This window comes from Tauraco erythrolophus, chromosome 2 (genome assembly GCF_009769465.1).
Source record: "Tauraco erythrolophus isolate bTauEry1 chromosome 2, bTauEry1.pri, whole genome shotgun sequence".
In the NCBI taxonomy this organism is placed as follows: Eukaryota; Metazoa; Chordata; class Aves; order Musophagiformes; family Musophagidae; genus Tauraco; species Tauraco erythrolophus.
In genome coordinates this window covers 6,966,333-7,110,511 of record NC_141466.1, presented here as the reverse complement: position 1 = coordinate 7,110,511, position 144,179 = coordinate 6,966,333, and the positions used below count along the sequence as shown (strand labels likewise).

General features: G+C 40.8%; 2 protein-coding genes across 5 annotated transcripts; both read right to left on the bottom strand.

Moving 5' to 3' along the window:
- Window positions 1–59,469: 59,469 nt before the first annotated feature.
- On the bottom strand, window positions 59,470–69,985 carry ALDH8A1 (aldehyde dehydrogenase 8 family member A1). 3 transcript variants are annotated; one of them, XM_009977894.2, is made up of 7 exons: window positions 69,848–69,985; window positions 65,596–65,743; window positions 65,054–65,209; window positions 63,511–63,660; window positions 62,605–62,861; window positions 61,577–61,738; window positions 59,470–59,922 (listed from the first exon to the last, which is right to left on the bottom strand). In XM_009977894.2, exons 1-7 carry the CDS (start codon window positions 69,983–69,985, stop codon window positions 59,470–59,472), a joined length of 1,464 nt encoding a protein of 487 aa, XP_009976196.2. The 3 variants fall into 3 exon arrangements, with proteins under 3 accessions (XP_009976196.2, XP_009976198.2, XP_009976197.2); XM_009977896.2 differs by lacking the exon at window positions 61,577–61,738; XM_009977895.2 differs by lacking the exon at window positions 63,511–63,660.
- Window positions 69,986–72,426: 2,441 nt separating this feature from the next.
- HBS1L (HBS1 like translational GTPase) lies at window positions 72,427–139,788 on the bottom strand. Of its 2 annotated transcripts, XM_086631230.1 has the most exons (18): window positions 139,704–139,788; window positions 136,181–136,246; window positions 134,260–134,397; window positions 131,464–131,658; window positions 103,712–103,820; window positions 92,986–93,242; window positions 92,346–92,511; window positions 88,985–89,102; window positions 86,032–86,178; window positions 85,285–85,359; window positions 84,403–84,520; window positions 83,377–83,445; window positions 80,033–80,137; window positions 77,941–78,031; window positions 76,224–76,332; window positions 75,507–75,607; window positions 74,431–74,575; window positions 72,427–73,090 (listed from the first exon to the last, which is right to left on the bottom strand). In XM_086631230.1, the coding sequence occupies exons 1-18, from the start codon at window positions 139,744–139,746 to the stop codon at window positions 73,079–73,081; spliced, it is 2,064 nt and encodes a 687-aa protein (XP_086487356.1). In that variant the 5' UTR covers window positions 139,747–139,788; the 3' UTR covers window positions 72,427–73,078. The 2 variants fall into 2 exon arrangements, with proteins under 2 accessions (XP_086487356.1, XP_086487357.1); XM_086631231.1 differs by lacking the exons at window positions 72,427–73,090; window positions 74,431–74,575; window positions 75,507–75,607; ... (9 more) ...; window positions 92,986–93,242; window positions 103,712–103,820 and adding an exon at window positions 129,309–130,820.
- Window positions 139,789–144,179: the final 4,391 nt, after the last annotated feature.

The following is a 144,179-nucleotide window of genomic DNA, read 5'->3' as shown; positions in this document are numbered from 1 at the left end:
GTGCAATCCCCAGCAATGAGGTAACAGAGATATTGTTGTTTCTCTGTGGGAGGCCTTACAAGTAATTGTTTTGGAATATATGAAACTGTTCTCTTGCAAATCAAACATATTTGTAGTGCTTGCTTTGTATTTAAGATGAGTGCTAAATGACTCCGGTCTTTTCCTTATTCAGGAAAGCAAAAAAACTCCAAGGATCCAACCTCAAAAAGAGAAAGGCTTTTATTTCCTTTGATGTTCCCCCCCTGACTACCCCCTAACTTTCTGCCAACAATAAAGAGAGAGACAGACTGTACTTAGACTCCAAGACAATGAGGAGTTTACCAGGAGTATAATAAAACCAGGTCATATGGCAGAAGAAGCTAAGGAAACATAGGATCATCACAAAACTGAAGATACTGGAATGAGCTTCTCTTTTGAACTAACCCCTCTTGCCAGCTACAAGACCCGAAACTTTTCTGCAAATAGGAAATCCATCAAGCTATTGCTGTTGTTTGTTGTTTTTTTTTTTTTTAACATTAAGCACTTTACACTAATGTTTCTCCTCAAATCCATGAGATAAGACCAGAAACATCTCAAACCAAATTCAGAAACCTCCCATTTCCTTGGTCCCTCCTCTTCTCCCAGTCATACCAGTACAGAATTGGTACTACTTCTTTAGTGGAAGTACACCACTGCCCTTAAAGCTCCAACTTTTCACAGCTGTCTCTGCTGGATGAAGCATTTCCACAAGAGAACTGGAAAATTCTCCCCAAGCTCCCAGCTCAACATTTCAGTGACACTGTGTGCTGGCAAATCCGAGGAGGTTGCCTGATTTTTTTAAACATATTTTTTAAAATGTACGCTAGCATATTAATCAGTGGAAATTCCTATCCACCAGAACCAGATTGTCTGTCAGTGCAATTGTTAATGTATGGTTATGGTGCTCACGACTGCACATCCCTGGCCCATGGGCCTTGGCTGTGCCGAGCTGGGACTCAGCTCCTTCTCCAGGCTCCTGTTGCCTCCAGAGACAAACACTTCGTCCAGAGGACGATTCGTAATAGGACCCTCAGCCCCTCTAACTAACCCGCTCTCCCCTGATGATCAGAGACAGCAAGGAGATTATCCTCCCCTGGCTATGGTGAGCCTCTCCAAACACTCTGCCAAGAATCGTTTTTGTTGGTCCTCTCTTTGCTGAATGTCATTCAATATTGGCTTCCAAAGTCATCTCACTTTCTGAATATGCTTTGCAAATCCTTTTGGAAAGGTCTGAAACAGCTTCTCATATGACAGCTCGGATTCTAAAGTTGGCTTCTAACAGAATTTGTTTCCCTAAACACACTTTGGTGTATTCCTTCTTTACCATTATTTTATGACCAAGGATATAAATAAAATTTAGAAAACCTATATTCCAGTGAAAGGAATGCTTCCACTCCTCCCTGGCTCTCCATAGTGGTTGAGATATATAATGTTCAGTCCTGCAGTGGCTGATTCACAGAAGGGGAGAAACTGTCCATTCATCTCTTTGAAAGGACTTTAATAAAGTTGTTTGGTTCTGACCACATTTTCTCTCACAATAGTCTTGAGACATTTCTTCAAAATTAATGTACATTTACACCACAAAACTGCAGACAACGAATCAGTCAATGATATCCAATAGCTAGTACCTTATAGACCTACACGTGCCTTTTCATACTGCAACAGTAAAAAAAACCCAAACATTTAAAATAAATTTATTTTGTTACGAGAAAATAAATCAAACTGCTAGTCTCTTCCAAGAAGAAAATTCCATTTAATATAGTGATAAGAATCATCCATATAAAAAAAAAACAGATAAAGTTAATTTTTTATTGCATTCTCACACTGCCTTATCGATTCAATGTCAAACCGTGGTGAAAAGGAACGTACATTCATATCAGACTTGTGATTGCAGGGATCTTCCAGAGCATCACACCTTCACTGCCTGACAAGCATCTCATGTCAGAGGCGTGCTGGAGGGATGGAGAAAGTAAAGATGCTCACACAGTGATGACCACAGTGTCACTCTGCTATATATATATGCACATAGATATACGTGTGCAAGTGTAAGTACATTTCCATAGGCAATGCTGTATGGGATGCTGTGTCTCCGGCTGACAGCTGGCTGTCAGTGGCTGTCAGAGCCTGGATTCTTCTCCCAGAAGAGTGGAAGTTGACAGCTTTCAGTGCAGGGCTGACTTTCACTGAAGATTGTCCTTGAAAAAGATTAGGAAGCATAAAGATAGTTAACCTGATCATAAGCGAGTCATTGAACTGTGTTATGATTGAGCAGGTATTATAGAAACGTTTTTCCTGTAGTTGAAATCTCAGTCCCACAGGAACAGCTGAAATTGCATGGATTCATTTTTTATGTGTAATATTTGACTGTGAGAGAGTACTGAAAAGAAAACCAGTTCTGCTTCAGACCCACAAGCTTTCTAGACTTTCTTATTATAAATTATTATTACTGAGGCACATTCTTTTAAAGAAATTTGTTTTCTGGAACTATCTAGGAGTTTAGAAAATCAAGCATAAGACAAAAAAAAATCTAAATTATTATTAGATACACCAGTCAAGCTAAGAAAAGAAGCTTTTGAAATCTTTTACGTTAGATTTGCAGAAATAAGGCAGTCCTCAGAGACATGACTGGCAGCTCTGTCTTTTAATCCCAAAACTTGATTTTTGCAAATTAAAATTTTTTATGCAATTAACCATGCTCATAGAAGGTTGTTTTGGGGAAATCCTGCTTAAACTATCAGCAAGGTGTTTACATCTCTGACATGCAGCATGGAGTAATGAAGCTAAAATAGTTGCTTATTAATTGGGTTGTAAGGTGAGCACATGTTTAGAATATTAATAGTATTTGGCTTTATGTCATTATTTTCCTTGAAAAACAATCAAAGTCGTTTGCAAATATGAGTGATTGAAGCCTTGCCCTACTCCTGTAGTCATCCCCACTCCACTGCTAAAGACATGACATTGTGCTCTGTACTCCTGCACAGAGGTATAACGAGACCTTATAACTGCAGCAGAGAAACTTACCATCAGGCTAGGAATAGGACCAGGGTAAACAGACTCCTTGACATGCATATTAGGTGTGGAGGTTGAATCCGAGTCTTCCTTCCCCACCTAGCATGGGCAGAAATAAAATAAAACTGCCACAGAGCTTAAAACTATGTCCTATACTAATACATCAGTCTTCCAAATGGCAATACTCACCATGGCTGGTGAGTTTCCACAGTCACCCAGTACAACCCCTGGCATAATGGTCATTATGAGATGCAACCTGAAATCAGTTACATTTAATAGGAGAAAGCTTAAAAGCAAGTAGAAGGGCTGGCAGTGAAATTCTGAGGTTAAGCTGCAACTTTTTCAGCTCTAGGTACAAATATAGGGACTTAGACAAGTAGAGACCAACATTTAATACTATTTCATCTACCATCTCTAGATTTCTTAGCACAATTCTGTGTTTCTCAAGGCGCTTCCTAAAAGAAGAATGAAGATCAACTTTATGTGGCAAGAAAATTTCATCTGGAAAAGAAGGGCTGTTTTATACTGTGGGAGAGCAGAGATGTGTGACTGTACACGTGCATTTTAGAGCAAGGAATATGGTGAAACAAAGCAATAGGGAAAACCAAAGCACGCACACGGCTATCAGTGTGAAATCTTCTCATTTACTTCCCACTGCGTAATTTATTCATCTTGTAGCATAAGGGTACATCGAGAAAAACAAGGAAAAATGTGTTTTATCGGAGTTCAATCAGTGTTGTGGAAAAAAAACCCAACATCTTTATCCTTCAGGCAGTCCTTCTTAATTGTGAACATATTCCAACAGTCTTATAAGGCTGCTGGCTGCAATTTCTGAAAAACGATTAGTACGGATGATGTTCACAACGATCAATTTTTAAAAGGCCAGAGGAACTGAGATGCCAGTATGAATCCCAGCTTCCTACCATGCAGCATCTGAACGGCACAGCAGACCAAACCAGCCCCATCACGGGGCAGGCTACATCTGCCTGTCCATTGCACAGCTGATGGGCAGCCGTGTCCTCCACATCCCCCTCCTGGCTCACATGCTGCAGCTGGTGCTGTGGCCGAAAAGCAAGAACCTCCTGCAAGGTAGCGGCCCACACCACTGCTGTGGATGCTGCTTTCCCTTCAGCCCCATTCAAGCAGAGGCCGATGATCTTTTGAAGTTTAAAGTACTTGCTTTGAGTTTGGCTCCAATCTGCCAGGGGACTGAGAGAGGTTCATAGTACCTCATGAGACCCTTGGTGTACCTGGAAATCTCTCCCCAGTTTCACACTTATTCTGGCCAGTCCACTACAGGTTATGCAAGTGCCTGACCTGCAGTTCTTTCTCACTCTTCCAAAGATCCCAGGTTTTCTCTTCATGGCAGGCAAGACACACCAACCCAAGCATATGAGAAGTTGTTCAAATACCAAAGTACTGACAGAATTTTTTTTAACTCTATGTATTGATGAAAAAGCTAGATCTCCTGTACAAATTGTAATAGCCTTGCAGCTTCTGATGGTGGTCTTTACAATGGCCAGGGTCCAGCTAAAGTCTGAACGATGTTGAGGAAACAGGTACATGGTAAAGACAGTTCCTCTTTGTTGAATACTGTATGGGAGTTGTGGTATCCAGTCACTCTATTTCCCTTTTCTGTCTCCAGTGCAATGAAAAGGATCTTCAGGGAAGCAGAATAAAGACAAAAGAATTTCATTACTCCATTTTTGTGCCTGGGAAAAGTTTTTAAAACCCTACTGTATAAGAATAATGCTATTTTCTACAAAAAGTACATTGCTGCTGACAATGGCAAAGCTTTGAGTATTCAACCCCTGCTTTTATCCGATTCCCCGCTGTAATCTCCTGGATAAGAGCAAGCAAAGCATTTTACTTGTAGACCCTTCATATCCCTCCTGGGATATTAAAAGATGCAAAAATCCACCATGGGATACAGTAGGGTTTAAGAGAGAAATAATGAACGCTTGTTGGTGAGAAAGGAAGAAAAGTGTGAGGAACATGAGAACAGAACTGTGTGGAAAGACAGCAATGATGGAATGGCTCTGGAGAACAAGATATTTAGCCAATGCCAGTGAATAGATTGTTATGCATATGGCCTTCAGGGACTCCATCCAGAGGAAACAGCACAGAAAAATTCTGCAAGACAGGAGGGAAATGTAAAGTTTCTGATCCCTTTCTTTCAGACTCGTGAGGAAGGAGGAACAACGTACTGTAAGGACAGCTTCACACTGAAGGAGAGCACTAGCCCATCTGGCTTGCACAAACACTGTGGAGGAGGGTCAGGCTTTTCAACTGAACTTCATTTCAAGGAAAGAATTTCTTTGAAGAGCCACACAAATTTGGCATCCCTTCATTTTTATTGTTGTAAGTTATTTGCAGTGGAAATAAAGAACAATGAAAGTGAGGATATAGACAGCTTTTGAAGGAATTCATTATTAGTTATAGCTAAGGAATGAACACCAACATATTTTACATTTCCCACTTGCAGATGTTATTTGATGCACTCCGTTAAAAGTTCATGTTGCCCACTGCAGCCCACCAGCAGCCCTGGCCTGTGGTATTTCCCAAGAGTTTAGGGGGCTTACATGGACCTAAACAACAAGTGCTCCTGGCAGAGGCAAGCACCATCAGCCCACCCTGCAGTGCCCAGCACTGGCCTGCTAATGAGACTGGAGAAGTGGAAAAAACAGAGGGACTGTCTATGAGGGAGGCTGAGGGACAGTCCAGGAAAAAGACACCGGGAGATGAGGGGCGAAATGAAGAGCTGAAGAATATCAGCTGGGAAACATCATCTCCTGTGGTAACACATTCCTTATTTTTAGTGTTACTCACTGTTCATAGCAGTGGTTGTGCTGCTCTAAAGAACAAACACCCCAGAACCATTTCAAGTGAGTTTTAAACCATGAGTTATTAATGTCGAACAACACTGATGCACACAGTCCTAGTAGAGCCCTCTCAAAGACTGCTGAGATATGTCCAAAGGAGAAGTTATTCCTGTCTATAATGAAATGAATCTGAGGATTCAAAGAGTATTGATAAAGATTTTTCATATGGGTGATGTAATCTCAAGGTACCATAGAGCCATTAGTGAAATTAGAGCATATTTTTCTAAAACTTTAGACAGCTGCTTTCTAATGCAACCTGAACACAGTCTGTTATGGACCTTATTATAGTGATATGGATATAATGTGTACTGAATCTAGAGATTAACCATTTCCCAGGTACATCACATGGGTGAACCGTCCATTTCCCCCTGTGCCACTTTGTCATTGCTTCATAAGCAGAAGTCATGACCAAGTTATAGGAAATCAGAGAAAGTCCCAATCAATAATGTTTACACTCATTTCCAAAGGGCTGATTTCCCAGTATTGAGGAAAGTCAAAAGCAAGCTGACTGGTGATGATGAGACACTCCCAGTCAATTTGCAATCAAGCAGCAAAAATATTAAACAAATTTAACCGGAGAGAAATATTCTTGGATCAGTAAATCAATATAATACATACCAGGGTGCCCCAAAAGAGGTGGGTGAGTTCTTAGCTGTTGATAAATTTTCAGTTACGAATGAAAATTTCAGAAGCATGTCAGGGTTGTATTAGTACTAAAACAAAAAATAAGATAACTCATTAAACTATAGCTGATAAGAGTTTCAGGCAGAGTTATGGCAAAGCTGGAGCAGGAGTTTATGACTAACAAGACTGGAATGCAAAGGGAAAACCAGTTTTGCCAGATAAATCTGACCTCACATTTCAGTGAGATTTCACATTAGTTTGATAAAGTTACCAGCACTGGTGTACAACATTCTGGCAAAATCAAGAGAAATAGTGATGCAAACTTGTGCTGAAGAAGATGCACCTACAGCCCTCCAACCCCACAGGCAACAGCGTGCCTGTCAGAGGGGGAATGACACGGATGTGGTTTTAAATGCACTCTAGAATTGGGTTGCAAATTCAGTCAGGCACTAAGGACCAGAGTGGCAGTCTCTGGCACCCTTCGTGGCAGGGATGTTACATGCTTTCACGTAGTTGTAGCATTAAGAGTATCATGGAATATGGGAAAGGTCTTGGTTGCCAAAGTTCAGATGGACACAAGAAGTTCTGGCAGCAGTAGAAGAAAAAGCAGGAGGGAAATCTATTGAAAATTGCCTATTAACAGTTATTTGTAGGAATGGGTTGGTTGATAAGAAGTGACCTGTGTGAAAGTTTTACAAACTGATAAATTTATATCAGCTTCATAAATCCTCCCCTTTTAACTGAAAATCTTGGCTAATAAGCAAAAATCCTAGAGGCGTCTGCGGGCTGGGAAATGAGCTTTTCAATGCACAGGAGGTCCAAACCCCAGAGGGGAACAGCCCCACGTGGGACTTGAGTGAGGCAGCAGGAGGACACGTGAGACCTCCCTACAGACGGGAATCTGAAAAACCCAAGCCAAAAGAAATCTGCAGCTGCCAGCTGAATTTGAAAGAGACTTACCACAGATAAGGTTTGAAGTACTCCCCCTTTAGCAGGGAAGAGACGGCTGACCTGACTGCAGACCCAGAGGGAATTTGTAACACTTGTGAAGCTGAGTTCATTGCTTTATTCAGACATGCTGGTAATGCAGTAGTAATGGAGAATTTCTACATATCTCAGTGGAGAATTTACTCGGATATTGAGATTTATTATTTAAAAAATGACTAATGCCATTTTGCATTATGATTTCTGGACCTGATTTCTGCAAGCATTGATTTGTGAAATTTGTATGATATATATATGTATATACACATATTTATATGAGCTATATATTGCCACTGATTATGGGACAAAAAAGTAACCTTCAGTTTCCATTTACAGTACAAATCTGCCACTGTAATCAGTAAAAGCCTGTTAAATATTAGCGAAGAGAGAACAAATGGGGAAATAACACACCGGAAAAATTCCGCTTCAATTTCAATTAGCTGCCAAAAACCTTCTCTTATTAACCTGTGGCCTCGAGGAACTTAAAATTCTGTTTGGCATTGGCATTTCTCTTCATTATTTAAACATATAATCCTGGAATGCCTTCAGCAGTCTGACGGGAAACATTAGTGAAAAAAGAGATTTCTGAAAAGAACTTGCCGCATTTGGAAGATCCCAATTTGATACAACTATGTAGAAAATGTGATTCAAGAGGATCACATACATGCTTACATTTTTATTTGTAATCACAAGCCCAGGAGAAGAAGAAAAAAACAGAATTTTGTTTTCCAAAGATAATTTTAGTGGAGAAGTGGGGAAAACTGATTGAAGCCAGTAAAAAACAGTGTATCTGACCAGTATTGTCTTGTCCTTACCTTGGATTCCCTCTTCTGTTTCTATTGTTCCAGATGCTGTTCTTATATTTAACACGTGCCTGGACTACAGGGCATAGTGCAGCAGCAAATGCCTCCAGACTAGCTTTGAACAAGGGTCCCCATGCAGCAGACTGAGCGGGTCGTGCTGTGGTCCATGCTGCCACGCTGGAGAGGTCAGCCTCCCCAGCGATGGGTCACAGTACCAGCAGCAAGACAGTTGCTCACAGGACTCCCTGCCGTGAGACTGAAGCTGTCCACAGTGATGCTACATGGTTGGCAGCCTGCAGGACACAGGTCTTGTCCCTACGTGATGCTAATGGAGTAGACAATCTGTGTCACAGTTCTTTCAAAATTCAGGATTTTTTGAAGAATTAAATCGGCGTTACAAGATGCCTCTTTTCTCCCACAAATCCTCTACTTTAGAGAAGAGAGCAATTTTTCAAGAGGGAACGCTCTCCATGCAGTGGGCCTGTGATAGAGACAACTATTAACATGACGGGGAGATGAAGCCTCAGAGGATGGCGTGGCCACACACTGTTGCTCATTAACTACCAACAGGAAGCAAACTAAACCCTTACTGGCTGGTTTTTTAATGTGGGTAATTCAACATTTAGCAGCTAGGAAATACTCCCTCAGAAGAAGGAATTTGGCTAGTCAGGGCGGCTACCAGAGAGCAGGATATCAGCAAAGAAACACAACTCAATGTTTCGCACACTGTTGCAGTGCTGCTGGATGTAGCAGAGCTCTGCTAGTCCACTTAAGCTCAGGCTTTGTGTGACACGGCCACATCTGTTGGGTCTCCATGCCTAACCAGTGAGCCATGCTGCTGGCATGCTAATTCCTCGTGCTGCCCCACAGGTTTTCCCCATCTACCCACCCCTGCACAGTCCTTCATTGGTGCAGTTTTGCAGCATAAATATTAAAATGAAATATTGCTCACTGCTGATAAAGGACCACACTGTCATTTTTACTGAGAAAGGGTGCCATGGTACTGCTCGGTCCAAGAAGGGAAGTAAGGTACGCTTCCAAGAAAAGAAAACACGGATGGTAAATTACAGATATTAAAAGCCCCCTGAAAGAGTCATTGGGACTGATTATGTGAGCCTTTGGGCTTCTCCAATGCTGAGCACACACTGAAAAGCTCATTTGGTTAGGAAAAAAGGCTGGATCTGACCAATCCACGTGACTAAGAAAAACACGTCCTGAGGAGGCTGTCCCTGCTACGGCACAAGAAAGCACATTGTGAAACCACCGTAGTGTGGGTGGGAGAAGCAGATTCCTGAATTGGTGTTGGTATGCGGCAGCGTATTGATCGCTCCCCAACAGGAGTGCCTCAGCTCTGCATGGGCAGTTTGCTCGAAGGAGATGGAAAGCAGAGAAGCTAGTTCTCCTACAGCACGGGAACTGTTCTGCTGAACAGGCAATTAATTTCATGCATGAAATTGTCCATTGTGGCTACAGTTATTTAGCTTCTTCAAAAATTTTTTGTACTCCTGGGCTTGAGAACTCAGCCTCCTCTTCTCCAGGCTAAACAGCCCCAACTCCCTCAGCCGCTCCTCATAAGTTTTATTTTCCAGCCCCCTGACCAGTTTAGTCGCCCTTTTTTGGACTCGCTCCAGGAGCTCAATATCTCTCTTAAAGCGAGGGGCCCAAAACTGGACACAATATTCCAGGTGCGGCCTCACCAGTGCCGAGTACAGGGGCAGGATCACTTCCCTATTCCTGCTGGTTACACTATTCTTGATACACGCCAGTATCCCATTGGCCTTTTTGGCCACCTGGGCACACTGCTGGCTCGTATCAAGCCGGTAGTCAACCAACACCCCCAGGTCCTTCTCCGCCTAAGAGAATGACTTTAGGTCATTACATATAAGTCAGGTCTCTGTTTTTATAATAACTAAAATTCTTTTGTTTTTCTAAAGCCCTATGCAAACTTTTAGCTATATAACAACAAATTTTGGAAGATTTGACCTTGTTCTTCATGACAAAAACATATGGTATGGAGCCATCTCTAAGATGAAAGGCCCATAGTTCAATCCTTGCACCGTATTCAGCTGTAAAAATAGCCTTCACACTCCTCCGGAATGCTATTGAGCAGGTTTAACAGTAGAGTGCCTCAAAAGAAATTGCTTGCACAGCCCACAGTGTCCGCAGCTCTATGTTAGCTCATATGGGGAAGAAACCTGAAGTGCGTGATGTTGAAAGGCCATCACGCACTGGTAAGAAGAGATGGGAGCAGATTCAAGTGCAGACATAAACTTTCTGTTCCTCATGACTCTCGGATTTTTGCCCACATTGCAGGCTTTGCTTGACCCAAATCTCTGTGGGTCAAGCACCTACCACTCACAGCCTGAGTTCAAACACTGAAGAGATGGCAGCATTCTCTGCCTCTGAGAAGGCAAGCTGCATCTGGAAATGTAAAGTAAGCATTTCCTGTCATTCTTCATGCACATTTGCAGACAGTGAGAGCAAAATATTCTTATTAGTGGACATTAGAAATAGGCTTTATTGGAGTGACTGGTCTCGTTGAAACACGTGCCATGAACAGTGACAAGGAACTTCAGGACCACTGGTGAAGGATCATCCCCAGCTCAAACTAGATCTTGTTCAATGCAAATCAAAATGTACACTCTGCCAACCTTTCGCCCAAGCTCAGTGAAAAGCAGGCAGGAATACTGTTCTTCTGCTTCTATCTTGATCAAACAAACAAATGTTAAGCAAAGCTCAGCCATCTCATTTTGGAAAAGATAATTTTGCAAAATAACTATGCCACAGCAATAGGGATAATGTTTCACATCGACATATCAGCTATATGTAGGTACTGTGACACATTTGGTAAGGATGAAAAATTAAGCTTCGTGGTAGTCCGTTTGTATCAGGCAATTGGACCAAATGACATAATTATCAGATGCCATTTAACACGGGCACCTCAGAATCTGGGTGCTAAAATTAGGGCAAATTCTACTCAGATTTTCAGACTTCAGGCACCAGGCTGTGGCAAAGTGGTTTCAGACCTGTGCATAATATGAGCTCTGCACACATCAGAAAGTATGCTGACCTCTTTGTGTTGACTGCACTATGAACTAACACAAAAACACAAGGCCATAAGGAGACGTCATACGTGTTTTAAACCAGATGATACAGTTAAGAGACAAAAGATCAGACAATCTTTCAGGTGCACGAGCTTTTTGAATGGAAAGGAAACTCACTTTATTTGCCTGATGCTGAGCACTTGCAGACTGAGTCACATCCCAGTGCAGAGTATTGTTTTACAGCATGGCTCAAGGAACTTAAAAGAAACTTAAAACTTGTTTGCCAGTTTTACGTGACAGCTACCGATACCCTATTGAGAAACCGAAACACAGTCTATTAACCTTCTTTTTTTTGCTTTAATCACTGAATTGTGCTTTCTGTATTGGAACAGCTCTGTGAAGAGTGGGAGAGCTGAAACACAAACACCAAATGATTGGACGTTTGCTCCGATAGCACTTTACAAAAGTAGAAAGTGATGGTGACTCGACCCAGGGGAAAAAACTATATAGAGAAATACAAGTGTGCTACTTTGCTAGAGCAGTGAGGAAATAAATGGAGACAGTCAAGGACTATATCTGCTCAAAGCATAGTCATGGCCCGACACACACTCATATAAGATAGGGCAAATTTTTGCTGTCACATGTATAGGACCTCACAGACAAGTATTAGCACATACTGTGATCATTTTAAGTATTTCTGATGATGAACACTGAAAATTGCTATAGTCCAACATAATTATTATTTCTAGATAGCTTACATTTTTTACAGTAGAAAAAAATCCTCTTTTAATTAGTTCTAGTGTTTGTTAAATTGTTCTCATACTAATTTAACACATTCCTGTCTGGACTGAGCCGTTCAGCATAGCTCACTGCAATACAGATGATCATATCATCCTGTGAAACTGCACTGCGTACACAGTGTTTATTACATCAAAAGCTTTTTGTTCAGGACAGTAAAACCAGCTATTGATGGCACAACATGTCCCAGACCTTTACGGGCTGGAGGGGATAGAAAACTGCCAGGCAGCTGTTTCCCACCCAGCACAGCAGTACCCTGGCCACCCTGGGAAGGGAGAAGTCCTGTTCACAGATCAAAATACGCAGAGGAGAAAGCAGCTATGTGCTGTCAAAAATTTTCTTATTTATGGCTTTCACTGGAGAGCTGCGAGCTGTAAAATGTGCAGTCTAGCTATTTGTCCTTCATATGTAATAAACACAAACACTTTCTTGCAGAAATCAATGACTAAAGGAAAGGTTTGTTTGCTCTCCGAGTGATTTGGGAAGGCAGAGAAGAATGCTGTTGGGGAGTTCTTGGCACGAATTTACAGCGTGAAGACAACAGCCTGCAATGGAAGTTGGGAAATATTTAGAAAATTTGAAAACAGATTGTGTTATATTGTTCCTGTCTCAAACGATGTGTGGACGGTGTTCACCTCCCTGCAGGAGGGAAGGGGGTGCGCGGCTGAGGAGGGAGGCAGTGGAATTCGCACACTCTGGTCCTGCTGGCCTTTGTTTTGGTATGGAGGGAGGATGAAGGGCAAGGAAAGGACACTGCTTGTACACCTAAAAAATAAAGAGGTTTTTTAACTAACAGGAATATATTGTCTTGTATTAATGTTTTATCAGTGGAAGAGGAGCAAGGTGGAGGTACTTTTTACCCCCCTGCTAGGCAAAATAGGAAAGTAGACATTTAGAGATAGCAAAAATTTTTTACTATATTAAATTTTGCTAAAATCTAAACTTGCCCATATGGCAAAACATAAGCTGTCACTGCGCTGACAGGAAGCAGGGAAGAGAATGGGGTAGGGGAAAAAGTAAAGGAGAGAGGAAGACAGAGCACATGAGAACAGATACATGCAGCACTTCCCAAAGGGTTCAAAATTTGCTGAAAAGTGATATTTTTGACACAACTCTTTTCGGTGAACATGTTTGAAAGACCTTGGTTTTGTTTCTGTATGGAATCAAAGGATGTTTCAAAACCTCAAGAGATGCCCTAGAATGGGACTAGACTGTCCAAGAAGATCCAACTAGATTTGCTTCAGCAAATATCAGGCAGGTTCTGAACATGGGTAAGATAACAGATGCAAAATTTTCACCCTGGTTTATACCATGCAAACCCCTAAGCCATTAAGCTAGTTGTTGAGAGCTCACGGAGAACACACTGACCTGGACCTTTGTGGGCAGCTGTCTGGATGCAAATAAATCATTCCAAAACAATTTTCTTATTTGTCTTTTGAAACTGCTGTTTAGAGGCAGTGTAGTAACCCACCACCTTGGGTTCCTGAAAGGTACTGAACAGCACAAGTAACAGAAGCTCACCAGGGTTAGAGGAGAGGGAGATAAGTGAAAGGCCAACCCAGTTCTCAGGTCCATAGAAACAATCAGAAAGCAGATTTCCACCAGTAAAAGTGGTCTCAGTCTTCTGACTGTCCATGTGATTGTCTCTGGTACTCTCTGGGAGAAATGGCTCGTTTGCCCTGTTACTGATGCAGCTCCATATCTTTCAGGAACAGTTTTGCTCGCCTGTCCTTGTGACTGATACTGGTCCAGCAAGAGCGAGAGCCTGAGACCATAATCATCAAGTACACTCTTCACGAGACTGAATGGAGCAGAAGAGCATGCCATTTATTCCTGCAGATTTGTTTCCAGTTTACAGCACATGCAGGAAGCCAGTATGAATTATGCCTAGCTGAGATCACTCTCTACTTTAATTTATAAAATAAAAATAAATCTTGAAGCATCATACATATATATTTGTCTCAAAACTCTTATCGTGCAGAACATTTTTTGAGCATTTTTGAGCACTGAGCAGAACATTTGAGCAACCTGGTCTAGTGGAAGGTGTCCTTGCCTGTGGCAGGGGGGTTGGAACTAGATGATCTTTAAGATCCCTTGCAACCCAAACCATTCTATGATTATAGGATTTTTACCTCCGTTGTTTTAGAGGTACTGGCAACCTTAGAAAATTCAGAATATTTGTTTAAACAAAGGACTATTTTTTTTTCTAAATGTGCTGGAAATACTCTCAAAAATAAGCTGAAATGCCGTGAAGGTAAGTTTTCAATTCCACTTCCAGAAAATGTATGCCTAGACTAAGAAGGATTATAGTACTTCAGAGACTTTTCGTTTGGGTGAGGATCACCCATGAGTTTAGCCAAAGCAGCTAGTCCGTAGCAACTCCCAGTAAACCACCACAGAATATTGCAACATTACAAGAGGCCATTATCATCATGATTGATTGCCTTCCAATTACAATCAATGCTACCTTGGTTATGTCAGGCTACCCTGATTACATCAGGTGTAAAGCAGATCAAGGTCTTACAAAACCCAAAGCTCAATTGGCTCTATTTCTAAGCAAAAATCCTATATTTTGAAATCATTGCAGTTCAGCTGTCCAGGGCAGCTCAGCTCAGAACACAATGGGTTGACCGCGGCTGTGGAAAGGAGCCACATTTCCATCCTCCTAGCCCACCACTGTCTGCAGCAGCCCCCTACAAGAGGCGGAGGAGGACTGGAAGTGCCACACAGGGTGTTAAGGAACAGATCGGCTTTACATGGCTCTTACCATCAGTACAGGCCACTGCTTAAGGGGAAAGACTCCTTGGTAATATCTAGGTGTCTAAAATTTAAAGTCAGGGACAGTGACATGTGTGCGCTAGCCTCGTGCCATATGGCACTGCTGCATGAGCCTTCCTCTCTCACAGACTGAGTGGGAGCAGGCACGTGTGTAAGTCATGCACATGCAAGTACTCATCATATCCTGCTCATTCGGAGGGGACCAGTGCCAGATTTCAGTAACTGCTACTTCCAGCAGCCCATTTCACTCCAGTTACATGACCTGTGGGAATCATTAGGGATGTGTTTGCACAAGCCAAGTTGAAAGAGAAGGCCAGCCAATGCTTATCTGCTGAGAAACCGGGAACTCTATGAGCTCATGGGCACCAGGATTCATTTGCTTTCAAAATCGGCACCGTTAGAGGCAAACCAGGTCAGGTCAATAACCTTCAGTTCTCTTCTAGTCTACATCATGGTCAGACTAGAACGGACAGTCTTGCTAAATTTGATGAATTGCTTTATCATGTCCAATCTGGCATCTAATTTCCATGTTAACTCTTTGTTTACCTTAGTTATATGATGCCTGAAGTACTCGTTTGACTAAATTCTGTATCCTCCATTCCTTATCTATCATAATGACTTATTATTAAATATGGAAAGAGTCAGACTTAACATAGTTAGGGAGATGGGAATGTTTCCAGGGTATACATCTGTTTACTGCACACTAATCGGATCATGGATGCACTAACAGACTGTAATGTATGTAATGTACTGGCTTGTGTCTTTCAACACATGATAAACCTACAGTCACATTAGATATATCTGCTATCACACCCAGCAAGAGCTGGGCAAATGCTGGGGTGAAAAATCCTTTAAAAAATGTAAGAGAAGTTATCTTCTGCTGTGTTCACATCTTCTCATACACTCTTCCTGGAAACATTCAACCATCTATTTAATTAGGTTAAAAGATCTGCAAAGATGGAGTTTATGCATACATATGCAAGGATTTTACGTTTTACCTCTCTAAGCAGTCACAACAGCAATCTGGTTCTAACCACGTTCTTATACTTGAGTGCAAAGGAACAGTGTCTCCTATCTGAACCAAACTTTCAGCTCTGAGCTATAGAGCTTGCATTTTGCATTCTCAGCTCTGAAAACGTAGGGTCAACAAAAGTTAAGAACAAGTTTGTGAAATCGTTTTGATTGATGACGGTAAGTTTGTTCACAGTCCATTGCCTCACCGAGAAGTAGGAGGTGTTTCTATGGGTATGAGTCAGTGTCTGTGGCTGGAACTAGATGTCTAACAGCAGGTTAATACAAAATCTCACATAAAGGGATCACCAAGGACTGAAAATCACACTAGTACTTTCAACAATAAGAAGTGGCCACAGGTAAGGGGCACAGATATCATTAAGTGCATTCTTGCCACATATTCCACAAAAACATTTCCTCAGACTAGCACTGGATGTACGTGACTTTCTGAGGAACCTGTTGGCAATCAGGAATCCCAGATGCTTATTTGAAGTTGTGATTATAGGGCTCAGCTCCAGTATTCTCTGATGTGAACAGGAGCACACAGTGAGTGTCAGTTGCCCTGAACTCCTCCCATGCAAACTGGCACATGGACACTGGTGGCACTCTTTAAGATGCATCTGAAAGCAAAAAGTGACGTAAGCCTACATCATCATGAGAAATTAGATGGCTAGAAGTACATCAGGTTCTGTTTCAAGTGGGTTAGTAAGCCCTTAAAGAACAAACAGTATGTTTACCCTCAACTGCTGGACTTCCTGAAAAGATTCAACTTATTGCTTGTGCTTCCTTACAGATCTTGCTTTCTAATGACCTGAATTTTTTGGCATAGTTGTCTTGGCAAAATTCAGTGTTTTCAAACACTTACAGCAGATGCACAGTCACAATATTTCCCATCATACTCACATTTGGATATAGATCTCTCTTGAAGTATGGATTGTAGGTGTTATCTTTGTTTATGGTTTAACACTTGAAAAACAGTCAGGTGCAACATTTGCCTAGAAGGACTCTGCATCTGAATAAATACAGTTTTGAATGCAGCACTGGGCATTATCACATTTTACTTGTATATACCTGCTCAGTTCTTCCACCTTCAGCATGGAATATCCATCGGCTCAGTTACCTTTAGCCCAACTTAGCAAATAATTCAGGAGGTAGAAACCTGCCTCCTTTACAGTGAAGGCTAGAAGATCCACATTGGTTGGATGATTCCTGGAGTATACATGAGAACGCTCACATCTGTCAAGGTTTTGAGATGAAATAATCAGATAAAACTTAATACATATTGTATTGGCTCTACACTAGAGCAGTTCTTCCAGTTGAAATATGATAGCTAGAACACTCATCTCCCAAAAAATGGCCCATCTGGAATGATGTATCATCAGTTCTAGTCTGCCAGTACCCACCCATATGAAATGTATGTGTCAACTATCCTTTGGATTTACTGAAAGTGGGTTTACCACAGTTGTTTATAAAGAATCCACTAAATGAAAAGCCCATTCATTAAAGTACAGCCTTAATTCATTTCAGGCTCTTTCATGCCCTGTCATGCTACGGATATTCCTATTTCACAATCAAAGCAAGCAAAATAGAACAATCCATCCTTTGGTTTGCCAAAACATTCACATGAGCTGATGACAAGTATCCATCGTGGAAGAAATAAGAGCTTTCACATGGTGCCTAAAAAAGAAATGTTCGAATGGAGTCACGTTAATAAACAATTTGAGTTATTTTGGACAAATATTTGTGCTCATCAGGAAATAAAACACCCGTTTTGTTTTTCAGCTACTCATTAGAAACAACAAAAAAGAAGAATTCATGGGAATTCAAAAACACCGCCAACTCCCTTCTTTCCCCTGATGTTTGTAAATTGTCTGCAGCAAGTGTCCCACGTACACTGAGCAAAATCGCTGATGGCTGCCAAAAATGAGACAAATGGCACTACAAAGAAAGGCTTAGACTGAAGAGGAGGAGATTGACCCTTCCATCGTGCATCATCTGCAAGAGGGCTGCTGCTGATTCCCAAAGAGGCAGAACAGGACAAAAGAGAAGCTTTTCCTGATTCTTGAGTCAAAGGGCTTGCAGCACAGCTTGTATCTCAACGGCCAGAGCGTGCTTTGCTTGTCACTCCTTGCTGCTCCCAGAGTCGTGCAGCAGATTCCCATCACACCATGTCAAGTGACTCAAAAATGCAATGTAATAGTTAACAGAATACTGATGAAAACCAAACATGTTTTTAGAATCTTTTTAAGAAGCATCTCCTCTCCTCATGTTTCTTCTTTTCCCTTGCTTAATTTCAAGATTGAATGTTCCCTGGTGCTAACAGCTTTTTGGCTTGACTTTTTAAACCCTGCACAGAATATTTTAAGATCTCCTATATAAGTGCATTAGATCCCTTAAGGGGTTCAGCCATAAGGACATCGCCTCTCTATAGACAGCGGGGCAATGATCTGTCTGTTGGGCGGGAATCTCGGCATTTTAAAATTGTACACAATAAAACTTTTATTTCAGATACGCTCTACTGCTGAGCTCCCACCGTTTTCTTTAAAAAACCTTTTTTCTTTCCTTTAATTTGGCCCACAGTTTGCTCATTTGTATTTAAAAGCCATTGGCAGCAAAGGAAACTGGAGCAGAAGTACAGTAAACAAATACAAGAACAGCAGAAGTGTCTTGGTACGTTTTTTGGTCCTTATCTTGAAGAAGTTTTACAACATATTTTAAGGTCAGCAGAAGGGTACTTATTAATCAGATTGGACAGCACTACTTAAGCGAAACAACTAATCTTATATTCATTTTTACTTTGACTCATAGTAATTAATATGGAAGCTTTGAAATAGACTCCTCTTGCCCTGACTCACTCTTTAAATTGACTAAAAACCCAGGGCAAGGGCCTGCTCTACCACAAAGGAATACAACAGTCAGATAAGCCAGGGGCAGTGAAATTACCCACTGTAATTTTTCCCTTCGAGGACTTGCCCAAAACGCTCCCCACCACAATTGTTTCTCTTTAACTGCTTGCAGAAGATGATGCCGAGTATGTCTGTCTGACATCCTCTGGCCAAGCATCTGTCTCGCTACTTGACACCCTTTACTCTCCGATCCTCCAAAAGTTACATCATGGGACAGGGGCCCTGCAGTATGGGAAAAGAGACTGTGCGGTGTAAGCAGGAGGGAAAGAGTGGTCTATCCGGCTCAAGTCCAGTGGGAGGGATGGTCTTGGTTTCTCAGCTTGGTTCACCAGGAATAAAAAGGGAAACAACTTCAGCCACTTCGTTACGGCAGGATTGCGTTCATGACCTAAAGTGGGAAGCATCAGGCCACAGGGAGCGCAGATCTGTTGAGGGATGTAAGAGGAAGGCAGGAAGCACATAAGAGTTACATGGACCGAATGAAGGATTTATTGCAACAGCATCACGCTTTTTCTCTCAGTCCCCCTGCTCTCCCACCACTCTTTTCTCCTCACTATTAGGCCACCTAGAAATGGAGGCAAAGCAAGGCTTGCAGCGCTCCAGAAACCTGTGCTGCGGCTGCCAGCCATGAGGTAGGAAGAAAAATGCAGTTATGTAAGCTTATGAATATTTTGCTTCCACAGGAAATTTAATCAGCAGAAACATCATGTACTTTAGGACTTCCTAAATAGTAGTATTATCTAGAAAAGGAATGAATGCTATTACATTAATTCCCCTTCTGAAGGTAGAAGTACATTTCATCTCCTTTGCCTTCTTGGCACATCTATAAGCCCTGTAGTATTTATGGGTAGCGAGCTCCAGGGCTACTGGACAGTGAATATTTTATTTGGGCAGTTCTTAACCTCTTAAGCTCTTCTGAGCACCATATGTTGCGTGACTCGAGATGCGTTTTTAAAACCTCCAGATTCTTTCATACCAGTGAGTTCCAAGTCACCAGTTGTTTTGCAGTTGTGGTTACACAGCTCCTGCCCCGTTATCTGTCTCTTGGAAATTTCATTTGGCATCTGTGATACCCTAAAATCTCTCCTCTTCCAGAGTTACACAACTGAAAATCACATTACAGACCTGAAATAACAGTCTTGTGCTCTAAACTGCAGCATCCCTAAACATTGCTCAGATCCCAAACTCCAGTTGGTGCAGAGGAAAGACGAGGCAAACCTGTGGCCATCTGCTCCTTGGAAAGGCATAGATCTAGTCATGGTTTAAGTTCATCCTTCTTTCTCAATCACTTCTGCACCCAGGAGACTCACCAGGAGGGAGGGGAAAAAGAAAAAAAAGAAAAAGCAAGCTGCAATAAACCAGCTTATCCCGTATTAGAATATTCTCTGAGGTTTTTACGCAGCCAGCTTACTGGAGAGTTCCTTAGGCAGCTCCACCTCTCTGCCATACAGGAACTAAGATGCTCCCGAGCATATTTTACAGGATGCTGCAAGTCTCAGGTGCTTTACCATGAAAATGAAGGTATTATGGAAAAGACAGCTTATGTCACCTGAACTCTGTGCAGTTTTTTAATATTGCTTAACCTGGCACTTCTTATATCCTGCCTGGCCAAGGAAGGAAGAAACTAGAAAGAAATAATCTGATTATTAAATCTGATCATTAAATATAATATGATTATTATATCCTTTGAATATCATTCTTTTTAACACTTAGACTCTGCTAACAGTACCTATAATAAGTGAACGTGAACCTCCGTTACATACATAGAATCATAGAATCGTAGAATGGTTAGAGTTGGAAGGGACCTTAAAGATCATCTAGTTCCAACCCTATGTATATAATATACATAAGATATATATAGGGGTATGCAAACCGATGTCATTTCATGAAACTAGTCTCAGCTTTGTAAGAAAAAACATATCCTGTCCTCTCATTCCTGTTCCTGAGGATCCCTCATTGGCTTTACGCCCCCGCTGTCCTAATTTTCAGGGCATTCTTTTCAGAGTTAATCCTGCCTGCCTACCATGTGGTTTCTCCTCACCTGGTCCACTAGATTGTGAAGGATATTTAGGCAAAGACAGATGGACTTGTATAGCCCCTCACATTATTAACTGATAGGTTATGAATCGTCGGCCATTACAGCTACCGCTGTGACTGGCCCCTCAGCTGGCATTTATTTCCAGGGGCTCCAGAGCTAGGCAGGAAAGGGGACATCATTCCAGATAGAAAGCAGGTTCTGCAGGGGCACCATAGCACTCTTCCACCCCTCCGATCCAGAGAGGACAAATAAAAGACACTCTGATCCCAGTGGGTGACAGCTGAAATGAGGAAGACAATGATGTCACAGGGGACTAGGAGTTCAGCCAGCGACCAAACGGAGAAGCAGATGAACTCATGGGCAAAACCCCATTCTGTCTTCGTGTAGGAGTCTGTGTAATTGAAAACAAACAGAAAGCAACAGGAAGGACTATGAAGACATTCAGGCAGAATCATTCAACAGGACTGCATTTGATGGAGTCTGCAAGTCTTGAATAACAACATTGGCATTCTTCAGACCATTACATCAAATGAGCGGCAGAGTTCAATGTAGCTTTTTCTAGATGTTCTCAGCCCTTTTAGCCACTTGAGCTAAAATGGGCTGTTACTGGTTCATAGGTTATCATGTCAACAATTCAATATGGATCTTACTACCCTTGCTGGGGAATTTCCCAACAAAACAGATTTTCATTGGAAACTATTGACTGGTCAAAACCGAGAAGTTTTGGCCAAACTGTAGTGATAGAAAGGAGTTAGTCCAGAATTCATCCTGTCACTTGTCCTCTGGAGTATCTAAAGGTATAAAAGATTCCAGCATCTCAGCTTCTGGGGCATTTTACCATAACTAGCACTAACTCACCCACCAGGTCTCAAGCTTTCAGACTCCTTGCCATTGACTTTGGGGCCTGAGAGAGCCTCAGCTACCAGTTCCTTATCAATTTTTCCTTCTCTGTCCATTTTCCTCATATAGTCCTATACAAAGGTAACTCAGATGATTAGCTAAACTTATTTTACATTACATTTCACTTTCTCAGGTCTGTACTTTAGTTTTCAGAACAAACTATGTTGCTAAAAACAGCAGAGATGCTACAATACCTATAAAGCAAGGAGCTTTCTACTTGGAAGCAAGTTACTTCCCAAGACAGCACAGGACAAAAATTGAGCACAACTCTCATTTTGCCTCGCACCAGTGTTGCCTTTGTAACAAAGATCTGAGTAGACAATTTCTGCCTCTCTAGATGAAAATTAAAATGTAATGGGCAATACACTGGGCAAAATAAAACCACACAGTCGTAACATGCACTCTTAAGGCAAACGAGCTCTGTTAGACATGTTGTTGAAAGAAACAGAATGAGAATTAGCAGTGTTTGAAGACATCACCTCAGGGTTAAGAAGAACATGTTGAATTGAATTTGACTTGTGCCATGAAAAGTATACTACCTAATGCCCTACCAGCAGAGAGCCAGTAAATCAAAGACATACTGTGCTTGGGCACCACAGATGAAACAGAACAAATGTAGAGCACATAAATGATGTCTGTGTAATTGATTGTTAATCTGAAAAGACAGGAGTAATGTTCATCATTCATCTACTTCAATGTATGTCATTAAAATAAATCAACACTTTCAAGAGCTTGACATCTCCAGAGAAGAAAACATTTTTAAACAGAGAAATCCCACAGATTCCAATCCCACACATGCTAATGAGTGACAGAGAACAAACACAAGTCTTTGAGGCCCTGAGAATTAGAAAAAATAAATGTCACAAGGGAGAGTGCTGGGAAAAACAGGGAGGACTTCAGCATTCTTAATTGCTTTTAGATTACACCAGGGAAGAAGATAAGTCCAGATTTTGATTTTAATTTGGCAACTTTACCCAACTATGCACTTTGTATTATTATTATTTTTTATTTTTTATATTTTTAATTTCCTGTTGTCAGGTGTTGATATAAAACTGAAAGAGAAGAATAGGAAATAAAAGTTATCACCCTGAAATCAAGAAAGGAGTTTAACTGTTACTACACTTAACTACACATACAGCTAAGACACAATAAACATCATTGTTTAATAACAGCATCACTGTATAAAACAGTGACCATAAGCCTCTTGGTAAATCTTTTGAGGATTGTAGTACTTCTTCTCACATCAATTGTTAAGATGTGAAGCTGAAAGACACAAATCAAAGCTCTTAAGCCAGCTCCTACTGATTTGTCAGGTGTCATCAAGTGAACAATGAACACTTCAAGTGAATTTCCCATATTATAAAGGAATATGTATCAGTTTGCAGATTACCCATATTGGAATTTTTTCCAAAAATTGACCAATTGTGACTTCTCTTTGTCACACCCCCCTCAAAAAAAAAAAAAAAAAGAGTGAAATTAAAGTTTTAAAATGCCAGCATTTGAACACGTTTACTTTATTAAAAAAAAATAACTAAATAAATAAATAAATAATAAAAAAGGCAGCTTTGGCTAGACAGAAATGCTTCCTTTCCAAAAACTACAAAATGGAAATGATTTTGATCATTTCCATTAGGAAAAGGGAGATGCAATTTTCAAGACAGTATTAAAATTGCACTTCTTAAACAGGAGGAAACTTTTTGTTGTACTGCTGCTAGTTTATTGATCTTAACTTCTTCCAAAGCCTCCATTGTACTCCTCTGAGCACTGCACAATCTTTTAATCTATTTATCCTCACAGCACCCCTGAAACACAGTAAAGCACTGTTATCACCATCTGCCAGGTGAGCTGATGCAGGGAAGCCAGTTCCTTGCCTGCTCGCGCCTTTGCCAAGTTTTGCACCCCAGCCTCCAGCACAGGCAACAGGGAAAGGGTGGAGATTGCTGCTCAGCAGCCACCTAACCCCGCACATGCCCTGGGTATCACTGATGCTCACTCGAGCTTTCACCAAACCGCCGGGGCCGCAGGTCTCTGGGGATGCTCCTAAGGCACAGTTCATGCCCTGGCAGTTCCTGGTGGTTACACCAGAACTAAGCCCTGAGCAGCCAGGCAGAGCAATATCCTCCCAGCAAAGGGGCAGAGAGATGCTATCCATGGCTGTGGTACCTCCCCAGGATGAGGAAGACCTTGAGTCTTTGCTCCTGGTTAAGCAAAGGAAAGCACTGAATCCCTCTCTCAGTCATCTTGGACATTTCCAGTGCAGCTCAGCACCTGCTCGTGCATACGGTTCGATACCACACCTCTGCATCCGAGCAATTAAACCCACTTCAGGAAAAAGCGCTGACAGTCAGGAATCCCGTAAAGGAATCCTCATCCCCACTTCTGATGAGGCCCATGAAGCTGGTGCTTAAAACTTCCCCGTGCGTTTTGCTCACGGCTGCCTCTCCACAGGTGGCTGCTTTTCCCTGCACACGGCATAGGAAACCCACACTTTCAACTCGGTGCTTGGAATGACCACGAAGGAGTCAGGTCTTGCAGCGCTGAGGAGAAAACCTGAGTGCCAGCACCACTAAGAGTCCGACTCTGAGCAATTTGCCAACGCTAATAGGAAAAAGGTGGTTGAAGGTGAAGCAGGGTCATAAATTCAGACGTTCCTCAATTTGCTCATAAATTCTGATGTTCCAGCCCCTGGACTATCCTCGTTGCTGCGCCATATAGATTTTTGAAAGGAGATAAGAAGCATTCCTGTCCTGACCAACCAGGACTGTTTTTATCCAGGAATATACTGAAAATCTCTTTCCTCAGCCATCTGGTAACAAGATGAGCACACATGGAGCGGGAATGTTAATCCACGACATTAGCTTCCTTCACCTCCTCCAACTGATATAACTTCAGTATACAGTATGAGAGTCTGATTTATGCAGAAAGATTAAAATCATTAAAAGTGTTCAGCTTGGCCAAACAACTTCTAAAATGGGAGGTGGTTATAAGCATTAAACAATTTGAAAGACATAAAAATTGAGTAAAAGGAAATTAACTGGTTAGGTTAATCCAAAGGAGTGAAAATTATCCCACATGGTGGTTAAGTATCACTGATTTTTATACTAGACTAATACAGAGATTAAAAATTGCAAAAGGCCCTTTTCTCACTTACAACCGCAGTTAAGGCATGTATCACTGGAGTAACAATGTTTTCTGAGTTTCAGTGTCAGGGTCACAAAGGACGTAAGTAAAGGGCAAGAGTCTGGCAGAGAGAGAGGGAAGGATTCCACCTCTTTATCAATATACTCAATTATTAAAGGTCCCAAGCTGCTGCCCGTATTATTTCCACTCAAAGGCAAAACAGACTTCATTCATCCCCATTGCCACTTCACCACATTTCACAGAATTCAATCTGCTCAAACCCCAAAGGTTTTTGCGTACACACTGAGGTAAACATCTTCATGTGCAAGCAGCAAGTGCTTCTGTCTATCCCACCACACTATTATAGGTTTTCTTTTCCCCTTCTCCATGTTCTTCTCTAATTTCCTGTTGTGTTTCACAGAATCACAGGATGATTGAGGTTGGATGGTATCTCTGCAGGTCATCTTGTCCAAACTCCCTTGATGACTCAAGCAGGGTCATCTAGAGCCGGTTGCCCAAGACTATGTCCAGATGGCTTTTGAATAAATATATTTGTATTGTCTAAGATCGTTAATCAGCAGAAAAAAAAAAATAAAAAAAATAAAGTAAAGCCAGCATATATTCTAGGAGGTAAAACTATGCCAGCTAAAACCACGCACATTCCAGCTCACGGTGAGCTTCTCATCAACCAACATCACCAGGTCTTTCTCCTCAAGGCTGCTCTCAATTCATTCTCCATTCAGCCTGTATTTGTGCTTGGAATTGCCCCAACCCATGTACAGGACCTTGCATTTGGACTTGTTGAACTTTTCCAGATTCTCACAGGCCCACCTCTCCAGCCTGCCAAGGTCGGTCTGGATGGCATCCCTTCCCTTCAGCGTGTCCACAACACCACACAGCTTGGTGTCACCAAAAAATTTGCTGAGAGCGCATTCGATCCCATTGTCCATGTCACCAACAAAGATGCTAAACATTGCCAATCCCAATACTGACTCCTGAGGAACACCACTCGTCACTGGTCTCCACTCGCACATCGAGCTGTTCACTGCAACTCTTTGAGTGTGAACATTCAGCCAATTCCTTATCCACCGAGTGGTCCATCCATCAAAGCTATGTCTTTCCAATTTAGAGACAAGGATGTTGTGCAGGATGGTGTCAAATGCTTCACATAGTTCCAGGTAGATGATGTCAGTTGCTCTTCCCTTATCCACCAATGCTATAACTCCATTGTAGAAGGCCATGAATTTGTCAGGCACAATTCACCCTTAGGAAAACCATGTTGGCTGTCACTGGTGACCACTTTGTTTTCCATATTTTTCTTAGCTTGAATTTGAGGAGCATCTGTTCCATGATCTTGCCAGGCACGGAGGTGAGACTGACTGGCCTGCAATTCCCTGGGTCTTCCTTTTTTCCCTTTTTAAAAATGGGGGTTCTGTTTCCCCATTTCCAGTCAGTGGGAACCTCACCAGTCTGCCACAATTTCTCAAATATGATGGATAGTGGCTTAGCAACTTCATCAGCCAGTTCCCTCAGGACCCACGGAGGCATCTCATCAGGTCTCATGGACTTGTGCACCTTCAGGTTGCAAGATGCCACAGTGTAAATAGACAAAGCTGAGGAAGACAAAAAAGAAAAGCCAAGAAGATAAAGAGATGTCTCATCTTTCAGAAGGACAAAGGCACAGCGAAGAGGTGAGCTTCAAGTAACTTGCTCCTAGTTCAATGCCTTGTACATGACCCTGGGTTCCAGTTTGAACCAGTTTCACCCAGTTTGAACCCTTAGAGATCCTCTCCCAAAATTTCTTTCTTTCAAAGCCATTAAAAATGATGCTGCTTATCTCTAAAATATGGCTATTAATAAGCATTCAAGGCACAGACACATTCTCTTTATGAACAGTGCTACGAACACATGCCGATGGAGTTTTACGAAGGCTGATCTGAAAAATCACGTTTCCCTGCTATTTGGGCATGCTTTACCAGCACGTCTGAAAGCTTTTGCATTGAATCTTGAGGCACAACAGGCCACGGGTTTCAATCAGTTTTCTGCATAACACACACTGCTTTGTTTTTAAGGAGTGACTGATCAGAGGAGCGTGCCTCCTGAGCGTTAGAAGCACATTAGCAGCAAGCTTCACACGTGGGTGTAGGCAATGGCTATAAAGAGCGTACGAACACGACAGAATCAACAGGGATCTCACAATCGATTAGCTGCTTATTTAAATGTCCACTGATTGTTTAATTGACACATTCTAAGCATAGCCTAAATACAAAGCATGACGAGTTTTTCAAACGTGGATGAGACTGTGCTGAACATCTAGATGTTTTATTCTTGGGGGCTTTTTTCTTCAATAGGCTTGACTTTCTAAAATCAGCCTGTTAGAAACGCATCTAATCTAACCAAAGTTAGGTGCACGATTGGCAACTAACTGAAATTAAGAGCCATGCATCTTCAAAAATTTCAGAAAGGAAAAAAAACCAATGGTATTGTAAAAATAAGAGAGTAGCTATCATAAAGGTTGATGCTGACAGAAAGTGATCGCTTCAAGCTACTGATTCATACACCTGTAAAAAATTAAGCTGGCTGTAGTGACAAGTTCTGTTGTGCTCCCAGACAGTTAATCTTAAGCGGAAGATTCATGTTTTATGAATAAAATGGATATAATGTTGGAAATCATGGGACAAAACTAAAATATTATGGTTGCCCAGTTCACATTCCTGCAACTTATGTACAAACTCTCCTTCCCTTCTCTCTCACCAAGTGTATATTCTTTCTTAGCATATGCAGACACTCCATAACATACACCTGACACCCCTGAAACCCCAGCCCTTCTGTTTTTGTGGCAGTCCCACAGAACAGATGTCAATAGTTGAGGTTCCTGATCCATGGTCTGCATGCCATGAGGGGTAGGAAAAACTCTTGCAGGTGAATGTGTGGGGCAGGTGGCAGCAGCAGTTCTTGACAGCGGCTGCATGGAAGTTTCCACAGGAGCTGCTGGATAAATCCCCCATGGTTCCCAGAGGGCAATCAGGAGTTGATACAGATAGCATCCAACTCAACCATGCCTGTAATTCCAATGCAAGTGGCAGAAACTTGGCAGAATGAGGTAGAAAGCATTGGATTAGGATGGAAGAAAGGCTAGATCATGTTTACCCCTGGGGTGAAAGGAGAAGGGCAATTAAGAAGGAAGAGGGATAGGATTGGAGTCCTCAGTTTGGCAGGTAGGAAGGGAAGGAAATAGGAGCCAGGGAGTGAACTGATGCTTAAGAAGGGTGTGTAGAAGGAAGCTAGGAGCTTGAAGGCTCAGAAGTGAAGATGGGTGGGAGAGGAGTCCTAGTTTGGGAAGCAAGCAGGGACATGCAACCTGCCCTGAAAGATAGCAACTGCTGCTGCCTTGTAGCAGTGGTTCCCAAACAGCCCAGCCTGGAAAGCCCATTTCCATGGGGTTTGCTTCAGTCAAACAGAGCAAAAAATGAATTTCAGAACAAAGGGATTACGGCAGACAACTCCCTGCTCACTCTCCCCTCCCTTTTCTTTTATAGGAAGAGCAACCGAGACAAGGGCTCAGCTTTGGAAATGTGGCTCTGCTCCCAACCTATTTAGTGTCAGAACCAACACCCTAAAGTGCACCCACGGGACCAGTGGGAGCCAGAGCAGCTCCAAGAATGGAGTATCTGTCCCATGCTCCCTCTTGGGTATGTTGCTCTACTGACACGATGCTTTTACACCGAGACTGGACTGCAGAGAGAGTACTGCAGGGTGGTTTCCAGGTCTATAAATGCAGACCTATCATTTGCAGTAAAAAGGACATTAAAAAAAACAAGTGTGTACACAGGAAATGATGCCAGGGAACAGCAGTCATCAGAAATATGTATTTTTTTTTTACTGTTGACCACTAACAGGCAATATGAGGATTTGTTATCACTGAAGAAAGGCTGGCCCTCCATCCCACAAATACTTAAATGTATTTCAGTCAAGTTAAGCAAGCAGCTCTTAGCCCTGACTTCAGTAGAAATCAATGCTTAAACTCATCCATAATAATCTGCAGGACCAGGAACTGTATCCCCATAGTTAGCTTTTTTTCAATGCAGTTCACAGCACTGCCAGAGAATCCTATTTCAGACTGTATTGCCGCATACCAAATCTATTTAGCGGGTAACTCCTGCATCTCAGGATATATAATTGCCACAAACTATTGCTGAAGATTTGCTTTTCTGATCCTCAGTTGCCCTGATCATCTGCTTTCTTTTTTTGGTCAAGATGTAATTCATTAAACTGAAGGGAGTTTGACTGACTTTATATTCACATCGATCATGCTTGCTTTGCCTGAATTCTGTATGTGAGTTATTTGTGATATGCATAATGTTGGGAAACACATGAGCAATGAGCAATATACTCACTAAGGATAGAAACTACCAGCTCCAAAGACAAGAAAATAATGTTCTTTCCGTTGTCTAGCTTCATCAACAGAAATCTCGTTGATGAACTCTATTCTAATATACAGCCAGGTAAGCAATCTTATTACCTCATAATGAGAGATGATTTCTCCTCATCTAAATCTCCATTACTTCTGTCATTTCCTCCTTACAGATGATTTTATGTTAAATATCCTCAAGCAGACAAGAGATATTACGTTTGTTTGGTATCTATTGCAAAACCTTTTATGTGGAATGGAAATAAGAGCAGAAAAGCTACAGGAAGATTTTGTATCCTCTTGCACTCCAACTACAGATATTCTACACTACAGATTCCTTCTAAATGAAAACTACAATCCTCTTTCTCAGAAGCTATCCCAATTCTGAAGGTAAAGATTAGCAAGCTGAATTGCAGGCTCTAAAAGCTTTTTATTTTACATTTAATTGTTGCCGATAATACTGACCTCCCCCCCAAAAAAACCTTCCAGAAAGGCCCTACAGATTATTGGCTGAACCATGTTCCACAGATCTGATGCAACAGTAGCCTCCTAGAGTTCCCTCCGACCCACGAGTACAGATAACTTCTTCTAACACACCTATTGAACCCCATCACATTTGTTTTGCCAAGCCTCAGGTCCCAGGATCTACTTCCAATCATAAATTGGCTCCAGGGTGATCTTATAGCAGCCTTCCAGTACTTAAAGGGGGCTACAGGAAAGCTGGAGAGGGGCTTTTTACAAGGGTGTGTAGTGATAGGACAAGGGGCAATGGCTTTAAACTGAAAGAGGGCAGATTTAGATTGGATATAAGGAAGAAATTGTTCACTCTGAGAGTGGTAAGGCAGTGGAACAGGTTGCTCGGAGAAGTTGTGGCTGCCCCATCCCTGGAAGTGTTCAAGGCCAGGTTGAACAAGGTGTTGAGCAAGCTGGTGTAGTGGAGGGTGTCCCTGCCCATGGCAGGGGGGTTGGAACTAGATGATCTTTGAGGTCCCTTCCAACCCAAACCATTCTATGATTCTATGATCTCTTAAAGATGGAGAGGTGAAATCAAACCTGGATGAAGCACAACTTGTATTTGGTAAGCGCACTTCAAACTAGACTGATCTGATTGTTTTTCTCCTACTATCTAAAAATGTTATCATAATTAAGGGTGGCAAGAAGCAGCACAAAGTCTAGTTGGAGGCCAGTCAGTAGCGATGCACTCCAGAGTTTGATGCTGGGGCCAACACCGTTTAAAGTCTCCATTAATGACATGGAGGATGAGACTGAGTGCACTCCTAGCAAGTCTGCTGATGACACCGAACTGGGAGGAGTGGCTGATTTGCCAGAAGGTCATGCTGCCATGCAGAGGGACCTCAACAGGCTGGAGAAATGCAAAGAAAACAGGCAGAGAAATGCAGAGCCGTGCACCTGAGGTGGAACAACTCCAGGCACCAGCACAGGCTGGGGACTGGCTGCCTGGAAAGCAGCTTGGCAGAAAAGAAAAAAGAATGGAGGGGAGCACACAGAGGGGTGATGGTACGTTGATCGTGATCCATCAGTGTGTCCTTGCAGCAAACATGCCTTAGGAAGAATGTTGCCAGCAGGTGGAAGGAGCTGATCCTTCCCCTCTGCCCAGCCCTCCTAAGACACACCTTGAATGCTGGGTTCAGCACTGGGCTCCCCAGTACATGAGAGACATGGACATACTGGAGCAAGTCCAGTGAAAGGTAACAATGATAATTAAGAGAATGGAGTATTCTTCATATGAGGAGAGACTGGGAGAGCTGAGACTGTTCAGCCTGGAGAAGGGAAGGCTCAGGGCATCTTCGCAGCGTGTATAAATACCTGATGGGAGAAGTAAAGAAGAGGGAGCCAGGCTCCGCTTAGCGCTACCCGGTGACAGGACAAGAGGCTACGGGCACAAACTGAAACACAACAAATTCCATTCAAACATAAGAAACTTTTTTTTTCATGAGGGTGTTTGAACACTGGAAGATGTTGCCCAAAGAGGTTGTGGAGCCTCCCTGCTTGGAGATATTCAAAAAACAGGATCATGACCCTGAGAATCCTGCTATAGGTCACCCTGCTATGAGCCGGGGGTTGGACTAGAAGATATTCAGAGGTGCCTTCCCACTTCAGAAACTCTGTAATTCTGTGGAATTGCACTGGATCTAATTTAGCAAAGCATTTTATATAGTACTGTCCAGGAGACTAGTGGTTCAGCTGGACAATTACTGCATTGATAAGGAACCTGAACACGCCAACAGACGTCATAGAAGAGACGTGTTGAGTCAGAGGAAAGTTACTAATTCACCCCACATTCCTTGAACAAATCTTTCCTTACTGTTTACATCACTGATCTTGATATCAAAAAATAAGAATAGTGTAATGAAATTCACAGCTGACAAAGCCAGGAGGTACTGTTAACAGGGAGGAGGACCAGAATACCATCACAGAGAGACTTTTGAAGATGCTTTTGAAGACTGGAGAGACAGAAATTGGGTAAGTAATAGAACAAATACATACAAACTAATAAAATAATCACATCTTGCCATCACAGTGGGGAAGCAACAGTTGGAAACAACTGACAAAATAAAAGACTAGATGCTCTAGTTAATTTTGGGTAACCATAAAACCTATGCCAAAATCAATCATTTTTTTGAGCAGCATAAATAAATATTAAAAAAAAAAAAAGATAGAGATGTAATAATATTTTTGTCACTGCACAACACATTACAATGATGAATACAATTTCAGCAACCTACATTCAACAAAATCCACTCTGCATCAAAAGTGATTTCAGGGTTTGGGGTGGGGGTACTAACCTAATTAGATGAGTGGAAAACCTTCTTCAAAAAAGGAGACAAGGAGAACTCCGTTTATTTTAGACTAGCAAAATAAAAGCTAGGAAAAAATAATTGTTTAAACTAGTGAATTGTGTTGTTGAAGAACAAATGGCTTTGAATAAATTGAATCTGGAAACAGAAGGTACCTAATCAGCAGACCAGTGAGGTCCTGGAAAATTCAAATAACTCAGTAGAAATTAGGGAGAAGAAATTTATCTAGTCTTAAGATGAAGGCTCAATGGTCTGTGAAAACAATTACCACGTAGTGATCTGTGGTAGCAAGGGACAGAAATCAGCAAACCAAGAGCTCCCTTTTAGCCCCCCATCTATCTAGCCCATGCTCCCAATTCCAGTGTCAGGTCTCTACTTGACATGCTGCCCTGGACTACAGCACAGGAGCCACTTCTGAGATGCTCTGAATTATACTGGAGACAAGACTAAGTATATAAAGGATAAAAATCACCAAGTTCCAGGTTGTTTGATTCTACACTGGGAGAGGCCATGCTAGTTAAGGAGAGGTAGGGGAGTAATTGCTATCTTAAGGCAAGTCTCAGCCATACATAGCTGTATATAAGGAGCAGGAATGATCTGAGAAGCTCTTAGGCTAAGGTGACCACTCTGAACTGAAAATACTAACACTGATCTCTTTACCAGCTGGTTTTTCTTTTTCCTTTTTCTGCCAATAAAATGAAACACGTTAATTTAATTGAACTCAGCCACAGACTGTGTGAGGTGAAATCTACTGAATAAAACCAAGAAAAATTTCTTCATTTGCAGATCTACATTTTTAAAACCAAAAGATGTTCAAATTATAGTAGTCAATAATATTCAGAAGGGCTAAAGCAGTACAGCCCCAGTGATTTGAAGGGCTTTGGTACTGCCCCACACTCCTCCAAAATCAGTTTCCGTGTATCTCAGGTTCGGCACCTGAATGGAATTTATGCATTTGAAATAATGGTCATTAGCTGTCCTTAAATTAAATAATAACTCTAATCAATGCACGATGCTGAAGAACAAGTATGACTCAGATAAGTTCAGCTACATGTTTCAAGGCTCAAAAGAGAGGAGTGTTGTGCTAACAGGTTAGAAAAACAGTATGAAGAACATCCTGAGGGCAAATGATCTAACAATTGTGTCATGACATGTATTTTAGAAAGAAAAAAAGATTAACTGCCGTAGTGAGCTAAGTGATCATTTAGGCAATATTGCAGACAAAGGAACTAGTTTCCTGCTGAGTTTTTAATGACTTGGGAACAAAACAGTCTCCACTTAGACACCAGAAGCATTTGACCTCAACAACCTGCCTTTGCTGTGTTCACCAGGTTGTGCCCATAGTGCCCTTCTTGCTCAGTGCTAAAGTGAAACCCTGACTGTTCCAATTTACCACCTGTCAGTTGGGTTTGCAGGGTGGTTTTGGCACATTCAGACTAGATTCTCTGAGGAGAAAACTCTTTCAAAAGCTCTTCTCCATCCACCTATGCACCAAACTCACCCTAGTCCATAATGGAGAAAATAAGTGGCTGAATCAGTGACTTGTCCTTCAAACGGCCTCAAACAACATGTGAGATGGGGATATCAGGGGACTAGATTAAATGTAGTCCAGAGTAAAATACCCAAACCATTAACAATTTTGATATATCAGATGGTGATCCAGCTGCCCCAGTCTACTGATCTCCTTTCACACAGAATCACTTGCTTATGTAAACATGGCCACAGAGACAAAAACATTATTTCTCCAGGTGAAGGTTGTGTGTTAATAGCTCCATCAGGTCTGTGATTGCCATTGGCTTGGGGTTTTTTTTCCCCCAACTATGAATAGAAACTCATGTGTACCTCAACAAAGTGATAACCAATGTCTCTTCTTACTAGCAGGTGTATACCTGACCAAGATTCACTCAATGTGGACTACTGACCGGACATAAGTTTCCCTAGTAAACATCAGTACTAGCAGAGAGCATAATCACCAGGCAGCTTTTTACTTCAGCAATTGAAATGGTTGTTCAGAAGAATTTCTTTGCATTTTATGATCCTATTGCATGACAGATACTATTCAGATAATGTAACATCTCATGTCACAGATCAGCAGAGAAGTCCCACCACTGAATGATCAAGACTGCTGTGGGAATGAAAAGATCATCTAACAAGACTTGCAGGAACCAGAGATTAGGTTTAGAGTTCTCCATCCCAGTTTCCATGGGCAGATTGTCGGAAACGTAAATTGCATGTTGGCCTTGAGAATCACCCTCAGTGTCTCTACTACAAAACCCTAATGCATGCCTCCATTTCACCTGTCTAGCACTACTATAATTTTATGGCTAAACACGTCTGGGTGTTGTCCCTCAACAATCAGTCTAGAATTACTCTCGCAATATTGCAAAGTCGGGGCTTTTCCGATTCTTTTTTCATCTTGTCCATTTTAGTTGCAGCACTGAAGCGTGTTACCTTTGGACCATGTAATTTCTTATTCCAGTAGAAGGTAAGTAGCTTTACAAGCCATATAACGTAGGATCCAAATGGGGCTGCCTAAAGCTAAGGTACCCCTGCAACAAGGTACCCGACACCCCTCCTCACTGCTGGTTCTCTGCATATCTCTATCCTCAATGAGTTCTCCCTGCATCCCAACATCCAGAAAATAAATTTACTTTGCAACTGAGCAGAGTCTGTATTCATTGTGCCTGTAGCTCTCCTCTCTCTCTTGTGCACTACACAACAGTCTCACAACCATCTTCTCTTTTGCCCAAGCACTTCCCTCAGACTGCCTTAGCCCAGGCTCTCTTGGTTGTGGGTCCGGAATATGGCTTGAAATAAGCTCTGCACGGGTATGGGAAAGCACTATAACTCAGCTGCAGTAATCACATGGACCTGAAGCATGCCTCTGTGCAATGCCAGGTGTTTGAACCTAATAAAACCTATAGCAGATCCAGGGTATGCTCAAGGTTTAGCAACCACCAAGAAACCTTTTCCACCATAACTCTCGGCAGCAGTACTCAGTGCTGTCTAGGAAGCATCACTCATGGGAGCCCCAGGTGAGGTTAAGGTAGGGTGCTCGGAGGGCAGACTCCTGCAGCTGCTTCCATAGCTGTTGTGTGCCAGGCTGCACCGGTGCTTGACCCATTTACAGTTGCCATGGAGAAACTGAAGCATACAGAAGTATCGCATTCTCCAACTGCAATGAGATCTCACAGACATAAATATCTATTTGTGAATTTAAAGGGGAAATACAGTAAAATAATTATGAAAATCTATGTCCAGCGACTGCTGGCAAACATGAATTATCTGGAAAGGCTAACCTATTATCTTTCATTATCAGTAGGCTGCAGCTCCAGCCTAACCAACCCCCTTAATAAGAAAAGAGAGGAAATTGGGAACAGCTGTGGCACCTTTGCTTTTAAGCCTTTCACTTTTAAAACTCAAATACTTTTCATCTTAATGGTCTCGCTACACAAAAATGGATTAAAGCAGCAGTAAGCCAAGAACCACATTTCTGTGTGCAGTGCAATTTACTGCAAATTTTTCAAACAGATTGGTCTCCCCTCCAACAATGAGATTTCTGCCCTCTGTAATTGTGCTGCAGTTACAGTAGCTACTAATCAGAACAGCACACTGATAAGACTGAATCTCTGAGATTGCAAAGAAGAGCTCAAACACCCACTCCTTCCAAGTGCTACTACTTGGCAACGTTTCTTGAAGAAAGAAACACTAGTATATTAAAGTTCATTGAGCCAGTAGGAAATGACCAAAACCTTTTCATTCAGGCTTCAGACCAAAGTAAACATTTTATGCATTTGTAATGCTTTTTTTTTTCATCAGTTTATTCTCCTTTTCTGCCAAATTGTGAATTTATGGATCCTGGGCTAGGCACAGAAATGTTAAACTACTGCAATCAACTCTGTAGTCATGAGATTTTCAGCTCAATTTTGCAAGCTTGGTGGCTGAAGTTCATTTTGGTCAAGCCTCTGATTAAGGATATTTGCAGTACATGATAGTAATAATTTATTGAAACTCTGGATTGGCGAACAATGATATTAATACTTGTGTTTGTGGATGGCTCTTGATTAGTCATTTATGTGCACGTAACTAAGCACATCTATTTATTTTTATTTTAATTTAAGAACTTAGAAGCCTAGCTGGGGACTAGCATTCCAAAACATCACCCATATTTGGAGGAATTCAGTCTTAAACTAAACTTCCAATCCCATTTTTCCCACTGAACCTTCTGAGTCCGCTGTATTGGCAACAACAAGGAGAGAGAAACAGGCTAAAAGAACAAAAAATCAAGTCATATAAAGTATATTTTTCTAACCAGAAGGTTGCACAGGCAAATGATTCAGGGCTAGCACTCCTGAAGCTAGAGAGGGAAATCGTGCTAAAGCATATTTTGTTAACATAGACACCGATTTTTTATTTATTTTTTTTCGCCCGGTAAAGATTGAAAGCAGCCAGCTGAAAGTGAAGAGGAAGGCAATGTCTTCAGTCTATTCCAGAGACGCAGGGAGGTGGCTTGTCCTGCAGTGACGCAGTGCCATCTAGTGATTCCTTCCTTCAAGGGAAAAAAAAACAACAAACCAAAAAAAATCCGAAAAAAACCCCCACTAAATTACATCTCCAGGTTAAAAAAAAAAAAAAATTAAAATTAAATCACACCTCGGGGTAGGGGAAGGAGTCTGGCAAGCAGTCTGTTCCCATAACAGAGCGCGGGTGTGAACAGGCTTCACCTCTCGCAGGCAGCAGCTGCTAGAGAGGTTTGGGTTGAAAGCCAACGCCACCTTCACCACCCTCTGTGGGGATGGGGACCCAGGGTGCCACGTGGGCATCAGGCAGTGGGTCTCCCCATGGGCTCGCCAGCTTCAGGCAAGCCAGCCCGTAACGATGCTCTGGTTTTCAGGGTCCCCGAGGCCCGTGTGAAAGGCAGCACAGCTTCAGCAGAAGTAGCTGAGGTTCATTTTTCTTCCCAGGGTTTAATTAGCCACCGCGGCGCTAAATAACAGCTCCCGGGAGGCAGCGACACGTCAACGCTGTTACAAGCTGGTGCCTGAGTGATCCTGACGAAACGCTGCAGCTCGGTGTCCAAAGCAGCGTGGCCACCCCAAAGTGGCCAAGAGGACCCGCTTTCCTGCCCTCCTGCTTCCCACCTGCTTCCCACCTCCTGCCCCTCAGAGCCAGCCGAGGTTGAAAACGCAAACTTTCCCAGCGAGCGGTGCGCGAGCTCTTACACCAGTTTCTAGGCTCCTGGTCCCGTGGTGTTCAATTTGATCATGTTCTCTGGTTTTTTCTGACCAGTCATAAGAACAGGTCTGCTTGGTTTGTTTGTGATTTTTTTTTTTTTGTTTTTAACAAAAACAGAGACTGAGACATTACTGTGTGATTCCAAAGTCCTGGAGAAAAATACCAAATATTGCCAACTATCTTGATTTTTGCCATGAGCTTTGCAACACTGGAGCTTATTTGTCTCAACTGCATACAGCGAAGAGGCATTTTATTCCAAAATACTTATTTCATAGGTGTGAAAAATCACAACAATGGAAGAGATTTTTTTTTTTTTTTAAAGAAATGTGAAAACAAGATTTCTCAACACAGAGGACTTCACAACCATACAGTGATCTCTGGATGCTGGCAGTTATGCAAAAGCTGATTTATCCCCATCCTTGTGAACTGGGGTTCAGATATTGGTGTGGGTGCCTTCCAGAAGCCACATGTTCCCACGAGCTAACCATCAGGCTCAGTGCCAGGAAATACCACATATTTCTTTTTCTGTTTCCATATGGCCTGAAGGAGACCTTCTGTTTGTATTGTTGTGTAACTGACCCAGGCCAGGAGACTGCTGCAGGGAGCACGTACAGGTGGGGACTGGGGTGCAATTGCATGGTCTCAACATCAGCCCATGACACCACATGTGTCCACTGCATCAGCAGGTGCTGATATAGGACTGGTACCTTTCCCTCACCAGCAAATCTATGTTTTATCTTCTTTATTACTAACAGAGAGGAATATGAGTGAGGAGAAGACTAGCCAACCAGCCTGGGATTTAGGAGTGCCAAATACAGCTCCTTGCCCACCATAGACCATGGTGACCCTGTGTTTCCCTGGGCACATGAGTGCAGCTTGTCTCACACATCCAAATGCACTCTCTGGCTATGTCCAGTCCTTGCTCTGCGGTATGACCCAGAAATACACCATTCCCTTCTGTTCCCCTGCCTGTCTTCTTCCCCTGTTCCCACTCTCCCACAAAGAAAGTCCAAGGTGCCCAGGAGAGACCAGAACAAGGGAATAGAGGGCATAAGGCTCTGCCTTTGAGATGAGGGAAGTTGAGCATTGTCATATTGTGCAGATGAGGAAAACAAGGACCAGAATTAAAAGCCTGTCATCCAAGGGAGTAAGATAACCAAATAGCAATCAGGACCTCGAGGTTGTAAGCCAGTTTGAAGACTGGCAGGCAGCTGTGCCTCTTATGGTAAATGAGTGATTTTCACTGGCAAATCCAGAGTAGTTACCTGGTATGTATACTATACAGATAACCAGACATACTAGATACATCTAATATATGTATAAAATAATAGCTTAAGGTAAAGTCTGTACCTTTAACCGGGTCTTTCTCCCTACTTGGAATTGAAGAAATAGCAAATCAAACCTTCCTTATGGGTTTTCAGCTGTAAATAAAAGATGTTGAGGAGAGCTAGTTCTGTCAGTCACTGACATGTGCTCAGTGTGCAACCTGCATGTGAAGGGAGGCAGCGCCAATCCTCAGGGATCGGAGGCTGCAATAGGGTTGGAAATGGTCAGCATCAGCACAGGATTGTTTGTTTTATTTTTGCTCAGTTGTTCTGAATGCAATGTTCCAAACAGCATTGGCTCTATCATGGCTTGTCTAATAGCTCTATAAAATGAAAAATAGGTAACAGAAATTTCCTGACAACTGAACATAAACTGAAAATTCATATTTAGAGGAGCAAGTAATATCTGTGTCAATAACTTCATGATTCACTAAAAAGGAACTATTTTTATGTTTAGAGATAAAAATTAATTGGAAAGCACTAAAATACAGAACATTAAGCAATATATTACCTTTAAAACCATTAAGAATATTCAAGAACACCAGTAGTACCATTCATTATCATTTTCATAGCCATGTGTCATGTTGAAAGTCAAAGCACTGAACTCATGCTTTGCTAAGACTTGCTAATACAGCACCAGAGTAAATGGAGGAGGAAGGACTCCATATGAACAGAAAGCCTGCATCTGACGAAAATGTTCCAGCCAGGTTGGTGCATCTTTACTGTCTGTGTGAGCACTCTGTGATTAACCCAATACTGGGGAGGAGGGTCTCCTGCAGGGACATGATTTTTCTCTCTCATCACTGTAAAGAGAGTGATGATGAAGAGAGAACATAGAATCATAGAATTATAGAATAATAGAATGGTTTGGGTTGGAAGGGACCTCAAAGATCATCTACTTCCAACCCCCCTTCCATGGGCAGGGACACCCTCCACTACACCAGCTTGCCCAAAGCCTCATCCAACCTGGCCTTGAACACTTCCAGGGATGGGGCAGCCACAACTTCTCTGGGCAACCTGTTCCAGTGCCTCACCACCCTCAGAGTGAAAAATTTCTTCCTTATACCTAATCTAAATCTGCCCTCTTTCAGTTTAAAGCCATTGCAGCCTTGTCCTATCACTACACGCCCTTGTAAAAAGGCCCTCTCCAGCTTTTCTGTAGGCCCCCTTTAGGTACTGGAAGGCTGCAATAAGATCACCCCGGAGCCTTCTCTTCTCCAGGCTGAACAGCCCCAACTCTCTCAGCCTGTCTTCATAGCAGAGGTGCTCCAGCCCTCAGATCATCTTTGTGGCCTCCTCTGGACCCGCTCCAACAGCTCCATGTCCTTGTGTTGAGGACTCCAGAGCTGAACACAGTATTCCAGGTGGGGTCTCACGACAGCTGAGCAGAACGGCAGAATCACTTCCCTTGACCTGCTGCCCACGCTGCTTTTGATACAGCCCAGGACACGGTTGGCTTTCTGGGCTGCCAGCGCACATTGCCGGCTCATGTGGAGCTTCTCATCCACCAGCACTCCCAAGTCCTTTTCCTCAGGGCTGCTGTCAATCCATTCTCTGCCCAGCCTGTACTTGTGCTTGGGATCACCCCGACTCACGTGCAGGACCTTGCACTTGGCCTTGTTGAACTTCATGAGGTTCTTACAGGCCCACCTCTCCAGCCTGTCAAGGTCCCTCTGGATGGCATCCCTTCCCTTCAGTGTGTCCACAACACCACACAACTTGGTGTCATCTGCAAACTTGCTGAGGGTGCACTCGATCCCACTGTCCATGTCTGCAACAAAGATGTTAAATAGCACTGGCCCCAGTACTGACCCCTGAAGAACACCACTCGTCACTGGCCTCCATGTGGACATTGAACCGTTGACTGCAACTCTTTGAGTGTGACCTTCCAGCCAATTCCCTATCCACCGAGTGGTCCATCCATCAAAACCATGTCTTTGCAGTTTATAGACAAGGATGTCATGTAGGACAGTATCAAATGCTTTGGATAAGTCCAGGTAGACGATGTCAGTTGCTCTTCCCCTATCCATCAATGTTGTAACCTCATCATAGAAGGCCACCAAATTAGTCAGGCAGGATTTGCCCTTAGTGAAGCCATGTTGACTGTCACCAATCACCTCCTTGTCTTCTATGTGCCTTAGCACAGATGCCAGGAGGATCTACTCCATGATCTTGCCAGGCAGAGGTGAGACTGACTGGCCTGTAGTTCCCTGGGTCTTCTTTTTTCCCCTTTTTAAAGATGGGGGCTATGTTTCCCCTTTTCCAGTCATTGGGAACTTCACCAGACTGCCACAACTTCTGAAATATGATGGGTAGTGGCTTAGCAACTTCATCTGCCAGTTCCCTCAGGACCCGTGGATGCACCTCATCAGGTCCCATGGACTTGTCCACCTTCAGGTTCTTAAGATGGTCTCGGACCTGATCTTCTCCTACAGTGGGTGGTTCTTCATTCTCCCAGTCCCTGCCTTTGTCTTCTGTGGCTTGGGCTGTGCAGCTGGAGCTCTTGCCAGTGAAGACTGAGGCAAAGAAGTCATTGAGAACGTCAGCCTTCTCCATATCCCAGGTAGCCAGGTCCCCCATTTCCTTCCAGAGAGGGCCTACATTTTCCCTAGATCTCTTTTTATCACTGACATATCTAGAGAAGTTTTCCTTGTTGCCTTTGATGTCCCTGGCCAGATTTAACTCTATCAGGGCTTTGGCTTTCCTAACCTGATCTCTGGTTGCTCGGACAACTGCTCTGTATTCTTCCCAGGCTGCCTGTCCTTGCTTCCACCCCCTATAGGCATTCTTTTTGTGCCCGAGTTGGTTCAGGAGCTCCTTGTTCATCCATGTGGGCCTCCTGGTATTCCTACCTGACTTTCTCTTTGTTGGGATGCACCGCTCCTGAGCTTGGAGGGGGTGATCCTTGAATATTAACCAGCTTTCTTGGACCCCTCTTCCCTCCAGGGCTTCATCCCATTGTACTCTACTGAGGAGATCCTTTGCCCTGCTCTGTCCTGGTGAGCTCCCACTTGGATACCATAGCCAGGGTTGAGCATCACCTTCTCGAAGTATGTGAAGAAATCCAGTGAACGCAGTGAAGAAGAAGAGAGATACAGAAAGTATGACATACGAGGAAGACTTGCATGGAGTGAAATAATCTAACAATATACAAAAAGGTAGTGGAAAGAGGAGAGGCAAAATGAGATCTGTCTGTCCATCATGGATGGGAGGAAGATGTAATGATCTTCATTTGTAGTTAGGAGAATTCAGGTTGAATGGTAGCAGAAAGCATTTTAGCAGTGCAGGCAGTGGATCCTGGAATAGGGTGTCTGAGAGGCTGTAGACTCTCCACCATCAGAGGTTTTTAAGGACAAATCTAATAAACATATAGGTATAATTACTCTGGCCTGAAGCAGAAGCAAAGCCTAGACAAGCTCATGAGGTTCTTCAAGCCCTATTGCTCTATGAGTCTCTGATATTAAAATTCTAGCCTAGAAAAAAATGAGCTTTCTTCCAACTGCAAACAGAATCAAATTACAAGTGCAGCCCAATTTCACACACACTGTAAATCAGGAGGTACGAAGCTAAAGGCCATGGAATTATACTGTAACGCCCAAAAAGATGGCATTCAAGATCATTAAGCTAATGGATTTTGGCGTCACACATGGCAATTTCGACATAGTTTTTGCACCCATACTAGTTTCTTTGTTCTGTTCTATTCTGGGTGTTGTAGCAGTAACGATATCATCGCCTCATTACCTTGGCACCTGAATAGTGTAGCTAGGGGGAAAAAATATTAGCTAGGAGAAAAAGAAGCTGGTTTGATGCCCCTGCGCCATGTTTGAAATCCACTGATGGAAGGTTTGGAGTTCAGTATATTCTTTATATAACTCCACTTAGAAAACCAATTTCCCTGACTTCTGTAGCTAACAGTTCTGCACGACTTACTTTTTCTAACTGGCTAATTTTGTACATGGTAAGAGTATTAATTAAAAATGGAAACAAAGTGCCTAGCTGAATCTTTGATCTTCTCTGTGCCCCGGTTTCCCCCCTCTGTAACAGAGAGAGTATTTTTCTCACCCCCAACATCTGCTGGATGGTTAGTTCATTATGATTTGTAGGGTGCTTTGCATATCCCCAAATTATTAAGTTAGATCATAGCAGATATCACAACCATCACTTTAGATATTAATTCCCATTTATTGGACTTCTGACAGAATTCAGAAAATGGCTGGGAGATCTGGCTTTTCTTCCTGGATACGCACTGTCACTCAGCATCAGTGTCCTTGCTGAAGTCAGCTCACAAGTCTCCCAGTAGCCTGGGCAGGAACGGGATCAGCTCACGCTTCCTCACTTTGTCTCCAGGGTGCCTGACTCCTACCGACACAACCAGCCCCCTCCAACAGGTACCTTTACTTCTGCATTTGCATCCTGTCCCAGAGGAAATCCCTTACCCATCACCTCCCAAAAAGCAGGGCCTAGAAGTAACAAGGGTATTTTCCTGTTTAACTCACTTCTGAAGATTAATGTTGAATGTGAGTAAACTAAGCAGGAGGAAGATACTCCTATGCCAGAAGATAAAAAGGGAAAGGTCATCAGGCTCAGACACACCTGAAGCTATGGATATCAAAAGCCCAGGCTCAAGGTGTGAACAAATCACCTTAAAACCTTTGACCACACACGAGTAGCCTGCGCACTAGGAAACAGGTATTTGGCAGTGGAGGCAACGGCCACTGATCCACCGAGGGTACCTAGGACAGTTTAATTACTTCCAACTGTCAATGTCTTTGACTCGGGACAGCTTGACTTGTCACAGGTGAAGCTACTCACATGTCCACAGCTGAGAGAGTACCAAGCAAGGACAACTTCCACCGAATACTACAGTAACGCTCTTGCTTGTGTAGCACAATAACTTTGCTATTTCTCATGTTATTTGGCAGTTGTGTCCTATATTTCTACTCTAGCAAAGCTCTTTATTTTCCACTGTTTCTAAATATAATATAATTCTGAAAGAAGCAAGCATTAGCTTCAGGTTATTAACTTTGAATGCCAGATTATGGTTTCCATTGTTTATTGCCACAACAGACTATGACTATTAACAGTTAAATTTAAGATTTTGTCTTCAGGCATAATATCTCTGAGAGTTACTCGAATCTAATACGATATTTAATCATATACTTAAATTCAAGCATGCAAGTTGTCCTCTGAGGTCAGTCAGAATTTTCTTTAAAAAGAAATCTGTGGTTAACTCAGTATACAGACTTACTTTTCCCCAGTACAATATAGCTGCTATGGCAACAATGACTAGCATAGCACTTGTGGTGAAAGGCAGTGTGTTTTGATTATTAAATGAAGATCCAAATCTTCAGAATTAAAATGTTTTACTAGCAGCTAATGTCCCTCCTGTTGGCTCAACAGGCCACAATGAGTCTTTATTAGCTCTGATAAGCAGCACCAAGGCAACGATTGTACAGCATGCTCTAAAAGACCACTTAGTATTGCAGAATAAACAAGGCATTGATTCCCTGTACAACAGCCCAAAGATGACAGTATAGAACAGATATTTAATCTACAAGGAAATTATCTTTGCCTTGGAAAGGAAATCTTTTCCTTCATCTCCTCGAATATTAACACCTAATAGACTCTATTATGCGAATGCTAATCACGATCAAAGCAGGTATAGGAGGGGATATCCAATCCATGATCATAAGTCTACAGTTTTATTATGTGTGCACAATATGCATTCAATTTCTATCAGAACCTTAGAGAGCAAAGTACAAATATAGTATCAACTTGTCCACTGAAGGCAGAGAAATATCTCCAACTAGCCAGAAGAAAAAAAATGTATATGGGAAAGAATAAATAAAAAATATCAATGAAGACCAAATAGGAAAGGAGAAGTTACTGTTTGGCCTGAAGGTCACAGGCAAGTTTGTACAAATTTCTGAAACTATCTTCTGCTCTGAAAAACCTCAGACCTCCTAAATTGCCTACTTTTAGGAGATGCTCTCAAGGCCAGTCCTGAACCACCTTCTGGGAATTTTAGGAGGAAAACTCAGTTCCCCAGCAGTGTCCCCTTGACTCAGCTGAAGCATAGTTGGGCTTTTGCAGATTCCAGCTATCCCCTCTGTCCTTTCAGTGACCATGTCTGGTAGAAAAATGTCAGATGTCTTTCCTTAACATCACTGTAGGATCATTTCTGCTCAGTGTCTTGTTTCACCTGCCACAAAGGCGTACAGAATATATATGCACTCTGAATACAATCTGCTACAAAAGACAACATCAACAGAAATAGTGAGGTTGCAAGGATCTCTTGGGATTCAGCATGCTCCGATGCTCTGCTTCAAAAGTAAAGCACAGATAACATCCCTGAAATTCAGCTCAAATACATCTCTGATAGAAAGAGGCATACACTAAGTCTTCAAGAGCATAGCTGAAAAATAACAGTAGGTACTTTCCATAGCATATTCCTGAAGGAATCTGTACTTATTCAGACAGTTTTTGTGTAAAAGAACAGTCTCTGGTCAATAACATAAAATAATTAAGTTCAAAGGCTGAACAGCATTCATAAGCGCTACCTGACAGTGGATCCAAAAAGCCACGTTAACTCTGCTTAACTAAGCCAACTCTGAAACGGGAATACATGGGTGGAAAATTCTTTTGGCTCTGCTACCTATTTTTGGTCTTGTCAAAAATAGTTTCTCATAAAATCAATCATATCACCTAGATTTCCCCTGTTTATGGCTTTTCCCCACATACTTCTTTCACACCACTCTGCTTCTTCATGCACAGTAACTGAGCTTGCCTCACTTCAGCCAAACTGTGTTTAGTAAAGCCTGGAGTCTGTGGTCCAGTTCATAACATCAGAGTCAGGTCTTACAAGACTGTAAATATCATATACCCTCCCACTTAAAAGACACTAGTTTAAGTCTCATACTCAGCAGAAACTGAAAAAAAAGAACATAATAGAACTATAATCTGCCACTAGAGGTGCCTGAACATTTCGACAGGCACAAGTTCACATCAATTCAGGCAAATTTCCAAAGATTTGATGCTTCAAAGTATATCACATCTGGATCTGATCTAATACCAATCTAAAACCTTATGGACAAGGGTCTCACAGGAGCAACTTTCCTGCTAGCTTTTCACTGCTTTGTTCTTTTGCTGTTCAGTATTTCAAACTTGCAGTGGATAAGAAAAACATCATGGTAAAAAGCTGAAAAAAAAGCTTTTGAATATCAGAACCAAAATCTGCTTTAGAAGTCGGTGAGCTTCAGGCAACTACTTTTTTAAGTTGTTATTTATGTTTTTAAAACATTTTAAAAGTCTTTCACTGTCTTTAACACTGGACACAGACCTCTAATAAAGATCAGTAGGCTCTGAGGTAGAAACCAGCATCTCCTTCTCCAGAGGAACGCTAGAGAATTAGTTGCTGGGAAACCATCTTTCACAGGCACATAGGAAAGCCTCAGGAAAACATTCATCACAAATCCTGGGTCTCCTGTTCAAAACTAGGGAGGCCTCCAGCCATACACCTTCCACACTTTTAAATGGTTATACGGGACCCAGTATGAGAACTTCATGTTCCTTTTCATTTTGACATTAATCAGCTTTTGCAGAAGTAGCAGAACTGTTTCATCCATTCTCTTTTTAATTTATGTAAACATTAGGTTTATACATATGTAACCAATCATTTTGTACTTCTAAAACTTAAATTACTACAAGACTGAAATATAGCTTCATACGAGACTGAAAAAAGAAACTTATCAGAAGAAGGAGGGAAATAACTGAGAGAACTTTCCTCTCCTGATATAAATGATCATTCAGATAAATTTTCTATTGCTATCAACAGCTTTGGTTCAAAAAGATTTCACTTTGCAGATCAACACTACTTAAACACCCCATAAACTTACTCCTCCTTGCCATGTATCACCAAAGCAGCTTGTAACTCTCAGAACACATGCTTGCTCTAGCAAAAATTGTGAACACACAAAACGCTGCAAATTATTGGTAAAATTCTTTGTGGTGCTTGAGAGAAGAGATATCAAAAAGTCTTAATTCTGCAGACTAAGGCAAACTGTTCCTCAAATAATAAACAGCAACCAGGCAGAAAGGAAAATTCATTGCTTGGCTCAGAAGTTTGTGAACGCTGAGAAGAGGAGGAGACCTCTGCGGGCAGGGGGAGTTCCTCAGCCTCCTCCCATCCCATCCAAATCAATCAGCACTAGAGCTCTACACACCCTTCAGGGCTGGTTTATATTTAGAACTTAATAAAGAATAAAAAATAGCAAATCATACACCCACTCTGCTTTGGGGAAACAAATGTGCTAGTCAACGGAAGATATAAATAATCACACGATGACACGACGAAACGCCTCATCCGGTGGCTGCAGTGCAAACTGCTGTCCACTGGCCAGCAGAGCTGCTGGATATATTCCATTAATCTCTTTTCCAAAGTGATGGATTCTTTTTTTGGGAACTAGCCCAGTTCACCGAGGAGTCATTATTTTCCCCCATCAGCTGAGATCAGTCACCAGTAACTCATCACTTTTGATCCAGCCCGTGTTCTTCACTTGTAACTGAGACTTTCCAGCAATGATACTGCAGCTGGCCTGCAGGAAACACCTCCGAGCTCCCTATTCATAGCCTGGGCAGGGCAGAGGAAAGAGAGAGCAGGCAACCAGATATAGGGTGATAGGAAAAGTGTGATCTTCTTTTCCCTCCATAATGACACCATTTTCTCCCCTCAGCTTTAACCTTTCGAAAACGTTCAAGAAGCCATTTGAAAACCTACAGCCTCATGCAATCTAGGCATAGTAATTCCAAATTTTCAGATGCAAGGCAAAATCCATAGTACTGCGCATGGATAAATAGGCCAGAGAAAGTGAACGCAACCACTCAGCTCCAGGGAAGAGCCAGTCTGAGTTCCTACTGCAACAACTGCAGGCATTTCTATTAGAAGCTGCTTTTATGTCCCACTAGATAAAGTGGACAGGCTGTCCTGCAAGCAAGAAAAAGAGTTTTGTGCACCCAGCTCTCCTGCTCTGTCACAATTTGCCTTTAGGGAACGTATGAAAAATAAAGCTTTATCAGGAACATTCATGCCCCCCTCCACTCAGCTCCTGGTGAGGTTGGCACAAGGCAGTAGTAGTGATGCTTCTGGACACACGCTTGAAAGGATTTAGGGACCCGGCCCATTTCGATGCTAAATGCAGCGAGGATGGCAGGTTTACATGGTGGCTAAGCAGGGGCTTGGGAAACTGCAACACGAGAAGTCATTTTCTAAACAGCACTAAAGTCTTGCCTTGTTCATTTAAAGCCTTTGACAAATCTGGCCCTGTAAGTCTACTCAGCTTCACAAGTGCTTGCAGACACAAGTGACCCTGCGAGGGCATTAATACAGATCGTGGGGTATTTTTGTCCTGATAGAATTCCTTCTGAACTACCCCAAGAAACGGGGTCAAACTGGCAACCAGTGTAAATCAAAGAAGGTCTCCTCAGATGTACCAGCTGCAGATCAAACTCCTATCACCCCAAATGTGACTGGAGGTGTACAGAGGCAGAATAAGAAAAAAATGTGATGTGTCTATAGGGAGGGAACTGGGATATTTACTGCTTTCCAGCTGGCTTACAAGAAAAGAGTGCTCGTATGGCAGGCTTGTGTTCTCAGGGAGCTCCTCAGTGGTGTGGAAAAGAATTGGGGAGTTTATTTACACACTAAGTTGCTCACTCTGACCTCGAATAGGAGCTAAAGCAGCATGAAATGAGGTCTGGGCTACTATAGAGAATTGCCAGATAATGGGATTTAAGGAAAAGTATCTGTTTGTATACACCCCTGAGAGCTAACCACTGTGACAAGCAAAAGATATGCTGTCACTTCAGGGGTTAAACCAGATTCATTATCAGAAGTGAGTCTATGAGGACCCTAGTGCAATCCTACTGTGCAGGATGAGTTGAGGAGGCGGAGGGAGGCGAGTGTGTACACACACCTGCTTCTCCTCACAGCAACATCTTCTTCATTGCACTTTCCCAGATACCCCGGAGCCGGCCGTGAACTGTGGGACCTTTTGTCAGCTGGGTGGTTGGTTCAGTCCTGGACAAGTCCATGCTGCCCCATGCCTTTTTCATGAGCAGCACAAAGTGAATGAGATAGATCAATCCCTGGCTGCAGCCACCTTTGCTGGTGGTTTCTGTGCACGCCGAGAACGAGTTGCTTGTTTTCAGTCCTAGCAGGGCAGAGCTGAGGTCCTACTGTAGAAGTTATTGCCTGACCTGCCTCCATTTGTGGAGGAGGAAATTTAGGTCTCTTGGGCTATTATTTCTACCAGAATATCTTCATAACTTCCCTACGGATTCCTCAGAATTAGGAATGGTGGAGGAAACAAGTCTAAATAACCGCAATGCAAATATTTTACAGCAGAAAGAAAGCACCAACCTAAAAATAGCACGGAGCTATCGTTTTAAATTACACAGAGCAAGAGCACTGCCCCTTTGGAAACTGCAATTTCAAGGTAATGAGGGTGTGTGTTGAGGAAAGAGTGTGTGACCCTGCCCAGACTTCTCCAGAATAAGAGGGGATGTGTCACGAACAGGGTTGTTTCCACCCGGAGCCCACTCCTCGTCCCCGCACGGCACGCTCTGCCTTCCCACCGCGGGACGATGTGCAGCCCCCGCCACGGGGGCAGCTCACAGCCCGTTTGTCGCCGTGAACCTGCGGCAGGCAGCCAGCGGTGCCAGAGGCAGAAATAGCAGCCCTCCTTTCATCACCCAAGGCAGAGTGTGCTCCACGCCACACAATGCGGTGCCAAAAGGTCCGTGGATAGGGTGGGGAGATTCCCCTCACCTTTTCACTGGGCTCATCACTTAGCCTCGACGTTTACAAGAAGTGTAGGGAAAGGTTTCTCGTTTCCATGTCTGGCAACGTGACCCTAACCTCTCTAGTCCAGGACGCGGTCTTTATAAAGATTAGAGTGCACGGGACACATCCTGAGGAAAGGGTGCAGTGCCTCTCTGCATGACCGGTGTCTAAGAACATGAACTGTACTAACCTTCTGGGGGGCTTGTGCAGGGAAAGAGGGAAAATGAGACAGCCGCTGATCCGGGATATACAGTCACCTTCAAACAATGCTTTGGTCACACAGTCTAATGACTGTCTCTTTACCTTTGCCCCTATCCCGCTCCATGGGAGAATTGTAGCTCTAAGTGGAAAGATGGAGCTGCAGATTTAAGCTATGCTTGGCCAAACTTCCTATTGTGACGACCCAAAGCAAAGTAATGGGAAGGGGCTGAGTTCTCCCAGCTCTGCAGGGCTGGTCTGAGCTCCACAGCCGTGCTCTGCCATCCAGAGTAGAGCTGCCTCTGGCGGTAGAGCCACGTCCGTTTGTGTTGGAAGAACAAAATGCTGCATTCAGTGTCCTCCCTAGGACTAGAGAGCATTTTCCTTATTCACACTTTTCCATTAACAAAGTATAACCAGTCTTCCCTACCGAGAAATAAGGGTTACTCCCATTCCAGATGTTTCAGATGTCAAATGTTTTGTATGGAGATCTGCAGGCTCTCCGTACAAAGTTAAACCTGCAGCTATTCAAAGCATGGCAAACTGTTCAAGGCCACACAGAAAAACAGATTTCACACGAGGTTTGCCAAATCCTGAGCAACTTCCAGTTTAGGTAAGGCAGCACAACCCTGATTTGGTATGCCTAATGCTTCTGCTCTGACCATGCAGGGTTTAGTCGGTGCACAATCCCTACTTTGAGTGGTCACATTTCTTAAATTCAACCCAGAGAATAGCTAAGTAGACTGCACATGGAAAGAGAAATAATGCAGTCAACTAATCACAAAAATGATCTGACTTAGCTTCAAGGAACAGAGTTCTTTCAAGAGCTATCAAAATCCAACAGCATCCCAACGGCAGCTCCATGTAGTGCAAGTCCAGCCCTTAACGGCTGCTTCCTTAAACCAAAATAAATTAAGCTCTTACACTGCTAGTAGCAGTGAAATCCAAATGAAAATTTAGCATTGCTCAGAATATTGCTGTAGATTTGTGATGTTCCTGTCCTGCATATGAATGAGAGTCAGCCATTGTTTGTTTTTTTTTTTCTGCGTTCAGGTACACAATTTGTGTGTCCTCAAAGGCAAATGTCAACAACCCCTGTAAAATCATCTTTTTTTTTTTCCCCTGAGCTTCACTTGAGTCTAGTTCTCACTTATATTCTGGCTTCTTTACATCTATTAATTTTCTTGTGGTATAAATACCATCTACTGTTACTTTCAGGTTTCTTTATGATTTAGAGGTATATAAATGGATTTACAAAAGTCATCTACAGTGAAATAAGAACTACCCAGACAGACTGCCTGAGTTAAAGCAGTCTAACCTCCCAGTAATGAATACTGAAAGCTTTCATTCTTACTTATCCTACCTCAGCTCTGCTCCAACTCATCCCTACCAGATACCCAGCAGTCAGAGTACACACCAGCCAACACCTTTTTCCTTGAATCACAGCAGTGAGCATTTACCAGGATGCTTGAAGACCACATAAACCACATTACAACCAAAGAAAGGAATAAGCAAGAAAATTTCAGCCAGGAACCTTCTGCCTCCCCCCTCACAAGTGACTTTCTTCTCTGACAAGGTTATTCAAGCCCTTCAGGATATGACTGCACAAAGAAAAAAACACCCTCAGCTCCCTTTGAAGAAAATATCTTCCAGGTATTAGAGTATATTCTGTCTATAACTTGCCTCAGCAGCAAAATGAAAAATACTTCACACTTCCACATGCAAGACGTGCGAAGAGGCTTAATTAGCTAAAGTTCATACGCTGCTTTGAAGATGGGAAGACCTCTGAAGGAAGCGCTAAGAACAGATAACCAGAATCCATCTTTTCTGATATAAAAAACATAAAAAGCAGATTGATGTTGCACAGAAAATGTATGCCAGAAAAATTGTCCAATCATAGGATTATTCATCAAAGTTTTACTTGGAGCCTCGGGGATTGTTTAGATACTGGCATTTCCAAGCTGTATCTCGGTCAGAGATGTGATTTCTCTACCTGTTTTTGACAGGCGACTCAAATGGGACATTAGAGTAAATATTGCTAGAACACCGTGACATTTTCTTCAACATCCAGAGTTTTGATGTTTAAAATACAGGAGATTCCTGACAGCTTCCTCAAAAAATGATCTTTTTTGTGTCTGTCCAAGTACATAGCAGCCCAGCTAAAAATGCTGTTTCTGAAGCACAGTATGTCCATTAAATAATTCATATCACTGACCAACACTAGTGAGAAATGGTATCTCGGAGCAAAACAACAAGTGAACCTGAGTGCATGAAGAGTTGTTTCCAAATATTAATCAGGAAGGAAAGAAAGATTAAGCTTTATTAAAAATCAGACAGAAATGCACCTTTTGCTGAATTTTGCCCTTGGACAGAACATTATCGTTTTCACATCCAAATTCCATAAACTGCAATAACCCAGCCAAACCTCAGGAAGAATGACTGGAGGAATGACTTTCCTTCCGAAGTGGTGAAAAGCCACATCTCTCAGGCGAAGACGTGCGAAGTGCTTTGGTAAACAATGTTCTAACCCCACTGGGGAAAAGTGGTATCGATCAGACTCTGGAAGGAAAAGAAAAGCGAGTCCTAGGCAGGATGACAGCAAAACCAGGACCAAACCATCAGCTGACGATCAAAAGTAGACATTAGTTTGCATCAGCTGAAAGGAATGTGACCTCCCCTGGACCCGTGTTCTTAAAATAAAGGAATTTTATTATTTAGATGAGTCTATGATGTTAAGCACTACAAATAAACAGCAGGTTGTGCTATAAGGAGCTCAGAAATCTGAAAAACTGTTTGTCTTTTAGGCTGCTCATGGAAAAAAACTCAACAGGAAGGTAAGGTCTCAAACCAGAGTGAGATTTTCTTTGGAAGCACATTGATCAATAGCTCAGCTTGCCCTTCTTACTGGAACACCACGCTATGGAAACTACATATCTGAATAGTTATGCACATACACACATACATATATTTATTTTTCAAACACAAAGCAGAGGTTTCAAAACATATCACCAACTGAGGAAGCAGCCTGAAGCTCCTTGCAGGGGTCAACTGATTTAGAAGAATCTTACAGCGCTGTAACAGCAAATTTCTCTTTGAATCGCCAACAAACTCTTGTGCACGTGGTTGTTGCAGGATGCCAGTTTTCACCCCTGTCCCGTATGACTCAAAGCCACAAAGTCCAGAGTCACATCTGATAATCAAAAAAACCTTCTCCACTGCACAGCTGAAGAGGCAAAACTGACAACTCTGAAAAAAAAAGAATTATTAACTGTAGGAATACAATTACGGGCTCCAAAAGGATCATTTCCATCCTCAAAAAGCTTAGTGCAGTTCTGAGAACAAAACAGCACAGGAAGGAGGTAATTTCCTAATCAAACTTCTAAGACTATCTTATCATAGCTACTCAGTGTCCTCTACATGGAAAACTGGCTCCAGTGTCTCCTTGGAAAAGAGTGACTGAAATATAGCCATTAAGCAGGACTGAAATTCTCTATTTTCGGCTAAAAAGCATTCATGTGAAGACATGGATATTTTAGCAGAAGAATCCCAAACAGAATCCCAGACTGACATTCTGCCATTTCTATCAACAAGCATTTTGGCATTCCTCCTGAGGACGAAAGCTTGCATTTTCAGCAGGTAAACACAGTTAATTCACTCAAGCCAAGTAAGTATAAACAAATCAAACTTTAAAAATTAAAGCAAGATTAGGAAATGTTGCTTTTATTTCCCCCCTTTTTTTTTTTTCTAGATCAATCCTTGAAAATGCTATTTTACAGCTGCAGAAAATGTGACTTTTGCCTGACTTTCGAGTCGGGTCAGCCAAACTTGAAGAAAAACAAGAAATCTCTCCGTAACCAAGGGGAAAACCCTCGCTTTAACATGCACTGTTCCCAAAGGAGGAGAAAATTCAATTACTAAAATGGTAGCATAATCTTTTCATTATTATTTCAGGAGCTCAGAGTTAATTCGACAAGTTTAGCACCCTGTGAATGAATGTGTGTCCTTCCTTACTTCCCCACAATAAATGGTCTCTAATTACTTCCATTTCTCTGAAAGCAGGAGATAGCTCTCATTAGCATTACTCTGAAAGTTGTCTTTTTTTTTTTTGAGACTTATACAGGCCCCATTGTTATCGTATCTGAGCACTCTACAACAACTCTCATATGCAGGGAAATGTTCTTATTTCGTCTTGCACATAACTGTGCACAGACCCTGCATGCCTATGGTGAAGTTGCATGAGTACTTATGCCTCAGTCTCGACCGTGGTTTAGCATCTGTCTCCCACCTACTCATGTCCCAGCAGTCTCCTTGGACCAGGCATCCCTGCCCTCACCCAAGCTGAGCTGTGAGGTCCAGCACATCTTCCCAAAGCCCAGGACAAAGCCTGAGTGGTTGGAACCAGGTAAGAAACCTTGGCCTGACCCACCTGACAAGTCATGACTCCACATTTACACCTTTCCCTAAAGACCATGCTTTAAACCATGGGCCGTTCAGGACATTTGTGCTCCCTTTTGTGGGAGCATTTGCATTTCCTCGGAAATGATTAAGGACATCCTGTCCCAGAGCGAGGAACCGTAAGCCAAATTGTGCCATGGACAATGGAGAGGACATCTGTCAGGCTGTTTTAGAAGACAACACTTGGTCTTCCAAATCCCAGCCCAGTAGTGTGCATCTACCCCTGTAATTGCTTCCCTGCACCTGAGCACACACACATACACACACCCCAGTTGCCTTAATAAAGCAGATGTTTCTGAAGCCAAAGGATGTTGCAACACATGGTCCAAGGTCTAAGTCTCACACTAGAAGGGCTTTTTTCAAAATTGGGAATAATTTTCCTTCCTCCACATATTTTAAAAGAGATCAGAAATAGCTGCACAACATGACAGTAATACTACATACAAATGTAAATATTATTTGCAGTTTCAGCACACTTCTACTTATCCTTTTTGGGATCATGCTGGTTCTCCTGTTAATTGCAGTGATGTAGCAGAGCTCATGTAGGTTTCTGCTCTGTTGGGCTGGTTCGGCTGAGCTGATATTCTCATACTAATTGTGCTTTCCCTCATGATATCCAAATTCTTTTCAGCTGCTCCTTTTCGGGAGGCAGCACCAATCACACACAGTTTCTGGATGCATAGCTAGTTTTCAGCTGCATTAAAATGCACCCAGTTTACCCAGGTATAATAACGCAGGACTTCCCTCTCTTTCTCATTATACACCACTCTTTATCTAGAGTACAGGTGTTACCAATAGGGATTTTATATATTCTAGAACAACAAAACTACTGTATGGAGGTCCCCTAAGTAGAAGCATCACTCTTCCAGTTGCAAAAACAAATGCTTGGAAAGGAGAGGAAAAGAATTCAATGAAGAAAATAGCCCAGTCACCAGGAATTCCTGAAACTGTTCTGGGTCTCCTCTATTCATTACATTTAGCTTTCTACAGCATACTTCACTACTAACTAGGGTGAAGCGTGGTGGAACTCAGGTCTTCCTTCATACCAGGAAAATTTCATTTAATTTTCATTTTTTACTCTCTCACCACACAGAAAATCCATAGGCATAATAAGAAGCTTGACTTCAAGTACTTGGACACTTCAGATGGCATCTCTTCTAGAGCTGAGAGGTGTTGAGCAAACATCCTTCCAGACTGAGCAAAACTTATACCTCAGCTGTGAGAACAAGCCTGACAGGGAAGTCCTCAGAGTTCTCTCAGGATCTCACATCCTTTTTTTTTGTGGTGGTGGTGGTGTTGTAAGAGGAAAGTCTTAGGGATAGTACATCTGACTCTACTTGTGAAGCTGAATCTTAAAGTATAGCTTTCTGAAGTTTGAAAATTCAAAGCTAAGTTTTTAAAACTAGCCTAGCTTACATTCTAGTTCTGTACGTTTAAGTTAAGGTAGGCACGAAACTTTCTTTGACACAAAAAAAGTCAAGTCTGAATTCCATTTTCATCCCTGGGAGTTTTACAAATATTTCTTATTTTGCCTAAGTTACAAACGCTGTGGGAACAGGGACATAGCTTGATTTGAATATAAACATTAGAATTGATGTGTGTCCTCTCCAAAGCATGCCCAGCAAAGCTGCTTTCAAGCATTATACAATCGCTTCATACAGATATAAACGTGCTAAGAAAAGATCTGAAATAGAACAAAAATAATCCTATGCTAATAGAGAACTGTAAAGTATGGCAAATACATTACTACCTACCCGTGTAAAGTAATCATCTCACACCAGTGAGATAATCTTCTGGTGTTAAACAGAACTGTACTTAATCTGTTAATTCTTACAGATGGAGCAACTCTTTGGGCTTTACGTAACAGTAATTAAACAAATCCTCACAATGGCCACATGATTTCATGCACAAGCCAGGGCAGTCTGCAAAAAGGAAGAAAAAAAGCTTTGCTGCCGGGTTGGAAAATTCCAGGACGTGTAGCCCAGAGAGCTTCGAGAGAGCTGTCAGCCTGATGCCTTGGATCTGCCTGCTTTGTCCTCCCAGAGATCCTCTTCGCTGAGCACTGGGGCCGAGAGCAGCACATCCAGACACAGAGCAGCTGCGACAGGCACCTTCATCATCTGCAGGAAAAAGTTCTTGGGCTTCTTTGCCTGTAAGAGGAGAGGCAGTCATCCAGGCATGATGCTATACCAGAAGTCAGCCTGAATAAAGAAAATACAGGAAAGTTCATAGCATCTGGCACGTAGGAGAGTTCACCATCCCCACAGACAGCCCCTGCCTGGCACAAGCAGGTATCCTCTCTCACATCACCTGCTTCACGGCCACGAGCACCAGCAGCTCTCGGGTACGCTAGGACCTGAGGCTGGAGGTGGCATGTGAAATGCAAGAATTAGCCGTCACTACAGACAGAAACAGAAATCTCCCCACCAGGTAACACCCATCCAGCCACCTGTGTGTATACATACATATATGAACCTCTACTCACCCAAAAGGGCGAGAAGCAAAATAATAAGCGAGGCACTTGAACTGCACCTTCCCTGGAGAAGGAAGGAGTCCCTTACAGATGGAAAACACAGAGAGAGACAATATTTTGGATCTTCGCATGGGCTGTCCCTCCTGCCCAAAAGTGAGCATCATCATTAGCACCAGCAGACCTTCCTTACCTCTCTGAGGTGCTGGACACAGGGATGACCGAATGGGGCACCCCAGGAGTTCACCTCTGAGAAACCACAGAGCCATACTAGATCTGGAGCTGCCATCTCCATACTCTTCATCTGGGGGTCCTGCAGAGCTCTGTACCGTCCCCACCTACTACTGCACCTCTCTATACAATGCCTCAGATATCCTGAGCCAGAAACATGTAAGATGACACACAGACATTTATCTCCTGTACACGAAATACATACAGAAATCTCCCATCACATCTAACACCAAGCCAAACTCAACACCTGGAAGAAAATTCAGCTCATTAAAACTGAATCTAGACCAGATCCAGATGGGAGAAGGAATCCATCCAAATCTCCTAATTGTGTAATATCCCATCTGCTGCTGCTGAAAATGCCTGCCCCCAAACTAATGAAGTGTTTCACAGCTTTTGCGTTCTTTTGCTCTTCCAAAAAGGATTTGTAAAAGAAAAAAAAATAATTGGCAGAATGAAACATGCACTGATAGAGCTGTTCATTCTCCTCCCAGCAGAATGAGTGACCGAGGGATTAAAAAACCCAATGCAGTTCTGCTGCCACCACATGGTCATGAATGAACCAAGGCCGAGTTTTAAAATAAACTAAAATGATAGTGCTTCTTCATTTTGTGAAGAAAGTGAACTTAGTGTTCATTTTGTTCACTTAGTGAACACACCAGTTCACTAAGCCCATAATTTTTCTGTATTTCCTTAACTCATCTCCAGCTGGGGGTACTTGTTCCAAACCCATCAGACGACCAGGCTCCCGGCCTGCCTGGCAGGTCTGCCCTGCAACTGGGTTGGATCCAGGGATTTCAAGGTTCATCACGCAGTCCGGCCTCAGCTCTGGGGTACAAGTTATTTTCAGAAAGTCTTCTGAAAGAGAAAATCAGCTTTTCAGCCAGCTCAGGACACATGTATCAATGCTCCCAGTGAGCAACTCACTCTGGAGTGACATCTGGAAGGGAGGAGATGGGATCCATCCCACAGTCCCTGGCATGACTCACATAAGATGAGGACAATACCATCACCATTTATTCCACTGACTTCTCTCACCAAAAAGCACTTAGAGAGAAAAGACTGCCTTTCTGCAGCTGTAATTTAAAACACCCTGTTGGCATTTTTATTTTTACTAAGAAAAGTCCAAATCCAACATTAGCGTGGCCAAACTCTGGAAAGAAAAAATAAATCCTCTCTGGAAAAGATACTCTTGAAAGGCACACTATGAAAAAAAACTATTGTAGTTAGAAATAAAGGTATGGATTAGCATTCAAGGCCTAGAGACTCCTTTAGACTGTCTACATCAGTTTTACAAAGTATTACAGTCTGCGTATCATAGCTCCACACCCCTAAAAATGTTATAAACTGCACGAAAAATAAAATTGAATTTTCTATTAACTCCAAATCTCTCTCTGTATTTTCTTTTTGGTGTGCAGAGGAGCAGCAGAGCAATTTGCTACACCACTCTTCAACGACTCATCAGTAATATTTTTTCATCTTTTTTTTTTTTTATTTTAGAGGTGCCTTTTTTATCCTCGACAGTCCTGAAAAAATATCCCAATGACTCAATAGCTCTTCTCAGAATAAAGACACCTATGAAATTCTATGCAGCTTTGTTTACTGTGAAATTCAGCTCTAAACTTGAAAAACAAATCATGAAGGTTGCTGTAAAAATTCAACAGCAACGTAGGCATCTCAGGGGTGGGGGGGAAATGCGTATCCAGCTTTATTTCGCTTTTTGTGGAATGTGAACAAGTTTATGAGATACCTGATTAAAAAAAAACACAACACAGCTCTGTAAATGAATGATGGAAAGTTGCCAGTGGTTTTACATTTTGGTGACAAACATTTCCAACAGTTAGTTTTCTTAGGAGTCACTTCCAGTTTTTATTAATGAAGAACGATGCTGTCTGCGATGTAGCCAAATATTTGTGCAGGGATGTGAAAAACACCATCACTGAGGCCTAGAAGTGACAAAAGTCTGTAATTTCAAAATAGAACAAAAGTCTCAGGATGATTCAGCTGCATACCATAAACCAGGCTATAATTAAAATGTTTATTGTCTCTGTGTATCTTGTGAACTTCATGACCCCATGGTTTAATACCACTTAATAGATTCAAGATACTGCCTTAGACATTAGTTCTTGTCTGATATCAGTGAAGTGCAATATGGATTGGTACGTGGAATGTACTGCTCAGAGTGGAAATGGGCTGATTCCCATCATAGTATCAGCCTCACAATGTGCTTGCCACTTTGTCCCTCAAGGTAATTCACCAACCACAGGTACAGTCATATACCATCCTTTCTCCAATCTGCCTTAGGGGGAGAGATTTTTGAGACAAGAATATCCCGAAAGCTCTAGGATCCATAAAACAAGCAAGTCATCTGGCTTGGGCTGGGCCTATTGTGGAGTCCGCACTGATCTCATTTAACATTTAGCATTTGGGATGACTATTTTCAGTTGTTATTGATATTACTTGATCAAAGTTCAGGAAAAAGACAGCCACAATAGCAGTCGTATTTTAGAAAAGCCATTTATTGTAATGCAAATTTCTGTCATCTATTTTACCCTAAAATACCTCCGTTGACCTCAGTGCTTTATTGTGATGGTTTTGACCTCAGTGAAGAACTCATAGGAATCCTTTGCTCCCTCCCTTCCTACGCCTGAGGCTTTCATCCCACCAAATGGCAAGTTCAGATCTCTAACAAGCCAGCAGTTGGTCCACACTAAACCAGACTGCAACTTTTGTGCCACCCGATGAACACGCCCCACATTGCTGGACCACACAGTGGCTGCCAAGCCGTATCTCACGCCGTTGGCTCTTTTGATTACTTCTTCTTCTGTATCAAATGCAACCACACATGTCACAGGACCAAAGATCTCTTCCTGCATGCAACAAGATTCATCCTTGACTTCGGCAATAACTGTGGGCAACATGAAATAGCCTTTCTGGTTGTCAGCTGGGAGAGACAAGGAATCCACTCCCTCTCCGCAGAGAACTCTGGCTCCTTCAGCTTGGGCTTTCTTCACATAGCTTCTTACCTGAGGAAGCAGCAGGAAAACATCACTGCTAAAGGACACCAAAGCCACCTCTCTGGTCTGGGTGCATCAACAGGAGCCCTTGAATATCTTTAACTGGATCATGTTGCCTTTACTTCCCTCCTAATAACAGAGGTCATTCCCTAGTTTTTGTTGTTAAATTTCTGTAAAAGTAAGGCTGAAAACAATCTGTAAGGCTGTAGAACAATCTTTCTCTCTCTCCAAACGCTTACTAGCCTAACAGGCAACACTGCTGGAGCTTCTCGCTAAGTATTTTCAAAAGGGTAGGGCCCCTGGTGAAAGCACAAGTGGTCCCAGAGTCTCCCTCCCTTCTTCCAGGAGCTTGGGCAGTTTGCCACGTATTCCACGCCACGGTTCACTCAGCTACTTGAAGTGATCAGTAATATTTTCCTACCTCACAGGCAGGCTTGTGGACTGTTTACATGCCACTAGGATGATGAAGCCATGAATGCGATAGAAAATCTCATCAATAAATAATTAAAGCTGTTTCCATGGCTGCTGCTGTCATATGCTACCTTGCACACATAGGACATGCTATCGATCTCCTGCTGTTCTGAAACCGTTGCCTGGTTTCTCTCCCTGTAGAAACACCACAGAGATACCATCAGACTTCTTTCTCTTTTTCTTCTTTTAACCATCTTGGTAGGTTAGACTCGGAAGTCCTCTGTGGTACCACAGAGGATGGACCTCAGGAAGTGGGCGTTTCTGCCCCTCCACTTCTGAACAGACCTGGAGAACATGCTGAGGCATCAGGAAGCATGACACAGGTCTGGCCTTCTCTCTTACGCTGCGGTTTTTGGTCTGCTTCTTGCTTATGCTGATTGTGTCAGATAGTTTCGGGATGTGAGCATCTATTCTCCTGAACTCTATTTGATGCTATAAAAATCCATTTCATAAAAGCCACTAAAGCAGACTGTTTAACTGTGCACCATCTCAGCTTAAGGAAGAAATTTTTTACATTGAGGGTGGTGAGGCAGTGGAACAGGTTGCCCACAGAAGTTGTGGCTGCCCCATCCCTGGAAGTGTTCAAGGCCAGGCTGGATGAGGCTTTGGGCAACCTGGCGTAGTGGAGGGTGTCCCTGCCCATGGCAGGGGGGTTGGAACGAGATGATCTTTGAGGTCCCTTCCAACCCAAACCATTCTATGATTCTATGATTCCCTCTGCACAGACATTATTCCAAATTCCTACAAGCAGTCCTAGGAAACAATGCCTTGTACTCCCCAGAATCTGCCAAAGAGTGATACAAAAATAAAACTTTTACCTTGTTAACTACCTTATTAGGCAAATAAGTGATCTCAGCAAATGTAATATTAAAATCCATGAAAACAGTGCTGAACTCTAAGATTGGTTAGTATAAATTTAGGATTTAAATTTACGCGTTTTGAATTATTTCACTTCAAACAGGAGAAAATTATTGTTTGATATTTTGAATTATTTTCCCCATGGAGCTGCTTTTTTTTCTGAAGTAATCAGGTGGCCACAGTCAGCGGAAACCTTATCAAATAGACACCTTACAATGGCTTTGAATTGTCATCCCTCAGAGCTAATTCCTGGAGAGGACATGGTCCTTTCTGTACACCTTTCGTAGCCCTCTAAAAGATGAGATGAGATCACGTGAACTCCATGTAACAATACCTTTTCTAGATGCTCTTTACTTATTAATGCTCCCACGTCGACTGTAGGATCTGAGGGGTTCCCAACCTTCCACTTCTTAGCCTCTGCCACAAACCTCTTCAAAAACTCACTGTATATGCCCCTCTGAACAAAGATCCTGGAGGTGCAGAGGCAGATCTCACCCTGCCAAAAAGAAACAAACAAGAGAAATAGCAGTATTAGTTCATATTACACTGTACTATTGAGGAGTAGTAAGAGTCACAGCCCAGAGTGAGACTTGTGTCTCTGCATCCTCAGGAGTGCAAACTACAGTCACCAGTACCCCAAAGTAGGATTTTTCCCAGATGAAAAAGGAAAAAAGAGAAGAAGAAAGAGAAAGAAGAAATTTCTTAATTCTTCTTAAATTTTAATAAATTAAAAATTCTTAAGAAGAAAAAGACAAAACAGCAATAACAGGATTGTACAGTCACTTACTAATGCAAATAAATTGTTTTTTCATTGATTACATGTTGTCTTCTCCAACATTTTTCATAGGAAATGTGATTTCCAATTCTGAATATGTCTTCATTTCCTCATAATCCCTTTCTGATACCAAGCTATTTTTCTGAACATTTGCCCTGCTACAGTTTCATGGCTTTGGTGATCTCTTCTGAGGGTGGTAATGAGGGAAGAGGAGCACTGACAGAATTTTTGAGGGAGACTCCTAATTTAATTCCAGCGAATCAGCAAGCTTCCCACGTACTTACAGGGTGGGATTTAAAACAGCTGCTTTCTGGAAGGATAAGCAATATATCTATTTTGAGAGAGATAATGACACCTTGTTATTTTCCTCTGGAGAGTATTATTAGTATTATTTCGTTTTCCTGCTTGTGGAATAATGAAAATTCTTTCATATTTTTCTGTGTACAGTTTGCCTTCAACACGGAATCTTGAGACAGACCTTGACAATGTAGGATTTGGATCCAAAGGTACGTGCACATGCACACGTGCACACACACACGCTCCTCCTGCTGCAAACAGGGCTTATACACGACAGAGGTGGGAGGCACCTGGTTGGAAAAGCTGGACCTCAGGGTGGTGGGGATGCACTGGGTCAAGTCGGCATCATCAAAGACGATGGCGGGGTTTTTGCCTCCCAGCTCCAGCGAAAGTCGTTTGCAGTGCGGAGCGCTCTTCTCCATGATCCGCTGGGCCGTCAGCGTGCTTCCCGTGAAGGAGATGAGGGGCACGTCGGGATGGCAGACCAGAGCTTCTCCCGCCTTGGCGCCCCTTCCAAACACCACGTTCACCACCCCGTGGGGTACTCCTGGTGGGAAGAAGGGTACACCGTCATCGTACCCTCTCCCTTGCTCTGCAAGTTTCGCTTCACTGTCCTTTCTCTGAAGTTAGAAAATTACCAGTAGCTCTAGGGCGACACAGACCGACCCTTAACTTACGTAGTAGCTGAAACCCATGATGTTTAATAACTCTGGGGGTCATGGGTTAAAAGATAAAACCAATTCCACTGATCAGTCGAGCTTGCCTGACATCCATCATCAGAGACAGCTTTCAATCATTCAGGGAAAAAGCGGTTGTCCTCTCAGTTTTTCTGAATAGTGCACCAAATCAGCCACGACACAACCACCAAAGAGCTGATTCTCACTCTCTTACACCCTCATGGTTCCTCTGCTGGCACCACAGGCTTAGGACACCATTAAGTGGAGTGCAGGAGGGGGAAAGAAAGCACAGGAAGACTTTTTATGAGAAGACAGTGGAAAAAACTGGGCAATAGCTAGGGTGGGAAGATAAGATAGGATGAGGACAGGGAGCTTTTTGTTCTCCAGTGCAACATTCAGCTACAGCAGTTTTTCCCAAATTCTTTGAGCACTTTCTGATTTCTGCAACAACAACAAAAAACAGTGCACAGGCAAGCATTCCTACTCCATTCCCCCTCCCTAGCACACTACAGGACTTACCTGCTTTCTCCAAGAGTTTGCACATCATCCAAGCCGTGACGGATGTCATCTCACTTGGCTTGGCAACCACAGTATTTCCACATGCAATGGCAGGAGCTATTTTCCAAGTCAATAAATACAGCGGCAAATTCCAGGGACTGATTAAACCAGCTACAAAGCAAAACCACAAAAGACAGGAGTTCAGTCCGTTGAGAGGCAAAACTCGATTCTCTAACCTCAAGAAGTTGTACACAATTCAGATTTACAAAGGGAATTTGGCTACGGCTTTTATTTCCAAACAATCGTACAACAAATTTGCAGCTAGAAACATTTCTCAGAGGCAGATAATTTTAAAAGATTCGTGCAAACGATCCTAAAGGCGATCAGCCAAACTTTCTGAATAGGTTTTGCTGCTTCTTCATGGCAGAATCTTATATTCACAGCAGCTTTTCAGTGTTTTCTAGGAACATTAATGCAACGTTAGCCATAAAAACGATGTCCATCAACTGGTCTGAGGTAACACTGTGTTAGCCAACAGCAAGTTAAGGTAATTCGTGTCAGCTCAGATCACTCTTGCTTTCTCTTGCTCTTTAGAGGTTCTTTTTTCCCCAATTTTAACACAAAAAACAGCATGCATAACATACACTGCATATTTTCCTGACAATTTTCAGCCTGACGTATAAGTGCCAAAGTTAATCAGTGTACAAACCACTGTTTCCACAAATTGCTGAATGATCAGAATCTTTTCAGTAAGTGCTTTTGAGAATACTTTCACCTTACACATTTATAAGAAATAGTGAAAAACAATCTGTAATTGGTAGGTGTGGTTGCTCACAAAAGCCACAGGATTTCTCGCTGTTTGATGGAGCAGATGCAGCGACTGACTTTTCCATAGGAAAGCAATTTTACCAGAAGTACCCATGTTCTCCACTGCTCACAAAAACTTTTAAATGGGCACTCTGGGTCAGCCAATTTTATTTTTTCAATAATTCAAGCGTGGATGTGGAACATTTGTACATATGTAGATGAAACACCTAATAATGGAATCATTACGACTCCGTTACCCGTCAGCTCAGCACAGCCACTTACTTTCTGAAGCATCAGCAGCATCTACTGGCTGAGTGCAGCAATTCCCCAGCTAAAAACAGTTTGGCCACCCGTGTGCTGAAACGTCACCTTGCAAGCTACTGCTGCTCCCCCAAAAGCGAGGGGCGTCCAGCTCTCCCCGCAGGAGCAGCAGCTCAGTGCTGCGAAGGTCTCGCTGATGCACAGCAGCAATCCTCACTTACCCACACAGACACACACGTACAAAACACAAGAAGAAAGAAAAGAAGGCAAGAGCTACCAGGTTAAAAGAGATGCTTCTTGAGGCATGTAAGCATTCTTTTTACCGTGAAGTAGCATAATTGATTTTACATAAAGCTGCTCATGCTTTAGCAGGCTCGCCGTGTTTAGCACGTGACCCAGAGGCAATAAAGTGCTTTTGAAAAATCCTCCTTCTTTGTTGAGCCACTGCAGAGGCAGACACCCTGCCAAGCTTTTCAGCATTTCAGGAGCACCATACCAACTCCCATGGGTGTCCTCGAGGTGTAATGCACACAGCCCACGGTTGCCATCTCGGTGCACTCTGTCGTGTGATGAAGGACCGAAGAGGCAAAGAATCGGAAGTTGTACACGGCCCGAGGGATGTCCATTGTTCTAGCAAACGTAATAGTTTTTCCTGAAACAAAATCAAGCACACTGCTGTGTTATCAGGGGCAGAAACAGTGCTTTAAACTCAGCTCTGTAAGCTGATTTGCATGTTTTTGGGGGAAACATCTTTTGTCCTGTGCCCAAGTAACCCCCGGCACAGTGCAACCATAATCAATGACAATAGTTCTCCTGTAGGACTGCATTCCAAGTATTTAACAACCGAAGTCAAAGTCAGCAATTCTGAAAAGCAAGAATGCCCCAGGGATTCGAAATCAGTGACTTCTGCAAAGTTCATGCACATCAACTCCAATTTTCTCCAACAGTTCATACCATACTGAAAATTTGGACCATATCCTCCATTTCAATCCTCAGCAAGACACACTATATTTGAGATCAACAGTTCCAATTTTTTACCCTGATCCTTTGACTCAGCTTGTGCAAATGCTTCCAGGTCATGTTCAATCAGGTCTGCCAGTTTGTTCAATATCTGAGATCTTTCCAGTGGACTTTTGGAAGACCAAATTGGGAAGGCATCTTTGGCAGCTTTGACAGCAGCTTCCACCTAAAAAAGCAAAAGAGAGGTGGTGAATGTTAACGAAAGGCCTTAGAAAGAATATCAAAGAATCAGCAGACAAATTCATATGTGGGAGGCTAATAATCCAGGCCACATTGCTGGGAAGACTGTGTCTCTTCAGAGTTGCGACTATTGATAGCTTCTCCATTTTCATCTTCTCAGGACATTATCCCATAACTCCAGAAATGTTATTGAAATAGTATCTAGAAAAGAAACTGTCGCTGCAACTCATGCTTTTCTCTAAATTCCAGCAACTTGTGGGCAACTCTCCAGGCCCGGAGAAAATACTGGACTGGTCAGCAGGCACCAGCGAGTGCCACTGGCCAAACCCATGCAGAATCTTGTTTCTCATGGAATAACATGATATAAAGTGCAAGAATCTCCCAGAGTAAATGCAGTCTTAACATCCACAGTCCTTTCAACACAGGACTTCAGTCATGCTGAGCAATAATGAAAGTAAGGGGCTGGGGAAAGGACAGACTGTATGCCCCACTAGCCTTTGATTTCCTCTTCTCTTTCCCCCAGATGGTTCAAGCAAGGACTAAGAATGTATTTACAGAATAGACACTCAGAGAAAATTACTAATCTTACCTGATCACAGCTACAAACTCATCAACACTCTCACAGAATAAATAAACAAACAAAAATGAGCTCCTTTCTAAACTCCTGAGGTTTAGTCAGCTCTCCCATTGGGTGCCTAACGAAGCCTACAGATCTGAAAGATCACTATATGCATTTATAGAGATGCATACCAGTCTTGTCAATATTTTGCTTGAGATGTACATAACTGCTGCATGGTCCTTCAGCCTGACCTTTCTGAATAGGGGCAGACTACCAGCACTTTTCTGAAGCAGACTAGGCTTCAAAGGACTAAAATTCACTAGAGTGCTCTCTCTCCCATCTCTCCCCCTGGGCACTTAAATGGAAGTTACTTGCATCTATTCATTTATAAGCAGTTCCTTCTTGATGTTTACCAGTCTCTGATTACTAAAGATGGTTACCAACATCCTTCCATATTTTAATTAAGTGCCCTATTTCCCAATTTTTATTTTCTATGTATCACTTCTTTACTGCTTCCAATGTCTAATATACGCATTAAGGTGGGCTTTTAGCCAAAGCCGTCTTAGCTGGTTTCCCATAATTTTTGCTCATAAATTTCTTCATGTTTTGGAAATCTGCCAAAGTCAATAACTAGGAGGATGCTGATGTAATGTTAATCAGATCATTCTGACCTTTCCTAATGTTGCCATATTGCTGGTTCCCGTGCCCGGAAGGCTTCTTCCCACCGATTCCACAAAACTGAGTTGCAAATTTGTTCCTTCAGATCATGACGAGTGTTATAAAAACCATCACAAAATAATTTATAGACACTCCAATGATGTGTTACTAACAAGGGCAGAAAAGCAAGTGAAGAATCCTCCCCGCTGACGCGCACCAGAATTTACAGTCTCCCTGAAAATGAGGACCAGCGTTTGAAGGCCAGAATGATATTGGCACGGAGGCCAAAGTGGGAAATAAACCAATTCGCAGAAAGTCACACGGATCACTGGCCGAGCTCAGAAACCAAGACTCTACTCTCCTGACTGTAGTTCAATAACCCACTGCTCAGGTGCGGAGGGCGGCAGGCTGTCAGCCACCGAACGGCTGGAGCACGTCCAAAGCAGGTCTGGGAAATGGGAACTGCAGCTTCTTGAGCAAGTCAGGTGTGGATGGCATGCTACCCCAAACAGGTTCACCCTCTGCGATGCCATGCCATACCACCTTTACTAATTGACTTGCTCTTCCACTCTCCCGTCATTAGGTGCCATTGTGGTGCTGCTTCTCGTCTGTCCTCTCCTCTCTGGCCTTTTCTACCAGGTACTTCATGCTTCAAGAGAAGGCTGATGTGAAGGCTAGCTGCATTTTTAAACCTCCAGTGGGTTTAGAAGGAGGAAGATGTTGTATTTTCACAGACAGCAGAAGAGAAAAATCAGCAAAGGAAGGAATGAAGTGACAGTAGATTGATCTAAAACAACAGTAAGAGGAAAAAAAGTAGAGAGATTTGTACAAAAGAAGTAAGAGAGTGTACAAAGGTTAAACAGTTACTTAGTTTGACTAGCAAAAAGCATCAGAGAAAGTTGAGCCGCAGAAAAAACATGCATAAGAATTCAACTATGAACTCGTGTGTCTGAAACACTTCCTTCTGCTTTCCTGTTCTGCACAAGACAGACACAGAGAAAGAACACACAACCCAGGTCTATTGTAACAGGTTGATACCAAAACACCCCAAACTGCCCTCAGGACATGATGTTTGCTTTCCCAGAGGATGATGCACAGGATCAAGGTTCTTGAATGAGAGATTTGCCAGGACTAATTAACTCTCATCAGCTTGTCTTTTGGAGATACAGGGCACCTGCTCAGCTTGCTTTGGTGCTGCTATTTGGAATTTAAGACATCTAGCTGGGGGACAAACTAACCCCTGAAAAAAAACGTTCAGTGTTTTTGGCAGAAACTGGCTGAAACGGCCACTGCAGCTGACCTGCTGTTAAATTCCAGGGTCAGCAACAGATTCGCTGTTTCCGTTCTGCCTTCTAACCTTCCACTAAAATTAACCAAGAAAAAAATCCACCTGTACATTAAGCCTTGCTAGAAACCAGCACCCCGAGTTCTTCGTTGAACCTGGGTCTAGATGCTTATTTTGATATCTCCAGATATGGTCTAAGTAGTACATGATTGCAGTTTCCTCTGCAGCATACTCCATCGGTCACCAGCTCTACAGAGCACGACCTTCTTGCACGGTTGTCTAAGGGCAGGAGTAAAGCACTCACCGACTTTACACGTGTTTAAACCAGGTTCCCGCTGCTATGCACAACCACTAACTCAGAAAGCTGAAAGAGAAAAGCCCTTGTTCTTTAGGATATTTGAACTATATCTCCAGAGTGGCCAGGAGACTACTTTTGTTAGGCCGTTCTGTGGTTCTCACATCTCTCTCCTTTTAATGATTTTGCAAATGAATGAACAGGAAGATTTGCACCTGCACATCAAAGAGAAGTCTTCTCAGGCATAATTAGGGTTGGAATGAACTTACACAGAAGTATTCCAGCAAAGCCGACCTGTTATTCTTTAACCCTTGGTCATCAGCATCTAGCAAATATTTACCCAGTTGAAATTATAGTGCAAAGGTTTCTGCTGAGAGAAGTGAAAAGATGTCAACAGGACTGAAATGCAAGTGAAGGGAACAACTACACACAGCAGCAGTTTGTTTTAAGAAACATTTTGGAAGTACTGTACATTATTTGTCAGTATTTCCCAAGTCCTTTGCATTATATGGGCTTTTCCAGTCATTTCTCTCTTCAGTAAATCTGGACATGCTCCTGTAGGTCACTTAGAGAGTAGCATCAATGAAACTGCAGCTCCTCAGAAGAATGTTACGTTGCCCATCCACATCTGAACACGTATGAGGTACCAGGAAACATTCATCCCACTGAAGAGCACAGGACTAGGAAACACCACATCAATGCAGAGGACAGGCTACGTTATAAGGAAACATTCACTCATTGCAGCCACTTCATCACCTCCGCTTAATATCCAACTGCTAACGCCAAAACCAGAGAGCTCTGGAAGCTTTTTACCGTCTTCAGGGAAGCGTTGGTAAGCCAAAAATCCTTTTAAATGGCAACTGCAAACCATCAAGACACTAAGGGAGAACACATGTAGTTGTATACGGTGCCTCTAAGTTTATTTACAGATCAATAAACCTTTTTCTCTCTTAAAAATTGTTCATATTTACAGCCAGTCTGAGCATTATTGTTAACTTGCGCACAAAAGTTCTCCCATGTGAGCTGAAGGAGCTCCACTGAAGTTACTGAAGCTTTGTTGATTTACACCAGGATCCAGCCTGTAACCTTCTAACAGCAAAATGTAAAAAAAATAACAGTACTCACTGCCACGGCAATAGATTACACGGCACTACAATACAGTCCAGGACTTATTTATGCATTAAAATCTTCAGTGTTTTTTTCTGTTGTCTCACCTTCAGCCTCTCCCACTCAAAATATTAATGTTATCTGCACATAACGTTTTCACTTCTTTGCCCACTTGGATAGTACTCACCTCTTCTTTGCCACTGTCTGGCACCCTGCAATAGACCTCTCCGGTGGACGGATTATAGGAGTCTATGTAAGAGGAACAAGGAACAAATTTACCACCTATAAAGTTTTCCAGCACTAAGAGAGCCTTTGAGTGAGCCATTGTTAGCCGCTTGCTTCATCTGTGATTTTTTTTCTACGAGGCATCAATTTAGATTAGTAGGTCTGTATGTATTTGCACAGCGAGTTTGAACTCCTCCCCCTCTCTCTCCGTCTTCCCTGCACCTCTCTCTCAGGAGTGGGAATGAACCCTGGCAACAACAGCAGAAGAGAGGAAAGGGGAAAAACTACTATTTCTGTGACACTTGGTTCTTTTCTGGAAGTTGAAGTAGGGAGGCAGGATCAGCTTAGTTGTTAGAAAACAGTTCCTCTCTGCCTCCAGGAAATAAAGTACTGAAGAAGGGGAGAAAAAGAATGGTTTGACAGGGGAATTTCTCCCTGTATCACTTTTTCAAGCTACAGTCTGAAGACATTTTGCAACAACTATATAAAATAATTCAAGACCCAAACACCTAGCCAGGGACCTGTTCCTTACTGTCAGTAGACACAGAGAAAAGACACTTGGACTAGAATGTCTACAGCTCATGATCACAGCTTTGTCATCATCACTTTTCCTTGTAACTCCAAAAACAATGCTTCTGCCAAAACAAGATTTTAAACATAGGAACTCTCCTCTTTTCCACCAATATCCCCAAACATCAAACAATACAAGCAGCTGAGTGGCCCTTCAATTCAAAACAGTTGAGAAGCACAATCCTACCTGGTACGCTGTTGTATGTTGTCAGAAATCCAGTTTTTAAAAACGACGACAGACCCCAGCTTTCATGTTTTCCCTTCCACAGATATTCCAGTGGAAGTCACCTTACTATAGAGAAGCCTGTTACATATAATTAGGTTTTCCTTTAGCTTCTCAAGAACTTGAACTGCCCAGTAAGAGCTGTGTAAAAGACATTTTTCACTCAGAAGAGAGAATGCTTCGATTATCGAATTGCTCTACGATTGCATGCCACCTCCTTGCACTCCAGAGATATTCAAAACACTACATCCATATTGCAGAGCAGCATGGTGTCACCAGGAGATTCTGAATATCTCAATCAGCAGTTTAGAAAGTTTTTGCACTTGAGACCACTGCCAAGCCATTAAATTTCTTGTGGGTCAACATGCGAACATCTTTTAATCGAATAAAGGTGATACGTTTTTGTTGCTCAACAACTGATCAATTACGCATCAACCAGCTGGCGCCTCTGGGCAGAGTTCAAATCAGTGCTGAAAGGTAGTGCAGTCATGTTGAAACTGGGTTAGGTAATACCTCTGGCTCTCCCAAGCTAGGGACTTGGGAGAGCACGCAGTAGCTTTTCTGTCGTCACAGAACACTGAGTCTCAAAATTTAACACAGCCGTGTGTGAGAAGGGTTATCAGAGGTTCATCCCGTATCACGCTTCCTTGTCCGCAAACAGCAAGGAATTTACTGCAGTCTTAAAACTGAAGACACGTTCTTCTGCCTGTAGCACTTCAGCTGTCCGCTGACTTAAAAGCGACCATTTTCAAGGTTTGAAGGCAAGTTCAAGTGGAACAGGTTCAACGCAGGAACTTGGCAGCACAAACCTCTGGGATACAGCAAGCGCACGGAAACCTTCACGGCTGGCATGTTGAAACAGTAAGTATCTAAATGCAATCTCCGGACTATAAAAGGACGTAGCAAACAGTGATAACTCCTAAGCTTCAGTTTTGGCAATAACGGTTTTCAGGTATTTCAGATTCCTAAGATTCTACGAAAGTCGTTTCCACATAAAGCATTGCTGATACTTCGACAAACGCGCACGCAGTCAGCAGTAAGATTTATCTCTGTGGTCAAGTGCAGGTATCTGCTGAACTGGGGCTAAAGCATGCACGTGCAAAAAAGAGTTACTAAAAAAAGGAGGTGGGAAGAGTAAGTATGGACCAAACATGATTTTGAACTAAATAATGATCGTAAATTTTTTGTTTTTCACTACACAAGGCACAGCTTTATGACTGATGCTCTGGAGCGAGTACTTTAGTTCCTTCCTCACACTACTAACTATGGTCAAAGTAGAGTTGGCTCCACTCCACACTTGTGCACAGGTCCTGAAATACCTGAGGTCCTCTGACTTCCTATTGGAAGAAAAGTCTTCCAAGCTGTAGTAAGCTGTGTCTGTCCTGTTGGGGATGGCAGAAGGACCCTCTTTTCAGTTGGGAGGTTTTGCCTGCCCTTTCACTGAAAAGAAGGAAGGATTTACAGACCCGAGTAAGCACAACAATCTGGCTTTAGCATACATCTGAAGATTAAACTGCCAGCTTTTGTTCAAAAGAGCACTAAGTCTGGATGAAAGAGCTGCGTGTGCGCAGTAGGTGCACTGAGCAACATGAGAAAAACTGAAATTCTTTCCACAGAAGGACAAGTCGCATGCCAGTTTCGCATTTTAACTCATAAGTTTACCCTGAAACTTCTGAGTTATGGAAAGTAAAGAACGATTTAACGCAATTTAGAACTGTTTAAATAACAAAAGATGAAGGAGTCAAAAATTATGCTCAAAGTTATTTTATTACTCTTACAGTTTAAAAAATAAAATTAGCCAATGTTGGCACAGCTTCCACTACACAGCAAAAGAAAACTTCTTTTTTTAAATAAATTTTGGGACAGGGAAAACAATCCCGGGATAATACTACATGCCATTCTCTTCAAACCAACACAAATAGTTCTTTTTTCCCCTGAATACGCATTTAACTCAAACCTAAAAATATATTAGACCAATAAAGTTACTTTACTGAATTAATGTGCAGCAAAAAAGCAAATCAAAGAAAATATGTAAACAATTTATGTCTGGAAGTAAGGAGTTTGTTTCATGATGATTCATCATCTTTTTCTCTAATTCAACTTTCTAAGATTTTTCCATCAAGCACTCTAAGGGGTAAATTCCACATGGAAGAAACACATGAGATTCTTGAGATCGAGAAGTGCAACATCAGCAGTTCCTTGTCAGTTGGCATCTTGTTCTGCAGTGGGAGAGACTGGTGAAGGGCTCCCCAGATGTCTCACAAAATTTAACTTTTGTCATCATCATCTTCTCCCTAATTAATTGCACTTGTTCCTTCAACTGAATTAACTGGATTCTTAAACAGAAGTTTGGATATCTGATTGCATTTTGGTTGGACGGCAGAAGTTCTGGCACCACTGTCATTCTTTAATCTAAAAATATAAGCAAATGGAAAAGAAGGTATGATGAAAAATGAAGTATTAAATGTAAAATAATCACAGCTTTTTCAACATGGTATAGTTAGCTGTGAAAAAAAATAATTCCTTTTGCTCTGAAATTCTCTGGAACGAGATCACAAGTACTAAAACAGTAATTCCCAAATAACAATTAAAGAGTTATTTAGTCCCCAATTCTACAAACACTGGGCATCATAGATCTAAACAGGACCTCATTCACTTCAAGTTAAATTTAATGAAAAATAAGTCCAAGACTACAGCCCTAATTCTGGATCCTATTTAAGACCAGATAGATTGTTATGAGCATTACAGCTCCATAAGGCCCAGAGTCACTGACAGACCTAGCGCATCATTCCTGCGTGCACAGGGAGAAGCCAGAAATTCTCACGCTCTAGTTCCATTAAATGGAACATTAAATGACTCAGCTTTAAGTCTCAGTACCAGAACTTGGTTAACATGACTAAATTGCTCTCCCTCAGGCCTAGAATCAGAACTTAAATTCTAATCTAAAAATCATAGCAAGATTGTTTTAAGTGACAGATAGAGGGACATCCATATTTTTTGCTCCTAATAGAAGGCAAAACATTTATATTTAGCCCCACAGCCTTTGCTTCCTCTCACACAGGATCAGAAAACATTCATGGGCATCTGTAAGAATCAAATATGCAACTGTCTTTAATGCTAACTGAAAAAGATCTGGGACTCAAACTAGCTACAGTAAAAACGGCCAACACTTCTTATTTACAAACTACTTTTGGTACATTATAGAATCATGGAATCATCTGGTTGGAAGAGACCCTCAAGATCGAGTCCAACCATTCACCCTGCACTGTCAGGGTCCCTAAACCATGTTGCTCAACACCAAATCCACACGGTTTTTAAACACCTCCAGGGATGGGGACTCCACCACCTCTCTGGGCAGCCTGTTGCAACACTTCACAACCCTCTCTTTAAAGAAATTTTTCCTGATATCTAACCTAAATTTCCCCTGGCATAATTTATACAGGCAATAAGATTTCAGAAAGACTGACGTATGTTAAAATAGCAAAGGGTTATTTTTTTTAACTCAAGAGGGGGGGAAAAATGCACAACATTCAAAAATTCTAGATAGAGTAATTTTTGCTCCTAATTAATCAAACAGAACGGTGGCAAGTTCTCCTCACAACTTGCTGAAGCACTGTCTCTTTTTCAGCAGAATAAATTCACCTTTTAGGCCAACGGATGTAAACCACGTCTTAACCATAAAAACTAAATGCTCCGTGAAAGTTAACGCCATTCCCTTACAGTATAAAAAGTTTGTTACAAAAATGCCATACCTCTGTGACAACTCCTGCAGCAATAGTGGAACCACCGTAGCGTAACATAAACCTCCCAAGCTCTTTAAAATCTTTATACAATTCTAGAGCAACAGGTCTTTGAGTCTGTAATTCTATTAGAGCATTCTGTCCTTTAGTCAAGAACCTGCAGGTAAATAAGCAGAAAACTCTATAATAAATACATGCATGCATAAATGAAAAAGAGGACAGAGAATACATGGAAAAAATCAACTTAAAATGCCAAAAGTACAACGAGACAGATTTCAAGTATAGCCCAAGCCACGAGACTGAAAACTCACTTGCCTAGAGCTTAACTTTTATAAAAGCATCCGAGTTTTCTTTAAAAACTTCTAGGGAAGGGCATCCACCAGAACATTTAGCAAATTGTTTTCAAGTTAGTTATCTCATTAATATCTGTTTTTTTCACATCTAGTAGAAATCAAGTCTTGTTTCAAACCCAATGAGTAAAGAGCCAATTCATTGCTCTGTAGAAGTAACGATTTTTCTTCCCGTTACCTTTCAGCAACAGTTGCTGCCACGTAACTTCTGGAAGAGTATTATCCTGATAACACTGTATGGACTGAACAGCATTTCTACCCAAATACAGCTTTTAATAATCAGAGGGATATTCCCATATTGTAACTTGTATGGGAAGACTCCCTAAATCTCTCTTTCTCTGACCTATTGTCTAGTCAAGTTTACTTCAGACAGCACCCTATCTCTAGAATTATACCAAGGATTCCATGCGATTACAGGAAGAAAAGAGAGAATGTGAAAAAAATAAAATAAAAAAAAAAATCATTTAAGTGCAGGGCTTGTGATCTAGGACTCAGTCCTAATTCTGCAATTGACCTTAGGCAAGCCATTTATTTCTCAGATGTTTGGTATTTATCAAGGGGACACGAGGTTTTTCACTCTGTAAAGCACTCAAAGCTAAACATGAAACCAACCAAAACAATGAAAGCATATTCTTACAAACACGTTATTGCTTCATAATAGAACCTGCTTGATATACCGTATATTAATCAAAAGTTAGCCCATTGCTTGAATAATTATTAACTATTCAAAACACTTACTTAGGTTTTTTCTTTGTCACTTCACCGGTGCTTTTGTGCAGGACACTCAACAGTCTTCTAATAGTAGCAGGTTCACTTACGGTTTGATAGTGTAAAAGCACCTAAAATATTTTTTTCAGTTATTAAACATTCTACAATAATCAGAAATCCCAGGTGCCAATACTTGAAAACATCAACTTCTTTTAAGACTGATTTTTTTAAACAAATGCTTATGAAACTTCTCTCATAGGAGTCTCTGCCTCACATTCAGTAACTGTTCCTAGTTCCTAAACTGTGTCATCTCTACATATATGACACAAAGGTCATGTCATAATTCATCATAAATACATTTTTTTATTCTTAAGTTTTTGCTTTTGCCACTTCAGTGCAGTTCTGTAACACACATTGATATTTTATTTATTTTAAAAGGTATCTTACAACTGAGTGCATCATTATACTCCTACAAGGCGTGAACTTTCTAAAGGACAGCCTAGCCTGACCGTGGTGAAATTCATGTTCTCTGAAATGGCTCAGCTTTGTATTAAAAGCAAGTATAATACATATAAGCAGCCGCAACAGCCCCTTACATCCTCTTCAAATTACAGAAGAATCCGTTTCCTCTGGAGAGACAGAATCACTTCTGGACACTAAATGCATCTCATATTCAGGAGGTCAAACATAGAGAAGAAAAGCTCTGAGCAACCTGTGATGAACACAGGAACTTTCACAGACACTTACAGGAAATCCTTTAGTGATTGGGACCTCAATATTGAAGATGAGAGCCCGAGCTCTGAAACGAGTGCAAACTTTAATGGGTTCCTTGGGATCACAAAACACACAGCCCACACTACAAGAGAGGAGAACAAAAGAAACTGATAATATATCTTGACATACAAATGTTAATCACTGCACTGGAGAAAGGTAAATATTTAAGACAAGCAAAGCAAAGACAGCTCCACTTTAATATAACCGGGGGTGGGGGCAGGGGGTGTGCGTGTAGAATCAGGAACGTCATATTAAAGCCTGTAATGAAATTAATTCCTAGACAATGTCTACGGTATTTTGTGGGTATGCATGAAGAGGTCTGTCTAGTTCAGTGAACAATTACGTCCACTGCTAATCAGTTTCTAAAAACGTCACTGTTTCCTGTGCGTAGGTACTTTGAAGAATTAAGACCTTCATTCAGATTAGTTGTTCAAGATCCATAGAATAACATACTGCAGGGTGCCCAAAATTGCAGTGCTGCTGCCTGTAACTCAACTATTTTGTGGATAAAGGAACATCATGATCAAGACTTTCAAAACTTAGGCTCTCAGCAGCACTCATTTCCAAAAAAACTCTGCATGGAATCACAAGCAAGCTGCTGCTCGTTACATGACAATAAGGTAGACTAGACACAGCTTTTTCACAGTGGCTACTTTTAGCCATCTAAAATGAAAGGAAAATTACTCCTACCCAGAAAAACACGACTGAAGAGAACAAACAGCATGATTAAACGTATACATCAAGAAGTAATCAAATTTCATCAATATCAAGATGACTTAAAAACTTTGTACCTTTTCTTGACAAATCTAACGCATCTCCAAAAGGTGAATGACATGAAGGTAACGAATTGACTCAAGCCTTCATTCAACAAGTAGAACAAGACTTCCCCCCTCACCACAGAGAATCACACCCCATTATGAAATGGAAATACAGAAGAGCCTGTACTCTTCCCTTAAAAGCAGAGAATAAATTTGCAAAACTATCAGTGCAAGTTTTTCAAACAGTATCTTGAAGGTTTGCTGTCTGAAGTCCAACTGCAATGTAAAAGCTGAAGAAATTATGGATCCAAGTTTCTGAACAACTGACATTTAGCTAAAAGCTTGAGGCTAACGCTCGGCTTGAAACCTATGGACTGAAATAGGCACAAAGAGATTTGCTGCGTCTCACTGAATGTAGCAGACCCCCCAAAAAAGGGTCAGCGAAGCATTCGCCAAAACAAATGTAACAAGCAGCAAAACATGTTAAATAAACAGTTTCCATCATTTCCACTTGTCCAGATTTACTTATCGGTACGCAACGGCAGTTGTTTGGAGGTGTTTTGTTAGAATGATTTACGATTCCATAAGCTCTTCAAAAATCTATTGTTTTATTTAGCAATAAGGATTTACATAATTCAGCAATTAAAATGTCCACGGACAAGTCTTAAGAAAAAAGGCTTTAAAGGTTACCCAGTGTCAGCAGTAGGGCAAAGTACGAAAACTAACAGTATCCTTCTGAGGCTGCCGTTGTACGCGTGGCAGATGTTTCCAACGTTTGCACATGCGAGCCAGGTGATAGGCATCACTTTGGTTTTAAATATCCTGGTAGCCACATCATTCTTCAAGTAAACCGCTGATTGTTAAGTGTAATAGTTATAGAGCTTTTCATTAAAAACAAACCGTTACTTAGACTGAAACCCAGTTTTGCTCACTTGATTTTGATGATATCCATGCCGGTCAAAGTGAGACTAACGTGATCTCCTGCTGCAGCCCAATCAACTGGTTCATCGTGCAGTGTGATTCCTGGAAATGAGTAAGAACAGAACCTCACAGTGAAGTACCTAGGTTCTGAGCTACAAACAAACAGCTCTGTCTGGGCCATTTGTGCTTCATCAACCATTACTCATCGATTTTCAGTATGAATGGGTTGAGAGTAAAAGCTTTTTAACCGAGAAGACTGAGGAAGCTTGTTTTCCCCTTGGTGAGGACCCCACCCTGCACAACAACATGGCTTTATCTGAGCCAGAAGAGGGGACCTGGCACTTGTCTCACAGCGCAGATGACGCAGTCCTGAAAATGCCGTAGTACGAGTATCTCCGCATCTGCCCCACCCTTCCTTTGAGGCACACGCACACCCAGACCGCATCTTTCATATACTTTAATGGTACGATGTCAACTTTCATTTACCTTAAGTGGATTTGCTGACTCTTTCATAAAAAAGCGTAACCCATGCCTTTCGTTTACGACACCGCGTCTGTTAGAAAGCTTCTTGAAAAGTAATTTTTATTCTGATTTTGAGGCACTTCAATTGCTTTAAAAGATAACCTGGCTGGCAGGTGAGGACAAAACCAATTGCTCCTGACTTAACATTCTGAGATTTCTGGTAGACACCAAGAAAGAAAGAAAAAAACACCCCACTTTTTATAAACACTGCACACATTTATGGGATCTAGTTCTATCTGGCTGCAGATTGCACTTATTGATTTGCAAATCTGTTCCCAAAATCACTTGTCAAAAACATGCCAGAAAGCATCATTCAACTACAGGCATGTTAAGTACTGTTTTTCAAGCAGTGTTGATAATTATTTCACATATATGTGAAATTACGCCATTCTCACAGAGTTAAGTGAAACTCAGCCTCTTGAAATGAAAAACTGGAATCTTAATGTGCACACTACCTTTAGTAAATACTGTATGATAAATTAAAAAAAAAATCTCTTCATTACATTATATATAAATAATACTTGCTTCATGAACTAATATCCCCAATCTTCACCTCCATTTCAGCCATGAAAATAATAAAATTGTACCATTGGGGATACTTGGAAAAAACACAACTTTTTCAATGCTACTTCCTCCACTCCCAAAACACAGGAGTGACTACAGTGGTCTCATACCCATACTCATCCATGTTATCATAACATTCCTGTACATATGAACAATGTGCATACAACCATATAAACAGGCACACTGAAGAGCTTCCCAAATTGGCACTAAAAGAGCTGGTTCTGGAACAAAACAGGACAGTCAAACCAGCACATTGCTGAATTCAGGCTAAACAGTTAGATATGAAAACCTATTCATTTGTTTTGAGAGCTTAATTTTTTATTCATTGGTCAATGTAGGAAAATCATAATTTTATCCTTCTATTTGCATATGAAAGAAAAATAACTGTAGTAAAAAGACAGTAAGCTTAATCAGGAAACAGCTAACATGTCTTGGCTTAGCTATTCCTCTTTTCAGAAATCAAATGTATTGAAATTTAAATCTGATTTTCTTCTCTTTTCTACTTGCTCAGGACAATTATATCCTGAAAGTTTGTGTATTATGAAAGGATCAGTGACAAATCTCACGAACATCAAACAGCAGAGACTTAATTCTCAAGCTTTTTCACATCCAATTGATAAGATTAATTTCTAAAGCTTCTTCAACATCCTCATACTTCCTAACAGCAGTAACACTCTACAGCAAAGCTAAACAGTAATGATTAATATACTGCATATTTTTATAGACATTGCTGGAACTCAGATGTTTTTACAGGTTCTTCATAAAGCAGTGTCAAAAGCCATGAGCCTGTAACGTGTGGAATATCTGATATGGTAAAAAAAAAAAAAAGCCACGCAAGATTTCACATATCCTTCATAGACATATTTATACAGACACAGTCACATCTAAAGAAATTCGTTTTATGCTTTCACATTTTATGTTTGACAGTTAGTATCAGTTTGACAGTCTGTTACCATTTCAGTAACTGCTTCTAGCCCAGTATTGACCTGAAAGTAAACACACTTCTGAAGACTGTACCTTTTGCAGTGCAAGTTTCATTGGGAGGCATTGCCAGAAGTCGTTCTCCAACTTGAATATAGCCTGCTTCTATTTTACCAGTCACACAAAATCCTGATCCTTGGTCTGTAATAAACACAGTTATAACTTCAAAAAACTTCATAATAAGGTCAATTGCCCATCAAAAGTCAGTGCTTCAGTAATGCATAGGTAAGTTTTTAATATAATTAAGACAGGTTTTTTCCCCCCAGTAGAGTGTTCAGTACTTGCAAGTCAGCCAGCTGCGCATCATAATGAAAATGAAACATTAAATTCAAAACCTCTAGATCTTATATTTTTCAGAACTAAGGGAGAAATATCCTTCTTTAAACAAATGTAGGTACATGAAGGAACATCTTTTAGTTTTTCAGTATTAGATTAAGCCCCTTCATTTCTAGCAGTTTTATTTAATTCAGCACTTTCTCACTACAATTACAGATTAAAAAAACACACCACAGACCTCTCAAAAATTCCCATGCATAGGAATGCAAATTCCTATGCCATATACTGTTTAACTGAATCAGAATCCTACATGCCCTGTCAGTATACTACTTTTACTCCTGGAAAGTCAAAGATTGATTCAGTCCTATTTAATTTGAGGAGCATATTAATTATGAGGAGCATCCACATCCATAATTGTGGATGACTTAAGTATTTCTGAATAAAAGATCTGCAAAGTTTTTCTTTTTCAATGTCCTAATACTCTGTTCATTTTTCAAGTATGTCAGTTATTTTCAACAGATATGCTACACGTGCACAGTTACACACATACACCTTAAGAAAAGCTTCACCTCCTCAGCACGTGTTTGCAGGTGTGTTTAAAAAGAACCCTCTTAAAGTGATTCTACAATGACACCTTCAGTATCCACACAAACAGCAAATAGACCTTCCGTTGAACATTAGAATTCAGTGGTAAGCAAGCATCTTAGTGTTTTGTGTGTCACATTAGATTAAAAGCTTAATTTAAAGCTGAATTCAAAAGAGCAAGCTGACCTCAAATCTTGAGGTCATATACTACCAACTTGCTCTTTCGGTAGTTTGCTCTTCCATCTATCCAGCTGGAAAAATATTACCAGTATGCCTGCAAGCTAATTTTCCTGTATTCATTCCAGCAAATTAGACGAATGCAGTCAATTAGCAGATGACATCAGATGTCAAAACAACAGAAAACTGGAGCAGCAGATACTTGCTAGAAAAAGAATCCCCAAGTCATGGTACAAATACCACCTCAATATGGTGCCCAAAAGAACCTGAAGCTGGTTCTGCAAGTACTTGCAGGCAACCAGAAACATGAACTGGTTGAAGGTTCCCAATCACTCTCAACCATAATCAAGAACTGTTTCTCCTTTTTGTTTTTTTCTCCACATCACCACCAGCTCTGGCTTGGTAAACCAGTGTGGTGTTTGAATTCTCACCCCCTCCCCTGATGATTGCTTCCTGCGAAGTGCCAAGTTCCTTCCGCTCCCCATGAAATCAATGCAAGTACAAAATGGATAGTGGGGGACAGAATCAAGGCATTACAAATGGGCTGATTTCTGTGTATCAGGGTACTTGGGTTCTGCCAGGACATGTTCTTTATCCTCAGGATTTGGCTGCTGGACAAGGCTTCTCTAAAGTCAAGTCATATCTTAGACAGCATTATAATACGGTGATGACTGATGCAGTGGTGAAGGAATTTACAGGGACCTCTTGGATTGGGAGATAGTTTGCCTGGAGAGAATATTAAGAGGGCTATGGAGGCCAACAGCTAAAATCAGGCTGAGGTAGATGAATCATAAGTGTGGGTAACCTTAATAAAGAAAGGGGTTTTCCAAACTACGTAAGAGTACGCTCAGCACTCTCACTTTTCACACACTTCTATGGACAGCTCCTCCTGAGCATGCACAGGCACTGGAATAGGGCTGAGAACAACTGCTGCTTCATGTACCCATACCTGCAGCTACTTCCTCTGGTGGCATCCAAGTCAATTAAGTTTTGAGATCACAAGAAAGAAAAAAAATAGCCTAAAAACCACCTAAAAGGCCACATTTAGTGACAAACCCTGTATATGTAAACTGAATCTCTTCCAAAGCCATTATTTTTTGCATACTTTAACAAAAAACCAGACTTTTCCCCAGAAGAGATTTAGTCAAAATTGCTCATTTTGTGAAACCTAACTCAACACAAAAATGATTACTGCAACAAAAATGTTGCAATGATATTTTGAAAGATCTCAATCAATAATCCTAACACACTTTCCCACAGCTTGCAAAATTTAAAAAAATTTAAAAATAGAGCGACAGCCTAAATGATGAAACTAGTGGTAACACACCAGGGTAAATTCTCATGCAAGGTGTCAATATTTAACATTCTGGCTTCACTACCTTAAGTCAGGCACCCAGGGCATGTACAGCATCCAGTGTTTTCTCAAAGACTCACATCAAAACGGCACAAAACAGATTCTTCCAAATACAATCAGTATTTTCATCTAGCTTGTTTGTACTTCCTCTATAAACACCTTATATATAAAGTAAAATCTCTTTTAAAATAAGAATTTCAATAATAATAATTGATGACAAATAATTACAACATTTCAAATCATGCCATTGTTCAGTTCACAACATTTCTCAAAGGACCTATGGAATGTTTCAAATGAGATGAGTGTTACGAACCTTACTTCTTCTAAATTACCTTTAAATGTAAATGCATTTAACTGGAAAAAATATCAAGCTTACCATGAAAACCTTAAGGGCTCAAGGTAATCTATTTTCTCCAGACAATGGGAATAAAAACTGGTTATAATACTTGTTGTCTGTATCTCTGTTTGTGCTAGAGAATAGCTAGCTGCCTTTCATTAAATCCCTGGCTGTTTATAACAGTCTCACCAAGCCACCCTCCTTTTCTTCCACTTCATCCCCCCAAATTTTTACACGAAAATGAAAGAATTTACCATCGTTTACAGCTACAACAATGAACGTAAAATGGACAAGTCAAAAGTTTTTAAAATCTAGGAATGGAAGGTAAAAAAGCCCTAAGTCACACCTGTAAAAAGTTTGAGAAACATTCATTTAGGTAACAAGAAACAGTTTAGGAAAGAGAAACTCCCAAATTCTGTCCCACAGAACCATTAACTCATTACACAGCCAATTAGCAGGTCATGCAGATTTTCTTCCTCAGTTTCTCTTCCAGTGTGTTTCTCCTTCAGTGGTACTATTAAAATTTGACAAAGAATACTGCTTGAAAACTTACTATTTTTCTTCAAGACTTCTGATACACATAAAACTCCTATTTTAAGTCTTATTTTTACATCATTTTTCAACATTGGTGGAAACAGAAAAACAACCAACCTTTAAAAACATCAGCAACACACAACCTAAACGGTTTATCCACTGATCTCTGTGGTGGCTTGAAAGAATCTGCAATTAAATTGATAAGACATTTTAGAATTTCTGTATTCAGTAACTATCTCAAACAACCTCTCACTTAGCGATAAATTAACTATATTGCATTCCAAAGACTTTCTCCCACATTTCCTCCAAAATATATTTTGAAACGCACAGGACGCGTGATGAAGTTCAGCAAGGCCAAGTGCAAGGTCCTGCACGTGGGTCGGGGCAATCCCAAGCACAAGTACAGGCTGGGCGGAGAATGGATTGAGAGCAGCCCTGAGGAAAAGGGCTTGGGAGTGCTGGTGGATGAGAAGCTCAACATGAGCCGGCAATGTGCGCTGACAGCCCAGAAAGCCAACTCCAAAAGGAGTGGCCAGCAGGTCAAGGGAGGTGATTCTGCCCCTCTGCTCTGCTCTGCTCTCGTGAGACCTCACCTGGAATACTGCGTTCAGCTCTGGGGTCCACAACAAAAGGAGGACACAGAGCTCTTGGAGCAAGTCCAGAGGAGGCCACAAAGATGATCCAAGGGCTGGAGCACCTCTGCTATGAAGACAGGCTGAGAGAGTTGGGGCTGTTCAGCCTGGAGAAGAGAAGACTCCAGGAAGATCTTCTCGCAGCCTTTCAGTACTTAAAGGGGGTCTTCAAGAAAGTTGGAAAAGGACTTTTTACAAGGGTGTGCAGTGATAGGACAAGGGGCAATGGCTTTAAACTGAAAGAGAGGAGATTTTGATAAATCTAAGGAAGGAATTCTTCACTCTGAGGGTGGTGAGGCACTGGAACAGGTTGCCCAGAGAAGCTGAGGCTGCCCCATCCCTGTAAGTGTTCAAAGACAAGTTGGACAGGACTTTGAGCAACCTGGTCAAATGGAAAGTGTCCCTGCCCATGGCACAGGATTGGAACTAGATGATCTTTAAGGTCCCTTCCAACACAAACCATTCTATGATACTATAATATTATTTTTTAAATGAGGAAAATTGCACTCACCAATTTGCTCTAACAAACACTTTCCTTCATACCACTGTGTGAGGTCACTTGACTGACCCCTTGTGACTAGGTTTTCACCCCCAAGGCCACTCGTTGGGATATAAGCCACATCTGATTCCTAATTAAGAAAACAAATAGAAGTTAACAACATGGTCTTCCAGCAGAAGCAAGACGTGCATTTTTTCAGTACTACACGTCTAAGCTGTAAGAGAACAGTTGGCACATTTGTATTTCCCCTGGAGAAGGCAGATTACTTGGCGGATCCACTTCCTTTCTGTTTATCTCTTGCCTGATTGCAGTGCTCCAACAAAGAGAGATATTTAGACATGATAGCAATATTAACAACTAGAAACCGAGTTCAGGTAACAAACTCCAATTCCGTATCTAACAGACAAAACTTTGGTTTGAATTTCTTCTTTATGCACAGGGATTTCAGGAAGGCCACAGCCAGTCCTAATGGATAGTAGTTGGAACTGAGGAAATGTGAGAAGAACAGTCAAGAATAGGAAATGGAGAGTGTTCTTATGAGTTCATAACCCACATTGACACCTGCTCTGGATAATTAGTGTAATCCTGAACATTAAGATAGATGATCCTTGGTCTGTTCTGCTTTGTAGACAACAATCGTAAGAAATTACAAATGACGCAAGTGTTCCAAAGATAAAACAGACGTAAACAAAAACGATGAAAGAAAAAGTATTAAAGAACTGACTAACCTTATCCAAGGCTCAGTGTACACCCTACCAGTAAGAAAAATAATCTGCTATACTATCTGCATGTAGTAGTAGCAGGAAAGTGACACAAAATAACCTGACTGTAGGAAAAGCTCATCTTACCCAAACGCTTGAAAAAAGCAACAAAGACCTGAGAAAATTATATTACCTTAAAGCCAGCTTGTTTAAGAAACTGGCCAAGCTTACTCGTAATTTCCTGAAATCTTTCCTGTTGCCAATTGACCTAAAATAGAAAACAGATTATGATAATAAAACTGTAGATTTTTAACCATGGCTTGAACATACAGCTGCATGTAATTAGCTCTGTAGTATCATTAGGCGTTCTTCACACACAGCACCTAATGAATTTATAAATACGACATTTCCAGGTGGATTCACAGTTAAATACAAAAGAGCATACACATTAACAATCAATGACAACAAACAACACACCAGTTAATTTGCAAGCCTCTTTAGTTTGATTTGTCCTTGAAGAGTATCTTTTTTTTTTTTTTAAGATTACACAAAATTCAGATTCAGCAAGAACATATACAACACAGTAACAATCTAAAGCACAACTAGTAATATCTTACGTATTTAAATAAAGCTCTTGGGGTCCTGACCCAAATGACCACCAAGATGCCCTTGCAGATGCCACTGGGTTAACTGCTTATGTGAAATTTTCACTAGTACAAGAGGGACTCTTAGTCATTTTAGCACCAAAACTATCTTTTATATTTGAAAATACACCCATAAAAAAAAAAAAAGCATTGTAAAGTCTAAACACAAGAGACAGAGCTGAGAATCAAAGAAAGAAACAATACTTCATTATTAGTTTCACCGTATTGATCCTTAAACTTATGGTCCACAATCCTAGATGGAAACCCTTCAATTAAACGAAAATTTGAGCATGTACCTGGTCCATTTTATTGACTGCAACAGCTAGCTGTGTCACTCCAAGAGAGCGCACTAATAATCCATGTTCTCGAGTTTGTCCACCCGTCTCAAACCCTGCTTCAAACTCTCCTCTGCTAGCATCCACAACCAAAATAGCCACATCAGCCTAGATTAAAAAAAAAATACAATCAAAACTGATTAAGAGGTGGAAATAATCTGGGTAAATACGTCAATCAGCAACATTTCACAGAAAATGTATTTTACACGGGAAGAATTCTGATGTGTTTCAAACGTAATTGAAACTGCTCAGTCCTACCTGGGTCATGCCCGTTTCAGTGAGATATTATGGCATTATGTCATCTCATGTCATAAATCACCATTTTCTACTAAACACAAGCCAACTCTTTGAAGAGGACAGGTTCCCAAAACCAAACTACCCACTATGGATGTGCTGCGCAGACCTCAACTAAACCAAAGCAACCTGTGCTCCAGAAGCTTAAGAGCAGGTATGAGCACAATGTCCAGGTCTCCCTGTCTCAGTCTAGACACTTTCACAGTGAGAAGCTGCAAAAAATTACAGATAAATCACCTCACTCTACTGAACTGGGACAACCAGCCAACTTCATGTTGGATTGGATACTTCCCGGTCTCAGTCCACTCAACAGACCAAAGCATGCCAAAATCACAAGGTGAAAAGACAAAGTAGCCTATTTATCATCTAGGCAAACTCTCTGCCACAGCATTAAGAGTAAATAGTATCTATTTACAGTCTACAGCACTGCACAAAAGTCAGCATGTAAGTCAGCACAGGGAAAACCCACAGATTTTTGCTGTCAGCCTTAAATGCTGCTAATACTTCTACTTTTCCAGCTGCAGTAAGTAACAGCCAGTTAGACCATCATCATGTACTGAGCAATGGCAACAATTGTGAACAATAAGGGTACTGCTGTCAAGAGACACGTGTAAGACAATTTCATAGGACTGACAAGACGAACACAATGGAAAGAGAGAGGAGAAAAAGTGGTACTTTCTCCCTTTCCTTCCGTGCTTATGCTTCAGGATGCCAGGACAAGGAACAGAGACGGCATGTCGTCCTGGCTCTGAATTCCCCTTGCCTTCTCCCAAGCGTGAAATCCCCACAGCTCATACAGAGACAGGGCGAGTGTGAGAACGGGAAAAGGATGAGGGATGAATTTCCCCACAGCTCTCAGCCTCAGAAGTGCATTGCGGTGAACTTCTCCCTCAAAAAAAGGACATTCTGTATTCTCTAAAGCATGAAAACCGTACCGCGGGACTTACGTGAATCAACCATATGCATCAAAGGCCAGATCCCGGCCCTGATAAGGCTGATTTGCATTTTGCATAACAGCAGTTGGGGATTTACCTCCTAACAGAATTCTCCACAATAAAAAGGCACCAGAGCCATTTCCACGTTTGCTTTCTTCCACCCATGGCTTCAGCACTCAGCCTACTCTCACAGGCAACAGAAACTTGCAAAGTTTCACCGATTCCTCAACAGGCTTCAGAACAGACCAGCCCCTCACCATCCCAAGAGCTGAGGGATCACAGAGATACCAAGTCTTATTTGGCCAGCTCCACCTTCTGCTGAACTGGTACAACTGCTGGTGGATCTCTAAGTCTCCTCTTCAACACTTCTGCCTGTATCACTTTTCCCCCAAAAGATAAATCAATTTAAATTAAAGTTGTAAAGAAACGGCGTGGCTGAGTCGACATCTTCCACTGTTCTGAAACTCAAGATCCATTTCTAATTTTAAAACTCCTGAACTTTTTACAAGATATGCTTCACAATTTGGATGACTGTACAAGCTCGACATCATAATTTACAAACTTTTGACTATTCTGTAGACAAACCACTGGGTCACAAGGTCTGAATTCTTACCCAGGCTCTGCTTCAGAGCTAGAGCAGAATTTAGGACAAACCAGTCTTCCTACAGTACAGTTCTCTGTCTTTAAAATCAGACTCACAGGACCCATCCTTACTGAGATCTTAAGATAAAACTCACATTTCAGACTTTAATGACATGCACAAAGCAAAAACCTCTACACAGTAGCTGAGCTTTGGAAATTAAAAAAAAAATAAAATCTTTGAGTATACCTCTACTTTGGAGAACTAATTCTACTATTTGAAAAAGGGTGTCTTTAAGTGGAAAAACATGTCACACATTTTATGCCATGTAACTACTTGTTATTCTTTTCCCCTCTGATTTATTATTTCCATAAATTAAACAACTAACGTATACGAGAACGGTGAGTGCCTCACTGAATTCAATGGGTAGTGCCCAATACTTTTGACTTTACCCACTGTTCCTAAAACAAGTGGCACATAGTCTCTGTAAATGTCCCATTGACAACATAGATGCATTCTGCATAAACTGTTATGTATGCTAGGTTCTCTCATCCCACATAAAATATATTGTTAAACAGAAAAGAATGTCTTTTGTATGATGTCCCCAAATCTTTTTTCTTTAAGCTCAAAACCACTTAAAATCTTTACCTACAAGACCGCTTTTACAGAACCTCCTGAGTAGATATATGCCATATCTGAAAAGCTTTCAAAGCTCAACTCTGATCTCTGATCAGATTGCCCTGAGCAACCTGATCTAGTTGGAGATATCCCTGTTCCTTGCAGGGGGGTTGGACTAGATGACCTTTGAAGGTCCCTTCCAGCCCTAATCATTCTATGATTCTATGATTTTATCAAACTGTAACTTAATATTCAAATTACTTCCCATATAAAACTGTCCTCCAAAAAGTTAACGACCTAAAAGAAAAGCAACTGCCTTTAGAACTAAATGCATTCTTAAGTTTAGAAAAAACTCATGAAAACCTCAAAGATATCCTAGCACCATCAATGATTCCATTTCATCTTAGATTTTAAAAGAAGAAAACAAATTTAAGAAATAGTTGTAAATAATAATGCTATTGGAAAAAGACTTTTAGACCATCTCTACCTGTGCAGCTCCTGTGATCATATTTGGAATGAAGTCTTTGTGGCCTGGAGCATCCATCAGTGTAATCACTTTCGTCTTTGTCTCGAATTTGGTCATGCCCACATCCATTGTCACTCCCCTTAAACAAAGCATACACACAACACACCGTTAAAACTCCTCTGAAATAGAGATATAAAGCAAGTTATTAAAAACACAATCAAGAAATTGTACACTTCATAGCTTTCATTTGATGTAGGCTGCACAAAAAAAAATCCAAAGAAACATGTTTGCTGGAAAAGCAGACCTCTAGAGTTGCCTTTCAGTAACTCTAGTTGCAAAGAAACAAACACCCAGAATTCACAGTACTACCTCCATGCACCCACAGACTATGTCCCAACAAGCACAGTGAGAACAGGAAAATTGTTACTAATCATTACTAATTCTACTTTTAATACTTAGCTTTTCAGAAAAAGGCCTCAGAGTAACAGAAACATAGCCAAGAACAAAAAAAAAAAAGAGGTATGGAACTACAGGAATACAGCCATACATTTGCAAAGATCCACGTGTGGAACTACTGAGTATCAAGGAGGGACCACACTGCTTTGACTTAGTTTCACATCTCACTAACAACTACGTGTTCTGCACGGCACATAGGACAGGATTCTTCTGATCCAACACAAACATCTGTCACACATGCCTGTATTTGGGTTAGTCACCTGCATCTCCCTTAGACATGACGAAGACAGGCAATTTCAAGGGATAAAACTTCTCACATTAGCATAGATACTCAAAATATGCTACTTCCAATGACAAAAAAAAAAAATCAACAAAATAACCCCCCAAAACCCCCAAACATTTACAGATGGCTCCAGAAAGTTTCTCTTTAAAAATACAAAACTCAAAGTAAAGGGAAAACAGAACTAATCAAAAATACCAATTCGGAAAACTTTTCCTTTAATTATTACAATTTGTCTTCCAAAGAGAAGTCTGGTACATAAATGCACAACTGTTGGATACTAAAAAAAAAAATTAAAAAAAAAATCACAGATCAAGGGATAACACTTTTAAAGCTCATGACAATTATTCCACAAACTTTACTTTCTGTTAACATTTTACTTTTCACAGGCAATAAATACTTGTCTTTACTTCCAGTTTCACACATTAATGAAATCTTATCAAAGGTAGCTTGTATTAATAAAATAACATACTTAATATGGTGTTTAGTTATTCTATTACAGATCTGTGAAAAGAATTGATATTCAAAGTTTGTCTGTTTTACACCCAGCTACGTCTATGGAGATTAAGAGACCTTCCCCCACCAGGTTTTCCTCTTTTACATCCTTAGACTACAATGTCATGACAACACCACCACTACAACATCATCAGCCGTGACTGACGTAACGCTACCTTCAAAATTTGTGTTTGGTCACTTTAGGATTGTTCTCCCCTTCCCCACACCCGCAGCCCCCAACACACCCCACCACTACTCAGGTCTGTACGTGCACTTTGTGAGAGGACTCACATGGGCAAAAGTTTAGCTATATACAGGGACACTGCCAAAGTGTATCCACCTTCAAAAACAATGACAGTAACACACTCGACAGGGACTGCCCTACTCCATGTTGGTGTCTTGGACAGTGGGATCAAGTGCACCCTCAGCAAGTCTGCAGATGACACCAAGTTGTGTGGTGTTGTGGACAAGCTGGAGGGAAGGGATGCCATCCAGAGGGACCCTGACAGGCTCGAGAGGTGGGCCTGTAAGAACCTCATGAAGTTCAACAAGGCCAAGTGCAAGGTCCTGCATGTAGGTCAGGGCAATGCCAACCACAAGTACAGGCTGAGCAGAGAATGAGCTGAGAACAGCCCTGAGGAAAAGGACTGGGGAGTGCTGGTTTGATGAGAAGCTCAACATGAGCCGGCAATGTGCACCGGCAGCCCAGAAAGCCAACCGTATCCTGGGCTGTACCAAAAGGAGCGCGGCCAGCAGGTCGAGGGAGGTGATTCTGCCCCTCTACTCTGCTCTCGTGAGACCCCACCTGGAATACTGCATTCAGCTCTGGGGTCCCCAGCACAACAAGGACATGGAGTTACTGGAGCGGGTCCAGAGAAGGGCCACGAAGATGATCCGACGGCTGGAGCACCTCTGCTATGAAGACAGGCTGAGAGAGTTGGGGCTGTTCAGCCTGGAGAAGAGAAGGCTCCGGGGTGATCTTATTGCAGCTTTCCAGTACCTAAAGGGCCTACAGGAAAGCTGGAGAGGGACTTTTTACAAGAGCGTGTAGTGATAGGACAAGGGGCAATGGATTTAAACTGAAAGAGGGGAGATTTAGATTAGATATAAGGAAGAAATTTTTCACTTAGAGGATGGTGAGGCACTGGAACAGGTTGCCCAGAGAAGTTGTGGATGCCCCATCCCTGCAAGTGTTCAAGGCCAGGTTGGATGAGGCTTTGGGCAACCTGGTGTAGCGGAGGGTTTCCCTGGCCATGGCAGGAGGTTGGAACTAGATGATCTTTGAGGTCCCTTCTGACCCAAACCATTCTATGATTCTATGATTCTATGTTCTTCAGCACCAGTTTACATGGTGAAGGTTATCTTTCCAACCAGAAGAGCTTACAACAAGCTATTAAACCATAAGTGACAAGTGATCTTAAAAATATAAATATATAAGAAAATGCCTATTTTTATTATTTTGTGAACACAGGCTATCATGTCTTTAGCTTCCCATATAGTGTTCTTAAAAGCTCTTACAGATTTTCCTTTTTTTTAAAAAAAAAAATTAGCTTCACTGCTTCTCATTACCGTACTTTTTCAATATGGTAAAATTTAATTTTAAATTTTGTATTTCAAGTTAATAAATTAAAGGCAGTTTATAAAGTATACAAATATAATGTATTAATTTAATTAATTTATAGATTTTGTATTTAACGTAACGTAAGTCATGTGATGACCTGACATTTCAGTGTCTAGTTTATAATTCTGACACCTTCCATAGAAAAATTTAACCTAGAACTTTCCCATACAGTGATAACCAAACTCAGAGAAATTTGGCAGCAATATACCAGTAAGGCAGCTTTAAATGAATTAACTCGGCTACTAGAAGTATTCCACATTGCAGTCCTACACCGCACTCCACAGCGTAGGAATACATGAAGAAATACTCAACTTTGTGTTCACATTTCTTATAACCAAACAAGGATATTAATTTTTCTTTTGATGACATGTACTCCTATAGACAAAGAAAAATATCTGCTAATAAGTACGGAGTCAATATCTTTAAACATTTACAATATTTCTACCAAAGCATTATTAGTAGATTGATAACTCCTAACAAATGTTGTTCTTTCAGGAAAAAAGGTAATTCTCATTAAAAGACGTTGCTACCTTTCTCTTTCTTCACCAGTTTCATCCAAGACCCATGCATAGGCAAACGAAGCTTTGCCAGCCTTCTTAGATTCCTGTTCGTATTTGTGCATAGTTCTTTTGTTCACATTTCCCAAAAGGTAGAGCAGATGACCCATTAAAGTACTTTTACCTGCATCAACATGTCCTATGGAGGGAAATGAACATTATATCAATTTTATTAATTTACACAATTAAATACAGTACAAGAAGATATATATTAAAACATACGAAAATCACATGCACCAATAATGCTTATGCAGTCCATAGGATTTCAAAATCCTGTAAGATATGAGATACAGACAGATAGTTCATTGAAACACTCGGCATGACAGCCACATAGCACATCCAAATTCATACCAAAAAGAACATACTGCAAGAATGAAACCAAACTAAAGTACGTTTTACTATATGGTCAAAAGGAAGCTAAGTCAACCTCACTGTCCTAGTCAAGGTCATCAGAATGTACTCCCTCCAAAGAATAACAATCAAAGAGATGTGACTGAAAAAGCATGAGATTTCCCTTCCCTGGAGAGATGACAGTTTTGCTTCTGTATCACTTCCAGATTCAACCAAAATAGTTTTTAATCTGTTTGTCAAAAACTTAATTTAACAGTATTACCTATTACGACCAAATTAAGCAGTTGCTTTCCTCCTTGTCTCTTCTCCAACTCTGCTTTCACATCTATTTGTGGTTTTGTCTTGCTTGACTTTTTTACTGGAGTAGGCACCGTATTCTGCTCTTCTGAGACCTGCACTACTTGGGGTGAAAAAGTAGATTTTGAGACTGCCTCAAGTACCCCAGAAGCTACAGTGGTGTCTTCAGTTAACAGTCCCTTCTGAGGTGTGTTAGCATGGCCATTTTCTTCAGCAACCACACTAGGGAAAAGAGAACACACAAGGAATGCAAATGACAAAGGAGCCACAGAAATACAGGTGAGAACTCGAGTTTTCCCTTCACTATCATGCAAGCCCCAGACAAAGAGCATGTGATAAGCCCATTAAGGTGGAAGCGATAAGCAGCTGGATACGAACCGCACAGATACCAGCTCTGAACATCTTGTATGAAAAGCACTGTGTACAAAAGCAAGATAAGAAATAATCTTGTAAAATACATGAAGCAGATAAACAAAAGCTTCCCAGAGCCACTTCTTTTAACAGAGAGGGAAAGGACAAATGTGCAGCACAACTACAGAGAGCCGGTTGTCTCTGAAGTAAGAGCCCAAGTCAACTTTGAAGCATCGATCCCAAAACAGCTTCCACGTACACTGCAAGTATGGCAGCTGAACGGAGCGATGTTCCATTGTGAGAACAGCAACACACCACAAAGAGTGGACACTAAGCCTATCTGAGCTGCAACTTCAGATGCAATGTTTCTAGAGAGTTATAACAGATGAGTTACACTTATCAATACCAAGAAAACTTGGTTTATGCATAAAACAAGGCATCTAGCACTAAGCAGACTGATTTCCCAACTCCCCTTCTCTAACACTCTATTAGGAGGGGGGCCTACAGGAAAGCTGGAGAAGGACTTTTTACGAGGGCATGTAGTGATAGGACAAGGGGCAATAGCTTTAAATTGAAAGAGAGCAGATTTAGGTTAGATATAAGGAAGAAATTCTTCATTTTGAGGGTGGTGAGGCACTGGAACAGGTTGCCCAGAGAAGCTGTGGCTGCCCCATCCCTGGAAGTGTTCAAGGCCAGGCTGGATGAGGCTTTGGGCAACCTGGTGTAGTGGAGGGTGTCTCTGCCCATGGCAGGGGTTTGGAACTAGATGATCTTTGAGGTCCCTTCCGATGCAAACCATTCTATGATTCTATTCTCCAACAGATCATCATACTAATCCTAATAGTAAATAATCCTAAATTTACTATTCTCTTACACTCTCTCTTTTTTTCTCTGTTTTGTAAATGAGGATATTTTCTTAATTTACACAAGCATTCTGAGAATACACAAAGATGACCATTAAAGAGAAATGCTAAGCAACATCTTCAAGAAAGCAAAAGCTTTCTTACTGCCTGACAGAGCCATGGTGAGGCATTAACATAAGCAGCAAGACAGAAACAGAAGCAATCATTACAGGTGTGACAACATTATATCATGGCAAACTTCAACATGCAAACCACTGACCACTACAGTATACTGACAATATCTACAAAATACTGTATTTAAAACTTTATCCAAGGAGAAGAGGCTTCTTCCTCTGGAAAACTGGAAATCCTTTCCAATGCAGTATCACCATGCTGTGGGCTGCTTTCTATACGATGAACTCATGCAGGCTCTCAGACTCAAGTGTCTCTTCATCCAGCATGAATTTTTCATTCTCCCCTTTCTGTTTACATACCGCAATTAACTTCTCAGTTTTCCTCTTGTCAACTTCTATAAACAAAACTACTTTTTTTGATACCTCAGAATCCCACACTGTGACATCTCTGCCTTTATTTGGCATTACTTCTCATTTTCTGTCTGCGTAGGAGTATTCACGTTTTAATAGTCCCTTTCCAGTACATGTATTTCAGGAAACAATATGGTCCAAGCACGTTAGTCTATTGAATGAAGCAGTTCAAGAGGATCAGGTAGGAAAGCTACAGCCCTGATAGAATTAAATCTGGCCAGGGACATCAAGAGCAAGACAAAAAGCTTCTATAGGTATGTCAGTGATAAAAGAAAGCTAGAGAAAGTACGGGCCCTCTCCGGAAGGAAACGGGACACCTGGTTACCCAAGATATGGAGAAAGCTGAGGTTCTCAATGACTTCTTTGCCTCAGTCTTCACTGGCAAGTGCCCTAGCTGCACAGCCTAAGTCACAGAAGGCAAAGGCAGTGACTGTGAGAATGAAGAACCGCCCACTGTAGAAGGTCAGGCTTAAGACCGTCTAAGGAACTTGAAGGTGCACAAGTCCATGGGAACTGATGTGTCCACAGGTCCCAAGGGACCTGGCAGATGAAGTTGCTAAGCCACTGTCCATCGTATTTGAGAAGCTGTGGCAGTCTCGTGAAGTTCCCACAAAAAAGAAACGGGGAAACATAACCCCCAGTTTTAAAGAGGGGGGAAAAATAAAGACCCAGGGAACTACAGGCCAGTCAGTCTCACCTCTGCGTCCGGCAAGATCATGGAGCAGATCCTCCTGGCGACTATGCTAAGGCATGTGGATAAAAAGGCGGTGATTGGTGACAGCCAACATGGCTTCAACTAAGGGCAAATCGTGCATGAAAAATTTGGTGGCCTTCTACGACAGGGTTACAGTGTAGGTGGATAAGGGAAGAGCAACTGATGTTGGACAAGTCTACTTGGACTTGTCCAAAACATCTAACACTGTCCCGCTTGCCTCTAAATTAGAAAGACATGGTTTTGACGGATGGACCACTCGGTAGATAAGGAGAAATTGGCTGGATGGTCGCACTCAAAGAGTTGCGGTCAACGGTTCAATGTCCAAGTGGAGGCCAGTGATGAGTGGTGTTCCTTAGGGGTTGGTACTGGGACCAGTGCTATTTAACATCTTTGTTGGAGACATGGACAGTGGGACCGAGTGCACCCTCAGCAAGTTTGCAGATGACACCAAGCTGTGTGGTGTTGTGGACACACTGGAGGGAAGGGATGCCATCCAGAGGGACCCTGACAGGCTGCAGAGGTGGGCCTGTGAGAACCTGCTAAAGTTCAACAAGGCCAAGTGCAAGGTCCTGAACCCGGGTCGGGGCAATCCCAAGCACAAGTACGAGCTGTGCAGAGAATGGATTGAGAGCAGCTCTGAGGAGAGGGACTTGGAAGTGCTGGTTTGATGAGAAGCTCAACATGAGCCGGCAATGTGTGCTGGCAGCCCAGAAAGCCAACCGTATCCTGGGCTGCAGCAAAAGAAGCGTGGCCAGCAGGTTGAGGGAGGGGATTCTGCCCCTCTGCTCTCTTGAGACTCCACCTGCAGTGCTGTGTTCAGCTCTGGGACTACCAACATAAGAAGGACACGGAGCTGTTGAAGCAAGTCCAGAGATGGGCCATGAAGATGATCAGAGGGCTGGAGCACCTCTGCTATGAAGACAGGCTGAGAGAGTTGGGGTTGTTCAGCCTGGAGAAGAGAAGGCTCTGGGGAGACCTTCTAGCAGCCTTCCAGTATCTAAAGGGGGTCTCCAAGAAAGCTGGAGAGGGACATTTACAAGGGCATGTAGTGATAGGACAAGGGGTGATGAATTTAAACTGAAAGAGGGCAGATTTCCATTATATCTAAGGAAGAGATTCTGAACTGTGAGGGTGGTGAGGCACTGGAAGAGGCTGCCCAGAGAAGTGATGGATGCCCCATGCTGGGAAGCGTTCAAGACCAAGTTAGATAGGGCTTTGAGCAGCCTGATCCAGTGGAAGACATCCCTGCCCATTGCAGGGAAGTTGGAACTAGATGGCCTTTAAGGTCCCTTCCAACCCAAACCATCCTATGAACACTGTATCTTGACAAGCTGAATACCTTTTATAAGGAAATACACTTGATTTCTTAAATTCCAAAACTTAGTGGGTCAACATTGCTTTAGATGTCGCTATGGAGAAAGGTGATCACATATGAACTATTCTGTGGAATAATTTGTGCTTTCTTTTACTGGAAAAGATAAGTGCATTTCTATAAGGCTGAACAGAATGCTCTTTTTTTAAAATTCCTTAATAATACACTAAGTTCAAGCTGAAAATATACTTTCGAATAGCACAACAATTATTTTCTCCAATGTCTCTTCAGGGTTATTCATAAAATGTGACTGAAAACAATCAAGTTAATTGATTAACTTAATCAATTGCCTTAAAAGAAGGCAATTATGCAGAGAATTGTGGTGACAAAGCTTTCAACATATTTTAATAACGCATTTAAAATCATCTGAATGATATAAAGTACACCAGATCATTTTTGTCTGAATCATGTACTGAGAGCCTCAAATATTCACAAATAATTTGCACTGGACATCCTTCACCAAGATTAAGGCTCTCTTCTATCTTTTTCTCTTTTTCAGATAAACAGTGCAGCGTCAGCAAAACATCTAGCACTTTCACACCGAAGTACTGTGACTAGTGCCAATACGCAAAGGTCACACTAATGAAAATATGTTTTTTACACAGGTATCAAGTTTTCTTCCTTGAAATTCTAATATTTGAAGTTCTGCAAATAAATAGTTGTGTAAGAAGCATTATCAAAACCGCCTTTTCAGCTGGCAATAGTTTTCTCTCCTTTTCAATGTCTGCATTTCTTCCCAAAGCAAATTTTCAAAAATGAAAAAAAATTTAGAAGGAAGATATTTAGATGAAGCTGCAAGCAATGTGATCCAAAAACATAACTCTCATCTTTTCTGTAGCTTTCCAAAATGTATTCAAAGACTGTCACATCAAGCCTATTAAAAGACAACAATGTATTTTGAAAGACAGGTTATTTGTAAGCTTCTAAATTCTATTTTGTTTAGCTAGGTAATGAGGTTTTTTTTAATCCTAGATGCTCATATCTTCTTGCAGCCTATGGCAGTAAGGATTTCAAAAAACAGGATGGATGCTGAGTGGCAGAATTCAAACTAATTACAGAACCTGAAAGAATCATGGTTATTGTCAGATAAAATAACTACTGTCTCAATTCTGAGTAGCTTTTATTGTGACTACCACTGCTTAAGGCTGCCAATTAGTGTTTATTTTGGGTGCTGCAAAGAAAAAGTGCTAAATACAAGTGAAACGTGACTCCAGCCATTATAACATTAGGCCTTGCTGCTTTTTCAAGGGTGCAATATTTGAGTGGTCAGTACTCTGCTCTGTTTAGAGTTTTACAGGTTTCAGATATTACCATGTTTTGAAAACCTGAAAACAACCAAGACTTGACATTTCAGAGGAGAAACATCAGAATGAGTGAGCGTATGATCTACTTAAAGAGCATCTCTGATGAGATAATTCAGCTTTTTGCTGACCAGTGTCAGTGAAAAGGAGAGTGAGTTTATTGCTAGGTACCTAAACACAAAGATGGGCAGATGAAACGTCCAATTCTGCTTTCATGGAAGTACACGAAGAGATAATTGCCAGCAAGAAAACCCTGACAATTTGTTATTCCTCATGGCAACCAGACAAGTAGTTTATGGAAAGGTTGCTAACAGCTCAGAAAAATGCTAAGGAGTTTAATCTCTAACAGTCAATGAAAAAATGAATGACATTGAAATATACTTTTCAGGAAGCCTTTTCCACCGAGATTTTTCAAAATTATTGAACTGAAAATTTCTGTCAGAATACAGAGCATATAGGATAGCATACTAAGAACCTAGCACGTCGCTGACGCAGGCAGCTGAGGGTACACACAAGTTGATTGCATCAGAGAGCATCTTCAGTAGCAAAGTTCCCACTTGGTCTGAGTTATGTTGAAGAAAAATTTATATTTGGAGGAAGAGCACTTCCTAACCAATTGTTTGCTTCTTTTTATAAGAACTTGATGGAACTACCAAGAGTGGTCTCAGTTTGCCAGCATCTGTGCTTGTCTGCCACATCACTGCTAGCCACTAACCTGGAGCCACTGATGAAGCACTTTTGACTTCTTTGAAAGGACACAACCACTAAGCACCTTGGATGTGCACTGAGGCCATGTACTCCAGAAAGCTTGACTGCCAGCAATTCAGGCACAAATATCAAAAGAGCTTACCACAGCTTTTTGATAGGAAATCAGCAGACATATAAAAGCCTGGCAAGGACCACCGTTGAGTCAAAATTAAAACTGCCAGGCCAGAAACTTCCTATGTTGTCTTGCCAACAAGGACTATAAGAGTAAAGTTAGTAAAATGGTATGGTTACGTCACTGTTTTCTGGGGAAAATTAAGAAATACAATATCAACTGACAGTTGTCAGTAGCAACTGACATCATCTACCTGGACTTATCCAAAGCATTTGATACTGTCCCACACGACATCCTTATCTCTAAACTGGAAAGACGTGGTTTTGATGGATGGACCACTCGGTGGATAAGGAATTGGCTGGATGGTCGCACTCAAAGAGTTGTGGTCAACGGTTCAATGTCCACGTGGAGGCCTGTGACGAGTGGTGTTCCTCAGGGGTCAGTACTGGGACCAGTGCTATTTAACATCTTTGTTGGAGACATAGACAGTGGGATTGAGTGCACTCTCAGCAAGTTTGCAGATGACACTGTTGTGTGGTGTTGTGGACACACTGGAGGGAAGGGATGCCATCCAGAGGGACCTTGACAGGCTGCAGATGTGGGCCTGTGAGAACCTCAAGAAGGTCAACAAGGCCAAGTGCAAGGTCCTGCACGTAGGTCGGGGCAATCCCAAGCACAAGTACAGGCTGAGCAGAGAATGAGCTGAGAACAGCCCTGAGGAAAAGGACTGGGGAGTGCTGGTTTGATGAGAAGCTCAACATGAGCCGGCAATGTGTGCTGGCAGCCCAGAAAGCCAACCGTATCCTGGGCTGTATCAAAAGGAGTGTGGCCAGCAGGTCGAGGGAGGGGATTCTGCCCCTCTACTCAGCTCTCGTGAGACCCCACTGGAATACTGTGTTCAGCTCTGGAGTCCCCAACACAAGAAGGACATGGAGCTGCTGGAGCGAGTCCAGAGGAGGGCCACGAAGATGATCAGAGGGCTGGAGCACCTCTATTATCAAGATAGGCTGAGAGAGTTGGGGCTGTTCAGCTTGGAGAAGAGGAGGCTCCGGGGTGACCTTATAGCAGCTTTCCAGTACCTAAAGGGGGCTACAGGAAAGCTGGAGAGGGACTTTTTACAAGGGCGTGTAGTGATAGGACGAGGGGCAATGGATTTAAACTGAAAGAGGGGAGATTTAGGTTAGATATAAGAAAAAAATTCTTTACATTGAGGGTGGTGAGGTACTGGAACAGGTTGCCCAGAGAATTTGTGGCTGCCCCATCCCTGGAAGTGTTCAAGGCCAGGTTGGATGAGGCTTTGGGCAACCTGGTGTAGTGGAGGATTTCCCTGCCCATGGCAGGGGGGTTGGAACTAGATGATCTTTGAGGTCCCTTCCAACCCAAACCACTCTGTGATTCTATGATTCTAAGACACTCAATCTCACAAAACTGTTGAAGGGTTCACATTACTCTGCATTCAAAGAAGAACCTGAAAGCTTATCTGCTGAAGATTAACTGTGCATAATTTAGCTTTTAAACATTATTTTCAATCTTCTAGTCTGAATGCTCAGTGAATTATTTTTATATAACTGACTCTTTCGGAGTACTTACAGTCATTACAGGAATGTCTACATTTATTTCCCCTTTCAAAATTATTAATTACACAATATTGGTCAGGCTGATTAAAATAATCACCCTTTTTTTTGCTCACAACTTCTTCTGGCTTCCTTCATGACTTAACAGGAAGAAAAAGCCTGGTAAATACTTTTGCTAGAGCATGAGAAAAACAGTTTGTCAGAAGTGAGCAAACTCCATTTTCTGTAGACAATCCCACTAAGAATATCCAGCAACAAAGGCAATCGATGCTCAAAGTAATTCATGACTTCTAATATTTAATTCATTTTAAATAAGATTCATTTATTATTAGGAGGTCATGCCTCATAACAAGATTGAATCAAAAAGACTGAATAGCTAGCCAAAGAATGGCTATTTTTGGTAAGGCTAGGCCACTGGTTTTAAAAACATGGTGCATGAATTACCTTTAAGATCCCTTAAAAGGTTCATACATACTATACAATCACCCTCTAACGGTGCCTGCACCAACACCACAAATGCACTTAGGGGTGAGAGTAGGGGGCAGTTACAAGTGTTTTAGAATCCAAACGGCTATGAATAATTTATAACACCGTGGTTTGGGTCAGTGATATGAACTATGTGCTTACAAATCTGTATTATTACAAACCCTCTGCAGTACATTTATCAACGCAACAGCAACACAAAAAAGGTCTCAAAAAGGGCCGAAAGAATGAGCCTTTCTTAGGTGTTAATAAACACAGATTCATTCTGTTCCCTGACAACTCATCCTTATGCTGTCAACAATCCAGAAAACTGCAGATGAAAAAACCCAAACTCTGATGTTTTGCATCGTTTTTCAAGTTTAGAAAAGGATGTGTACAAAGTCATTACAAGCTTGCGAGACATTGCTAGCCCTTCAGCTAACCAAAGCACAGACTTTACGCACAGACTGTGGAAAGGAGCTAGTCAAGCTCCAACTGTTTGGAAAAATAATCGAGAGAGCAAATGCCACTGTCCTACAGCAGAGAAGGAAAAATATGACGCAAATACAGTCAAGGCCTCTGCCCCCATTCTTCGTGTCAAGGTCCTAAAGCCTTGGCAGTGTCTCCACAGTGGCCTGTAGGACAAAAGAAGAAAGGAGGCTGTCACTGACTCCTTGAACCAGGGGTCTTTAGATATGCACATAACTTTACCATTTAAATTGCACTTTCTTCCATACTCATTGATTGCCTGTGCTCCAAATCTCATGCTCTTCTACAAATCTCTCCACTTCTTACCTATTCCTCCCACTTAAAGCTAAATGCCTAATATGAACCCAATTTCGACAGCAAAAGAGGCTTGTTCTTGATTAGTATTTCAGTGGTACCACTAAATAAGTGAGAGGAATTAAAAAACATCTTCACAATATTGAGGATTTATCTAAAAGGATTACCAGCAGTTCCTGAAGGCTTGATTTTTACTGTTACAAAAAGTAGCGTGTCAGTAAACTGGAAGCAAGCATGATGCAAACTACTCTGGGATCCCTGAAGAGAAGCAGAGCAGCTGAGAACCACGTTAGAGCCAACCATCCTTCCTCAAAGACTGAACCATCACTAGCCTATCCAGGAATGACTCCAGTCTACTGATGAGGAAGCATTCTTCTTATCTCCTGCTTCCCTAAGGAGCAGGCACACATACACAAGTTGCAGCAGTTGCTAAATAAGTATCAGTGATACAATCTTGTTTATAAACAAATGTTTTAAATAATCGTTATTATAGCTAAAAAATTTGATAACTACTATCATGGAATAGCAGGCAGATCTGTTTCGCTCACTTAAGATTCCTTCCTTTTGATAAACTTTTATCCAGATAAATTTAATCCACAAAAGTCCCCATGAAAACCTCCAATTTACAAGAAGTGTAGTAGAAACACCAGAGATGAAGGTGCCATGATGTTGACAGGAATTTTGTGATCAAGTCCAGCTGTCACACCCAGAGTCACTGATTAGCAGAGGCAAGGGGAAAAAAAGAAAAATAAAGTTCCTTTTCATAGATTGCAAGTCTGAAACAGCACAGACAGTGGATTTTGAAAGGTCTAGAAACTTTTCATTTGGAGCTCAATGCATCTAAGTAGCTGAATGAAAGTGGTATCTTGTAGCAATGGCATTTAGCAGTACAGAGGGAATAATGACATCAGCTTCACACCTTGTATTAAATGTGCTAAAGAGACTAAGTAGCTGCAACTGCTTGCTGCCCTCTTACTCCCAGAAATGCTTCCCAGATCAGAACTACAAACACTGCAGTAGGTGGGGATGTTGGCACTGCTTACGCTCATGAACTCTTTTTCCTGAGGATGAACTACGGAATTTCTTGCCATGGATTAGGCGGCTATTATAAGACTGGGTTCAAAAACAGAATAAGCACACCCAAGCAAGAAAAATCCATTAACCATTCTTAATAGAAACAGCCTAATTCAAAAAAAGAAATTGGCAGGGAGGCAGAGAAAGCTGCATGTAATGAAATTTCATGGACTGTATTCCCAACACGCATGCCCAGTCCTTAGATATTTCTTCAAGTATTCACTGCTAGCTACTGTTACAGGTAGACTCTGGCCCAGATGTCTGTTTTCACGCTCTCACGAGACATTTCCCCAACAGTTCCAAGTCAGGATAAAATTAGAACTACTGCTCAACCACTCTAAATTAGCTAAAGCATAAGGAGGACCGATTTCTTCTCTACAACAGTTGTACCTTGGACACCTGTTAAAGTTAATAAAAGCATCAGAGGAAGGCAAAGTTTAGCCATAAGTGATTGTTTTGCCCATAAATTGTTCTTAAATGTATTACTTCCTTTGAAGAACAAGCAATTACAGTTAAGATTTATTGATTTCATAATTCCACTTAGAGAACTAAATTTAAAATAAACGAACCCCAAGAAAGTTCAGTATTCTATGAAGCGGATGTTTAAATAATCTGACTAGCTGATATCTCTCTGCACTATTCATAGTGAAAGGATTTGTTAAACTCAAAACGTGATGTACCATCTTCTGAAAGTCATTCTGAGTCAAAAAGAAGCTGAGATGGTTAGTTCTGGAGAGTGACACTAAAACTGCTGTAAAAAATAGAAAAAAAAGAAGAAGAAAACTTGCTACAGGTGCATCAGTCTGAAAGAAGAGCTGCTGATGTACCTTGATGTACGAGGGCTTGGCTTACCATGGAACTTCAAATCCCTTAGATTGTTTCTTTCCAGACACTGTCATTTTGGTAACTTTTGGCACAATTTCAGATTCCATTCTGGCTGACTGGGAATCCCTTGTTTTTCCTAGTAATAGACAAAAAGTAAGTTTGAACTTAAGGTTGTGACTAACAGGTGTTAAATATAAAGTTTAACAAGTTACATTACTTCTTCTCAACCCAAAGACACCAGTCTGTGATGATGATTTCTTACCGTTTAGTGTCTTACTTGCATATATTACATTTTTATTCAAAGTAACCTACAAACAGTTATATTTATTGCAAAAATCTCATGTGTATCTCCAAGCATTCACACGACACCTACACCATTCGAGAGCTTTACTCACAGCAGATCTTCAGGATTCCAGAAGCATTTCATGCAAGAGGAGAATGAAGAAACACTTTGCAGCTGCTCACTAGCTGACTAGGTTAATTCTTATTTAGAGTTTTACTTTTGCCTTAACATTGTTGAGCCTCAAGGCTATTGTAAAGTAAAAAAATACGTAGCACAGCTACACGTGGGCTACCGCACCTTCCCTGAAACCTGGAAACAGAGTTGTCTCGTACTGAATTACACTGAAGCAGCCAAGTAATACCCAAAAGCTAGCTAATTTAAAGGTTATTCAGAAATAATTACCAGAGTTGAGTAACTTAATTACTTTAAAGGTATCAAGATTTACCATAATTTAAATGAAAACACAATTACAGTAAGGTTCATTATTAATTTTGTGAAATTACAATTTAACAACTAATAGCACTACAGTGCTGTTAGTTTCTTGTCAAGCTATAAAAAAATAAATAAATAATTATTTACTCTGAGGATGGAGGAGTTTAAGTAAAAGAAGTGGGCTAACTCTTTTCTTTCCAGAATTCCCTCTTTAATATGTTAGGATCCTTTCTCCCTTCAAGGAAAAAGACTTCCAGTTTTACAGCTTGAGTGACAGCAGCTGTACCTTGTGTTCTGAAGGATGTTATACACAAAGGAAAGTAAAACAATAACCTGAATTCAGAATTAAGCTGCAAGTTTTAAACAATCTTAACCTACAGATGTATCTGAAAACTAGAAAAATGCCACTACTCTTCCAGTAATAGACCAATTCGGATAGTCTGAGCCAAGTGAATACTTATTTTGAATAAACAAGTTAATCTTTTAAGTATTTTAGCTTACTACTGTAAGATGAACTGCTGGAGTCATTCAGTCCTACTCATTTAGGTTAACTCTTTACTGTGTTCTAAAGTATGATGGCTACACCTTTAAACCCACAGAATCATACTGCTCTGCAGGGTATACACAAAGTTGTGGTCAAGGCTGCTGAAGATTTCAGGTAAGGAAACAGAATACCACAGACATGTCTGTAATAGACAGCACTCCAAAAAAGCTGTTGTGCAACTTTTTCTAAACAATCACACTATAGATCGAGGCATTTTTATTTAACTGATGACTTGGTCTTCATCTCCCTCATTTGTCTTATCTGCTGATACTCATTTTATTTATATACCACCTGGAGATCGCTGGTAGAAACACTGTGTATTATTAATATCTGCATATCAAGTACAGTATAAATACGGAAAAAAAGTAAGAGAAATAAAGGCAACAGCACAAATCATAGTTTGCAATAATCACAAATCATGTAACTGATAAACAACTAGTAAAGATTCACAATATAAAATTCTCAGATCGTTGGACAAGGACTACTAGTTAAGCACAAAGATTTTGTTTCATCTTCAAGCTCCTACATAGGTCTCTTACAGCATTTCTTTAGTAAGTAATCACTTGATTTACAGTAAAAATTACATTACTTTTGTTGCCAACTGCATATGTTTTTTCCCACTTCAATTCCAACAATTTTCAAGCAGCCATCACTTTCAACTGCCAGTTAAACATGAATGCTTTACATGTCACTTGAAAGCTGAATTACAGTTAATTCTCAGAAAATACTATGTTTGAAATCTGGCTGCTTGGAACTAATAATTACAAAAAAACACAATGAAGTTGAAATGAGATTAGTTGAAAGAAACCAAGATAACAATTTACATCATATAAATTGAAAATAACTTGCAATCTGTTAGCAATATTTGCTACATATGATCCAAAAATCAAAAGTTAAAGGTTTCACAAAATATATCTTTTCTAATCAGTTTGGAAATTAAGCTTCACTCTGTACAAATGCTGTTGAGGTGTTTGATGCTGATCCAAAGTTAAACGTACAAGGAGACAAAATACATTCGACGAATCAAGTATTTGACACAGAAAACACAGAAATTTAAAACCAGAGATTAGGAAACACTAAAAGTTGAAAGAAGATACAAATATAAAATTACAAAGAGCAAAAGTAAAGTAATTGTCCATCCACCGCACTGACAATTTGGGTGTTTTTTTCCTTTATTTACTTATTTTTATAGACCAGGATCATACAAAGAAAACTCAAACCACAGAAGATAATCCCGGGAAGGCGGCATTTAAACAGATGCAAGGACAATGCAAGAATTACTAGGAACACTACTGACAGAAGCGTCAAACATAATTTTCTGACTTCAATGTTTTGATAACCAAGTACGATAAAACCAAGCAGCGCATTGGAGATAAGGACGAAGTCTGCCTTGCGCACTGCAGGCACTATTAAAGATTAATAATTATGGGCTTCATTACAAAGGACACAAGGCTGGGAAAGGAATATACTTTACTATCTAATCTACAGGGCACCAGAGAAAGTGGCATGATAAATTCTTATCTGTTTTAGCAGGCAAAGCAAAAGCTATTCAGCACTTAACAGAGCGTACGCAAATCCTTAAACTGCACCTTGGAACTAAAAGGAAGTCAATGCATGATGCTGATACAACTCTTATAACACTTCTTAATCAACAAGCAGAGTATCCTATGGCAACTGAAGTGCACTACAAACCTGGAAAAGTGTAGGAGTAGTAGTCCCAACCTGATTAGGACAAGAGCAGCTGTAAGGAAAATTAACCTCTGAAGGGTAAGGATATAAAGGATATGTAAGTTTTTCGTCAGAAAAAGCTTCATAAAGTTCTTCATGTCTACTGCCATTTGGACATTCTTAAACACATACCTAAGTAATTCAATGACAAAACATTTCCTAAATCAAGAGTACACATAAAATAAAACCAAAGACAGATACATCTTTCACAAACTCCTAAAGGAGCCCCGATATCTCCTTGCTACATTTCGCTTACTCTAGCATCGCAAAAATAGGAGTGGATCACATGCAAGTAAATGCACCGATTGGCCAACAGTGTGAAACTGCAGAGGAAGAGATTTCACTGAAGAGGACACTCCATAAAAATTCTGGCAATTCACTAATTTAACACTAGGAAAATTCAAGAAATTTTCCTTCCATGAAAACAGAAAATACACACTCATCAATTACAAAAACGTAAAGGCTTGTCAGCATGATAGTTCTCAATACAGGATGTTTAAAATCCAAAACTCCTAGCCTATTTTAAGTAGTTTTCAGACAGATATTTGGTATTTAGACTGCACTGATATCAGAAAACCTAGACTAAAGTGTACTGTAGCTATGAGTCAAACACTATTACAAAACAAAACACACACTGATGCACCTTGTCTCAGTATTAAATTAGGATGAGCCTAATACTAAAGGGAACAGACAGACCTGCACTGACATTACTCCAGTACTACAGCAGTGTGTGACTTGACGATCAAAGCTCTCTTGCCTTCACTATTCTTCTTTGCTTTTACCTTTACTGTGACTGCCAGGTAGTCTTCTGACTTTAAAGCCTTTTGCTTTAGTCAAAAAGTATTACTAATGACAACTGCTGTAGCTTCAAAATTATTAAAAGTACAACCCCGAAATGTGATGGCACAATAAAGTATTTACAGACTCATAAAACAGGACACAGACACACATATATGCAGGAAGCAAGTAAAACAGGGACAGCCTTTAAAAATGAAAACAGTCTTTCTGGGTGTTCAAGCTGGAGCAGCAAAAGCGTATGGACATAACCAACCATCCTCCTTTGCTGTAAGCAACTCCCTAGATTTTGGATTTCCTTTGTAAAAACGGTTTAAGGAGTACCTGTAAAAGGTTTAAACAAACAAACCAAAAGATTATTTTGGCTTCTTTATTACACATAACAGGCTTGAGAAGTTATTTTTTTTCAGTTTTTGTTTGTTTATATACTTACATTGAAAGTAACAGGAAGATTAAAAACTGGTCTTTTCTCTAATTTTGTTGGTGTGGTTTGGTGTTATGGAAGAGCTGATTGTCAATCTACTCTGTTCCCAGCTAGTTTAGAGGCACACAAAATCAACAGGAGTCTGTTAAACAACCATCATCTCAAGAAAGACATGTTGATACCAAGTGAAGCAGGGATATTGGTATATTTGGAGAAACGCATACTAGCACTGGGTACTTAAATCCACACTGACTTCCTTCAGATGGCCGTATCTTTTCAACAACAGAAACAAAACGCCACCATTTTCAATCCCTGTACACAGAGGCTTCTCCTCCCAATTTGTCTTTGCCTCATCTAATTGTGTAACAGCACTGGAACTTTAAGCTCAACTACACCACTGCACAGTGAAGCCTGCTTCTGATAAGATGAACCAGATTTTTTAATATGCCTGAATTCAGCTTGAAAAACAAGAAAGGAACAGTGTCAACATGTTAGGCATGTCTTGAGTCCATGCTTTTTCAGTTGGCGATCTCATTTAAATAAATCCATGTCTACACACAAAACAACTCGTAGCAGTGTATTGGCACTGGCAAAGGAACGCACCTCCAAACCAGGGACATGGTAGTTAACTCTGGCCAGACTGCAGTTTCTTTTTCTTTAAAGCTTTAAATCATTTACAGGCTTCTGAAATTTTTACTTGGTTTATATTGATTCTTCTCTTTTCAAAAGTGGCATGAGCGCTTAAAGAAGGTGGTTGCACACTATTTCTGTTCTGAATGTGGTCGGGGAGCATAGATGCTCTTGACACCTAATAGAAAGTATTAATTTACTTAAGCAGATCCTCCTAGTGCTGTCTAAACCAGCACTGCCATGGAAAAATATGTATGTAACACCATGCCTTCTGATCTAGAAGATACAGTTTGCATCCCTTACTCTGCTACAGACTTTCTATTTAACCACAAGCAAGCCACTTACACCTTTGTCACCTACTGATCATACAGCAACAGCCACCAGTTGCACAAAAGACAGTGCACTGTTTTTCTGCTGGTTTTGTGCACCATGTCATGAGCTTGTTTCAAGTATGTTTCGTGACTCACTGATTAAAAAAAACATTTTTTGCATACACTACTGGGAGTGCAACTATTGAGTGTCTTAGTAACAACAGAAGCACAGACAAGACAGTTGTCTGAAAAGCAGATTTAACAACTGTGGCCTCTATGAAGATAATACTTCCCTTCCTATATGCTGTGTCCTATGATTTAAAACTAATTTTAGGGTCCTACAATCGTGACAATATTCCAAATACAGACTACACGAGACAACCAAATGCAGAGATGCCAGCCTGGTTACATATAATTTCATGCTTACAAGCAAATATCACCTGTTTGCCCACATGTAGGTGGGTTTATGTTAACGTCTAATACATCCATCCACCATTGTAATCAGATATTTAAAATTTCGACTGTAGCACATCTCAGCTGACAGATTTCAAACTGTTTATATCCTTCTATTTATGCCATAAGCCTTGTGAGCTTCTAGCATTTAAATAAAACCCTTAATTTGCCTTGAGAACAGCAGAATTGGACTCTTCTCCCTTCAAATTTCACAGCACGTACAAAAAAACCAAGAACATAAGAGAAGCTAAAAATTTGTCAAATTAAAGAGATACTACTGAAAAAATACATACATTTTTAACAATTCAAAAGAATCATTTGACACTTGCAAATTCTACAAAATGCTGTAGGACATGGCGGCAACTTGCAGCGCAGTTTAGCTGTTTGCCACAGAGTACACTGGATCTTCAGTGGCAGTGGTACTGAGCACTGCTGCTATCAACACATCACAGTGCTGGAACAGTATCCCAAGTCCAGGACTCTTGACCATGTCCTAACAGTACATAACACGACCATTGAGCTCAGAACATTGCAGATTTCTTACATTTACACAGTTTGCTGACGTTCAAAACATTCTCCCTGCATATAATCTGCCAGGCACTCACCCCTATAGCCCACCATTTAAATTTATTTGGATGTAACAGATGAGTGACAAAGTCTGCTGCACATGTGAGAAGTAAATTCAACATACAGAAATCCTTTCTTATGTAAATATATAAAGCAATATAGGATAAATAGCTAAAGGAAAAAATAAATTATTTAGAAAAGTCTCTCCCACTCTTCTAAGATCCTGGAAACATCAGCAGCCCTCCAAGGAGCACCTCTGATAGCAAAGAAACAGCACCTAGCTCTAATAAAAATACCACATGTAAAAACATTTTAGGAAAATGCATGATATTATACTACTAAGAACCGCAAAATGGATCTTATCAAACATCCACAGCACTTATGAAAAGAATGCAACAGTTCAAAATAAAAGAAAAGGCAACTTGTTAAGTCACCCCCCAGTGCTAAGACGCAGCCATTAGAAACACAGAATCGTTTAGGCTGAAAATGACCTTTGAGATCATCCAGTCCAACCATTAACCGGCACTGCCAAGTCCACCACCAAACCAAGTCTCTAAGCACCAAATCTACACGTTTATTTTAAATGCCTCCAGGGATGGTGACTCAAGCACCTCCCTGAGCAGCCTGTTCCAATGCCTGACAACCCTTTTGGTGAAGAAATTTTTCCTAATATCCAATCTAAACCTCCCCTGGCGCAGCCTGAGGCCATTCTAAAGACACTACTGAAAACAATTCTCCAAACAAGAACATTGAACTTTTTCTTTTTAAAAAAAGGTTATTTCCTAATAGAAACCACAGTCAGGGGTTTTCCAGGTAACTTCGTCTTGTTGTTATAACTATTACCTTCTCTGCAAAGTTTCAGATGGTGAATATAACTTTTTTTTTTTCATGAAACAGGGAGTACACATTTTCACTGAAAAACGCTGAAAAGAAAAATACCCACTTGCACCTGACTACAAGAATTTTTTGTTTTGTTTTTAAGGTTTGATACAGCAGGAGGGAGGAGGGATACAGCAGGATACTGAGTGATTCTCCTGAGTATCTCCAACCTGAGCCAGTTCTCTGTGGCCCACACCACCTTGCTACCCCAAGACGTTCCAGGCACAGTTTGCTTCATTACATGCTGCTGCCGCAACTGAATGTGCACTTCTTGTTGCTCAGGCTTTACTTTCAATGCTTGCAGCTTTCAGCAAGTTGAACTCTTTAGTCCGAAAATTAATTTGTTCAAACGAGGTACCTGCCTGGGGGCTGACTTTTATTTTTTTTCCCCTTCCAGACAGGGAGAACAGAGAAACTGGAAGAGAAATGATCAGACAGCACAGTTTATTTTCAAAAATGGCACCCGAAGAAGATAGTATTTGCATAAATTAAATGCTTCAAGTGATCTTTTCACCTGAAAATCTACTCAATTTGGTCTTAGAAAACAGTTTGCATGTGCTCTTATGGTTTAAGTTTTAATAGCTAAATCCCCAAAATATTTCATCAACATTCCATATGTAGCTGCTATGGCTATTTTAGACCAGGCTGGACTCGGTTGTGTCACCTGAGAGCAAATCCTACCTCTCCTGTGGTCTCTGTAGCTTCCTACCACATCAGTAAACTGATTCTGTCTCGGATAATCATAAAAAGAAAACAAAACTAGGGGCAAGAGAAAAAAATGACAGTATAGTAAGCATTGGGAAGCAGCAAAACACGCAGATTATCAGTGACAGACAAGGACTACAAGAATGAAAACCAATAAAGCCAAGAAGATGAAATGAGAGCTACAGTGACCACAAAAAAACCTGGCAGTATTGGTTAATAAACTAGCTTGGAGAAAAGCTGTGTGTAAGGACAAGGATAAAGTAAAAGGCTACACACTCAGTTGTAAGTTACATGCAGAGCTGAACGTGAACAAAGGAAGCAGAAGAGGATCAGAACTAAAAATGAACACAAACTATGGATAGAAAACTAACGTGGAAAATAATTGTGGCCAGTGACTGAAAATAGGTAGGAAACTGGGAATGGCTAGATAAGGGGTTTGGAATGATAACGTGGAAAAAAATGGAACTGCAATGAAAAACTTGGAATGACATGAGAAAACGTTGTGTTTAGGGCATAAACAGGAATTAAACGAAAAAAATTTGAACATGACTAAATAAATTAGAGGATGCAAAGGACACAGACACTGACATTAGATCAGGTTGAAGTGGATGGGGTGGAATGTGTTAGAACAAGGCAATAACACGTTTTCTTTCCGGCCTGGAACTTAGCCAAAATTTCTGGAGTCTCACCGTTTCTTTTGCCATCAACACTTCCTCCCTGACAGAGGGCCAGAAAAGCTCCGTGGGAAGGTGGTTGTCTCAGGGAAGAAGAGCAAGAGAACGCAGCAGTAAGCAAATAAGGGTTAGACTGGAAGGACCTCCACGAAAAAAAACGGAGATCTGCCGCACAGAAAGGCGGACTGGGGTGGGGAGGAAGGGTGTTTGTTTTCTTCTAGAGATGACACAAACATCAGCTGCCTCCTTTTGATGTATCTGATACGTAGACACGTAAAGGTCCAATAGGAATTCACAACCACCAAAACAGCGACTTTCTCATCCGCCAAGTTCTTGAAAAGAATGTCCCTGCAGTATTTCTCATGCCTAATGCTGATAGTTGAATGGACTAAAATCCAGCCCTTCACATAATCATCACTCAGCACAAGTCATCCTGTAACTACTGAAGCCTTGTTTGTGGGAGGTGCATTGCTCTGCACTCTAGCAATGCCAGCGATGCCCCTTCTCGATCCGTAACCGAAGCTACGATCTGCTGAAAGAATAATTTATTAGACATTTGCAGTTGTTCTGTAACAGTGCCTTTACTCTCCCACACACACACAACCGTAAGTCGTTGGTGGTGTTTTCTAATTCAACGAATTCTTCTTAAATGACTGTGAATTGTCTTTCACTGAGATTTAGAAAAAGCTCGGTCTGGTGTTTCTGAAGTGCGACTTCCTACCACACATGGTCACGCAAAGAGCAGAGTCAGCACTACGGGCAGGATAACCCGAAAAAAATAACCCCTTTAGCCAGTCACTTAACTGACCAGAATACATAGAGTCCATGCAAATTACCAGAATTTCTGTTAAAACCTTGGCCCAAAATGAGTATGTAGAACTGAAAGTACAATCTGTACATTCTATTACAATTATATTGAATTTCCAAAAATAACAGACAGCAATTTCAGGTTTAATTCTCAACTAGTATTTTCATGCCAGAGGATGGTGCTATTTGTCTGCACATCATGCAGGTAATTCAGAAACAGCATCTTGCCTTTTACACGTTGATGTTATCTATGCAAGTATATTCCTGTTGCTTGTATTGCAGGATTGCAAGGCACTTTACAAAGCAAAGCTTTCCTCATCCACAACTTCCATTTATGCACCAAAATACTTCAGTATGAAAGAGAAGTTTAAATATAAGAATAGTGAACAAGAAAAGCCTACCAGCAAACTGAAAATATCTAAAAATAAAAAAATCTTACATCTGTTCAACTCTTCCACAATCATTCTTCAAACTTTCTCCAGAAACTTAACGAGGTAGCCTTTTAAATTTGCAGAAGAAAAAATGTAATTACTAGTCCTGCACAATTAAGTATGTTGAAGCTGCAAGTATTTTCAGCATTTTTAAGTTCCGGAAAATTGTATTTTGCAAACTTTCAGACCAGTGAGAACTTCAAGGTAAGATCAGCTAAGACCTTATTTAATTTAATTTAGATTCTCTGAATTCTCAGTTCTCCTGCTCTGCTGGTGACATGACAACCACACTAGACCCTGATTGCACCAGGCCAGCGAGCCCACATATCAGTGGGAGAACTAATCACTTTTTTTTCTTAAAAGTCAGTCAAATTTGCAAGTATTTCCTTGTCCATGCAGTCACTTTCTTCTTTCTCTGCAAAGTTAGTCCCGTATAAGGAAAATATATTTACTTGATGCCCCTCCATGAATTCCGGGACGGTAGTGAAGATTGCAATGTCACAGCACAGGGCACATTTCAGAGTGGAAAATTCGTGGCTTCAGAGGACCAAAAGAATAAGCTAATCATGCATCAAGAATTGACCAGCTATCGAAAAAAGCAGTTTAGGGACTTCTGTATGACATGATTTTAAAGAATCAAAAATGCTCAACAGATTGAATACGGTTTAAAATAAAAAAAAAAAAAAGTCAAGGTCCAGCAGTACAGCAATTACTGAAAACATTATGTATACACACATCTCCACTCCTTATTGTAAACTGAAACACAAATGCATTTAATAACAAAAAGTAGGAATTGTTCATGAGTACAAGGGAGACAGACTCACTGACTCTGACTTTTGTGTTTCTGCTTACAAGGTTACGGTAATCAAACAGCAAATCCTCAGAGATGTCGTCTTTCAGTTTGTGGTTTTTTCCTTAAAAAGACAAAAGACAGACATACTCTACTTACAAAAAGTCAGCCAAATACTCCAATTTTGAAAGCTTTACCTATAACGAAGAAATAACAGTATGCATTAGAATTTCATTAAAGACGGTAGGAATGGTGCTACGGGATTGTCAACAGAAACAGAACTGAAGATGAAAGCTCATTATGTGGAACAGTTCATATTTGAAGGGTTTCTTTCACTCTGCATCCTGACAAATCTGACTTCTCGATCATCCTCGCTATGCCCACCACCTCCTTCTAGAGATGAAGCCTTCTTCCCAAGCCAGTAGCTAGGGCATTTCTCTGGAATCTGGTAAAACTAGGTGCAAAGTCCTTACTACAACCAACAGAAACTGTAGATGATACATATATCATCCATAGCACAGTAAGTGTTCAGACTCTTGAAAGTTTTTTGGGGTGAGGTGTTTTTTTTTGGTTTGGTTTTTTTTTTTTTTGAGGAGGGGGTTGTTGGTTTTTTTTGGTGAGGTTTTTTTTTTGGTGAGGTTTTTTGTTTTTCATTTTGGTAAGCTACAATCTTCCAATTAAATATTATTTCACTGTAGACTACTTATCAGCTTTGGGTGTGAGCCGCAGCTGAAAAAAAATCATCTTTGTCTGGGATGTTCAGTATTTGTTCACATACGGAGTTCAAAGCAGATCTGCCTCAAATTTTTGGTACAAATACTTAAATGCTAGTTAAATTCTACAGTCCATAACCATAGTGGAGACTTGAACCCAACAAGAAGTGCTTCAGGACATTGCTCTGCTTCCATTAAGTGAGAAAATTGCTACTGAAGAATATACTGAGGTTTGAAGATGAATAAAGTTACAGAACTTTTTCTACATGAACCTTAAATATTCTTATAAAAAAACAGCAACACACCAAAGAGTACACCAACTCTCTATATTGAAAACTACAATTAGAAGACAAACAAAATGTCATTGCCAAGAAAAAAACTCTGTAAAATGGTGAAAACTATTGTGCTATTATAAATCCCAAAATAAAAATCATTGAAAGATATTATTTTGCCCAAAGAAATCAGACATAGTCATTTTCCAAATTTTCACAGAACAACAAATGTTTAGTGCTTGTGTTTCTTGACCATGAGCAATATTAATAAATTGAGGAAACTGACAAGGAAAAAGCTGACAGTATTCACCAGAATGGAAATAATGATGCTGGAAGGCAGCCTCCAATGAAGGTAAAACCAGTAAAACACACGAATGACATTCTACAAGCTTGCTTGCTTTGCAGAAAAAAAACTGTGTTCTGTGCAAGGCCTCCAGCTCAGTGAATAAGCAACGTCGTTTACTCTGGATGGAAAAAAGCTTCCAAAGGAAGGAGAATAAACAGTGAAATAGGAACCAGCATGTTACACATCATAGGTGCTCTCACTTTTTAAGGCAGTCCAGCAGAACAGTGTCTGCCGGTGTGCCCCCAAGACAGTAGGAATTTTTTTCAGAGCAAGTATTTGTAGCTGTGTACATGGATGCCTTTACCTAAGATAAGTAGCTAACTATTGTAAATAAAATTTTTAAAGAAAAAAACAAGATGTCTTGCTCATATGAACTAATAATACAGCTGATGGAATGACGCAAAGGTAACTGATAAGCTGACGAGCCCAAAATACAGAACATCCAGACCTAGCAGCTGATAAGCCCCTGATTACAAAAGAGCTGTATTAAGGAGGATGCAGTAGGAGAGATGATATTTTACATGGTTTTACAAAACAGCATAGCTCAAAGGTACCGTAACGTGAAAACCCTACCTTTTTTTTGCTATTCCGACCAGTCTCTTAACATCCAAAACTTAAGAAGCTAGTGGAAAGACAGAACCTTGTAAAAAGTTAAATGATACTATTAACTGAGTTTATTTTAAAAAGCTGTGAATCTTGAACAGTTTAATGTGTACATTTAAGAGCCACTTGAACAACTACTTTGAAGAGAAAAATGTTAAACATGTTCAGCTTTTTACTATTCTTGATGTATCAGAAAGAATAAATGTTAAGAAAGGACAAGCTGGAAACAAAAGGCATTAAAAATGCATTGTTCTCCTTTGCACATGTAAATTAGGTAAAGTTAAACATTTCACACAATCTGTTCAAAGGAAATTCGCTGAGTGAACATACACCTTTTACAGTACTCGTTTTACTAGGACTAAATGTAAAATAATGAAGCAAAACACATATGCTTATCAAAACCAAGCAAAATAATTAACAAGGTGCTGGTTTTCCTTTGTGGTTGTTTTTTTTTCGCTCCAAATTAGAGACTACTATTGATCAAGTACCTGCTCTTCCCCTCCTTAACTGTTCCAAGATTTCAGATTAAGGCGTGGTGTTTTATGCCATGAGTTCAATTTCCCATTATTCCTCAACTGCAAAATATTAAATAGCTTTTTAATAAAACAGAACTGCAGGATCACAATTTTTCAATAGAAATTTCAGAAACACTACTTAAAAGTTTTAACATCCTTTCTTATATCTGATTGAGCCTACGATAATTAAAAAGAAATGAGATTTATAAATTATTTCTATGTAGATGAGATGGTTTCAAGTATTCTGGAGACATTCAACATCAACTTTAAAAAGATAACACCAGGAGAAAACATTTAAGATTTTCTCCTTCTAGCTGAATTTTGTTTTCAGTGTGTTCTTACATCACAAAGCCAAAGGCTGTAGGTGCACCATCAAACAACACGTTTCTACAATATTCTCGCAACCTACCAATTCAATACTAAAGATTACATTTTACAGCGTGCTATTATTTAGAAGTGTGCTCTCCCTATTTTTTATAATTGACAACACTTAAAATCAGAACATCTTATCATCATCATCCAGAGTCCTACTTCTCTCCTTAATGCTATTTTCCATTTATGGTGGAACATCAGAAGAGAAACAAAGGGAAATGAGGCTTAAAGTCTGGTTGTGTTCTTATCTACCAGTTTTGGTTCTACGTCCACAACAATGGGGTATATTATAGAATCATAGAATCATCTGGTTGGAAGAGACCTTCAAGATCATCGAGTCCAACCATTCACCCTGCACTGTCAGGGTCCCTAAACCATGTTCCTCAACACCAAAATCACACGGTTTTTAAACACCTCCAGGGATGGGGACTTCACCACCTCCCTGGGCAGCCTGTTCCAATACTTCACAACCCTCTATGTAAAGAAATTTTTCCTGATATCTAACCTAAATTCCCCCTGGTGTGTTATTCCACAAGATGTGTTATTCCACATGTGACTGCTCTCTACTGAAAGAGACCTTGACTAGTCATATTCTAGAGAATCAGCATTTTGTTCTACCTTACTACTGGGATTCAAAGCTCAGCTTTTCTGATGTAGCTAGCTACATCACCACTAGCAGCTCTTGCTGGTACACTTTCCAGATATTTCTGTGCGGTAAAGAACTTTTTTCTGTATGTACCTCCTAAATTTGATCAACTCCTGCCATTTGGAAAAAAAAAAAGAGTACAATCTCAGTTTTGTCAGCTATATAGATGAAAGTTCAATGAACACACACAAACCTAGTCAACAGTAGCTGTTTTTTGTTAAGGACAAATGATAGCTAAATACATCCATAGGAGAGGATGACCACATTCTCAAAGCACAGCTTGAGATGCAAGCTGTTACATAAAGCAGTTTGAAACTACTAAGACATACTTTACTGCCATATAATTTTTTTCTAGTTTGCTTCTGTCCAATTTTCTGTTTGTCTTCTCTATAATACCAACAGGCTTCAACATCTACTTTTGCTGCTTCTTTTAATTCTAATTGAAGGCACCCTACTAATTTCCTAAATAAATAGAATTAGTTTGCCACACGGGTATCTTGCCCAGTTCATATATAGAGTACATTTGAGGAATGGCAAAAATGCAGAGGAAGCAATGGCTATCAAAAAATACAACAACAACAACAAAAAAAATCGAGAAAGAAAAGCTTTAGCATTCTTCGTTATTTAAATGTGTTAGTGGCAACACGTTTACAAAGAGCCTTTGAAACCTAGGTGTGAAACTGCTAAAGATCTCTGAATCTAACTTGCAAAACAAACTCAAGCTGCATCAATGCAGTACTCTGATCAAGTGTACTGAATTCATCTGCAGTCCAGAACTTCCGCAGTATTAAAAACAAGGTATTAGCAGGAAAAAAAAAAAAAAGAAAAAAGGCAAACAAGTTCACACAGCTATTACTACAATTGTAGAGAAAAATCTTAAGTTATCTGAAAAGCCCCAAAGGCAATTGTCCCGGACCACTGCTGTATACCACTCTGTTTGTACTAACACCTGGCTAAAACAGATTATACACCAGAAAGACATCGCTCCATAACACACACATTATGGATGCTTCCAGTAACAATGGACCTTATTAAAGATTTAGTTAATCTAACATTAATTAGACGATTAAGCTGACAGTAGCTAACTGATACACAATCCTAGTATTAAAATCTAATTGTATTTATCAGGGAAAGAACTGCAGGGAGAAATGCAGACACTGGCCAAGCTGAAGTAAGCAAGGTAAAAGTAAGCTACTTGACATACACAGCAACATACATTTGAGAAGCACAAAACACATTTAAACAAAAACATAAATCTGTTCTGCATTTAAATTTAGAAGTTTATAAAAACTGCTCCAACTTTCAGTGAAAGAAATGTATTTACTCACATAGTTAAGCTTTCTCTTTTTAATGGCAGCATGTTTTACATTATCTGCATTACTTATCTACAGTTGTATTACTTATGTATACTATTGCTCTGAAAATTTCTTTATTCCACATTTTCCTATGAACTCCTCTGGTGTCAGTCAAACATATCTGAATGCTAAAGTCACCAAATATGAACTTGTTTAATAAGTCTAGAAAAAAATGGAGACTCAACATCATCATAATCTCAATAAGGGTGACCCGTATTTGGAAAATAAGAACCTATGTAGAGACATGATGTGAAACATACCACTGGAGGCTCTATTCTTCATTGCCAAAATCATTCAGAGACACAAACTGATCTACAAAAAGCTGCATATCTGAGTTCAGAAGAAAAACTGAATATAGTAAAGCATAACTCGTAGTTTTAAATAAGCTTGCAAAACATATCAGATGCAGATGAATGCCAGGAAAAGTTCAAATGCCAGGAAAAGTTCATTTGCCAGTCTGAAGCAGTACATTGCATTCTAATGTGACTTCAGAGAGGAACCTGCATGGACTCAAGTTCATTGCTTAACATTTTCCTCTTCCTTGATGCAGTGCACGAGTAGTTAGACACTTCACATTTACAGTAGTACCTGCAAGCACACAGAGAGCATCCACGACCTTACAACAGTTTGTTCATATACATACGTTATCAGAAAAAACAGGTCACAGAACACAATTCAAATCACAAGGCAAATTTTTGCCTTGAAAAATTTTTACTTGAAAATCTTTAAGTGGCACTTTTCCTCCTTTTTTCAACTTAATAATCCAGTAGCAGTCAGTGTATATGCAGTTTCACCATCTTGCCTAGTTGACAAGCAAAGTTAGTCATTTTCCTGTTTATGTGGGTCAGCAACAGGGAAGAGGAAAACATTAAAAATAGGAAAATGTGATTCTAAAACCACAAAAAGTGGTAACAAGGACTCAAAACAAGGAGTACCCAAAACACTTCAACTCATATTTTGGAACTAATTAGATTTAAAATTTCCATTTAGGCTGAGCTTCTATATGCAGTAAAAATATGGAAGCAGAACTGAAGCAACCACCAGTCAAAGCTCTTCCATGTCTCTGCCAATTCGGCGTCGCAACTTCTGCACACACAAGTATTTTCCATATTAAAGTTAGCTAAGCTAAGGTTTTTTTCCAAGCTTTCGGCATTTTAAGCATGAATTTCTACCAGGGATTCTGACAGTAAACTCTTGAGTTTTAAGTTTGATGGCCATTCCAAGAGTCAGAAGTATAACAGAAGAGAGGAACCTGGTATTTTAAGCATTTGTAACTGTCCACTCTGAAGACCGAAGTGCTAGTTTTATGAAAGAACACCGAAGTTGAGATGATGAAAAACAAGTAATATTTTGTCACCCAAGAACAAACCAGTTCAGGTGCAGAGGCACACAAGCAGTGCGTGGGTGGCATTTCTGTTGGCATGTATGTGGCATAACACACTAGACTATGCAACTAGTATGTTTTATAACAACATTGAGACACACAGAATTAAAAAAAGTATGATTCTGCAGAAACACATCCAGAAGATGGCACAGAGATAAGGTAGGTATCGATAACACAAATTTTACAGGGAAGGAACAACAGTATTCGTAGTGAAAGACACCTAGCATAAACCAGACATTGCAAGGTAATTCTGTGTTTTAAGCTTGCATTTTTACACTTTCCTGGCTTTTACCCTTTAATTTCATTTCTGAAGTTTTGCATGTGTTTCCTATTAGCATTAAAGCTCCTTTTCATCAGTAACTGATATATTTTAAACAGTTTCTTTCACTCCCACAATTTTCAATTTGGTATGCCTATATTTCTAATGTTTAGATGTCTTACCAGTTTCTAGAGCGGAAATGCATCGGTTTACAACTGCAAAATATTGCCACAGCCTTGCTTTGAGTACTCAAGTGCAAACTTCAGGTAGGACTTATGTTTAAACTGGTATACAACAGCACTACAGCAGCAATCATTCATCCTTACAAGGATTTAAAAAAAAACAACCACAAAACAACCTTCAACCATACCTTCCTAGCACTGCAGCAATCACATCTGAGAACTTAGTAAATTCTTCACTTTACCTTCTAAAGACACAGAGAAAATCAACTGATGGTTGATCTTTACCACGACCTGAAGAGGCTGAGATAGAAGGCCACTATATGAACAAGCGAGCTACTGTTTCCCCAGGATCTCTGGTTCTTCTGGAATCCCAAAGTTCTAAAAAGGACACAATCATTTTTAGTTTTATCGAAGCTCTCTCAGCTTCCAAGCAAAACACCCAGCTTTCACACATGATAGAGTCAACTATGAAAATGATTGACTTTGTATTGGTTTACACTTTGTCCAAAAAAAAGTAAACCAAACTAGTGTTAAAGGACCATAAAGAAAACTCAGAAAAAGCTTGGAGTGTCACTTTTTCCAGTGTAGGTGTACAGTATGTACGAGGAGAATCTCAAAAAGGTATTTCAAAGGATTTTAAAAAGCTTTTCATTGCTGGTGACACATTTTTCCCTGAAATAAGCCACTTCCTTTCCAAAACCCACACAGTACCTCAGTGTAAAGATTCAGTAACTTCTCGAAGGTCTGTGTATATATTTTTCTTACACAAAACACGGAAGTCTTAAATTCTCATTACTTTCCATGATTTAAGATAGAACTATATCACCAGTCATGTCAGATTTCAAACATTTCCATTCAGCAAAGAACATATTCTCTTTGTCAGGCTGAACACACGCCGTATCTGAGAATCATTAAGTACAACGGGCTCTCATCACTCCATCAGGCCTTTCAGAACTGTTATTACTGAAAAGTTTGCACAGCCAAGTGAAGTTGGGGACAAAACTTTCTTCTGAGCTACCCAGGTATAAATAACGGACTTCCAAATATGTGAAATCGAAGCATTAGAATCCAGTATGATAAACCCTACTGCAACTAAAACCTGAGGGACTCTAAGCTAAAGAAAATGTATCGTACATCACCATCAAACTTCAGAATGTGTGCTCCTCCAGAATTTCTTTGGAATTCTCCCTATAAATAAAACCCAAAGTATAAGTTTGTTTGTTTTTTCATTTAATCCACTCGTCCAGTAACCACAAAGCAGAAGTGATTAAAGTCATCTGCTAAAGCACAATAATCTGTATTCTGACACTTTGCACTGCTAGGCAGCAACTGCTATCACAGTGTCCACCTGTAGCATAAAAAGACAAAAGACAAATAAGTATTTGTCCAGGGACTGAGAAATGCTCATCATTCTGAACCAAAACCAAACCTTGCTGCATTCAACTGAGTGAAAAGAAAAAGCTAATTACATTAAGTCACGTTGTGGTAAAGTTTGTGGGATTTTTGTTTGTTTGTTACTGGTGTAAAGCAAAAACAAAGGAAGATATTTATACAGGAGAGGTAAAAATAGAACTCTAGAAAACTGAAAGATAAACCTTAACATAATGCAAGCTAAGCACCTACTAATTTTACTTGTGGCTTGTAGTCTTGAAACTGCCCACACTGTCTTAATAGCTACATCAAAAACCGGAATATCTCCAGTATTAATAAAATTCATAAACCAAAAATAACTGCCAGTGAGCAAATACCCTGCTTCTCTATTAACAGCTGCAAGGAAAGCAGTATAGTCCAATATTTAGAGAACTAGACTTGAGCTTGAGACCTGTGCTCTTCCTAGATTATCTGGCTTATCATGAGTAAGGCTTTTCAACTTCCTGTGCTTTACTTTCAATTTTGACTCTTTACTGTGAAGCCTATTTCTTATTAAATACTTATACATATAGCCCTATAAAGACCCTGTTCTTGGTGCTATTCCTCAGAAATCACCATAATGCAAAATAACCAGTACCTCAACAAAGATAGCTCAACTATGTGAATGACTTCATTAAAAAAAACACCTATATTCCTTGGTACCCCAACAACCATCAAACCAAACATGCTCAGTTCACAGTAGTTTTAATTTCCTGCAAGGACTGCACATTTACAGACATCTGACCTCCTTCTTGCTCATACATCAGTAAAACAAAAAATCTTAGTGTCAAAAAGCGGTTAACAATTCCGTTAATGGTACCTGAAACAGAATAGAATCTAGCTCACTCACCAGTATCTGTATTTGTTCTGCAATACTAACATGGGCAAAAAGAAATGAAAATGTAGTTTAGCCAGAAAAAGCAAGCAAAAAATGAAACAAATATGCACAGAATGCAGATCATTTTGACTAAGAGAGTACCATTTTTACAGAAACATTTTTCAGAAATTTTAACTTTAAGAAAGGTTTCTCAGAGAACCCATAAACATCAGCTAAATTTCAACCAACAAAAATTCCTGCTTTCTTGACTCTAGTGAAAGCAAACTTACTACAATAGTGCATTTCAAATTGCAATCTCTGAACATCACTCACATCCACTGCTGAGATTATGCGAAGGACACCTGAGAAATGCTACATTTGTCAAGAACATATGTCATCAGTTAAAAATAAATTTATATTAAGATTTCATTCTTTGATTTTTATGGACAAAACCACTCAAAACAGCCAATTAAAATATTAAAATAACGTCCATCTTCATCAGCTATTACCTCCATACATTGACATGATGATGAGTAAATACTTCACAGGCAACTCCACTTTAAAATCTCCATATTTGCATTATAAAAAGAGTAAGACAATTTTCACTATGTCTTCTTAAGTCTGCAACTCTTAACAAATTGTTCATGAGTTCCTTCAAAATGTATGATTTCAATCTCTGCAGTCGACAACCACTTACACGTTCTGGTCATTTTGTTACCAGACATTTGTAGAGAAGGGCAATGGGTTATTGTCTAAAGGAATCCTACCAACACGAAGCATCTAAATCAATTACTTGACCAACAAACCACTAACACACCTCAGAAGTCACTGACAATTGTTTTTAATGGGCCATTTTTAAGTATGCAATGTAATGTGGACACAACCTAGATAATCTAAACACTTCCATAACAACATAGACTCCAGAAACTCATGAATCATTTCTTAAGGATTGTTCATCTCAACAATCACCTAAAATCACAAACTCTAATTAGTTTTTACTTTTGGTAAAAACATAGACTTCAACAAACAGTCTGCATAAATGAGCAACTGTCTGTACAGTACAGGAATACTAAAATAAGGACTTATTCCCATTGATCTGCATTAAGATAGCAATTTGGGAAGACCAGAAGAGCTTGCTTCAAGAAATAAATAAATAAATCGCCACTGGCTTTGATTTTTGTTTCATCACATTGCTTTCTAGTGCAGACTAAACACACCAGCTTCATAAAAGAGGTTTCTCCTACTTTCCCACAGAAAATCCTCTAGGTCAAAACTATTAGCACACACAGAAGTATAGACAATTTGGACTTATGACATGTCCTCATCATCTAAATAGCAGTCTGGACATCGTGAATTGAACATAAAATCTACGTAAGAGTTTACCAGCTCTCTACACTTCACACAAACCAAAAAAGAATATGTTACCTGTAAAAATTCAACTCCATTTCAAAAGAAACAAAAAAGCAGTGAAGCATCCCCTTTCAGCACTTCAGAAAATCTATTTTTACTGCATGAATTACAATGTGATGAAATTTTTGCTTTTTTTCCTCCCAATCACAATTCAAAATCAACATTTAATAAAAAAAATGCTTTAACAACTTTGAAAAGCTGAGCACTTTTTGAAAGAGGTGTGAATGATTGTGTGTATAACCCTGACTTACTGCCCTTGTACGAAGGTACTGTAATAAACTGTATATTTCATAAACACAACCTGTATCCTATCTTCATACAAATATTTTGTATAGCTATTCATTTTTGCAGTAGTAGTAGTTGGTCTTTAACTTTCTGCATAAGTGTAGATTTTCCTAAATTGCTGATTACTGAAAAATGCATTTGAATGACATGATTAGAATAGGGCAAAACACAAAGTTGCAAAGACTAACTCACTGAACCACTTAGTCTCTTAGAAATAAGATTTTGAAATACTATTGTGAAACAGTTCCAGAAATCTAAGTAGCTTGCTGCCTCTGAAGCTTAAGATCCTGAGAATTGTCTGAACAATTCAATGAGAAATTACTCATATAGTTATTTCAGAATAAAAAGTAAAACCAGGTACATGAAGTTTTCATCCCATGAAGTTTTTTATGTCTTAAGTTTATGCTTCTATCATTCTATACTTTTCTCAAAGCAATAGTGGTTTATGTTGTAATTAAAAACCAGCTAAACATGTTAAATCACATCTCAAAGAGTACAAAGCATCAACAATTTTTTTACATCCCAATGGGGACTGTTACTTTCCTACCCTTCTAATCCTTTGACTGTCAATTTGCCCTGGTTTCCCAAAACAAGTTCAGATAGAAATCAGCTAGAAAAGGGAAATCTAAAAGACAAAAATGGAACAGGTGTTTAGAGACACGTCAAGAATGTTGATTTTAAGAAATCAACTCTAGTAATTCTAATTTAATGGCTTTAAACTAAGAGAGAGGAGATTTAGATTAGATCTAAGGAAGAAATTCTTCAGTCCGAGGGTGGTGAGGCACTGGAACAAGTTGCTCAGGGAAGCTGTGGATGCTCCATTCCTGCAAGTGTTCAAAACCAGGTTGGACTTTGAGCAACCTGGTCAAATGGAAAGTGTCCCTGCCCATGGCACAGGATTGGAACTAGATTTTCTTTAAGGTCTCTTCCAACCCAAACCATTCTGCAATCCTACGACTCATTTCTACTGGAACAAAGAGCTTCAGAACTAACTTTAGACAGTTGCTTTTTTTTTTTTTTCTTATTTCACTGATATCCTTTCCTTTTTAAGATCCAAACTGGTTTTAAAATGCTATCAAAATTATCTGAAAAAAAACTTTACAAACCCATTTCTAACCGAAAGCGAACAGAAGCCTCAATATGGTTTCTGAAGACAAACTAGCAGATGCCAGTTTTTGCCTTACTTCCTCCAAAGGAATCTTCAGTGGAAAGAAGTATGCCCATGCAAACCCAGACAACAACAGCAGCCTGTTTCCACAATAGATATAATCATTACAGAACATTAAATCATAATTCTATCAGGAAAGTTAACAAGAAATTGTAATTAAGTCAGTCCTTTAAGAATATGCATTTTATTTAGGTACATAACGTAATGTCCACAAGACAATTTTATATTAAAAATATTCAGCAGCCACTTAAAAATTATGTACAAAATCAATTTAATGTACAAAATACCTTAGGAATATACAGCTTGAATACCAGAAGTAGTATGTCTATGTAGTTTAACATTATCTTTTTTATGTCCATATGCAAACACAGACACAAGTACTTTGCAATGCTGATCTGTGAATTCCAAAACAAGTAACACAATTACCCGTATTAGACAAAGAAACACAACAGATGCAAAATGGGGGGGAGGGCAGGAGGTTTTATACATACATCAATAAAATAAGATCACTGTGTAAAGCATAAAATGGTCAGATTTAGTTAACAAGAATTTTAACATTCATTAGGCAGAAACACTTCAGTGCAAAGGCCAAACACAGACTTTATATACAAAAATGCCACATACCATAATATCATGCAGTATTCTAAGACAATTATACCTGTCACTAACGACAGAAATCCAGTTCTTAGTAAGGAAATTAAGGAATAATTAAGGAAATTATTAAAATACCTGTTTCACTTTAAAAGCAAATATAGTAACACATTACCTCCTGTTTATAAAAACAAAACTGTAAAGTTTCCCAAGCATGGAAATAAATAATCTCTGCTGAAAATTAATTGGAATTCAGGTTTATCCACCACTTAGGCACCTGTGCAGCGTTCAGCCTTTGAATTCAAGGTTCACTTCAGGATTCAGGACTGCAAACTGAAGAAAAATCCCTCCCCTACTCCTTACACACTCACAGCATGCATTGCTTCTTCGAGATCAATAAAAACAATGACACGAATGCAAATGAAAAAGTATTTATACATTAAAATCTAGCTCCCTAACAAGATCCAAAGTTGTTTACTAAGGTATCAATCCCACTCAGATCCGCAATAAACACGTAATGCTGATGCCCTTTGGCCTCAGTCACTTGTTTGAACTTTAAGCTGCATGAAACCTACAGCAAAACTGAGCTCCAAGTACTACATATTGCCGCCTACTACTTGTACGTACTTTCCAGTGGAATCCATAGGTCCTACATTTAGCTGTATGTCCAGTTCAGGCTCCAAGATCATTTAAAAATGCTAAGAAGTTTTATGCAAAGAAGAACAGCCAGAGGAATGAGAAAACAGACCAAAACGAAAGAAATGTCCAACAAAAACAAGAGAAAAGATTTAGAAGGAAAAACAGAGCTATTCAATGATAGCAAAACCAACTAAAAACATGCCAGGCATGACAATGCCAAACTTTGCACTAACATTTTACTTAAAAAAATTACAATTTCTCCAAAAGATGAATACTTACAATTTTGGAAGAACTGAACTTTAATTATAAACTCTCCAAATAGGACATCTTGCCTCAGTGGGAAAAACAGACTTGGGACTTTTAAGCAGCAGGAAGTTAATATTTGGACTATCTATAGAGGAACTGATCACTGAAAAGCATTTCATATTGTTCAAAAAGCAGAATTTGCCATTAAGATTAATTAATAAAACAACCAGTACACAATCAGTATCGTCTAGACTTCTGTAGGAAGTTTTCTGAGGAAAACTTCTGCTCCTGCTCATGAACTTACCAGATCATGGTACGTACACTGGATTGTATTATTTACACTTCAATTCTTTAAGGCACTCAAAATAGGTAAGGATACAGATGGCTAGATTAACATGTCAACTGGAACATAAACACTGCAGCACTGTCATTATATAAAACTTTTATTAGTCAGGGTAAGAAACATTGGTTTCATTCAGGAGGTCTGAGATCACCCTGCTCATAGTCCCAGATTACAACAGGACCAACCAGACAAACAAGTAAAATACACAAAACATGAAATTTGTACCTGAGAGCACTGGAACAAGTTTTATTTTTATTTAGAAACAAAACTGTAGTGCAACCCGAAATCAGGAATAAACCTAAAGTTTTTTTGTCTCCTTTTTGACGTAGCAAGCTCAACAAAAAGTCAAATTAAAACTGGACGAAAAGTATATCTACTAGCTGCCACGTTTAGCACAAATAAGTGTATGGCAGTATATGAACAAACGTATTTTTCTACTTGCAGTAGTGTCTTTATTGCACTTATTGCTGTTCAGGATCTAAAATACTGAATTTGACACCAGTAGTATATTAAAAGTAGTAGTATGTACTCAAAGGAAAGATGAAACATACATGCAATTACTAATTTGACTAACAGGGGCATTAGAACCTGGTAACTATCAGCTAAAAAAATAAGTCAGAACGTCCTGATTCTGATCTTCCATCCAAAGATTCAAAGTAACAGCAACGGGTGCAAACAGTAGAGGAGAATATATTTCCATTACTAAAGGAAGCTTTCTTCAAAACAGACACGAGACAGACGCAAACAGCACTTCTGCTTTGCCTGAATTTTCTTTCCATTGAGCAAAAACTCTCATGCTAAAGTTGAAAGAATTGTTATTCCAATACTTTTCTGAATGGCTTGAGAACAAACCACAGAATCCTAGTGAAACCTCCCATGAAATACATGCAACACACAGATACCTACAAAATGGCTGGTTTGAAATTCTGAATATCACAGCTTGACAGCTGATTGGAGTGGGGGGCACACAGTTTTAATTGCTTGCTCCCCTGCAAATTTGGTCCTATCAAAAACTACACGTCCTACTACAACTAAAACGGTCAAAACCTGAGGTTAGTGAGGCTTTTAAAAACTAAACATATTTCTGTTGTAATATTGTCATCAGTATAAAGATAGAAGAGAACAATGACATTGACTGGAAATACCAATTACGAGACTGGCAGTTTAATAACATACCTTATCAGAAAATATAACTCTAAGAACATTTAATAAAACAGTCGTAATATAAACTGAGTTTCCCACTTCCCAAACTATACACCATATAGCAAAACTAAATTACTTCACAAATAATAATTCAGTGTTCCCAATGAACTGCACCTCCAACACCCACAGAGATGTTTCAAGAAGTCTGACGGTGTTCATAGAATTATGTACAAGCAATATCTACATACTAAAGTTCAAGACTTTGCAAAAGTTAAAAATGTTAAATTGTCAGTGAAAATTATGCAAAAATAAAGATATTCAGTGCAACACCTTAAAAGTTCACGTACAAATTTGCTACCAAACAGTGAGAACTGTAGTATGTCAATTAAAAAAATAAAAAAAATCAATTCTGGATTATAAATAGGTCCTACATAATTACATTTTTTTTAATATACCAAGATATAAACACTGATTTTTATTTTTTTTTTCCTCCCACACTACTCCCTTGTAAAAGCTCTCTTTTGGTTAGCTTTCACAATGTCATCAGGAGATGCTGATTTGAAGTCAAATGGTGTTATGGCTATTACAGGACCAGTTTCCTTGGGTTTTATGTCCTGTACTTGTCTACTGTATAGGAAAGCTTTATGTACACCAATCGTGCGCCGCTTATAACCTTTCGGAGGATAACGGAGACACAAGGTTAAAGCAAAAGCTGAAGGTCTTGCACGCAGCGCCTTCATCCATGAAAGGGACAAATCCTGCCTCTTAGGAGCAAGCCCTCTTTTGGATTTTTTATTTGTTTTGGCAAAACCTGAATATTTTCCTTGTTTTCCTTTCACAAGTTTAGTTTCAGGGCTTAAGATATTGAACGGTTCTACCACATTTTGTTCTGCAGATACCTCTGCATTTTTCACAAGGACACTTAAATCAATGTTGGTTCTTTCAGAGGGCTTCAGTTCAGTTCCATCAAGCATGGGGAAGTCTGTCCTTTGTTGAGTTCTATCTATTTCAATAGTCTCTGCTATTAAATCCGAAAGTGATAAATTCTCAACCTGCTTTAGTGGAGAAACTTTAGAGACGGCTAGAGAAGACAAAGATACTGTTAGATCTGGCATCCCAGCTGAAGCTGGATGTTGACTTACTAGTTGTGATAATGGTGAGGTTCCCAATTTCATATCAGTGAAATCTGCTGTAGACGGGGTACAAAGATCAGCCAAAGAAAAACAGTGGCTAGCACTGCTTTCCTGGTGCTCCTGAATTAAGTCAGCCAACGATCTACTTCCAGACCTTAGCACTGGCAAAGCAGCCGTGTCTGAAGAGGGGCTTTCTTGTTTTCTACTTGAAAATTGTTCTTCGCTTGTGCAAAGAAGTTCACTCTTTCTATTTACAGTATAACTGACTTCGGTATCAAGGGCCAGCCTTCCTAAAGCACTTGTTAAACACAGAGGACTGTAAAAATTTGCATTACTGTTACAATCAGAAGTATTGGAGGAAACGAGAGGAATGCTGTCTTCAGGACTCAGAGAATCACAAACCACATCCTGCGTCAGCAAGGATTTCAAGTCCTGTGTTTCCTTGCACTCGAACTTGTTAAAGGCAGAATTTCCAGATGGGTTACTTCCTATGCTAAAGTAAACATCTTCACTGTCAGGAATCGAACTTACTGCATTAGCACTTTCTGGTAGTTGATTCTCTGCCTGTTTGTTCACAGGCTCACAAAACGATCCTTTACACAAATCATCACTGAGAGAAGGCGACAGCACAAGCGAAGAGGATTTCAATCCTTCTCTTTCTGATGAAGGTGTACTGGATTTTTCAGCATTAAAGAGCATTTTGTCATTTGTAATTAAAGAGTAACAAGCTGAGCCACTTTTGGCTGTCACGTTTCCACACCCAGGTTTGTTGGTGTTGCCAGCAACATTCTCTACTGCACAAGAGAAACTGTCTGCATCAATACACATTTCTGGACAACAAAGTAAGTCTCCTTACCTTACAATAGCCAATAATTTTCAGATGGAAGCGCAGTCACAATGAAATATCCATTTTTTTTTTAAAGTTGACAGCAGCAATAAAAAAATCAAGAAGAAACATGAAAAGGCATTTAATTACTAAGTGTTATCCAAAGGCAGGTAACATTCCACAATTAAATTACGAGTATCTAATGAAACACCTAAGAAACTTTAAGAATCAGCTAAAAATGCCAATAAAGATAACAAAGATTTCAGCATAAATCAAAATAAGAAAGTCACTGTATAGACGGGAATGGGAGATCTCAATTCCTCAAACAAATAACGGAAGTGCATTAAACTTAAAGATGTACAACTTTTAGGACATGTATTCATTCAGTTAAGTCACGTACTAGAAATCAGAAATTTACTGTGAACTGCAGATGGTTGCAGTTTGAATTTAAGCTGACACTAATGTTTTATTTTGACTTCTAGTTCAAGAAAAGCTACGCTTTCCTGTAAATGTTTTCAGAACACAGAAATAGAAAAGTAAATTTGTCTTTTTAAATTTTCTAATAACGACTAACGCAGTAACAAGTACCTTCACAGGTTGCAAAGCCAAAATTAAACTGTACATAGGAATAAATCATCTTGAATGTAAACAATTAAACAGAAGTATACCTTTTGTCGTCTTGCCTGCAATGGCAGCATCCTCATTCTTGGTCTTCACGTTTTGCTTACTGCCTTGTGAAAGCACAAGATCCAAAGCCTTCTGTACATCAAATTTACTATCCAGCACTGCTTGCACCATTGTTTGCTCTGGTACAGCCTCTGCCAAAACTTCTCTCATTTGATCAAGGCATGAATTAAGACGGGCTAAAAGAGACATATTACTGTTACAAGCTGCACAAAAAAAATGTCTTAAGTGGCTTAACCACCAGCACCACGCATCTGATTATCAAAAACAGGAGAAAAATATCACAGTAAAAGATAAAACCTTTAGAAACTAATTTCAACCTCACTTATTGCCATGATAAACCTTGTCGCCAAACCCGCAGAGTATTTGACTAATTTCAGATATTGCTATAAGGAACTTGTCACTGAACTACTATTTATTAGTCCATAAAGTCTCTATTTAAATACTTTGATGTTGTAAAATTAACTATCTTCACTGCAGAGAAGAAATACAAATAATCACCTTAAAATTATCCCAAATAATTTGGTAAGCCAATGGGGAATCCCATCGAACAGTACATTTTAAATGTTTACAGATGCTGTAATTAACACCCAAAGTAAAACAGTATTTTTGGAGGCCTCGGGCCTTAACAATTTAAAACTATGGATAAACATGCCAGCTTTGAAACCACCTGCAGTCTTTACCTTTCCTAAAACTGTAATACGTTTTTTGGTTGAAAAAATCAATTTTCTTTGGAGCATAAATCTGCAACTAGAATAAGCCTTGACTAAAACAAGTTTCTCAAGTCTTGACTTGCTGCACAACGAGAGACCGAGAACTCGCCAGGCTGCCACGCGCTGGAAGCAGCGTGCTGATCGAACACACAAGCACAAGAGAACAGAAGAAAATCTTCCTGAATATCCTACTTTCTGCCAGTTCAGATTTTAGAAAACAGGAACTGAACTACAATGTGATGACTATAGATTATTTATTTCAACCTCACAGATGGTGACGTTCAAAGAACTTTGCCAAGGGAATTCAACACCAACGAATCATTAATGTTTATAAATATGTAAAGGGTGACTGTCATGAGGATGGAGCCAGGCTCTTCTCAGCAGCATCCAATGATAGGACAAGGATATAATGGATATAAGCTGGAACATAGGAGGTTCCACTTAAACATGAGGAAGAACTTCTTCCCAGTAAGGGAAACACAACACTGGAACAGGCTGCCCAGAGAGGTTGTGGAGTCTCCTTCTCTGGAGATGCTCAAAACCCACCTGGACCCGTTCTTGTGTGATCTGATCTACATGGTCCTGCTCCGACAGGGGGATTGGACTACATGATCCTTTGAGGTCCCTTCCAATCCCTGACATTCTGTGATTCTGTGAATCCCAGCTTCCCCATAGTTACTTAAATCAGCACCCTCAACCCGCAATCCGACCAGCAAGCCGATGTTCCCCAGACACTTGCTCTGCAAAGCCAGTACTGGCAGAGCCCTGCACAATGTGCTGGTTGGCCATTTTATTATCCAACACTGAACAAGGACAACCTTGCCAAATTCTTTGCAGCCAGATCCACTGAAATCAGTAATTCTGCATTAACGGCCAACACTGCACGCTACACCAGACATAACAGATCTTGTGGGACCACTGCTGTTTTCACAGTAGAAATGGTTATTTCTAGTTTCTTTTCCACCTTTTTTTAGTCCAGAATATTACTTACTTTCTCGCTCAAATATCAATTCTTAACAGATTGAGTCTCTCAAAAGCATTATGAAAAGCCAAGGTATCATATTGTCTAGATCACCTGTATCCACATACTGGCTGATTCTTTCAAACTGCCCTCTACAGCATTACTTCCTGCTGCAAAAACAAATATATTACACCTCAATGTATCGTATTTACCCGTATGCCTATGCATTAGCACAGCTTCTACCAGTTTACTTGACGTGGAATTGAGATTGTTTCTATTTTATCTATTGTTTCTGAATTTTCTGCAACTTGTTTTACATACCAAATTTCATCCACGTGTTTTATTATCTATTTGTTCACCAACACACTTACTCTCAGCTTATCGACATTTTAAAAATAACCCTGATTATTTTGAAAACATTGAAAAATAATACTTATGAAAGAGACTTGTGATTTTTTTTTTTTTCACAAAGCATGTAATTAAGATATCAGGCAAGTTTAAAAACAAAAGCCAGTATTTTTTTCCCAGCCACTCAGAGATTGCCAGGTGGAATCCACAGCTGCAGGACCGAATGGAAACCAAAGTCTAATGAATTTAAAATAGGGTAAGAAAAGATTGTAGAGGATATAGGTATCTAAAAATACTGGCTACTGTTTCAAAGAAATGTGTGACTTTGAAAACCGCTCAAATACTGCTAATTCCCATAATTTGGAAAGCAATACAAGCAAAAGGTCATTCCACAAATACTCTAATACTCTTCCCGAAGCATTCGATTGTGGAGACAAGACCTTGAGTTACATGGATGCTTGGCCTGAGACAGTACAGCCATTCTCACGTCTGGATCTTGTACCAAATCTCATTATTTCTAGTAAGAAACTAAGAACTTATTTCAATGTATGCAACCGAGTTACGAGTGGTATACAAAGGTAGTTACAACTTGAAGAATCACCACTGAAGCTATGCTCATGAAGGGTGTTGTCCTACAACAAGGTTACAAATTGCGAGCAGTATCAGTCACATAATAAACATTAATTTAAGACTATTTTAGCAAGTCCTTCACTCATAAAAAGAGATTGTTCGGAGAATTATTTATTTTCTATAATTACCTCTATCAACTTCAGTCAACTGATGATTGGATGTAAAATAATCAGCAGTATCATCTGTACCTTCATAGTCATATTCTTCTTCTAATGGCTCAGCAAAGCTGGCTGGTTTGTCTCGTCTGGAGTAGATAAACTGAGCTGCTACATTAGGTAAAAAACAAAATATTAAAAAAAAAAAAAAAAAAGGCAAATCTTTTTTCCTCCTTTAAAAACAAAACATATCTAAAGAGAGAAAAAGTTAGGACCCCAACCCGTTGCAGCAGTGTTGAGGGGGTGACGGGACACTACTACAGAATGACTGTACAGAGCACACATCAGATTGTAAGTCACCACCACAGTGGAACCACAGGCTAGGCAATATCCTTGCATCCATGTAAAGCAAACTCTGCAAAGTTCAGTATTCAAACAAAAGAATATACTCCAGGTTTTAAAAACAGCATTTTTTAAATACCAAATTACCATCTACAGCCTGTCTTCAGAACCTTACTCCACAACTATTATTCTCACCTCGGTTACAAGTAAAAAGCAAAAGAGCATGAAAATAACATTGCTTTTACAGTATGGCACTGTCAAACTACTGGTAACAATTCAAGGGCACTGAACACATTCTTCTCTTCTTGGAATTTCATTAGAAATACAGTCCATAAGTCAGAACATACATTTACACAAAATTTTAAACAAATGCATAATTCCACTCTGATTTAGCAACACATTAAGTCCTATATAGATAAAACTTCTTGCTGAACACGAGCCCCAGTCACTATACTTTGTACATTTCTGAGAGTATGTAATGTAAACAAATTTTCTTATGTTGTGTAATATTCTCCCCAGCTCTGAAATACATCCTGAAGGCCTACATACATGCAGAAGTGGTACAGCCTTAGCAACCATTTCCCAAATGCAGACCATTTCGTATTCAATCACCACACCCGAAGCTACTGCTAAAAGACTGCTGTACAATCTAGATCAGATTATTTTATACATGAATCTTACATTAAAAAGAATTCTGAGCAAAATTATTGTGCGCAAACAAGAATTGGTTTCACAATTTAGCCATTTATACTTGATTAATAAGTAAACATGTTGCACATTTTCATCACAAAATACAAGGCTACCTTAATTCTCAGATTTTTGAAGACCTAATTAACTCAGGTACCTGTGGCCAGAGGTCACAGACTACATCGGGGTCGCAGCGGATCTAGCTCCAGCCTATTTACCTGCAGTGGCACAGCTTCACATCAACGTCAGCCATACTATTTTCAGGGCCTACTCAGCTCTAAAAACAGTTCCACCAAATCTGGGGAAACCCTGAGCTGATAATCTTGCCAGAGATGTGCCTGGAGAACACAATCTAATGGTTCTACAGCTGGGTTGAACTCGGCTCCGAACACGTCTTACCTGAGCACACAGCATCACTATTTTTACATCTACTTTGCAACACTACAAATGCCAGAAGGCTTATTAGCTCCACATGACCCTGCACAAGAACAGAAGCCAATGAGGACCAGTGCTGCATCCCACAATAAGACTCTCTACCTCACATTTACTCAAAGTCGCGTAAAAGACATCGACTACCAAGTGCAGAATCACCGCTGTTAAACCCACGTAGATCCCACTAACAATTTTAAAAGAAACAAAATGTTTCAAGACTATCAACACATTCCCATAAACCAGATTTTTATTATCAAGTACATTGTGACCATCCAAAATAATACACTTGTGTACGACTGAAATGTGCCCAGTTGTCTGATGTGACTTCCAAAAGTACAACAATGACTAACACCACCTTACTGACTTCAACAGCATTATGTCCACTAGGCACTTTTCAAGAGTTTCACTAGCTTTTAAGTATTGTTTTATGCTGGAAATAAACATCGGAGTAGGAATCAATGGACAATGCTTATTTGTAATCATCTGAACCAACCTGTTGAAGGAGAAATGCAATAATCATCTTCTACTGATTGGCCATACACATCATCATCTTCAAAATCTGCGAAGCAGAAACAGTGAGATTAGTTTGCACAATTTCTGAATACTTAATATTATAATTTAAAGGGTAATTTTAACATGAGCTTTTAAGAAATGATGCATCTCTAGTATTCCAGCAGTGCAGCTAAGTACCGTTTATTTACCTCGGTGAGAAATTCTGAGTTACAAGAACAGAATTTTAACGTTTAATACTCTATGCACTAGGAAAGCTGAAAATTTTCAAGAGCTGCGTGCTTCACACCTCCTCCTCCAGCATCTCCTGTGGAAGGCTGCCCTCACAGTCCAAACCCAACTTCCTACAGTTCCACATATCTTTACCCACGGCACTTCTCTTCACATTTCTGCTTGACCTTTCAATAGTCTTAACCACCAACAGTTCAGTTACAATCTCTACAGCTCAGGATCAGCATTTCTACTCCAGTCCTGTTTACTTCTCAGCTTTCTTCTCCAGTCTATCCTCGCAGCCATCTATCTTTCAACTCAAGTTCAGCAAGGCAAAAAACACAATTCACAGCTCCCTTCGAATACACAAAATTGTTTCAGCCAAAAAGCAAGAATCTTACGCAGTTACTTAAACATAGCCATATACTCTCCCTGTTAAGAAAAAAAAAAAAAAGGTATTGAGTATCAGTTATCAGGAAACACAAAGAGAAGGTAAATTATTCCCCTCCTCCAAAAAAAATCCTGGTTTTAAGTAAATCTTGAAAATAAATTTGTAGTTTTCACCAAGTAATAATGAAATACATGAAAAAAGTAATGAAATATTTTACAAGATGTTATTGCACATACTTGGCAGTTTCACAAAAACATGTATTGTCTGTTGTTTTAAAAGAGTAAGAGAAAAAAGTAGTTAACAGCTAAAAAAAAATCTGCACTCATATCAGTTTACAGAGCAAAGAACTGGGGCATTACAAACACTACATCCACCTATAAAAGGCTCCGAATTTGAGGCATGAGAGGTTCATTTATCTCTCAACGTGGAACAAGAAAATCAAAGTAAACTTATCTCTATAATCCACGCTAATTTTCCCCAAAAATGCCGACCAAAAGCAGTAGCTAAAAGGCCTGGCACAAGTGTACAAGAAGTTTAGAGAAAGACCCAGGAAGCTACTTTGGAAATTAAGTACTGGGGATAAAGAAAACTATATTATAGGCTTATTTTGATTGTTTGGGATTTATTTTAATAAAAAAAAAAAAAAGAAAGCATATTCTTATATACTTTTTGATCATGTTAAAAAGACAAACATTCCATGATATTTGTCTCCTGGTTCCATGGTAGAACCAATTAACGTATAAAAAGCTAGAGGAGAACTGTACAATATTTTCACGGCAAGAACACTTCTTGAAGTCTGGCCAATACTTGGAGAGCGTCAAGGAGAACTCCAAGGTGACTTCTGTGCATGGTTCACATTCACAGTTAGTAGGAAGTGAAATCAGTGTAAGTCTCGTCAGTTTGCATCACTTGAATCACTTCTATATCCCATCTTGGTTTAATTTCTAGCCTAAGAAACAGACACATCAGTGAAAATGGCTCAGCTTGCACTGACCATAAAAATAATTATTAAAAATTGACAGAAATTACAAAGAACAGAGTAGAAGCCACACAAGCATTCCACAGTATCAACAGCTGTATCACCAACGTGATCGCAGCTGGAATTTCACATTCAGTTCTGATCACAATACCTCAAAAAGGCGAGAGCAGAAACAGAATATGGTCAAATAAAGGCCACAAGGTTCAAGGCCTCAGGGGCCTTCCTAGGACAGGAGACCAAAAAACACTGCAAACATTTACTTTAGAAAGGAAACAAACAATTGAGCCAGACAAAGCATTACAGAATCTTAAGTGGCATAAAAGGAACATATGCCATTACATTGAATAAAAAAAAAACAGACGACAGAAAAGCATACTTCATTTGGGATGAAAATGACTGTATGTGACTACAGAAGTAGTAGGGTGGTGAGGCACTGGAACAGGTTGCCCAGAGAAGTTGTAGATGCCCCATCCCTGCAAGTGTTCAAGGCCAGGTTGGATGAGGCTTTGGGCAACCTGGTGTAGTGGAGGGTTTCCCTGCCCATGGCAGGGGGGTTGGAAGTAGATGATCTTTGAGGTCCCTTCCAACCCAAACCATTCTGTGATTCTATAAGTAGTATATAGTGTAAGTATAAAGACCACACGTATACACATTTGTAATTAAACCTGATGCGTAATGCAACAGTAAAGTTTCAAATGGCAACTTAACTCTCATATGGCTACAGCAAATTAGCAGGTACCTCAGCAACCCCACGAAAAGAGACTCTAATGAGTATACAAACAGGGAAATGAATTCTACACGTTAGGCACCCAGCGTCACAGATGACAGATTCAGTTGAAATCAACATTTCAATCAATCTGTGATGAAGAAAATCTCTAGAGGATGAAAGACTCAAGCAGGGAAATCCCCAATCTAGTCTAAGATTTCGCCTCTATTAGGTAAATCTGCACTAGTAAAACCTGCAAGGTAGGCCACGCAGGTGTAATGGCTCACATGGATTTACCTGACTCCCCCAGAAATTCCTAGATCACAGTGCAAAAACCAATCTGTGCTACTATAACACACAGAATCATGGAATGGTTAGGGTTGGAAGGGACCTCAAAGTTCATCTACTTCCAACCCCCCTGCCATGGGCAGGGACACCCTCCACTACACCAGCTTGCCCAAAGCCTCATCCAACCTGGCCTTGAACACTTGCAGGGATGGGGCATCTGCAACTTCTCTGGGCAACCTGTTCCAGTGCCTCACCACCCTCAATGTAAAGAATTTCTTTATCTAACCTAAGTCTGCCCTCTTTCAGTTTAAATCCATTGCCCCTTGTTCTATCACTACACGCCCTTGTAAAAAGTCCCTCTCCAGCTTTCCTGTAGGCCCCCTTTAGGTACTGGAAGGCTGCGATAAGATCACCCCGGAGCCTTCTCTTCTCCAAGAAGTTCTACAAGACGCGTGGGTTCGGATTGTGCTGAGGCTGGTTCTCAAGCCGCTCCAACCCACGGGAAAAGCGGACAATTTGGGCAGCTGAGGGCGACGCGGGCAAACCCCGCCGCGGCTTGCCGGGCGTGCCGGGACGGGCAGCAGGAGGCGGCCCCGAAGGGCGGCCCCGCGGCCACGTGCGCCCGGCCCGCCACCCGGGCGGGAAACGGGAGGGAAACGGGCGGGGGGGGGCGGGGGCGAGGCCTCGCACGGAGCCTCGTCCAACCCCTGCGGGAGGGCGGGAGGGGAGGGGGCTGCTTCTGCCCTCCCACCGCGCCTGACAGACCCCGCGCCCTCCCCTCCCCTCCCCTCGGCCGGCCGGCCGGCCCGCCCGCGGACACCGCCGCGCTCCCCCCGCGGGGCGCAAGGGCCCGTCGAAGGAAGGGGTGCGGGCCGGGGCGATTAGCGGGGCGGCCCCCCGCAGCTCTGCCGCCGACTCCTGCTCGCCACTACCTTCATCGTAGTTATAGCCTCGGACGTTCCTGTGCCGGGACATGATGGCGGCGGCGCTGGCCCGCGGTGGCGCTGGCGCGGCGGACCTAGGGCGCCATGTTAGCGGCCGGCGGAATCCCCCGTGCGCAGGCGCGCGGAGCGCCCTTCCGCTCCCGTCGCGCTCTCGCGCATGCGCGGCGCCTCGGCCGGGCCGGTGGCGCGTGCGGGGGAGGCGGCGCCCCGCTCGCCCCGCGGCGCTGCCGACGTCAGCGGCGCGCGCTGGCCCTCGCGCCCCGCCGGTTCCGCGCGGCCCGGGCGGGAAGAGCCGGTGTGGCGCTGCGCCCTGAGGGGGCGCGTCCGGTGGCGACGTGCCGAGCCCCGCGGAGAGCAGGGCCGGCCCGGCCGGGCCCCGTGAGGGGCAGCACCTGTGCGCCTCGCCTGCCCCCCGAACGGCGAACGCTCCCGGAGCTGCAGGCGGCAGCGAGAGTGCCGGCAGGCAGCCGCTGCGCTACCGGCGATGGCGTGATTTCGAACTGCCGGCAGCCTTGGCGTTCGAATTGTGACTCTGCTTCCTACATCGTTAGTCACATCTCAAAATGTTACAATCATCTGCTGCAGCCGTGCGTGCACGTACGTAAAGAATCATAGAATCACAGAATGGTTTGGGTTGGAAGGGACCTCAAAGATCATCTAGTTCCAACCCCCCTGCCATGGGCAGGGACACCCTCCGCTACACCAGCTTGCCCAAAGCCTCATCCAACCTGGCCTTGAACACTTCCAGGGATGGGGCAGCCACAACTTCTCTGGGCAGCCTGTTCCAGTGCCTCACCACCCTCAGAGTGAAAAATTTCTTCCTTATATCTAATCTAAATCTGCCCTCTTTCAGTTTAAATCCCTTGCCCCTTGTCCTATCACTACACGCCTTTGTAAAAAGTCCCTCTCCAGCTTTCCTGTAGCCCCCTTTAAGTACTGGAAGGCTGCTATAAGATCACCCCGGAGCCTTCTCTTCTCCAGGCTGAACAGCCCCAACTCTCAGCCTGTCTCCATAGCAGAGGTGCTCCAGCCCTTGGATCATCTTCGTGGCCTCCTCTGGACTCGCTCCAACAGCTTCATGTCCTTGTTCTGTCGGGGGCCCCAGAGCTGAACACAGTATTCCAGGTGGGGTCTCATGAGAGCAGAGTAGAGGGGCAGAATCACCTCCCTTGACCCGCTGGCCATGCATCCACCAGCACTCCCAAGTCCTTTTCCTCCGTGTTGCTCTCAATCCATTCTGCGCCCAGCCTGTACTTGTGCTTGGGATAAAATATAAATAAGCAAGTGTATTTAAGATTATTCAAAACAGTTACATCATTGATGACAACATGACATTCAGGGTAGGCCTGCGTTCACTGAAGGGTATACTCACTTAAACACGCTCTCAAAATACCATTTCGGTATTTACGTGCCACCACGTGGAGCAGAGTTTGAAAGGCTTTGAAAATACAAGCTCTTTTCAATTCTGGATCTGAAACAGCTGAAGTTGACCTGGCTTGTTGGTGACCAGTAGCCATTATGATCCAGTGGCTGTCTAGTGGCCATGATTAAATACGCTGGCTGTAGGTAAACACAACCTAGTAATTAGCATCGTTATTTCTAGTGTTAAGCAGCAAAATGTCAAAGCACTGGGCTCCACAGAGGCAGTGGAGCCTCTTCATTGGCACATTGCTATAGGCACCATCTAAAACCGAGTTTCAGCCTGCAATGCTGGTGCTGTGCCAAGGGATCAGGGAATGCGAAACGTCCCTGCAGCTGCTCCTCTTGCTGGGTCAGAGAGGGAAGGGCAAGCCGAGACGACTCTTAAGCTGCAGTGGCGAAGAGAGATGGGAGAGAAGTCTCTGTTCACAGGCCCTGCCAGTGTTCCCTGCTGAGCTCCAGCTGTGACAGACTCAGCTGCTTCTACATGTAGTGATAGGACAAGGGGCAAGGGATTTAAACTGAAAGAGGGCAGATTTAGATTAGATATAAGGAAGAAAATGTTCACTCCGAGGGTGGTGAAGCACTGGAACAGGTTGCCCAGAGAAGTTGCAGATGCCCCATCGCTGCAAGTGTTCAAGGCCAGGTTGGATGAGGCTTTGGGCAAGCTGGTGTAGTGGGGGGTGTCCCTGCCCATGGCAGGGGGATTGGAACTAGATGATCTTTGAGGTCCCTTCCAACCCAAACCATTGTGTGATTCTATGATTCTACATCCTCCAACCCAGCTTTTCCTCGGATACCTGTCTTCATCTACATCCTCGGGAGGTGCTAGGCAGATGATCCCATTAATATTTCTCAAGTCAGATGTCTCCATCTTCAAGACTGTTAATGCTTTATTTACTCTCTTCTTACCCAGTCTTGACAACACCAGAAATTCAGCCTCCTCCAGCCACCTGCATGACCCAGGTGTCCTCCCATATCCCACCACATAGCCACACATCCCTGCAAACACACATACCCTCGTTCTGTAACTGCCACCTAACTATTGTCTCATCCTGGCCCACATGCCAAAACTGTCACTATCTGCAGCTCCACATCCTTCCTGGCCACCGCCAGAAGCAGGGTGTGTTAAACATAAGCCAAAGTTTGTGTTCGTATACAAATTGTATGCAAATGTGCAGATTGTTTCCTCGTGTTATTTGCATATTTCTAGCTAATTTGTACAGAACAGCATATGCAGCTGCGCAAACTCAGGATCTGTATAATATCTCTCATATGGTGCTAAGATTAAAACAGAACTGAAAACAAAGATTTCGAATTAATGCTCGTGTCCTGTGGACCTTTAGTGACCCACATGTTCTCTACAGCAGAGGTTTGACAGAAGTTGTGTTGCTCCTTATCTGTCCCAATCTCCTGATATAGGTCAAAGATACAAAAGCAAAGAATTGCTATCATACTTTATGGCTTAATATTGCACGGTCAGAATGACACACTTCTAAATTCAAAACCTGATTCTAGTGTGTGCTATCTGAGCCTTTAGTGAAGCAACTTAAGACGCTGTAGCACTACAACCCTCACAGCATCCTGCCAGTCTGCCCCCAACAGCTTTACCTTGGTACTCTTTCCAGCCTCCAAAATTACTTAGATCCCATTTTTCACGTTAAAAACTCCAGTAAATCTTAATCATGTAGATTTAGCATTTTTTTTCTTTCAAATAGTCACATTTCTTATTTCACACCTGACAATCCTGTTACAAAGATGTTTCTTTTATCTTTTCTATTCATGCTTTTTACACAAATCACCAGGTGCTTATCTAATAATCATTTTTCCATGTTTGAATTTTATGTTCACAATTACTGCTCTTGATTTTCAGTGACTGTGGCCTCCACAGATATGAGCCACATTTCATTTGCTTGATATTCAAATGTAACATTGTTTTCAAGATTTCAAAGTTAGCATTTAAAAGAAAAAAAAAAAATAGTTGGAAAAATATAAAGATGATCTAAGCCCAGTGTGGGAGATGATACACTATGTAGTCTTTCCATGGCATTAACAGTGAACTTGGAAGGCTGCTGTTTTTCTTTATTTAAGGTGTAGTAGGTTATATCATACGAAGACCTGAGGGGAAAAAAAAAATAAAACAGCAGCAACAATTTCATACAGAAGCACAATTATTTCGTATTACAGCAGTATCTTCAAAGAGTCATAAATGCACTCTGATCATTCCTTGCCTCTCCTTAGCTCTGAGGCCTATGTAATTGTTTTAGGGGAAAGCGTTCAAGAAATACCAAGCTTTAGTCCTCGAGCCCTAGCTAAACCTCGCTTTGTGCTGTTTGTAAGTGAATGCAAGGTTCACAAAAGGCACCCATCTGATAGCAAAGCTGACTATAACTCAACATTATTCCTTCAGCAGCAATTAAAGCACCATCAGCCAATCTCATCAGCCTGGCTCCAGCAGCTCTGACCGAGGAATGACTAACCAGGTCCCTTCTGGTAAACACCATGAGCGTTCATTTCCTTCCTGCCCACTGAGATTATATACTACTTAAAGGCGTGTTTGAGACCACCAGTCTCAATCCAAGTGGTAGCATTACTGGTAATCCTGTTTTTTTTTTCAGCAGTCTCCTGGGCATTCCGAGCCCCAGCACTACTAGGGTTTTTTTTTGTAACATTACATATCAATTAATAAAATATTTAATAATTTCTTTCAGCTAAGCAGAAAGTCTTTTGAATGATGTTATTTCTTCCCAAAGTGAAGTTACACAGCTTTTTAGTAGTTTCAAAGTTCTTAGTCAAAAAACATTCAGTGTATTTCAATATTGTTTCCTTTTAAAACAAAGTTAAGCAAGGCAAGGTCTGGGAAAAAGCAGCGTAATTCCAGATGTTATACCGCAGTATGCAGTGTGGGTGTTAAGTTTTAAAATATAGATGATATTATGAATGTCACTAAGCACTCTTCCAGCTGATAAATGATCTGACTAGATCAAAAGAACTGCAGCCAATAAATACATGCCTGTTTTTGTTTAAAATTACACCCTCTAGATC

Coding starts and splice junctions, on each gene's coding strand:
- HBS1L (XM_086631230.1), bottom strand. CDS start 139,746: ATGTCCCGGCACAGGAACGTCCGAGGCTATAACTACGATGAAG. Junction 80,138..83,376: donor TGTTGCTGATGTTTTTAAAG/GTTGGTTGTTTT, acceptor TGTTTATTACAG/ACCAAGGATCAGGATTTTGT. Junction 74,576..75,506: donor GTGACAAAGAAAAAACCTAA/GTAAGTGTTTTG, acceptor ATTTACCTGCAG/GTTCTTGACTAAAGGACAGA.
- ALDH8A1 (XM_009977894.2), bottom strand. CDS start 69,985: ATGGCTCACTCAAAGGCTCTCTTAGTGCTGGAAAACTTTATAGGTGGT. Junction 61,739..62,604: donor GGTCCAGCTTTTCCAACCAG/GTGCCTCCCACC, acceptor TCTTTTTGGCAG/GGTGAGATCTGCCTCTGCAC. Junction 59,923..61,576: donor GTAAAGAGCATCTAGAAAAG/GTATTGTTACAT, acceptor CTGCTTCCTCAG/GTAAGAAGCTATGTGAAGAA.